Source organism: Mytilus galloprovincialis, chromosome 3 (assembly GCF_965363235.1).
Source record: "Mytilus galloprovincialis chromosome 3, xbMytGall1.hap1.1, whole genome shotgun sequence".
In the NCBI taxonomy this organism is placed as follows: domain Eukaryota; kingdom Metazoa; phylum Mollusca; class Bivalvia; order Mytilida; family Mytilidae; genus Mytilus; species Mytilus galloprovincialis.
This window is the reverse complement of record NC_134840.1, coordinates 87953947-88098125: the sequence shown is the minus strand read 5'-3', so window position 1 is coordinate 88098125 and position 144179 is coordinate 87953947. Positions and strand designations below refer to the sequence as shown.

General features: G+C 32.5%; 2 protein-coding genes across 5 annotated transcripts; both read left to right on the top strand.

Annotated features, from left to right (window-relative positions):
- Positions 1–37213: 37213 nt before the first annotated feature.
- On the top strand, positions 37214–81457 carry LOC143069296 (centrosomal protein CCDC61-like). Of its 2 annotated transcripts, XM_076243859.1 has the most exons (16): positions 37214–37549; positions 45398–45462; positions 46032–46195; positions 48207–48289; positions 52965–53234; positions 53740–53795; positions 55005–55221; positions 58072–58151; positions 60386–60672; positions 61247–61325; positions 62891–62979; positions 66396–66428; positions 66928–67064; positions 68744–68784; positions 71722–71807; positions 80767–81457. In XM_076243859.1, exons 3-16 carry the CDS (start codon positions 46045–46047, stop codon positions 80862–80864), a joined length of 1707 nt encoding a protein of 568 aa, XP_076099974.1. In that variant the 5' UTR covers positions 37214–37549; positions 45398–45462; positions 46032–46044; the 3' UTR covers positions 80865–81457. The 2 variants fall into 2 exon arrangements, with proteins under 2 accessions (XP_076099974.1, XP_076099973.1); XM_076243858.1 differs by lacking the exon at positions 45398–45462.
- A 7372-nt stretch (positions 81458–88829) lies between these two features.
- On the top strand, positions 88830–139636 carry LOC143069294 (TNF receptor-associated factor 3-like). Of its 3 annotated transcripts, XR_012976354.1 has the most exons (13): positions 88830–88994; positions 103869–103938; positions 104357–104421; positions 111361–111654; positions 112720–112824; positions 113802–113963; positions 114438–114518; positions 118220–118294; positions 122813–122932; positions 124609–124722; positions 125291–125501; positions 126562–130292; positions 130490–139636. XR_012976354.1 is itself a non-coding variant. In XM_076243852.1 (12 exons), the coding sequence occupies exons 3-12, from the start codon at positions 104383–104385 to the stop codon at positions 127134–127136; spliced, it is 1776 nt and encodes a 591-aa protein (XP_076099967.1). In that variant the 5' UTR covers positions 88830–88994; positions 103869–103938; positions 104357–104382; the 3' UTR covers positions 127137–139636. The 3 variants fall into 3 exon arrangements, 2 of the variants coding, with proteins under 2 accessions (XP_076099967.1, XP_076099968.1); XM_076243852.1 differs by having other exon boundaries at positions 126562–139636; XM_076243853.1 differs by lacking the exon at positions 88830–88994 and adding an exon at positions 95892–95974 and having other exon boundaries at positions 126562–139636.
- Positions 139637–144179: the final 4543 nt, after the last annotated feature.

Sequence of the window (144179 nt, the reverse complement as noted above, 5' to 3'; positions counted from 1 at the left end):
CATTTTTGCGCCTGTCCCAAGTCAGGAGCCTCTGGCCTTTGTTAGTCTTGTATTATTTTAATTTTAGTTTCTTGTGTACAATTTGGAAATTAGTATGGCGTTCATTATCACTGGACTCGTATATATTTGTTTAGGGGCCAGCTGAAGGACGCCTCAGGGTGCGGGAATTTCTCGCTACATTGAAGACCTGTTGGTGACCCTCTGCTGTTGTTTTTTATTTGGTCGGATTGTTGTCTCTTTGACACATTCCCCATTTCCATTCTCAATTTTATACTTTATGTTCTCTCTTTCGACCAGTTTGATTTTACGGAGTGTCTATTCGTCCGGCTAGCCGGACGAATAGTTAAAAATCTCTATTCGTCCGGCCATCCGTCTGCGGATGCGCAAATCCTCAATATCAACAAAAGTGTCATGTGACGCGGAAAGTGTCCCGGATGACTGGTGTTGGATAACACACGCGGTGTCGGATAACACACGCGCGTATGCAATGGACGTTTTGAGAATTGGAGATCGTTATTTAAAGATGTCATAGAGAAAACCTGAGAGAATTTGATTGCTTTAAACAAATGTATATAGGAGTGATTCCAGAAAAATAGCGTGTACATATTAACTGTGAGGAATTAGCCTGAAATCGAAGTGAAATTGATGATTTACCCCCATTTACCTTATGGAGGCAAAACGCATTCGGAAAAAATACTATATCAAACTTGCTTGGGTGCATTATTTTCAAGTTCTACTACAACGGAGATATATGAACATACTGATATGCCTTGACTGTGAATAAGACACCAGGGTTGGGGTACCCCCCTTTTTTCTGTTATATCAATACAAATTTGTTTCTAATACAATCTTATCGAAAACAAAATCCTACTTTTGGGGACAGGTTTCACGTGCCTGTCCTTTTCTCTAATTTCCTATGAATTAAAAATCTCCGAACAATTTAAATGAAGAATCGTGCATAATCACTATGGGGACCTTCCTTTAACCAAACTTCACAGAAACAATAAATTCAGGATCTTTTGGAATCATAGATAAAGCCAAAAATGATTGGCCCGACTATTTACCTTACATGAAATTCATAGGCAGAACTACAAAAGAGAGAATCCCCCCTCTTTTCCTACCTAAAATTCCTTTAGAATATTAGAATAAAAAAATCTGAATCAAATGTATAGTTTTTTTGTTTTTCCTATTAGAATGAGTTCTTTTTCATTAAACGATGTTAGACAAAAAAAATTAAAACAACTCGTGCTCTATTTTAAATCTTCTAAACACAAAGCTATATCTTCATCATTATGTTTTTGACCGGACAAATAGCGAAAAACCGTAAAAATGCTATTTGTCCGGCTTGCCGGATGAATAAACATTTTTGACTATTTGTCCGGCTAGCCGGACGAATAGCCACTGCCTTGATTTTAAAAGTTGTAATGCAGACTAGATGAACCACTTGCTATATTTGAACATTAGTGATCCTACTTTTTTTCTCGATGTGCCCCATGGTTGTCTAAACGTTTATATCTCATAAGCAACACGACGGGTGACACATGTGGAGCAGGATCTCCGTACCCTTCCGGAGCACCAAAGATCACCCCTAGTTTTTAGTTGGGTCCGTGTTGTTTATTCTTTAGTTTTCTATGTTGTGTCATGTGTGCTGTTGTTTGACTGTTTGTCCTTTTCATTTTTAGAAATGGCGTTGTCAGTTTATTTTCGATTTGACTGTCCCTCTGGTATCTTTCGTCCCTCTTTTGTAACGTTCATGTATTTTGAAGTTATACCGTTGTTAATTTAGGACAGTATTTGTTAGTTTAAAGATACAAGGGTAAGATTTTGTTGTATTGTAATCAAGATATTAAAACAAACAGTGCCACAGACTCATAGGCACTTGAGTGCAGAGAGATAAAGATTATAGAAGTATACCGCTGGTCAACAGTCATAAATCGATTGAGAGAAAACATCTCCGGGTTACAAACGAAAACCGAGGGAAACGCATCAACTATAAGAGGAAAACAACGAAACAACAAAAACAAACGACAATGCACCACACACAGAATCGAACTATAAGATAATTAAAGGCAACAATAAGATAACAGTTCCCATTTTCCTGACTTGGTACAGGAAATTTTTAGAAAAAAAAATTGTGTTGAACCTGGTTTTGTGGCTAGTAAAATCTCGTGCTTTAGTGGTAATATAAGAAAGAAGAGGTGGTATGATTGCCAATGAGACAACTGTCCACAAGAGACCAAAATGACACAGACATTAACAACTATAGGTCACCGTACGGCCTTCAATGTTAAATATAACACTAAAATGATAACATTACATGTCAGGAGCACAGTACAAAAAAATACAAGATCATTTAAGAGAAATACACAAATAAACAATACAATAGTTCATTTCGACATGCTAACCACAGAATAAAAAGATCACGTAAAACAACTTAGGACAGCACACAAAAACAGCACAATAGAACCTCGAACAGTCCGTCACACGACTGGATCAAGGCCACAGAAATTGGATAATTGTTTTCTCTTGTTTGCTGTTCTATTTCCAATTTTCAGACTGAACACTGCTAAGCTTGTCTTATATTGTTTTTGATGAGTTTATCTAATCTATATGCTATAGTTTACTTAAAAACAACAAGGCAGATAACTTTGGACCCTTTTTTCAAAATAAGCTAAGAAACATCGCTAATAAATTATTCACTTGCATGTGAATGGTTTGACCTCATTGAATCCATATCCATGTGACATATATAAGCAATTAGCTTGTTTACGCATGTATTCAGCTATTAAAAAGAAAAGAATGTCAATATTGAAAGTAAAACAAGAATGAACCATTTAAAAGATTCACAAAAACTCATTCTCATTCAGGTAAAAACGATGATAAATATACTTTTTAATCTACTACAATGTATATGAAATCAAACAGAACTAGACAATTTAATTGTGCGAGGTCGCATTCTATATCTATTTCTGTTAACATCAGTTATTCGACAGTCGACAGTCTCGAAGGTCATCTCAATTGCCAAAAAGATGACGTCTAGACAAAAATATACACGAAATACTGGTACATATTATCAAGTCCATGCATTGTTAGTTGTTTATTTTTTTTGTAATTTGGATAAATTTTTAGTATGTTCTAAAGCAAATATGATAATTTAACTCAAATCGATGAACATGAATTTGACAGCTAATGCCACTTTAAAACTTACAGCTAACTGTTAACTGCTTAAAAAATAAAACAGACAATAGTACCATTCTATTAAGAATGACTATTGACGGAAGTATTATATGCAACATTTATAAAAAATAATAGATTCATTTATTCATTTTAAAAATTATACAGATTTCTTTAACTTAACGGTTTAAATTACATCATCAGCGATATATAAATAAGACTTTTGTTCGTCTACATCAAATTTTAAAGCACCATGTACTTTACTTTAATGATCAATAAATTTAGCCATCTAATGATAATCGAGCAATTCTGTCTACAGTAGATCTATCCAGAAATTAGTAAAAGGATACTTTTTGTACTATATAACTTTAAAAAATGAATTTGGTATTTGTTGGACCGAAGGGTTCCTGATATATTGACAGCTCAAGTTTTATCTAAATTTACATTCAAACAATTTATCAGCAAAAATCATCTGACAAATAAACTCATCATAGATACCAGGTTTTTACGTCAGACGCGCTTTTTGTCTACAAAAGACTCACCAGTGACGCTCGAATTAAAAATAGTTAAATAGGCCAAATATAAAGTACGAAGTTGATGAGCATTTAGAACCAAAATTCCTAATAGTTTTGCCAAATATAGCTAATTAAAAAAATATAAGGTAATCTATTCCTGATGTAGAAAAGCCTTAGTATTTAAAAATTCAAAAGATTTGTAAACAGTTAACATATAAATATGATCATATCAATGATATTTCATGTCAGCACAAAAGTGCTGACTATAAGACTGGTGAAACCCTCGGGGAATTTAAACTCCACCAGCAGTGGCATCGACCAGTGGTTATAAATAAACTCATCATAGATACTAGTATTCAATTTTGTATTTACGCCAGACGCGTGTTTCGTCTACAAAAGACTCATCAGTGTCGCTCGGATCCAAAAAAAGTTATAAAGGACAAATAAAGTACGAAGTTGAAGAACATTGAGTACCAAAATTCCTAAAAGTTTGCCAAATACAGCTAACGAAATATATTCCTGAGGTAGAAAAGCCTTAGTATTCCAATAGAACAATCGAATGTGTGCTATTGGATAGTCAATGTTAATGTGTGTGCTTTGGAATTCGGGATAAAGACACCTGAACTTAATTTTCATAGAATATACCTTTCAATTGACTAACCATTAACTTGCAAAAGCATTTGTTATGTTCTGAAGACTGTAGATAAAAAAATGCTTGCTTGAAATTAGTATTTATGTTTTTAGATGTTGATTTTATAATCGACATTAATGTAATAATAATGCGAAAAGCATTACTTCTGTCCATTTTTTTTCGGTAATTGTTTTAATGGCGGCCTTAGTTGCTAAATTCATACCAATCGAGTTTACTCAAACCCATAAAATTTATTTATAACATACTGAATTACATAATATAATTACAAGAGTTAATTCTAGTTCTATGGAATATTTCTTTCGTATTTTGGAATTGGATGCCATCCAATTATGAAACTATCGATATAATCTCGATACATTACCGATAAACATAATTATAAACAATCGTTATACCTGTATACGAATATAATTACACTACATGTAGGTTTCAGAAGAACCCGTATTTTTGGTTGGATAAGAACGCTTGTACGTCATACTAAAACTAATCTTCATATCCAAGTGAAGTTTTAACATTCATGATGACATGTGCTACCACAAAAAATGCACAGGTTATGCCGTAAAGAATTAAATAATAAAAAAAACATAAATTTTACATGATCATAGCAAAAAAAGTAATTATAAGTATTGAATGCTTCTTTTAGTAATTGCATAGGTTTGTAAAAGCGTTGACCACATTTTTAGAATGAAGCGCTTCCGCTTATACAAGATGTACTTCGGTCAACGCTTTTACACCCCAATGAATTTACAAAAAGTAGCATTAAATTCTTAGAATGAGGATTTTTTTGGCGCACCGAATGAGTCAACGAAATCGGTCTTCCTTGTTACTTTCCTTATTTCCATCCAACAAACATTAATTGAATAATTTAAACTTTATAAATATTCAAAGCACATACAAATACATTTGCGAGTGTGTGTTTTAAGCCATGTCCATCTTTTTAAATAAAAATTGACAGTGCATAATACCTTCTGTTGATTTCTTGCAATAATTAATTATTCAGGCTTCGCACTGGGATCTTCAAGTCCACACGAAATGCAAATGGAAAATCATTAAAAGCTATGATAGCATGTGACAAGACCAAAAACGTTCTCACGGCCGACACTCGGCTAACCGAGAGATTGGTCGGTTAATCTATATTGAGTATGCGGCTATATGGGCGATTGGTCTGTTAATCGGGTTGATTATACGTCTGTTAAGAGTAAAACGCTTAATTTAATGCTAAACTCTATTAAATATACAGATTTTTGGCATGTTATAAGAACCAAATCAAAAAAAGAAAAGTGTCTGACAAAATGATATCTATCATAGAACATTTTGCACTTGTAAAAACATTTCTTAGTCTACGCAGTTTTCAGTAAAACTAAAAGGCGTCGAGCAAGTATGTAGTATTTATGCTTATACGCATAGCAATTTTTTAATAAAAGGCGAAACAAACAAATTAAGATATCATTTAAAGGACAAAAATAGTACTGCGGATCTAAAAAATAAATTGACATTAGTAAATATTTCATAATTGTAAAATAACGTGAATAATACTACGTTTTAGTGAAAATTATGGGAATAAAGTCTGTTAATGGGTTGGACAATTGAAATTGTGTCAGTTAAGAGTTATTTAGCCACGACGATAATTTTGCTACCTTTATATTTTCCCCTTCAAACATTTAAGAATGAGATGTTCCTGAGTAAACAAAAATGACAATACGGTGCCACAGTATCCTAGAAAGAGCATTTTTATTTTGACTTTCTTTGCATTTTATTGAAGCGTGATATGGATTGGCCTCTAGAATATGCATGATTTTTTTATTGACGTTTTCAATCAGCCTTAATTTTTGTGTCTGTTCGAAGTAGCACGTTCTCAATTCCGTCTGAAAGTGTCTTTCTAATACAACACAGGGTACATATAACGTGTTCTCGTTCTCATATGTACATTATATTTGTCACTGGACGTTCAACCCTAATTCGTCAGTATCATCAAATTGGTTCTTTTCTTCTATTACTTAATCATATGTTGTTTACAAATCATTCTAAAGAAGTAAACGGAAAGGAGCGAATGCAGCTACATTTGGTTATTTTAAGTTTCAATTCATTTTATTACGTTTGGTTCCTTTCTTCATAAGTGCAGAGGAGAACTACAGTTGTCTATGGTGGCCGGTGAAGTTCATTCGCGTTTTCGCGTTTTCCCGTTTTCGCCTTTCATATTCTATAGGGCGAAAACGCGACATCGCGAAGTGGAAAAGGCGAAAACGCGAAATCGGTTTCGCAACTTTGCGTTTTAGCCATATATAATATGAAAGGCGAAAACGCTAAAGTGCGAAAACGCAAAAAGGCATTAACCTGCCACCATAGTTGTCCGCATGTAAACTTCTAGAATTTGTCACCAATATAAGTACATCACAATCCGTTAATGTATCAACAGCCATCGGTGTTTCACAGTGGCGGATCCAGAAATTTTCATAAGTGGGGGCCCACTGACTGACCTAAGAGGGGGCCCGCTCCAGTCACGCTTCAGTGATTACCTATATAAGCAACCAAATTGTTTCCCAGAAAGGGGGCGGCCCCCTGCCCCCCCCCCCCCCTAAATCCGCCTCTGCTTCATGTGTTTATTCTTAAACAAGTGTTATTTTTCTCTCGTTTTTAGCAATGTATCACTCTACTGTCCTTATCTATTATTCTATATTCTAGTTTAGTTTAAACAATATTTTATTCAAATAAATTGAATTGGATTGGGCAACAGGCATAGCCTATGTAAGCCCTCTCCACAATATATTCTGCGTTTCCATCCAGATTCTCGTGTATACCATGAGGGTCCGGATTGGGGGTATTGTTTATTTCTGTATTCTTTAAATTGTTATGTCATTTTTTCTACATTTTATTTATCTTACTCATTATTCTTTCTTTATTTTTCATATTTTGTCATCCCAATATATGTTACTTACTGAAATTTAGTTACATTATCTCTGATTGATATACTGGTTACCAATGTAGATGACAAATTTATGTCATTCATGACAATTAAACAGAATCAACATGATATATGCGATCATTCTTGGATGAAATTAATATTACTTTAATATTACACTTTTTGAAACCATTTTTATCAATTTTCAATTTCATGTGTTGTTTCCGTATATGTTATGTTTCATTGCTCATGTGTTGTTTTCGTATATTTTAGCCGCTCGTCTTGAGCCTGCCCATTTGATCCGATAACACCCCATATAGCAATACAATTATACTTTTATTGCAATTCATAACTCTTAACAGACCAATTAACAGACCGGGTTTTATACATCCGACCCATTAACAGACCAGGTTTTAAATAAAGATTGAGTTATGTCACCAAAATACAGATTTTCGTGTAGATTTTTCTCACAATGATATCAATATGGTTAACAAACATAATGCCTTTCTTTTTTCGATGTTCAAAATATTGAATGCAAGTAGATTTAACCAATGTGTCATTTTGTGTACATTTCATGTGTGTAAAATGTGTATAAATTTATTGATGAGTAACCCGCCTTTTCATTTTATAGATCGTACATCGTAGCTAGAAAAATAATAATTACACCACTGAATTCAGTACATTGAATTGTTTTGTTAGACATGAATACTTTTTATGATGAAAATATATTTAGGAAGTTATACAATGAAACATGCTGAACTTTCAATGATTTTCTCGATAACACCTGATTAACAGACTTTAGCCAACCCGATTAACAGACCAACCACCGATATAGCCGCATACTCAATATAGATTAACCGACCAATCTCTCGGTTAGCCGAGTGTCGTCCGTGGTTCTATAGTCGCATTAGGTAAGACTGTGTACATAATATATTGTTTTTAGAAAAGGCCTTCGAAGCAGGTAGAGAATTCAAATTTCTCAAAAAATAGTATACATTAAGTTATTGAACAATATTTACATAAAGATTTAAATATAATTAGATAAAATGCGCAGTTACTAATGGCAATAGACATGACGGACTCAGTCTATGACAGCTATATGTTCTAAATAAACATTTCTATTAAAACAGTACATGTATTCACCAAGTAAAAGTGTTTTACCCCTCTTATTGTCATGTTTATTTAAACTTGTATAAACACAGGATATAATCCAAAAACTTTCGCACACCGTTGAAGACTGGTAGTTCCGTATTGTTTTGTATGCTTAAATATTAAGTACACAAATTATATAAATAAGCCTCAATTTATTTCGAAGGTAAAATCATGGATGCAATTTTTATAGTATTTATAAGTTATCTTAAAGCTTATCACCTTTCACAAATCGGTTGTACAGTATAATTTCTGCATATTTAACACGAATCATCTTTTAGACATTTTAAAATTTAATTGCAGACAACTTTTTTTCTGTACACTTTGTTACAATGAAAAAACAATTGATGTAATAAAAATTGCCTAATCTCTATAAAATATGTCTATAAATCTTGAAAAAGGATTTTTTTTAAAGTCAATTTATGCATTTCTAGTAGTCAACGCTTTGTACAAAAACTGCTAAAACTATTGTTCTCTCAACTATTCAGAGCAGGTTTTTTCTAAGCAGCACGTCTTTGCAAAACTAATAATAAAAACTTCTTATGAATTAAACATTCAACAAGAAATTCTGAATATTTTAACTTCCTCAGTACTTGAAGCCACTTCAAGAAAAGCAGATGTCATAAACGACTTTCCAAACAGATTTAAAGCAGAACATTTGGACACTTCAAATGTTTAAAAGACTCCGCCTTCCTGTTTGTGTAGATTTTACGAAGCATGGCTATTGCCTTTAGACATAATTGAAGTTCACAGTAGTCATTACCATAACAGATATGACCATACTCATTACCTTCTAACCTTGTCTCAATATTGATTTAATTAATTATTAAATATTTTTGACATCAATTTGTGAACAAATTTCCAACCGAGCAAGCAAATATTTGTTAACAAAGGGATATTGTTGCTCTGTCAACCACCCTACAAATTATCTTTTAAAACATAAGCGAGCGCACAAAATGTATTTGTGTGTTTATGTGTAATCGTCTCCATCGAATTATAAAAAAAAAAAAAAAAAAAAAAACTCATGGCCTCAGTTTTGTAATTTTCTTCTCCAGATTCAACGAGATATCATGACATATCTCAGATGTCCGAGGCCTTGACTTAACTCATCCCGATTTTTTCAGTTGTTTATAATCATGAAAACCGTTTGTTGGTAAATGCAATTAACGAAATTTGCAAGCTTTTTGTATTATATAACTTGAATATCACGCGGAACTCTAAAATAACTGAAAGCAATGGTGATGTTGTACAAACGCCCCCCAAAAAATCATAAATAATTTGATCCAGCTAAATTATTATATCACATCATTGGGATATATACAGGCGCTCTAAGATGGAAGACAAATAAACCACTGCAATAGCAAAATATATAATTGTTATATTTATGCTCACCAACAAAAATTCATAACTTGCACAATCCCGATCAAGAAATATGGATAAAAGATTAATCATAAGGGAAAAGAAAAGATTAAAATATAACGAAATATTTGTTAAAAAAAAATCGTATTTTTTTTCAAAATTTCGATTACTTCAATGTTGACATAATGACTATTGTGTCAATAGCTTACTTATATCTTGTAGTGGTTATCATATAATACGTCAGCCCTGAAAACAAAAACAATAAACACATCAACTTGTAGATATACACCCCATATTCTGGTTGAAATATGGCTTATAATTACAGAAAGTAAAAACGTTTAACATAATATACTTTATCTAAAGTTAATGTATTGCTCTAGTAAAAGAAGACGATATAGAATAGTCAAAATACGGTGCTTAGATATGTTTTATCACAGATTTTTAGTTTTTATTTATCAAATTTTAATTTGCTTATGTATGTGATTTGTATCAAACTTTAACATAAATTTCGATAATCGTTTTTGTCGTGCGAGAGTTACCAAAAATCGTATACTGTTGTTGCGGCAATTGGAACCGAAGGGCCAAGTGAGCTTTTCCCATCACTTGGCGTCCGTCGTCCGTCGTCGTCGTCGTCCGTCGTCGTTAACTTTTACAAAAATCTTCTCCTCTGAAACTACTGGGCCAAATTAAACCAAACTTGGCCACAGTCATCATTGGGGTATCTAGTTTAAAAAATGTGTGGCGTGACCTGGCCAACCAACCAAGATGGCTGCCATGGCTAAAAATAGAACATAGGGATAGAATGCAGTTTTTGGCTTATAACTCAAAAACCAAAGCATTAAGGGCAAATCTGACGTGGAGTAAAATTGTTTATCAGGTCAAGATCTATCTACCCTGACATTTTCAGATGAATTGGACAACCTGTTGTTTGGTTGCTGTGCATGAAACGGTAATTTTAAGGGAATTTTGCTGTTTTTGGTTATTATCTTGAATATTATTATAGATAGAGATAAACTTTTAACAGCAATAATGTTCAGCAAAGTAAGATTTACAAATAAGTCAACATGACCGAAATGGTCAGTTGACCCCTTTAGGAGTTATTGCCCTTTATAGGCAATTTTTAGCCATTTTTCATAAATCTTAGTAATCGTTTACAAAAATCTTCTCCTCTGAAACTACTGGGCCAAATTAATCCAAACTTGGCCACAATCATCTTTAGGGTATCTAGTTTAAAAAAATATGTCCGGTGACCCAGCCATCAAATTAAGATGGCCACCACGGCTAAAAATAGAACATAGGGGTAAAATGCAGTTTTTGGCTTATAACTCAAAAATCAAAGCATTTCGAGCAAATCTGACAGGGATAAAATTGTTTATCAGGTCAAGATCTATCTGCTTTACAATTTTCAGACGATTTGGACAATCTGTTGTTGGGTTGCTGCCCCTGAATTGGTAATTTTAAGGAAATTTTGCTGTTTTTGGTTATTATCTTGAATATTATTATAAATATAGATAAACTGTAAAAAGCAATTATGTTCAGCAAAGTAAAATTTACAAATAAGTCAACATGACCGAAATGGTCAACTGACCCTCTAAGGAGTTATTGTCCTTTATAGTCAATTTTTATCAATTTTCATAAAATTTGTACATTTTTATTAACATTTTCCACTGAAACTACTGGGCCAAGTTCATTTTAAATAGAGTTAATTGTAAGCAGCAAGACTGTTTAGTAAAATAAGATGTACAAACACATCACCATCACCAAAACACAATTTTGTCATGAATCCATCTGCTTCCTTTGTTTGATATTCACATAGACCAAGGTGAGCGACACAGGCTCTTTAGAGCCTCTAGTTTATGATAATTGAAGTACTGATGTTTTTTTCTATAATGTCAATTTCATTAATGTGGTTTCCTCCGTGGACACTGATGGAGTTCTTGGAAGGTGAAAAGCTGTTTTAAGTGTGTCTTCCTTCAAATAAGTTTTCTTATACCCCAGGATTGTTTTCGAGATAATATCCGTAACCACCTGATTTAGTTTTAGTCGATTCAAATGTTGCATTAATTATACAGTTCTTAGATATTTTTTTACTCGCTTTCATATAATTTACGTTTACTCAAATAAATAAATAACATCCACGTCATTGGCTAAGATGCCTCATTTTTTAGAAGTCAATGTCAATTTCCCTGTATTTTCTTTACATAAACTATGTCAAAGGTATAAAGGTGATGAAACATGCTTGGAGTTGAATATGAAATCACTAAATGAATGTAGTGTTTTTCATTGCCTTTAAATTACCCTGAATTTATTCACAACAGAACCTTTTTTCAAAAAGTCGTTAAAACTTTAATTAAATTCATAGTTACACGGTCAATGTACACTATAAGGTTCTATCAATATAATGGCTTGATTCTAAACAGATCACGGAACTAAAAACACATAAAAAATAGCCTAAAACCGCTCGACATTTTTTAGTTTTGAGTAAACTTGTCCCCAAAATGTATAAGAAGGATATCATTAACCAAAACCTGAATAATGTTGGTAAGCTATCTTGCATAGTCTTGCAGACATAAACAAATTGGTAAGCTATAGTAGTAAAATTTGGAGTTTTTATAAATATAAAGCGCTTATTTTGAGTCAATGGAAATGTAATAAATGCAAAAGATATATTTCAAGTATAAGATGTGGTAGACTCTCGATCCATCATTTAATTTCGAGTAGAACTTATTTTGCATTGAAGGATATCGTAAGCAACACAAACAACTTTTAGTTTTTTATCTGAATGACAAAACAAAACTGTTCTTCGGTTAAATTTTGTTATTTGTTAATAATAATGTTAATTACAATTTTTGGAAAATTCTCAGAATCCATCAAAATTTCGTTTTTTGAGTAATTTGTTTACTGCTATAATTAGACTACAAATTCCGAAATACGCCATTATGTTTGTAGAAAGTAACATTTAATGAATGGCTATTATCTCTTTTGAATTTATTGAACCATAAAACTAATTTTTGACTCTTCACATTGAATAATCCGCGAAGCGGATTATGTAAAATGTGAAGAGTCAAAAATTAGTTTTATGGTTCAATAAAATCAAAATAAATTATTGCCATTCATTATAAATAAATTTCTGTAAAAAATAAGTCTCAAAGAACTTTTTATATTATTTATATTAACAATAACAACGTACACACATGGTGGCGTATGAATACACAACGTCAGAGTGGGCGTGTCGCCATCAAAATTGACAACATTGAAAATAAAACTATTAATTTTAACCAATCAGAAGACAGTAAATACACCAAATTTATTTATTTTAGTATGATACTGCGCACTCTAGTAAACAGGTGCGGATTCAGGATTTTGAAAAGGGGACCCAAGGAAAGCCGACGATTGGAATGATACTAGTAATAAGTCTATGCATTTATCATATTTGAATCCCGGCCAGGGAAGAACAAAACATTTGCTTCTACAAATTTACAGATATGAAAATTATTTGGCTGTCATTTATACGAATTATATATACAGATTGTGCTTTCAGCCTTGTATCACCATCACTGGTGATCTGATGGATGAAATATGTCGTATAGTTGTCACTGGTTCAGACGTTCTTATAATATAATTATTTCTGTGACTGCATCCATTAATTCGTAAGATCCTTTTCCAAAGATAATTTAGGTGTAATAATACCACCAAATCATTGTACGCCACATCCGGATAAAACTGTACTCATGCCAAATATTTCTTTATTTGAAATAAAGATAACTTCAGCACATTTTTTTTAAAGTGCAAATTTAACAAAGACTAATGGGGGAAATCAATGGTAGTATTACACCTTCAGCTAATCTGTGAAATTTCCATCTCCATGCCATATATATCATGTGCTGTTTTACGACGCTAGATTAAAACTGGCTTGAAAAGGTTACACCCGGCCACTGTAAGCTTTATTTCTATAGCCTAAGTGGACGAGTGGTCTAGAGCGTCGGGCACAGTACAAGGCGATTTGGTACACCGATAACTCAGTATCATTCTCATGTGTCGGTTTATCAATTAATTTACTTTTCACACAGTGCCTTTATGATGGTCATACCTTCCAACTTTTCAGTAACCATACTTGGTTCCATTTAGTCAAGGTGTGCAAGGTCTAGTCTAATTCAACAGTGCAGCATGTAGATAAGTGAATAAATGCTTGAGGTTTATACATTGTATATAGAAAAACTAGCATAGGTCTTTTTGTGGAGCTTTATTTTTGATAAAGTCCACGTGCTAAATAATGAGCAATATCGGACAAAGGGAGATCATCAAATGCTTTTACAGTGTTCTACAAAGATACATGTTTAATCATCTCAATTATTCAGGTAATGTAAAGTATTGTGTGTTTTGTCTTGTAGTCATAAATTATCTGTAATTATTCTGTCCTAGTTGGGTAACTTTGATTAGTAAATTAAGTTATTTGAGTTTTGTTTTTGAACAAAATACTATAGGTTAAAATGAAGTAATTATTTATTTGTATGTGTCCCTACTTTTGCCATTTTTGCCTGTTGTGTCTTTTTGTATTTTTCACACATCGTTGTCAATATAATGGAATTTCATATGGCTGTCATAAAAATAGGAGGTTTAGCTAGCTATAAAACCAGGTTTAATCCACCATTTTCAACATAAGAGAATACCTGTACCAAGTCAGGAATATGACAGTTGTTATACATTCGTTTGATGTGTTTTAGCTTTTGATTTTGCCATTTTTTGTATTTTACTTGGAGTTCAGGGGTGGTGTTCTCGAAGCTCTCTTATGATTAGGACGTGTCCTAAGACCATCTTATGACAAGTCTTTGTCCTAAGTCGTGTTCTCGAAGCTCTCGAAGATGCTACTTCCGGTCAACGTATGAAGTCGGGTTTCTAATAGGAGCCGAAAAATAACTTTAAATTGTATCCTATATGATATGGGGATCATCTAAAATAGTGAAATTTAGTTACATATATGACTAGACTTTAGTTTAAAATAGTGATTGAACTTTTGTAAATTACGATGGTATTCACAGTGTGGGAACGGAACTGTACGGTTTTCTACTAATTTGGTCATTCGGGAGACTGTCAAGCGGTGCTCCGACATTTGCAAAATAACAAGTTGCTTGATGGAAACTTTGACGAACTCTTATGTTCCTATGTAACGTTTCTACTTCAAGTTTTGATAGCTAAAACATTCTTTATATAAATATGAACCAATAAAATAATAAGAAAGGTATATGCATCCAAACGTTTTCTTAAGAATGGTGGAGCTCCGTGTAAAACGATCAAAACTGTCACACAACAGCGATCAAAAATGTCAAATAAACATCGAAAAACCAATGTTTGCTACCTGAATTTTCACATGTACCTTTTCTGATATGTAGTCTTACCTGTCTGAAAATTTCAAAGCCATTGTCCCAGTAGAAATCTAAATATATTCATTTTCTCCATGTCGGATATTTTTATTGACTGTACAATCGCTTGCAAGTTTACTGTAATATCACTCGGAGCTTTCCTGTACAATCGCTTGGAGCTTTCCTGTAGAATTGCTTGGCCAAATTTATTTTACATTGCATATGCATTGCATTGGTTGTTTCTTGCTGTCTTATCAAATTCATCTATGGTATTTGAAGTGAAAATAAGCATAAAACCAGTCATTTTGACAATTAAGATTCTATTAAGGAACCCATTTAAGGTGACTTTATCAGAGACAAAAACAAAATGTGTACAATAGATATAAAAAAGAAGGTGTGGTATGATTGCCAAAGAGACAACTCTCCACAAGAGACCAAAATTACACAGAAATTACCAACTATAGGTCACCGTACGGTCGTCAACAAAGAACAAAGCCCATACTGCATAGTCCTCTATAAAATGCCCCGAAATAACAATGTAAAACGAGAAACTAACGGCTAATTTATGTACAAAAAATGAACGAAAAACAAATATGTAACACATAAACACACAACCACTGGATAAGTATACAAGACGAAAAGAAAAGGGCAGTACAAAATATGTTAAGAATCTAATCTAAAATAAAAATGAAAATAATCCTCGTACAAAATAAATATTGATATATACCGAAAAGGTGACTAGATTCTCTGGAAGGGTAATTAGCATATTTTGAATTTTACTTAGAATATTATTTACCAGCAATTTAACAAATAATAATAAATACATATTTGAACAATACAACAAAGAATTTTTCATCACTGGATCGGGATATTGTAACTTGATATGTACTATAGTTTGTTTGATTTTCCACTGAAAAAGTGTGAGGGTATCGACACATACACCACAGTTCCATATCGACCCTCCGATTGGTTTACCAGAAGATTGAAAATGGTCATGTGGTGTATGTTAGCTATCTCACACTTTTAGCCAGAAACTACAATGTAACACATTTTCTTTCCTGTGATATCAGTTGTTAACTTTGACACATGTAATTTACCAAATAAAAAAGTGATTGGCTATGTGTAGACCCACAGCTTTCTCGTGAAATTTAGCTCCTCCTATGGTGTATCTACACATACCCAACACCTTGTAACCTAGCTAACCACTGATCCAAGAATGACACTTATATGTCAATAAACATGATATAAAAATAAGAAGATGTGGTATAATTTCAAATGAGATGTCTGTTTATTACAAGCTATAGCTACTGGTGGAAAAAACTCCAGTAAAATTAAATTTCATCAAGGATGGGAGAGGACTTGTTATCTGAAAGACAGAGAAAACACAAAATCCTTCAACATGATTTTTTTTTATATCAATGTCACGATTCAGGTACTTTTCAATATTCCCAACTATAGCATCCGACAAACGAATGAAACAGTTGTTTTTTTTTAGTGTGAACAACATTTTTATCAAACAATTTATATCTTCAATATAAAAATAAGGAGATGTGATATGATTGTCAAAGTTCAAAAAATAAATAAATTTAAGCAATTATAGTCGACTATAAAAGATCCCGACATGAAAAATAAGAATCAATACCTTTCGAATTTAACTGACGGCCTAATTCATAATAAAACAATTTACGAAAAACATATATGACAGACATGAACCAACGACAACCACTGAACTACGAGCTCTTGACTTGAAACAGGTACATAAAGAAGTTGGCAGGGTTAAAAATGTCTGTGTGCGCTCATTTCTCCCCAAAACTAGCACAGCACAAGAATAAAATATAAAAAATCAGATGAATGATCGGATCATAATACTATCATTGACGATATCAGACCAGGTGGGGTTCTGCAAAAGGGGGATCCAAACCACTGAACACCCTGAAAAGTCCACAAAATAAAAAAAATCGGAAAAATGGGGTTTCAACCACCAAATAAAATTGAGAATGGAAATGGGGAATGTGCCAAAGAGACAACAACCCGACCATAGAGCAGACAACAGTAGAAGGTCACCAACAGGTCTTCAATGCAACGAGAAACTCCCGCACCCGGAGGCGTCCTTCAACTGGCCCCTAAACAAATATATACTAGTTCAGTGTTAATGAACGCCATACTAAACTCCAAATTGTACACAAGAAACTAAAAGTTAAAATATTACAAGACTAACAAAGGCCAGAGGCTCCTGACTTGGAACAGGCGCAAACATGCGGCGGGGTTAATCATGTTTGTGAGATCTCAACCCTCTCCCTATACCTCTAGCCAATGCAGAAAAGTAAACGCGTAACATACGCACATTAAAATTCAGTTTAGGAGAAACCCAAGTGTGATGTCAGAAGATGTAACCAAAGAAAATAAACAAAATGACAATAATACATAAATAACATCAGACTACTAGCAGTTAACTGACATGCCAGCTCCAGACTTCAATTAAACTGATTGAAAAATTATGTCTTCATCATATTAATATCAGGCACAATCCCCCCCCCCCCCCCCCCCCCGTGAGGGGTTTAGTATCATACCATCATAACATATTTGAGAAGAACATAGCCCGTGTCATGCAAACAACAGTTCCGATGCAAAGACCCTATAAGTGAATCAATATTAACGCCAAAATATGCAATCTTTAATGACCTGACAACAGTATCGGAACTATATCCCTACTTAATAAGTCTATTTAAAGGTTTTGTTAGCTTCTGAGGGGAATACTGACATTTTTGTGCTTTATAAAAAATATTTCCATAAAATATTGGATGTGAAATGCCTGAAACTCCCTCTCCCCGCAAACCGGGTCCGCTAATGCAGGCTGCACCCATTCAAATAAAAGCTTCTAACATCATTAACACTTTTTAGTGTGTAATTTAGGTTTAAAAAATGATAACAGTACCAAATAAGTAACTGTTAATAAATCATAACAGAAAAATGAGAGAAAAATCATGCCAAACATATATTGTATTGGATTGCAGTAGTTTTAATAAATATTTACATGACAAAAGTATCATTGAAAACATAAACTGATCATGAATGTGGCAGAAGAGATAGTAGTTAGCATTATCTACTTAAGAGTTATAATTAGTCATATGCCACTAGAAACTATTACAGCAAAATGCAAAAAGTGTGTAGGAAAAAGTAATACCTTGTTTGCTAGCTGGACTGTGAAGTCATAACAAAGTAAAGTAGGTTACCCTCCTTTCGGAGTAGTCCAGTTGGCCAAACGTTGAAAAGAAAAGTTCCTAGCGATTGTACAGGAAGGCTCCGAGTGATATTACAGTAAACTTGCAAGCGATTGTACAGTCAATAAAAATATCCGACATGGAGAAAATGAATATATTTAGATTTCTACTGGAACAATGGCTTTGAAACTTTCAGACAGGTAAGACTATATATTAGAAAAGGTACATGTGAAAATTCAGGTAGCAAACATTGATTTTTCGATGTTTATTTGACATTGTTGATCGCTGTTGTGTGACAGTTTTGATCGTTTTACACGGAGCTCCACCATTCTAAGGAAAACGTTTGGATGCATATACCTTTCTTATTACTTTATTGGTTCATATTTATATAAAGAATGTTTTAGCTATCAAAACTTGAAGTAGAAACGTTATATAGGAACATAAGAGTTCGTCAAAGTTTCCATCAAGCAACTTGTTATTTTGCAAATGTCGGAGCACCGCTTGACAGTCTCCCGAATGACCAAATTAGTAGAAAACCGTACAGTTCCGTTCCCACACTGTGGTATTGGATTGAGAAGGATTGAACAGTAAGGAACATTTGTTTATATATCCGCCATTTTGGAAAATTACCGGTATGTCTCAAGCAGGTTAGAAGAATAACACTATAGCCACACGATCACATACAAATTCAACATCCAGTGTAAATAACACAGAAACTGAAGCATGGAACTGTAAAATTTGTAATAAAGAATTCTCTGATGAAAATGATAGAATTGTACAATGCGAATACTGTGCCGAATATTATTGTTCGAAATGTTTAAATCTGTCGAAGGTCGAGTATGAGAGCTTTAAAAACCCAGCATTACATTGGTTCTGCCCCTCTTGTGACTCAAAAGTGATGAAAAACATTAAGTCAGGTAGAGAAATTGAAGAAAGGTGCTCAGAATTTATGAAAAAAATGGAGGACCGTATTACGTCCCTTGAGTCGGAAATGAAAACAAAGGTTAACCCTGAACAAGTTAAAGAGATTTTGGAAACAGTTGTAGGTACAGGTACATGTAAAACAGTTGATGTTGCTAGTGACATAGAAAAATCAGTTGAAAAAAGGGTATCTGAAATAAGAGATAGCACAAATAAAGAAAAAAAACATTATAATACATGGCATTATTGAAAACACAGACAAACTCCCAGACGTACGTAAAAGGGCTGATATTTTAGTTGTTACCCAGCTAGTCAATTACTTAGAAACTGATGCTGAAGGTATTAAGAATATTGTCAGAATAGGAAAGAGAGAAGAAAATGCAGAGAAGCCTAGGCCAATGAAGGTAACATTAGAAAATGTAGATATTAAAAAGAAACTTATGAAAAATTTAACAAAGCTGAAAGCAGTTGACAAAGAAAGTAAATTTGGCAACATTAGTGTTACACACGATATGACTAAGACTGAAAGAGAACAAAACAAAGCTAAATTGACAGAAGCTAAAGAGAAAAATGAAAATCATAAGTCGGAGAAACACTTATACATAGTAAGAGGACCCCCTTGGGCAAGGAAAATAATAAGAGTGCCAAAAGAAAATTAAAAGAATTGAACAATGTAAATAATGTAAATGTGTTGAAGAATTGTGGTGATAAGCATTTTAATGGACAAAAAGACTATAATACTTTTACGAAACTGAAGTGTATTTATACAAATGTCGATAGCTTTATTAACACGATCGATGAATTTAAATTACGATTTATAACTAGCATTAGAGGGTTATGACATTTTCCCAGAAAATTTTCCACCAAATAATGGTCGAGGTATAATAATGTACATCAAGCAAGAGCTGCAAGCAGTGGAGATAACTTTTAATCACGATTTTAAGGAATTCACATGTGCTAAGATTAATCTAATGAATAATGATAAACTTTTAGTAGGATGTATATACAAAAGTCCGTCATCAACAGAAGAGAATCATAGATTATTAAATGAACTATTATTGAAAATAAGTAACTTAGAAGAAAAATATACACATATACTTCTAACTGGAGATTTTAATTTTCCGTCTATAAATTGGGAAACTTGGTCCGCCAAAGACAGTATAAGTGAAAACTTTTTAGAATGTATAAGAGACTGCTTTTTCCAGCAAATGGTAGATCAACCTACGAGATATCGCATAAACCAGGAACCATCACTATTATATTTAGTATTGGTAAATGATAAAGATTTTATTAACAATATAGAATATCAAGAGCCAGTAGGGCATAGTGATCACAACGTTTTAGTTTTTGATTATAAATGTTATATTAAACAAGAAGTATCTAAGTCGGAAAAGTTTAATTACTTTAAAGCAGACTTTGAAATGTTACGTCAAGATTTAAATGTTAATTGGGAAGAATTATTAACAGACAAAAACAATGAAGAAAAGGTTAGTGCTTTTATGGATAGATTACAAATAGCAATGAACAACCATATTCCTAAAATGAAAGTATCGAAAAAGAAGTTTAATAAAGAACCTTTAAGTGTAGAAGCTAGAAGAGTAATAAGGAAAAAACATAGAGCATGGGAAAAGTATTCAAATAAGAGAGACAATGATAGTTATAGGGAGTATACTAAAGCTAGGAACAAGGCAAAATCAACTGTAATTAGAGAACGTAAAAACCGTGAAAAAGATATTGCTGAATCAGCAAAGACAAATTGTAAACATTTTTGGTCATATATTAACTCAAAGAGAAAGTCGAAAAGTGGTATTTCTGAACTTCACGATAAAAGAGATGGCAAAACGTTTATTGCAAGCAATGACACTGATAAGGCTGAAATACTTGCCGAATTTTTCACAAGTGTATTCACTAAAGAAGATGATGAGGATGAAACTTTTTTAAAAGATATTAAGTACGATGAACCGTCTAGTGATGAAGTCTTTAAACCAAAAGAAATTAACAAATTACTTAAAAACTTAAATACGTCAAAGTCACCAGGGCCTAAAGTTTTATATGAACTTGCAGATATAATTGATATTCCACTTTGTATCATTTTTAATAGTTCTTTTTCATCCGGTATTGTACCAGAAGGTTGGAAAATCGGTCAGATAACAGCGTTGTTTAAAAGGGAGATAAAAAGCTTGCGTCGAACTACAGACCAGTTAGCCTCACAAGTATTATATGTAAGATCATGGAAAAATTAATAAGAAAGAGAATTGTTGACCATATGAACAAATACGGCCTATTTAGTGATAGACAATTTGGATTTATCTGGGGACGATCAACAGGTTTACAACTGTTAAAAGTACTAGACCATTGGACTGAAATTCTAGATAATGGAGGATCTATTGATGCTATCTACACTGATTTTATGAAGGCCTTCGATAAGGTTCCACATAAGCGTTTAATTAACAAGTTAAAATCGTATGGAATTAGTAACCAAACATGTAACTGGGTCCAGAGCTTCTTACATGGTAGAAAGCAAAGAGTACAAGTTAATGGAAATTATTCACAGTGGCATAATGTAACTAGTGGCATACCACAAGGGTCAGTTCTCGGACCAACACTGTTTGTTCTTTTTATAAACGATTTACCCTTATGTGTGGACTCTGAGGTATTTATGTTCGCAGACGATACTAAATTATATAGAGATATACAAACCCCAAATGATATAGACATAGTTCAACAAGACATAGACAAGTTGTTCAGATGGAGTGAGAAATGGCTGTTACGGTTCCACCCAGATAAATGCAAATTACTGCCAATATCCACGAAACAAACGAAGAACCAAGATGGGAGATACAAGATGCCAACACATGATGGTGCAGAAACAACTCTTGAAACTGTGGAATGTGAGAAAGATGTAGGTGTAAACATAGACTCTAAGCTTAAATTTGACAAGCATATACAAACACAGGTTAACAAAGCCAACAAACTAGTAGGACTAATCCGTAAGTCATTTAAGTATTTAGACTACAAGAGTTTCTGTTTACTATTCAAAGCACTAGCTAGACCCCATCTAGAGTATGCCAGCAGTGTTTGGAGTCCGTATAAGAAAAAGGATATTGAATCAGTCGAAAACGTACAAAGACGGGCTACAAAAATGCTTCCAAACTTGAAAGATCTATCATACGAAGACAGATTAAAACTCTTGAAATTACCAACACTTAGATATCGTAGACTACGAGGAGACATGATCGAGACGTACAAGATTCTCAATCACATCTATGATGAAAGGGAATCAAGTGGTATTTTCACATTAAGTAGTGGTTCAACAACAAGAGGGCATTCATTGAAGTTAGTCAAGAACAGGAGCAGGCTGGATGTTAGAAAGTATTATTTTACCAACAGAGTAGTGGAAGTCTGGAACAGTTTTCCTGAGACAATTGTAACTGCCAAAAACGTTAAAACATTCGAACGAAGACTAGATAAATATTGGAAAGAACATCCTATGATTTATGACTACACAGTAGATTACAACTTCATGATCGGAGGTAGCACAGTAATCAACAGTGAGAGATAGTGAAATAGTATGGCACGCCGTTTTTATATTTATTCAAATTTGAAGACATCTTATTTATTTAACAAGATATCTTATTAAGTATTTAGATATCTTTAATTTTTATAAGATGTCTCATTTAATTTGAAAGTAAATAAGATATCTCTATTAGTTTATAAGATATCTCTATTAGTTTATAAGATATCTCTATAAGTTAATAAGATATCTCTATTAATTATTAAGATATCTTATAAAGTATATAAGATATCTTACTTCTTTATAAAGATATCTTTTAAATACATACTTTATAAGATATCTTATTAATTAATAGAGATATCTTATAAACTAATAGAGATATCTTATTAACTTATAGAGATATCTTATATATTAAATAAGATATCTTTATAACCAATTGAATAAGATATCTCTATAAGTTAATAAGATATCTCTAAAAGTTTATAAGATATCTCTATTAGTTTATAAGATATCTCTATAAGTTAATAAGATATCTCTATAAGTTAATAAGATATCTCTAAAAGTTTATAAGATATCTCTATTAGTTTATAAGATATCTCTATAAGTTAATAAGATATCTCTATTAATTAATAAGATATCTTATAAAGTATATAAGATATCTTACTTCTTTATAAAGATATCTTTTAAATACATACTTTATAAGATATCTTATAAACTAATAGAGATATCTTATTGATTAATAAAGATATCTTTTAAACTAATAGAGATATCTTTTTAACTTATGGAGATATCTTATTAAGTAAATAAGATATCTCTATTATTAACTATATAAAAGATATCTTATATAGTTAATAAGATATCTTATAAATTAATAGAGATATCTTATATTTTAAATAAGATATCTTATATATTTAATAAGATATCTTTATAAACATTTTAATAAGATATCTTATCTAATATATAAGATATCTTATTTAATAAATCAGATATCTCAATTAATATATAAGATATCTCATTTTGTTATTAAGATATCTCAATTAGTTTATAAGATATCTTATTTAACTAAATAAGATATCTCGATATTAAACTTTGAACTTCGTGTTATACGATACGATGACACTACTAATTCAATATTCTCATTTCTAAACAAATTATTTTCCAGTTTAAATCAAAATCCTGTTTGATATATTTTGTATAATTACATTTAAAATCATGCATTTGATTAAATACATATTATTAAAAAATTTCGTAAACAATTTTATCAATTGGTTTTGTCTTTACTAAATAGGATATGTTTAGGACGTCCTAACATAAGATGCGTCTGAGATAGCTTCGAGACACAACTTAAGAGTCGATCCTAAGTCCATCGTAAAATTGGTCTTATCTATTACTTAGGACGAATCTTAGGATACTTTCGAGGACACCACCCCTGTATTTTGTGTTTTCACTTTTACATAGGTGATAATGGTAGCATTTTTTTAAGGTCTGTGTTTTCAAAAAAATCCGTTAAAAAAACGCCAATTCTGAATGTTGAACTATTTTGGGTATGAATAAAACTGCTTATCATCGAGGTTCTTCCAATTTCTCACTACTTTTACAACAATAACAGACACTCGTTCTCACTATTTCAATTTTCTTTTCTAATAAACAAGGCAGTAGAAATAAATTATAATTTAGCTATTATCTTCGATTAAACACTACATTACACCGAACATCATTAATGATTTCCTTTTAACCACAGAGACGCACCTTTGTCATTTTTTAATAAAGGGATTTAAATCTTCACATTTGTTGATTCATTCAAAATTAATATCGGAAATCTTATAAACGGGTGCCACATGTGGAGCAGGATCTGCTTACCCTTCTGGAGCACCTTAGATTACCCCAGTATTTGCTGGGGTTCGTGTCGCTGAGTCTTTAGTGTTCTATGTTATGTTTTGTGTACTATTATTTGTCTCTTTGTCTTTTTCTTTTTTCTAGCCATGGCGTGTCAGTTTATTTTCTATCTATGAGTTTGGCTGTCACTATATTGTATCTATCTTTCGCCCTTCTTTTAAAGTCGCTCGAAAATTTAACATTCACCAGGGTACTCTAGCCCTTGATTGGTATATTCAGATGTTCTCTCTACGTATTAAAACAGTCACCGCTACAACCTCTACTGCAAGTATTCAAGGCTAGCTCAAGTCATTCTGTAAAGACGCAGGTATTAGAAAGACCGACTGAAGAATCAACAATAGTTTTACTAGTGTAATACCATTGTAGTGCTAAGTACATTTCTCATACCAAAACCCTTTTTAACATTCAGACGTTGAATAAGTTAGGATATGAGTATTCTACATAGTTCACTGATAAACAGTTCAATATTTTGTCTACAGGAAACTACTAACAAGTCTTTCGGGTTTTATGGAAATGATAAACGGAATTCATCATAAATTTCAGCATAAAATTAATAGATCACTTTCGAGTTCGTTGCAGTTGAATCAAAAACTTCGTTTTAGTGAACATCATTCGTGCGCATCGTCACTTCCCATGTTGAGCGAACGCAATCGGAACTACTCGACCATTCTGATTGCACAAAGAAATTGTACTGTGTAGCGAGAATGTGCGAGTAGTTACGATTGGAGCGAGTAGTTTAAAGTATATGATGCTATATTTGATCATATTGCACGGATAATTCGGCTAATTTACTTTAGGGAATTGTGATTAAATACACAAGGAACAAACATTATTTCTGGTTTATCCAGCATAATGACCAATCTAATTAAAACCGTCTTGATGAACTTAAAAAGTGCAAAATATATAGGCCATTTGATAAAGGACTATAATTCCGTTTTGAATATTCCTTGGAGTTCGGTATTTTCGTTATTTATCATTTCTTTTAAACAATATCGAATTTCGATTCTTTAAAAGTTATGGACATCATGCTAAAGTTACGGACAAACCTATTGGTATAATGAAAAAAGTTACGGACTTGTTGTCAAGTTACGGACATCATAAGTGTTTTGGAAATTCGTGTTATAATAGTTTATTTTGTAGTTTTTATTCACGTTTTACATTGCGGAGTTTTCCTACAAGATTGATATAACTTTTTAATTACGGAACATTTCTGTGGTATTCGTGGTATCGTTATTATGTAGGAGCAAACTTTCTTACCGACGTCAGGCGGCTCCATCTTGGGATGTGTGGGTAACTTAAGTCACCCACAGCCGTTTTAGCACAGTGACATTGCCAAACTCAAAACAATATTATAGGTATTTGCATTGCCCTCAAGGTCGCCGGATTTGAACACCAATGAACATCTTTGGAGCGAACTTGATAGACCTTAAACTCAACCTTTGGATCTACTTAGTAAAGCTTACAAACACAACGGAAAAGAATACCACAGGTCCGAATACAAAATATGATTCCAAAACAATGTAATCGCACAAGATGGTCACAAACGATTCTGGGGATTGCATAGTTACCAAATATTATTTTGTTCTATTGATTCCATTGATTTCGGATTTTAATGGTTATTAGTGATCAAAGATACCAGGGGCCGTGTCAATGAAAGTATCCTAGAATATGTCCTAAGATAGGTCTTATGACATTATTATGGATGGTCTTAGGACGTGTCTGAGACATTAGGATGTAAAACAAAGCTATCGCAGGACAGTCCTAACTGCGGTGGTCCTAGCACCATCCTAACACATTTATTTTTACAATTGAAAAAAAATATGTAGGAAATTCAATGACATATATTTTTTTTGTATTTCACTACAGGTGTAAAGGAAAACAATTTACGCAAAATAATACTAGTAAATACATTATTATACACGATAAAAGAAAATATAATGAATTGCAAACGACAACAAAACTAAAGAGTCACACAACTTTGTTAAATGAGATATTCGTGCTACAATTTAATGTTAGTATGTAAATTGCTTTGTCTTTGGGTCCACTCGATTTCATTGCATTATTGAATAAGGATTAAGTAAAAGGAAGTCATTTTCCCCCACATTTCAATTAACATTGCACCGTTTGGTTAGGTGCAAAAAATGTTACTCATGATAATGGTATTGTTTAAGCAAAAAGGACAACACCATTTATTCTATATACAAAATGTATGAGCGTAACGATATGACATCGTCAAACATACTTTTTGAAGAGTTACTATGTCCATCTCATATAAATTTGTGTACAGAAAAGCATTTTAGTTTAAAGTAAAGCACTTCCCCAAATGACTAGTCCGCATTATCCCAATGTATTTAGATATGTACATTAAGTAAGTTCTAGCACACCCACACACATTTCTTGTAATATCTATACTATTAAACGAGAAGACCTCATTTTTGGTGTCGCTTCTCCTCCTTTCACAATAAATTAATCATCATGCCTCTGTGTCCTATAGGTAACATGTATAGTCGCATTTGTCATCCATTCTTATGATCATTAAGTTTGGGTTATTTGGGATAAAAAACGAAAAAGAATGCGTCCTGATATTTTCCCGTCATGGACAAAACTTTAAGTCAGATTAGACTTCCGGTTTGTGTTTTTCTGTACTTCGAACATACAAAGACTATGAAATAAAGTATATGAATTTGCTTTCTGCTATCATTTTGAGTACTAGCATGTATCATCCTTGCTTAACGTGTTTCAGTTTGGGTTATTTTAGGAGGAAAACGAAAATGAATAATATTTGCTATTTACTATCAATTAGTTTACAGTGGCGGATCCAGAACTTTTCATAAGGGAGGGGCGTTGCTTTCATGCTTCCCCATATAATCAACAATTTTTTTCCAACGAAAGGGGGTAGGCCCCCAGCCCCACCCCCCCCCCCCTGGGATCCGCCTATGGTTTACTATCAACGGCGGCCACAGCGGATATATTTCTGTATACTTACATACATTTACTATGAATTACTGTATTTGTTATAATTTACTATAAATTCCAATGGTTATCTTGGGGGGGGGGGGACTCTTTACTATTCATGGCGTTCACTGATGTATATATATATATATATATATATATATATATATATATATATATATATATTTATATATATATCAAACGTCTGAATAATAGTCAACGATTTTCCCCACGTGGGAGCTGGATCGTTACAAGTAACGATACATGTACACAATAAAATAAATTATATAAACGCCTAAAAAGTGTACATAACAACACCAATGATATAAAAAGGAACTATAAATGTAATTATTTATAAATATTTCGGATAACAGATATCCTTCGTCAGTCAGATTCTGATGTTAAATGAATCATCTTTAAGTCTTCTTAGATTAAACTTTTACTAAATCTTGAAATTTATACAATAAAAAAGGCAAACCGAACATCAGTTAAGACGCTTGCACCATTCTAAAAATTTGTTGAATATGACATAGGTTATATGACTAATTACATCAGAGAGTTCACATATATGCTTTAAATAAAAATAATAATGTGCGATGTGAACTAGCACAATTTTAAAGCTTTAACGGTGTCGATATTATAATGTTACAAGAAAGATTGCGTCAATAAGAATTCCAAATAAACAGCACTGAACGGTCTAAATTTCTAAATATTTCAGATTTGACAACTGTAGTGTAGTTACATTAGAGTCTGCGATGTTTAAAACAAACGGCCGTTAAAATATAATAACAAATTTTGACTAAAGTAAAATAGTTGGACGTGGCTTGGTACTTATAATCCCTCAAAACATTAAGCAATTTAAATTGTTATATTCAACAGATTTATTTTAGAGATGTGTAAGGTAAAGAAATAGAAACGGAGACTGTAATAATAAGTAATATAACCCAGATGTGAAGCACTGCATGGTGTCGAACTACATCTTTTCATTTATCCCATTTGGTGCCAAAGTTGTTAATTTTCTAATCCAAAATCTTTCCCGAGTAAGTCTATCCTCCCTAGACCAAGCAGAGTTGTGGTCAATGATAGTAATGGTCAGTCGATTGAGATCTGCCTTAGTGTGGCCAGGGGATCTCAAATGTCGACTAAGAGGGAGGTCTGGCTTGCATTGGTAGTCGCTACGATGACCGTTCATTCGTTTGTGAAACGGCTGTTCTGACTCGCCTACATACTGTTTACCACATTTACACTGTAGGAGATACACAACATTTGTAGTCTTGCAATTGACATTGCAAAATATGGTGTATTCTGTACCAGTGGAGTGACTGTTAAAAGTCTGGGTATCCAGTATTTGTTTGCAAGTCAGACATCGTTTGTTTCCACAACCCTTACAAGAGCATATAGAGTCTATAAGAATCTACCAACCAGTAAACTTAATAGGTATTGGATCATCAAAATTGACAATACTACACAAACAGGAAAAATTATATGAGTCTGAAAGATTGTGTAACAATACCGATAAATAGATGGAAAACAAAACACTAAAAAGTGTTGAATATCATTGCACAAAGATGGAAAAACTGAACAGATGATATAAATTATACAATAATTGCAAATATTTCGGCTCAACAAATGGCCTTCTTCGGTGACAAAAGTTTTAACAATAATGAGATATAATGTATAAGGTGTAAACATAGATCACTAATAATACAGGTATGTTTGGGTCGATTGATTTTAATCCAAAATCCTGAATATAATAATATTAACACTAGACTGTAAATTTAATTATTTCTTTCTATTGATTCCATCTGGATGGAGAACACCCAGTGTTTTTATCCAAAACCTCTCCCGATTTTCTCTTTGCCTATTTTGCCATGTACAATCCTGTTCGATCACAAGTATCTTCATGTGATCAAAATCTTTCAGGTTGTGATCTGGTAACCTGAAATGTTGGCTGACAGGAATGTACGGTTTTTTTGTGAGGTCACTCCTGTGGCCATTGAGGCGTTTGTGAAATGGCTGCATAGATTCACCAACATATTGGAGACCATTCCATACAGCCAAGCTCTCAGAATAAGGCGAATCTGCTCCTCTGAAGACACTGCAAAACAACGTCTGGGGCAGCTTAAAGGACATTTAAAAAGAAGGGGATATAAACACAAAAACATCAAAAATAGTTTTCGAAAAGCGGAATCCATCCCCAGAAGCAGTCTGCTAACTTACAAAGATAAACAGAAAAGTAAAAGAATCCCATGTGTGCTCACCTACCATCCATGCCTGAGAAATAGTTTCAAGACCATTCGTGATCATTGGACAGCAATCGAGAAACATTCGAAGTTATCCAAAATCTTTCCTGAGCCTCCCATGATTGCCTTCAAACAACCTAACAGCCTGAGAAATATACTTGTCCGTGCTGACCTTTCCAAACCTAACCATACTGTAGGTAATTGTCAGCCTTGTGGGGACAAGCGCTGCAAATGTTGCAACCAATTGCAGCATTCATCAACATTTCACAGTAAGACCACAGAAAAGACATACAAGATCTTTTGCAATGTCAACTGCAAAAGCTCAAACGTGATTTACGTTCTTGAGTGTCCTAGATGTGGTCTCCAATATGTTGGTGAATCTATGCAGCCATTTCACAAACGCCTCAATTGCCACAAGAGTGACCTCACAAAAAAACCGTACATTCCTGTCAGCCAACATTTCAGGTTACCAGATCACAACCTGAAAGATTTTGATCACATGAAGATACTTGTGATCGAACAGGATTGTACATGGCAAAATAGGCAAAGAGAAAATCGGGAGAGGTTTTGGATAAAAACACTGGGTGTTCTCCATCCAGATGGAATCAATAGAAAGAAATAATTAAATTTACAGTCTAGTGTTAATATTATTATCTTCAGGATTTTGGATTAAAATCAATCGACCCAAACTTACCTGTATTATTAGTGATCTATGTTTACACCTTATACATTATATCTCATTATTGTTAAAACTTTTGTCACCGAAGAAGGCCATTTGTTGAGCCGAAATATTTGCAATTATTGTATAATTTATATCATCTGTTCAGTTTTTCCATCTTTGTGCAATGATATTCAACACTTTTTAGTGTTTTGTTTTCCATCTGTTTATCGGTATTGTTACACAATCTTTCAGACTCATATATATATATATATATATATATATATATATATATATATATATATATATATATATATATATATATATATATATGAATGTATATATATATATATATATATACACTGACTCAGACGTACTTATGAATATAATTATTTTCTGTGACTGTATATTACATTAATTTGTAGGATCCTTTACTATAGATAATTTAGCTGATCTGTAACAATAACATCTTCATGCCTTATATATCATGTACTGTAGTACGCCGCTAGATTAAAACTGACGTGGAAAGGTAACACATGCCCACCGAAAGCTCTTTATTTGAGAGCCCAGGTGGTCCTGTGGTCTAGCGGGACGGCTGCAGTGCAGGCGATTTGGTGTCACGATATCACAGTAGCATGGGTTCGAATCCCGGCGAGGGAAGAACTAAAAATTTGCGAAAGCAAATTTACAGATCTAACATTGTTGGGTTGATGTTTAGACGAGTTGTATATATATATATATATATATATATATATATATTATATATAAGTACCTTTGACTTTTGATACCTCTCCTGAAATTCTCTGTATTGACGGTAATTAAAGTATATATGCATGTTCATAGAGTACAGAAAAACAGCAGGTATAAAAATCGGTATTTGGAAAATAGGAGGAGGGCAAAACAATGTGCCCAGAATTTTGATACCTCTCCTGAAATTCTCCAGTCAGCATATTTTTTTTTACAGTTTACATACGCTCTATTTCCCCGCGATTTCGCGGGTGTGTTCTAGTGTTTATTATTCCAAAAACTTGAACTAAATACTATGAACGCTTTTTTTTTATATCTGGAAGTATTTTAAATATTAAATTTGTCTTCCAATTGAAAATACATGTAGTTAAACACAATTGAATATTTAACAAATATTGAAAACAAAAATTTAATTAGTTTATTTTTTTTAACATTATAATAGTTTAGTATTGTATTAGTATTTTTATTAATGAATGTATGCCATATTTGTTGTTTTTATTTCGTTTTCGGAAATCGCAACCTTTAGGACTATCCTTAGACACCTATTTATATATCCCAACTTTAGGATCAAATTTATGAAATATCTTATTTTAGGACACCTTCGTTAACCTGACTTAGGACTAAGACGTGTTCTAAGACCATCCGAAAACATGTCCTAGTTCTAGGACAGCTTCGTTGACACGGCCCCAGGCTTATAATTTGATACGACAGACGCACATTTCGACTACATCATAAGACTCATCAGTGACGCTCAGATCAAAAAAGTTAGAAAGCCAAACAAGTATAAAGTTGAAGAGCATTGAGGAGCTAAAATTCCAAAAAGTTGTGCCAAATACGACTAAGGTGATCTATGCCGGAGATAAGAAATTACTTAGTATTTCGAATAATTCATTCTTTTGCTAACAGTAAATTTATAAAAATGACCATACGATTGATATTCATGTCAACACCGAAGTGCTGACTACTGGGTTTGTGGTACCCTCGAGAAAGAAACGTCCATCAGCAGTGGCATTGACCCAGTGGTGTAAATAGTTATCAAAGGTACCAGGCTTATAATTTGAAAAGCAAGACGCGTGTTTCATCTACATAAAACTCATCAATGACGCTCAGATCATAAAATTTAGGAAGCCAAACAAATGTAAAGTTGAAGAGCATGGAGGACCCCCCAAAAATAATCTTTGATATTTTACATAGTTCCTGAAATTTGAAACTCGCGCTTACATGAACGTTCATGATTTTCATTCATAAGACTGTACATTAAGCAGTATTATGTAATTTCAAAAATCATTTTAATATGTCAGCCAAACACCTGTCTGATCTAAGACAACGTGTTTTTATATTTTATGTGCACAGCACTGTAGCGCAAATTTTATGTTAATGATATCAATAAGATTTTACAGTTATAATTTGTGCCACTATTTCATGAATCGCCATTCAGATAATCTCCGCATCGTCAAATGAGAAGCAATATTAGTTTAAAATGTCAAAAACTCATAAATATATCAAGAAGATACAAATAAAAGTTGAAAACCAACCTGAGTGAGTCGCAAAAACTCCAAAAGATGTAAAACCGGTTTCGTCTACAATATAAGTGTCTCGTGCATCATCCATCATGCGAATTTATACTCAGTCAAAATGTCACAAACTGAAATAGGACACCGTCATTAAATTCATCAATGTATAGGTCATGTTAGGAGCGAATTCGTGTACGACCGTAAAGCTTTAGAACAATTGAGACACCGTTATACGCCATACGATGGGACAGAGGGTATGTTACGAACGAGAAATATGTTTGTCATGCATGTGTGTTATGGATTTTAGTTTGTTCGATGACTTTATCATGGACTAAGATGCAAAGCAGACCTCAAAGTTACAGTCGTATGCTTAGTCTCAAATTCATTTGAGTAAAACAAGATAGAATCACTCAATATAATGTGTGTTTGTGAGAGGAAGTACATTGTCAATATATCTGGATGCGAAGTTAAAAATCAAGATTCTTTTTCATTTTGCTTCTAAGATGGCTCTGTGCGAGTTCTGCTTCATATGAGTACAAACACATGTCGGCCAATCTGGGCACAGTTAATGCCTACTGAAATACCGACTAATTGCTTAATTATTTAAAATCCAATACTTCAATATTATGTTGTCGATGAGAAATCAAGTATTTCTATGTTATGAAAGTTGAATTATTAGTTTAAACATATTCATTTATAGTGGACTTGGAAACAAGTTATTGCAACTTATATTAACCCCGTCCCCCTTTGCAGTACCAGTGATTATATTGTTATCAAAGGTTCCAGGATTATAATTTAATAAGACAGACACGCGTTTCGTCTACATATAAGACTCACCAGTGACGCTCCGATCAAAATAGACATGAAGCCAAACAAGTACAAAGTTGAAGAGCATATTGAGGACTTAAAATTCCAAAAAAAGTTGTGCCAAATAACGCAATCTATTCCTGAGATAAGAAAATCTTTAGTTTTTCGAAAAATTCAAAGTTTTGTCAACAGGAAATTTACAAAATGGCCATATAATTAATACTAGAACACACCCGCGAAATCGCGGGCATATACAGCGTGTAAACTGTTGTAGGCTGAATTTTTGTAAAAGATATTAATATGCATGACTGGAGAATTTCATATAAGGTATCAAAAGCCCTCTCCCTTTTTTCCAAAGTCCGTTATGTGTTTCCTTTCTGTCAAATTCAATTATTTTTCGTGTTTCTGGCCTTATACCACAATTATTCTTCCCCTACACTGCATTTTTTGGTAAAAGTCAAATTTAATTAAAAAATTTGCCGCGCTTCAAACATGAAATAAATGAAAGTTCAAACTGCTGATCCCGAAATCCCGGGCTTAAAAACATGAAATCCCGAGGTGCGTATTTTAACGAAATTCATATCCCGACATCCCGTAAAGATCAATCCCGAAATCCCGAGCTTAAAAACACCCGATCCCGACGTCCCGAATAAGTCTTGCCTCCCTCTAATCTCTACCCTACTTTCATTTTGGCCAAATCACTACTTTCACTTTTAACAATAAATTTGTATGCTCCATTTATGGGAATTATGTTTTCTAGTCCGTTCGTCCGTCCTTCTGTCCGGGTTCAGGTTAAAGTTTTTTCAACAATAAATGTTATGCCCCATTTATGGGAATTGTCACGGTTTTCTAGTCTGTCCCGCTTCAGGTTAAAGTTTTTGTTGCTGTAGTGTTTGATGAAGTTGAAGTCCAACCAACTCGAAACTTAATAAATATGTTTCCTATGATATGATCTTTCTAATTTTTGTTGAGGTAGTTTTTGATGAAGTTGAGGTCCAACCAACTTGAAACTTAGTAAATATGTTCCCTATGATATGATCTTTCTAATTTTAATGCCAATTTAGAGATTTTACCCCATTTCACGGTCCACTAAACATAGTAAATGATAGTGCCGATGTTACAGGTGGATAAACGCGAAAGGAGGTATAATAGTTGTGGTTCTTGGGCTCTAAAACCATGATATGGATAACGCTCTGATTGGCTTATTCATTTTTGTAATCTATCATACGATTGATTGTTCTTGTGTTTTGTTTAAAACCGAAAGTCTTATCTATAACTAAAAGTCAGTCTGATAACGGAAACAATATCCGGACACCTATTTTGTCGTTTTTCTCCCATTATAACTCAATCTGAATAATCATAAGAATGGATGACAAATGCGACTATGCATGTTACCTAAAGAAAACAGAGGCATGATGATTAATTTATTGTGGAAGAAAGAGAAGCGACACACAAAATGAGGTCTTCTCGTTTAATAGTATAGATTCATGTCATTCGGGTCTTTCAAAAACCCGAATTCAATCCGGTTTTGCTGAGTTATTAAATCTGCCGTTTTTGTTTGTATTGCAATTTTGTTCAATTATTCTTTTGCATTTTTCAGTTTAAAATTGTTAGGCAATGGAGGAAAATGCTCTTCAACTGCTTCTTACTTTATTTAACTTTTTAACTTTTTAACTTTTTTGTATTCAACCGTAAATGACGGATCTTTATATATAGACGAAACGCGGGTCTGGTGCGAATACAAAATTCCAGTCCTGGTATCTATGATTATTTACGACTGCAGTTAAAGAACAACTAAAAACAACAGCAAGAAATATAGAAACTGTAGATTTTTTATATATTTTAAGAAAACATTTGTTTTTGAGGGGATTTCTTTTTGGTGAAATCAAGTTTTGACAATAATTTAAATTCTATTTTTATACAAGGGATCCCATTGGAAATAATTATATTTTCAAACAAGAGACCCAATTTGGTAATAAGCTAGCTGTACTTTGTAAGTGTTTATTGAATATCCCAGGCTTTTTCTAAACACTGTCATTAAAATGTCTGATTATGATACTATTTCAAAAGAATAGTATTGTCTTGTCTTAATTGTTACTTAATGTATGTGTTCTTGGATTCGCCTGAATAAATCTATACTACCGGTAAAATATACTATGGAGTTGACTTAACCGTGGCACATTCGTATCGATTGAACACGATCTTGCTCCGTTCATAGTATGAAGATACCGTTGATAGTGTTGATTTCATTGATCAATCGTTGCACAATCATTTCGATTGAAGAAGATCGATACGATCGTACGTGCATGATATGAAGATACATTTGACTGCTTCTTCTTCCACTAAGCGGCCATCGTCAACTTTGAGACTATCCTGCCTCATTTTTTGCACATGAAAACAATTTTGAAATTTAATAAACAAAAACAAAACACTGGGCGAAATGTATATACAGGTGCAAGTAAAATGGAGCTCAGCCTTGAAATATTCACGACTCGGGCCGAGACCTTACAGTTTGGCAAGGTGTTCTATACTTTTTGATTATTCTAGGACAAAACAACTCCTTCTGGACTTTTGTTTTGCATAATGGTATTCTGAGTTCTTTTCTATTGTTATTTCTGGAAGGGCGTTCCTTTAGTATCAGCTTATTTTCACATAGTTGTTATCAAGCTTATGGCTCCTTAACAATCGGCTTTGTTTTCTTCGCTCTTGTAGGGTAGTCCATTGTAGATGTTCAATCCTGTTAGTAACAGATGAAGTGTCGTGATATCTGTTAGAAAAATGACTTGTGTCTTTCTTTGGACCATTTTCAATCTATGGACATATTTTTGTTGATACTGGTTCCAGTGATAATCTGACAAGAGACACGTATTCCTTTTCCTTTATAGACTTTATACGACAAGAAGCTCAAATGATCAATAGTGGAGGATCTGGATGGGGTTGGCAGAAAGGGGAACAGACACCCTTTCCAACACAAAGGTCTTAATTTAAGGATATAGAATAAACAAAAATGGCCGACAAAAAATAAGAACAGAGAATAATGTGCAAATTGAGTCATGAAAAGAGAAAAATTAAATTGAAATGAAAGACCCAATCCAGACCTTATTCGTAGATACGTAGATATCATCAATTTACAATGAAGTTTGTAAAAATTGATGATTTCAAGTTTTTAAAATATTCAGATTTTATTATTTTGTTTTTAAGATGCTTAAATACAATTTTATAGAAAAAAGTGTTTTACATTTATTCCATGTCTTTTCATTCCAGTTATTATGTTTAATCAAGGATTTGTATAGTAACTATACAAATCCTTGGTTTAATCCTTGACATTTTTTTCTAATGATTTATCATGTGACCTGAAAATTTTAGTAATCATATATATCATCACGAAAGCCAGTTATCAGAGACTAAACATAATTCTGAAAATTTCAGGGATTATTAGTATACGTAGTTCCTTATTCTATAAATTCACTGTAACATATACACAATGACATCATGCTTATAATTATAAATATCTCTGGTACTTTTCTTAGAAGGGGCGAGTGATGATTGGGACGAACACTTGTGTTACCATTTTACGGAATTTTGTGATTCCGAAAAGTATTCGAGTTTTATTCTATTTGTTTACATGTTACGTCACACAAACATGGCCGACACCTGGATTTGCGGCGGCAGTTTTTAATTTACTGCTTTTTTACTATCATTCTGTCTCAAAATCCCTTCGTTTGATACTAAAAGCCTTGGTTCTAGAGTCACAGTATTGCTTAATCTTGTTTTTTCCCCGCGTTAAATGTTCCTAGTATAATATAAACTGTCAAAAACAAATGTGTGACGAACATGTTGAGACTAGTCAAACCGAAATCATTGAGACCAACGGTCTTTCAAATATGAATATTTCTTATCTAATAAGGCTAACTTTCATGTAAGATTTTGGTTTCTGCAACACAAATAACAGACTTAACGATCAGTATTGGGTAAGATTCTATATGTTGTACACTCTTTTTTAAATGTGATTCTTTCTGAAGTTCTGGGGTAGCTACAGTGGAGGGATTTGGATCTCCTGTAGTTTGTGATCGCAATACTGGTATACTACAATACTGACATAAAATTTTTGTACCAGTATTGTGTTTTTTTTAAATAAACAATACATATATACACAGGTACATGTAATTAATGTCACATATACATATGCATAATGATATTAACATATGGCATGACAATTTTACATGGAATGATTGTATGTTTAACTTATGATGCCATAGATGGTATACCGTGATTGTAATCAAAGAAAGTTTTAAATCTTTTTTATTTTAAAAGGGAACCGTACTGTCTCAGCATTTTAACAAACTCTTTACTTTTTTCTATGTTTTCTTCCAGCTCTCTCTTTCCAAGACCCAATATTACTGTATATTTAAGTGAATTTTATTTTGACATTAATGCTGTAATATTAAGCTTCTGTATCATCAGCATTGGTATTGTCTATTTCTTCTTCAGATGGCATTTCTGCAACCCCCACTTCCTATATTGATAATAAGTATTCAGTCTGTTAACTTTCTCTTACGCTTACTTGATAGAAGGCACCTTTACGGCTCTTACTGTAGGAGTGCTTGTCTAATACATGTATTAGTATTTGAGTATTTGTACCAGTAGATAGATCTGCTACAAATTGTATTACCAATGGTCCTGAATCAACTTCTTTAATTACCCTTAACCATGTTAACATGTTTGGAGACAAACTACATGTAGTTAATTTGATTATAATCAGGTTTCCCCATTAAGCAACTGTTTATGTTTAATGGATATTGATATCTTTTATCATGTTTATTGAGAAAGATTAATAAGAAAATAAAGACCAACAAATGCATATGATCTTAGTATACATGTATTAAAATATCTGTAAAACATATACCAGGGGTCACCACATCAGGCGAAGTGAGCGACAAAGTCCCTCTAGGTCTCCCCACTTCGCTCTAAAGAAGCTCCAGGGAGAAGTTTATGTCGCCCTCAATTTTCAGTAAAATTCCCCAATGTCGCCTCATGGTTTTTGAGAATTCTCGATTCAAATGTAAACGACCGAGATAGGTATTGAATACAAAGCATGTTTTCCTCAAATTCAGAACTGATTTCTCCGCGATAGTATCATACTTCAACATAAAAATTGGTTGCCCGGATGTACAATGTACTATAAGCAAGAAAAAAGAAAAATCTCGATTTTTTTATGATTGTTTATTGGCTGCCATCTTTGTTATTGAAAATTGTAGATGGCGCCATTTCATCTTTTCAACTCTCATCATTTACCTAATCCATATTGATATGCACTATTAATTTTGATTTTCTTATATTTACTGACAATACGTGATGCCCCATAAAAAAATTCAGATTTCTTTTCAAAAACGGAATATTATCAACTGGTATCCGCTTGTATTTTTGAACAACGTACATAGTTTAATACAGGGAACCAGCACAACGATTATAAACTACAAAACGCAGTCGGTTTTTTGTTCAGGGTTTTGTTTCCTTAACAGACCATGTAGACTGATACATGTGCTTTGTTTCAGCTAAAGGTCCTTTAAACAGTATTTCAATGAATATCTGCTCATGAATTTGATTTGGAACGGCAATATTTACTTTCAAAGTCGTATATTTTTGAAAAATATAAAGTAAGAATTTTTGACGCGGATCGCACCGTATTTGTTTTTAATTTACAAGTACCAATTCAATTCCGGTTATGAAAAATACGACTTTTCCGATGTTACTTTTTGTGATTTAGTCATATTTAAACACTCGTGTAGTGTTTTAGAATCAATTACATACATTTCTAACGGCAACTTGATTTTGGAAATCAGCATTTCCATGAAAATGCCGCAAACGTGTGCGATTACATGTACATGATTTTAAATTAACAGTTTTACTTTACGTTTTCAACACATGTCAAACAGTTTTCTGTCTGAATTCTTATAAAATATTATTTTAAGAACAAATACATTTTTGAATCATGATCGTAGCTTTGAAAGACAGTGAAACCGTATTTTAACTTTTCTTAATTAGGTCTTTCCACTTTTCTGTGGAAAGACCTATTATTTTTCTTCTGATTATTTTTTTTTTTTTTTCTTCCGCCAAATTTTGTTCTTGCGATAAACATTTGTTTCTCAATATGTCGCTTAGATATTTGGTATATGATATCGAACAGTTTATGCGCTTTTGAAATTTACCCTGCGTAACCGAATACTTTTCTTTGTAGGAGTTATCTCCCCAAACACTGTTTTCCTTGTGTCCACGACTCCTTCGCAACTGTAAAAGATTATGACAAATTTATTTTACAAAATTGCTCGTTATATCCTTCTCATGATTTGTCCTATTTTGACTGAAGCGATATGAATGCTCCATATGAGAGTTATTTCCCCTTATGCATTTGATATAAGTGATATGCATTTCTATCTTGTAAACCATAAGTGATAGAGACCTAGGATCTTTTGATTTGATGTCCTTGGTCCAAAAAAATGAAAATTAGGTCAAGGTCAAAGGTCAAGGTCATATTCTAATTTTTGAATTAGGCTTATTTCCACTAATTTCCAGAAACTGTATAAGATAACAACACATTATTTTGACTAAATTGTTAGTTGCAACATGTCGTAACTTAGTAATTTTCAGTGTTCTCCCCAGGCCCTTAAAGGACCACGGGCCCGCGATGTATAATTTTCTACCGCGGTGGTATCGTTCTTGCCGCGATGTATAATTTTTCTCCGTGGTGCTAAAGTTTTTGGTAAAAAAATCGTAAATCGGTAAAGTTTGAGACGACTTGTTCAACTTTCCGTGAGGTTTAAAATTTTACATGAAAACTGACCAGTTCTAACCAGTTTAATCCAGATCTGACAGGTAGATTGTTTACACCACGTGATCGATTTACCTTTTGAGGTTAACCTTGATGATTGGATTTAATCGATGTACATGATTCTTTTGTGTTTTAATTACAGACTTGTGAGGGACAAGCAGACATTTGTTAATGAACTGTATTACGCCAGTCTTGAGTCAAAATAATTTGCCTGTTGGAAATTAATTGTGGAGTTACTTCCCCTGATTTTGCTTATCACAAATAAATGCTCCTCAAATATAATTTCTCATTGAAAATAAAAATAAATTACAAATTGAATGCAAAATTATATTAGACTGTTTCATTAAGGATAAAAACTTTCTTAGAACATACCAACAAAAATGTTTTGAAAATTATTTTTGAGAATCATACTTTCATTGATGCACAGACATATTATATTAAATTAGTAGAATTTTCAATTTTTGATTTATATGACTGTGCATGGGCTGACAAGCCTACTGCCAAAATTAAAGATAAGAAAAAAGCCTACTGCCAAAATTACAATATAATCCAAAGCAGGGCTAAAGCTAAATATGAACTATTGGATAGATATATTAACATAAGTACTGTTCATGTCTGAACAAAGTATTAACTATAAAAATAATTTGTTGTTGTTTAAAAGAATCAGGTCTAAAACTATGGAAAATAGCTTTAATCTACTGAAGGTTCTGTATCAAAATTTAATCTTGTTCAAAGTTAATTGTTATGGTGAAATCTAACATGGGGAATGTGTAGTGTCACTACAAGTATCAGGACAAAATGGCTTGATCAAAATATAAGAAGTGACTTTAGTTTAAAGACTAATTGTGCTTTCATTTATTTATTCTTCAAAGATATTAAAGTATACAAACTGTTTATTGATTTACTTTTTCTACCAATAATTTTCTGACCCAAAGTCCATACAACACAGTACCACAGTTAACAAAACAAAGGCAAAAAGGTAATGACAAAAACTAACAAGAAAAAATAAGCGACGCAACGTGACACAAAATATTGTAAAATTCATTTCGTCACGCGTTACCCTGGTGCTATCCAAAAATCCTGGGGAGAACACTGTTTTTAGTTGAAAGGGTGCGTAGACAATGAATGGGAGTGTTTGCCCCTTTCATATCTAAAATTATGTGTAAAGTGATATAACTTATTAACCATACATATTAGAGACCTAGGGTCTTTTGATTTGAGATCCTCAGTTTGTGACCTTGAAATTGAGGTCAAGGTCATAGGTTAATTTGACGTTCTAGATTTTGACCTTTGCTTTAAATTCATATCTATACATCATAAAGCCATATTAACTGACATTTTAGACTGATTTTTAATATTTTAATATCTAAATATATATTAACTGGTGGAAAGACCTTCAATTGTTCTCTGAACAATTGGTTTTTAATTGATTATTATTTTTGTTTCAAAAGGTTCTTGGACTTGGTTTAATCATGGTTTAAGGTTAAAGTCTTTGAAATGCAGCATAATTTGATCCATGTCAAATCTTTAATTCATTTAGACCTACCAGAATAACCATAGCTCTTATGCCATTAACTTATGGTCCTTATGTCATGATTTTTTTTGACAATTTGCATAGGTACACATGTACATGTACATGTAAATAAAAAAGTATTTCAGACTACAAGCATGGCAAGACAAGGACTTACAAAATGAACTTCCTTAGCAATTGTCATGCAAAAATGATTAGAAAGTAACAAAAAGGTGTAGATTCTTAGAATATTTTATTCATAAAAAGTATAAACGCGATCTGTCGATTTCCCCTGAAGTCTCCCTGTTGGGCCTTCACTTCTCTCTGAAGTCTCCCTGTTGGGTCTTCACTTCTCCCTGTTTGGCTGCCAGGGAGAAGTGACTTCTCCCTATTATTTTGAAGTGTGGTGACCCCTGATATACGATGGCATACATGTACATGTAAATGCTGAATTTACAGTGTTATAGTTTAATAATTTGCTTGAATTTATTAAAATCAATAATAACTCAGATAATTGAATTAAACTTTTATTTCATTTTATTTTATCTCAATTGAAATAAATAAAATATAGAAATATGATCACGATGATAAAATTATTAGCAATTATGTTAATTGTATATGATTAACAATTGTTTTTATAATATAAGTTCATTACAATAATCTTTTGTTTATTTGTACAAAGTACAGACTATAGTAATTATTTTTAACTGGTTAATTGATTTTCACAATTATCCTCTACATGCTCTGTAATCTTTTTGAGTTCATTTAATCTCCCAATGAACTTCAATATCTAATTTTGCTTAAAATTCATTTTTCATTATACACCTTTTAAAAAGTATAGTCAACAATACAACTACAATACTGGTATATCAGTAATGTACCAGTATTGTTTTTTTTTTTTTTTTAAAGTTACAATACTGGTACAAAATTTTTTGGAGTCCCCAGTGTCCGTGCGGCTGGTGATACCGCTCATTAGCTGATTAGGTTATATCAACACCGTACAATTGTTCTTGTTATTGTGTTAGCATTCCAAAGGGATAAAAAGGAATAAAATTGATAAGTTCCAGATTGAAATAATAACTGCAATCCCTAGATTTACAATATTTGGCCAATGTCCATTAAAAAAAATACAGAATCAGATATAAAATTTGTTTTTACTTAAGTCAAATTTTTATCAGATAGAAATAATTTTTGCTCTGCATCCTTGGCAGTGTGCTTGGTTTGATTTTAGCTACCTTTCATAGCAGCAAATCTTTCTTCTATTCAAAATGTGCTATTTTTGGAAGGCATGCGCGAAATCACCGGACATTGGAGGAACTCTCAGAACAGGGGTTTCCCCACTTTTAGACACATATTACACAAAATATTGAGGGTTAAACCCTACAAACTGATAATTTTATGAAATAAAAGTATTTTATGAATGTATTCACACAATATTATCCAATTATTGGTTTTATCAGTTGAATGAAGTGAAGTCATAAGTCTTAGGTGCGCAGATACACCGGACTGCACCGTAACACGAATGACCGAATAACACTTGAAATTTTAATATTAGCACATATTGGTGACTTTTTAACATTAATTATTAAATAATAATATATAAGTTAAAAACAATTTACAGAAAGCAGACAAGTTCATAAAGATCATTTTAAATTTAGTGTGTACATCGAACGGTATCAGGTTCATTTGCCCTAATAACATGTTCGCCCTAGGGACCGTTTGCCCTACTTAAATAATATTCAGGTCATTGAAGTTGGTTAAACTTATTTAAATAATTATATGGTACCGTATATATTTTTGAAATTTAGGAAAACGTATGGAATTATTTAAAAGTTTATGGCTAAAAAGCTTTTTTAGGATTGTTAATTGTTCAATGACATAATAATTCTCACTGATTGTTGTGATACTTGTCTTATGATGGATTAATAATAAAAACAAACATTTTGTTATGATAAACCAGGGACTTTCTATACTAACTAATTACTAAATTAATACATTGTATTCCAGTATACTATGCAAATCAAAGGGAAAATTATATATTGGTTGCTGCAATACAAATATTCGGTAAATTTTTCAACAAACTTTAACATATTCTGTTTAAATAATTAACATTATGCAACTGGACAACAATTAAAAAAAAAAGTAGGGCGAACCGACCCTGGGAGAAAGGGTATCAGGGCGAACAGGTACTAGGGCAAACGTGAATCAGCGCGAACGGACCCAGATTCACATCGAACATGGCGGCCATTGTGATTTCCGTGGTCACCATATTGGATGTACTCACTAAAATTAAAAAGTTTTTTTATGATCTTATCTGCTTTCTATAAATCATTTTTAACTTATAAAATACATTGATAATATACTATAATTTAATAATCAATGTTTAAAAGTCACCAATATGTGCTAATATTGAATATTGGTCATTCGAGTTACTGGAAGTTCTGTACCTTAAAAATAAAAGTCAGTCATTCCCCTAAATCTTTACAAATCATTGTTCTCATGTTCTGAATGATGTTTTTAGTGGATATCTGTTGAATTTGCCATCAATGTTTCTATTTATGAACTGTAGCAGTCTAAATACATTTTTTTGCAACCTTTTTAACTTTATACACATGTATTTCAACCGGAACCTCGAATGACTGAACAAGACCGTTAATATCTGAATAGCACTTGTAATGACCGAGTGACACTTGAAATTTTAATATTAGTACATATACATGATATACAATGTAAGTGACTTTTAAACATTGATTATTACATTGTAAATAATAGTTTTACTATATTATCATGTATTAACTTCAAAATGATTTACAGAATGCAGATAAGTTCATATAAAGATCATTTTAAATTCAGTGTGTACATCCAACATGGTGACCACGGAAATCACAATGGCCGCCATGTTGGATGTACACACTAAATTTAAAATGATCTTTACGAAATTGTCTGCTTTTTGTAAATCATTTTTAAGTTATAAAATATATCGATAATATATTATTCAATAACCAATGTTTAAAAGTCACCAATATATACTAATATTAAAATTACAAGTGGTATTCGGTCATTCGTGTTACCCTATTTCAACAACCAATATAAAAAAGAAGATGTGGTATGATTGCCAAGGAGACAACTATCCACAAAAGACCAAAATGACACAGACATTAACAACTATAGGTCACCGTACGTCATTCAACAATGAGCAAAGCCCATACCGCATAGTCAGCTATGCATATTATTGTTATTTACCACCATTATTGGATACCACAAAGGTTCCCATGAAATGTCTACATCACAATCTGAATGTCTGAGTGACATGGTCACACCACAATAGAAAAGTGATTTCTGTATGACGTCTATCGTTTAAGTGCTGATTCCCAAATAGCAATAAGGTCTATAATATCACAATCTTAACTATGAGAAGGGGTAGCTTTTAAATGTATGCTTGTTTACATTCCTTGCTTAATATAATGGGTTTTTTTACAGGGGAATTAGATTTAGAACAGATATGATTATTAACCATTACTGCTGGTGCTTGAAAAATAAATGTAGTTAGTAGAATATTATATAAAGGCCAAACAAAAAAGTATGGTTGTTTACTGTCAATATGCTGGGGGAAAAATAGGGTAGGTAGCTAGGTAGAGATTTTTTTCCCCCCGACTTTTTGAGGTTCGAAATGAATTACATTCAAATCTTCCATACAAGGTATGAAATGACATTCATATAAGTATTCCATGCCATATGAAATAACAAACATATAAATATTCCATGAGGTACAAAATAGCACACTTATGTATATATCCCATGATGAGGCCTGAGTGAGGTACAAATTTCTACAAAATGGCATACATTTAAATATTCCATCCTTTACAAATAAATATCTTCAAAGAGGTCCATTATCATTTATGAAATGGCTTTTTGCAAGGGTATGAAATGGTCAAGGTACAAATTGATTATATATCAAACCCTGGTTAATGATGCTCTGACAGAAATGTTAGAAACAACAAATACTTGGTCCGGGTTCTCATTAAAATGCGTATAAATTAGATATCACCCTGAAATTTATGTATTACATATATATACAATGTATTTATAACCAAGTTTACAAATGTATTTATAGAAAAAGACCAACAATGGAAGAGGAAACTACAGTGACATCTTCGTATGTGTTTCGTGGTGTGGAATATATTGTTACAATGATTGTGCAAGCAGGGAATACTTTGTCAGTGGAAGTGGAAGATAGACTAACAGCTGATCAGTGGAGGGCAACATTCGATTCTGCTTGTAAGAGTGTTAAGGCCATAAAACATACGTTTGTTTGCCCTAACCCTACCTACCCAGAAAATAACTGCCTACTCAAAATCTTTTACTTTCCTGATGTGAAAAATAGTTTTTTTTTAAATCAGATATCATATGCATGAAGAGTAAAAATGTCAATTGGTAAGGGTTAGGGCAAACTGAAATATTCTAACTTTTTTAATCATTATCATAGTGTACATTGGTGTAAGCCCACACTAGAAGTCAGGTCCTCTAATTTCAGTGAAAAAAGCACAGGCACTTGTCTCAGAAAAAAAATCCTATATACCTTAATATCACACAAGGTACTTAACTTGCATTTTCGAAAAATGTCAGGCGGTGATGAAATTCCGTTGCATGCTGCTTTCTAGGCTGTCAACCCCTCTAAAACTTGTTATATCGTTAATCTAAATTGATTTATCTTTACAATGGTGTATAACATGCCTACATTTGTTGTCAGAATCATCCGTAGCAATCCTACCCAAGTATGTCAATCGTAATAATTTTTCCAACCGCTGATGATTTGGCAATAAACGCGTCATGTCTACTTATATATCCCGGTTTCCGATTGGTCAATTTTATGGAAAAGTCAAAATGATTCTCGGAGTTATCTGATCTTGTTTCCTTTTTATACGTAAAGTCAAGAGAGAGTCTGAATGACATTGGCGTCATGGGAAAATTTGAATCTAAAAAAGGAAACTCGTAATTATAACTTATTAGACATACCACAAATAAGACTTGTTAGGGTTTTTTTCACGGTATCTTATACAATTTTACTAACTGGGTTATAAGTTCTATTCAGACATAAAATAACAGATTTTTCTGATACAGTTTTTATAATTAATCATTTACTGCGAGACGTTTATTGCCAAATTTTCAGCGGTTGGAAAATTTATTACGATTGACATTCTTTGGTAGGATTGCTACGGATGATTCCAACAACAAATGTAGGCATGTTATACACCATTGTAAAGATAAATCAATTTAGATTTACGACATAACAAGTTTTAGTGGGGTTGACAGCCTAGAAAGCGGCATATAAAGGAATTTCGTCACCGCCTGACATTTTTCGAAAATGCAAGTTAAGTACCTTGTCTTATATTAAGGTATATAGGATTTTTTTCTGAGACAAGTGCCTGTGGAAAAAAGCTGCTTTTTATCACACAAATTACAATCTTCAAGATAGTTGTAAACAATTTTTTTTCTTTGCTTCTTTTTAGAGAGCCAGACCATGTCCATTGATAAGATTTAAAAACTAAATAGCCCTTGGTGTTTGATTCAAATATTTCCTTTATTGTATACACAATCTGATATCATACATGATTGTATATAGCTATATATATTGACTTTTTTGTCGCTATTAAATTGCTGTGCAGAAGGACTTTCAGTTTGGCTAATAAGAATTCTAATACCATACATTTGTACTATAAGGACTTTGTCAATCTGGTTTCTGCAATTTCCTCCTTCTAGCAAAGTTTGTATATATATAATTATGTGACTGAAGGATACATGTAAATACGATAGATAAAATCTGTACATGTACATTGCTTTAATGTATAAAAAAAATGTAAGAGCAACACCTTGAAACATCATACAAATAAACTATTTTTTGTTGCAAGATATTTTTTTAAACTACATTTTTAAATCAAACTTACAAAAGAATATTGTCCATTCCTGCAGGCTGTATGGTTAACAATTGTTAATAACATGTTTATAATTTGCATTTTATGATTTGTTGCTTTGGTATGACAATGGTGTACATGTCAGTTAGCATTTACAACAAAACTGACAGCTATTTTTTTAAAAGTCCTAGTTAGGTAAAAATGCAATCACTGGTGTTTTATAAATGGTAAATTAATTGCATTCTCGTACAACATGTACAATGAATATGATATTCTCTATGTGGTGATGATATCCAGTACAATGTATCAATGCAATTTCCCTGTATTATTTTGAAATGCAAAGAGGAATTTAATTGTTGAATTGTCATTTATTTCAGATATAGAAGATTTGACACATAAAACAGGAAATTTTAAGCAGTTTCATATATTTGTTAGCATGTTAGAATCTGCAGTTACACAGGTTGGTAAAGCTGTATTTTGATGAGGCAAAAAGAAATGTGTATGTAGGCTGTCTTGGCTGACTCTGTTTTTGAGCAGTCCTTAATGGAATTTTGTTTTTATTACCATGAACATGTCAACCAACAATTCTTTTTTTAAGAAACTTGTATATAAACATCAGTGTTTCACCAAGGCCCTTTTCAGAGGCCGTGGCGCCCACCCTTTCCTGAGTGAAGCCCTGTGCCCTTTTTACAGTTTTCGGGGCGCCTTGCCTTTTTAGCTCACCTGGCCCGAAGGGCCAAGTGAGCTTTTCTCATCACTTGGCGTCCGTCGTCGTCCGTCGTCCGTCGTTGTCGTCCGTCGTCGTTAACTTTTACAAAAATCTTCTCCTCTGAAACTACTGGGCCAAATCAAACCAAACTTGGCCACAATCATCATTGGGGTATCTAGTTTAAAAAATGTGTGGCGTGACCCGGTCAACCAACCAAGATGGCCGCCACGGCTAAAAATAGAACATAGGGGTAAAATGCAGTTTTTGGCTTATAACTCAAAAACCAAAGCATTTAGAGCAAATCTGGCATGGGGTAAAAATGTTTATCAGGTCAAGATCTATCTGCCCTGAAATTTTCAGATGAATCGGTCAATCGGTTGTTGGGTTGCTGCCCCTGAATTGGTAATTTTGAGGAAATTTTGCTGTTTTTGGTTATTATCTTGAATATTATTATAGATAGAGATAAACTGTAAACAGCAATAATGTTCATCAAAGTAAGATCTACAAATAAGTCAACATGACCAAAATGGTCAGTTGACCCGTTTAGGAGTTATTGCCCTTTATAGTCAATTTTTAACCATTTTTCGTTAATTAAAGTAATCTTTTACAAAAATCTTCTCCTCTGAAACTACTGGGCCAAATTAATCCAAACTTGGCCACAATCATCTTTGGGGTATCTAGTTTAAAAAATGTGTGGCGTGACCTGGTCAACCAACCAAGATGGCCGCCACGGCTAAAAATAGAACAAAGGGGTAAAATGCAGTTTTTGGCTTATAACTCAAAAACCAAAGCATTTTGAGGAAATCTGACATGGGATAAAAATGTTTATCAGGTCAAGATCTATCTGCCCTGAAATTTTCAGATGAATCAGTCAATCGGTTGTTGGGTTGCTGCCCCTGAATTGGTAATTTTGAGGAAATTTTGCTGTTTTTGGTTATTATCTTGAATATTATTATAGATAGAGATAAACTGTAAACAGCAATAATGTTCATCAAAGTAAGATCTACAAATAAGTCAACATGACCAAAATGGTCAGTTGACCCGTTTAGGAGTTATTGCCCTTTATAGTCAATTTTAACCATTTTTCATAAATTAAATTAATCTTTTACAAAAATCTTCTCCTCTGAAACTACTGGGCCAAATTAATCCAAACTTGGCCACAATCATCTTTGGGGTATCTAATTTAAAAAATGTGTGGCGTGACCTGGTCAACCAACCAAGATGGCCGCCACCGCTAAAAATAGAACATAGGGGTAAAATGCAGTTTTTGGCTTATAACTCAAAAACCAAAGCATTTTGAGGAAATCTGACGGGATAAAAATGTTTATCAGGTCAAGATCTATCTGCCCTGAAATTTTCAGATGAATCGGTCAATCGGTTGTTGGGTTGCTGCCCCTGAATTGGTAATTTTGAGGAAATTTTGCTGTTTTTGGTTATTATCTTGAATATTATTATAGATAGAGATAAATTGTAAACAGCAATAATGTTCAGCAAAGTAAGATCTACAAATAAGTCAACATGACCAAAATGGTCAGTTGACCCCTTTAGGAGTTATTGCCCTTTATAGTCAATCTTTAACCATTTTTCATAAATCTAAGTAATCTTTTACAAAATCTCCACTGAAACTACTAGGCCACAATCATCTTTGGGGTATCTAGTTTGAAAAATGTGTCCGATGACCTGGCCATTCAACCAAGATGGCCGCCACGGCTAAAAATAGAACATAGGGGTAAAATGCAGTTTTTGGCTTATAACTATGAATTCAAAGCATCTAGAGCAAATCTGACAAGAAGTTAAATTGTTAATCAAGTCAATATCTATCTGCCCTGAATTTTTCAGATGAATTGGACAACTGGTTGTTGGGTTGCTGCCCTCCAATTGGTAATTTTTAAAGAAATTTTGCCGTTTTTGGTTATCTTGAATACTATTATAGATAGCGATAAACTGTAAACAGCAATAATGTTCAGCAAAGTAAGATCTACAAATAAGTCAACATGACCTAAATGGTCAATTGACCCCTTAAGGAGTTATTGCCCTTTATAGTCAATTTTTAACAATTTTCATTAATTTGGTAAATATATGTAAATTTTTACCAAATATAGTTCTCTGTTACTAATGGGCAAAGTTCATTATAGATATAATTGTAAGAAGCAAAATCGTTCAGTAAAGTAAGAACTTCAAACACATCACCATCACCAAAATACAATTTTGTCATGAAACCATTTGTGTCCTTTGTTTAATATGCACATAGACCAAGGTGAGCGACACAGGCTCTTTAGAGCCTCTAGTTTTAAGATCGATTGTATATTATTTTGTTCCTATTGATATGATCCGTTAATTACTAAATTTTACCTGGCGAAAAGTTTATGACTGTTTACGACTCCAAGCTAATCAAAGGTTACAACTGGTGTCATAATCTGTTGTTTTAGGAAATTCTATCGTTTATCTGATGAGTCATTAATGATCATACATTAATTCATCCAAATAGAATCGGTCAGTCTGCAATTTTCTTTGAAGAAATGTGCATACAACAACTTGGACACAATTTGCAATGTTTACCGTAGTTTCATGGAGAAAACGTAATATCAGAAAAAACCATAATCAACTCGTTGAAGACATTGTTTTACTTGTTTTCTGTGAAATAAATAGCAAATTCAGATGTATTTGTCATTGACTACCCTCATTTTCTATACGAAAATAACAAAATCGTCCGCCATATTGTTGATCATATGTACATCTTCTATGTACTGTTTATAATCCTCCAAAGAAAAAAAACAAAATCTGATTTTTTCCTAGCACTGAGTAACCCACTTAACATATTCTAAAACATGTCTACATAATTCTTGCTTAAGAATATATATGTTTAGGTATTTTGAGTTATGGGAAAAGTTTAAGAGGGTCTTTAAATAGTAGCAGTGTTTGTAGAGTGTCTTGGTCATCTTTTTCTGTATTCTTTATTTTTGATACAAATTTTCACTGTTGCTATATCCTAACATTGTGCATTTACTAGTACTGAGCACATCTGTATTGTCCTGTATTGCCATTAGGCACAGCAGAGATAGAAAGGTGAAACTGGTAAAGTGTGTCATACCATAGAAACAGAATGAAGCAGGTCACCTTTCAAAACATACCGCATATAAAGCTCAACTGTGCCACACAATGATCTAAAAACTTGTGTGACAAGCTGCTTGACAAGTTTTTCAGCCTAAAAGGTAGAAAGATAGAGTTCTATATGGGCTAATGATGTTGTTCTTGTATAACCAGTGATTTTAACGAATAAACACAATGTTTGATTAATATCTTTATTAAAACATGCCCTTTTCATATTATCGTATCACGCATCAAATGTCCTTTTTCAGCATTGGCACTGCCCTTTTGAAATCCTAGCTGGAACACTGAACATGGTAAAACACCTTTTGTCAAATGTTATGATTGAACCATGATAATTTGATAATTACTTGGAGAAACAGCCAAAACCAGACTCTTAAAACATGGTCCTTCCTGACTATAAAAAAAACTGTTTTGAAACAAGATCCTTTTCTGACCTTTACAGCAACCAAAACCAGGCTCCCTTAAGTCAGAACTTTACTGTTCTATCTCCACACTTCCCACTGAAACATAATGTACAGTGTAGCTTATTTTACTAGTTAGACAACAGAAATTTGGAGAAAATTCTAAAACAATGCTATATGTATAGTGTTGAATTTCAGATATTTTTGCTTCAAATTTATCTTAGTAATAGTATGCTTTGATATTTGACATAGTTTGAACTCAATCTAGGAACAATTTGCAGCAAATCAAGCATTACAGAATTGTGGGATATATGTATTACAGAATTCCAAAATACTGGAAATAATTTCCCTAAAACATATTTTTGTGTCCTGTTATGTCTCCAGATAATGAGTGCTTTGTTTATAAAATGTGCTTGTTTATTTAATACACAAATACAAATTAAATACATTGATCTTCGTGTCCTTAATTTTGCTTTCTATATAACTTTGTATACCTCAGTCAATTATTTATGATATTCAATCTCAAAATGTATATTCCATATAAGTAGTGACCTTTTGCAAGCCAAAATAATGCAGTTTTCCGACATAACCCCCTTGCAGAATCTACTTGTAAAATTTATTGTTTGATTTATCCAGTCAAAAATATGAATGAATATTTGACACTCACTGAATATTAAGCAAACTACAATAAATCAGTCAAATTGAAAATTTAAGTTACAGATTAACAGATTAATGGAAGGTGTGACAGAATAAAGTTCAATAAAATGAACTGGGAAGTAGAGGCTGATCCAGAGGTAGGGTTGCAAGGGACTAAGTTGTTGTTTGACATTCTGAGAATACCACCCACTCACTATATACTTATGTATGTTCACTTTTGAGTGTTTTGCAATAATTTATATCCTTATATTTTTCAGTCAAGTGAAAGTGTTTCATTGGATTTATTGACATATGCAGATTTAGAATCATTACGACAAAGAAAAACTGGAAGTGTTCCAAAATCGAATGTTCCTCATGGTAAAACAGTGTCTTTGAACTCTAAGCGCTACCTCATTGTGACATACACTGTTGAATTTGATAGAATACATTATCCTTTACCTTTGCCATATATGGGGAAACCAGATCCCAGAGCATTACAAGAAGTTATAAGACAACAAAGATCAGAAATAAAAGCCTTCAGACAACAGGTAGGTTATAACACTGTTGGGATAAAAGTTAGTGCTTTCCAGGTCATCCATCCATGTATAAAATTATCACATTTTCAGCTGTGCAGCTCTTTTGCTAACAGGGAACAAAATAATGGAAAAGTTCTGAAATTATCCTCTCCCTTGCTTCAAGAGTGTTAATTGACCAATAAAGTCTCTTTTGAAGTTGTATCCTACAGGAATCATGAATAGGTAGATGTAATTCTTTACCCTTCTCATTATCATACTGTTTATCCAGGTAACACTAATTGTAAATAAACATTTCCAGAAAAAAAATATTAAAATTTTTCAATAATGCATTTGTTTAACATACAACATTTCAATTTGATGTAAACAATTTGTTAAAGTTTGTGTGCAATTTACTATCAAAATATATACAACCAAGACATATCTCTGTGTCAACAGTTTAATAATGATGTTTCATGTACAAAATGAAAGTTACAGCCTAATCAGGTATATTATACTAATTGTGTTGATTGTTTTGCAGGGTGGTAGTGGTGAACATAAACATGGTAACAGGGAATTTGAAAAGTTACAGAAAGAGTGAGTTTTAAACTGAATATTTGTATACATTGTTTATTTTTCCATGCTTTTTAAATTGGTCTTGGGATCCTGAGGATTAGTTTTTTTTTCAATAAAAGATCAAAATCTGTTTATTACAGAATGTTTTCACATAGTTTACAGAAAAGAGAAAACAAAGAAATTTCACAAAGGACATATCAGGTTTTAAATTAAAAAGTTATTATATAGTTTTTTGGGTGCATAAATCCCTAATGTAATAAAATAGTCAAATCTTTGGATATATGCCATAATATGGCATCCAGGTATGCCGCTTTTAAAAGAATTTTAACTCTTAAAACAAAATAATTGATGTTTTCCATTTTCTTAAAAGTACATGTATTAAATCTAAAAATCTCCAATCTTTTCTTGGATTTATTGATCTGTGATACAAAGAGTTTGACCATTAGGGTTCTTCCATCTAATCAACAGAACACTGTATCATCTGAGTAAAAACTGTATCAATGTAAAAATAATGAGATTTGATATGATTGCCAATGAGACAACTATACACCAAAGTTCAAATCAAGTGGATGTAAGTAATTATAGGCAACAGTAAGGCCTTCAACAATCAGAAAAACCCATACTGTAATATAGTAAATAGGCTATAAAAGGTCCTGACATGAAAGATATAAAACAATTCAATTGGGAAAACTAACAGCCTTATTTATAACTAAACAGTTTAAGAAAAAAACAAATATGACCACAACAACTGAACTACTTACTCCTAAATTGGGACAGGCACATTAAAGAATGTGGCAGGATTAAACATGTTCATGAGCTCTCAACCCTTCCCTTACCTTAACAACACAAAGAACAAACTTTAAAAATCAGCTGCAAAAAAGGCTTAACTAATCATATCAAAACAGAGCAGAAATTCATCATACAAAAAAACAGATTAGACGTGGCAGGGTTAGTGTCCATCCCTCATCTCTAACAACAATAAAAAAAAAGTACAAATCTGAGAGTACTCAGAGTTACTGACAGCTAGTTCAAAGCAAATAACAACTAAATTAAAAACAAATCTAATTAGACTTATAATAAAAAGACTGAAATAGGTGACATTTGTTTTGTGAACACATTTAGATATTTTGACCCTATATCACCAAAAACCAAAATTTTCCACAAACCTTGAAAATTTATTTTTATGAAATACAAACTATAGTCATGATAGTTGAGTATGATTACTTCCAGCTACAATCTGATGCTTAAAGAGAAAGAAGAGCTAGAGGCAGAGTTTCTTCATTTTCGAAGAGAAGTCAAAACTACCTCCACAGGAAATGCTGTGAAAGAGATCAGAATTCTTAAAGCTCTTACTAAAAGTTTGGAAGAAGACTTGATGAAGGAAAAAACAAGACATCAAAGATCAACAACCAAACGAAGTCAGGAATATAGAGATTTACTGGAGGAAGTAAGTGATTGAACTCAAACAAAACATAAGTCTATATTATAAGAGTAAATAGATACATAAAATTGAGAAAGGAAATGGGGAATGTGTCAAAGCGACAACAACCCGATTATAGAGCAGATACAGTATGGTTTTCAAAGACCCCACCAAAACCATAGTGATCAAACTTGGGATATTTTTTGCTGGATGATTCATTTATGTTTTTTTAAAGGAACATACAATTTATTCACAGAATTCAAGATTCAAGACCAAAATAGATTTTGGTCCCTGAATGCGAAATTAACTTTAATAAAAAAAAATGTCAGTTAAGTAAACATTTAATATTATACTTAAGGAATACAAGTGTATGGGATACTACATGAAAGTGCACCAAGAATTTTGTGTAAGAAAGAGAACTCATCAACAAATTACTTTGAGTATTGTATTTATTGACTACTTTTTAGCTCACCTGGCCCGAAGGGCCAAGTGAGCTTTTCTCATCACTTGGCGTCCGTCGTCCGTCGTCGTCCGTCGTCGTCCGTCGTCGTCGTCCGTCGTCGTTAACTTTTACAAAAATCTTCTCCTCTGAAACTACTGGGCCAAATCAAACCAAACTTGGCCACAATCATCATTGGGGTATCTAGTTTAAAAAATGTGTGGCGTGACCCGGTCAACCAACCAAGATGGCCGCCACGGCTAAAAATAGAACATAGGGGTAAAATGCAGTTTTTGGCTTATAACTCAAAAACCAAAGCATTTAGAGCAAATCTGACATGGGGTAAAAATGTTTATCAGGTCAAGATCTATCTGCCCTGAAATTTTCAGATGAATCGGTCAATCGGTTGTTGGGTTGCTGCTCCTGAATTGGTAATTTTGAAGAAATTTTGCTGTTTTTGGTTATTATCTTGAATATTATTATAGTTAGAGATAAACTGTAAACAGCAATAATGTTCAGCAAAGTAAGATCTACAAATAAGTCAACATGACCAAAATGGTCAGTTGACCCGTTTAGGAGTTATTGCCCTTTATAGTCAATTTTTAACCATTTTTCGTTAATTAAAGTAATCTTTTACAAAAATCTTCTCCTCTGAAACTACTGGGCCAAATTAATCCAAACTTGGCCACAATCATCTTTGGGGTATCTAGTTTAAAAAATGTGTGGCGTGACCTGGTCAACCAACCTAGATGGCCGCCACGGCTAAAAATAGAACAAAGGGGTAAAATGCAGTTTTTGGCTTATAACTCAAAAACCAAAGCATTTTGAGGAAATCTGTCATGGGATAATAATGTTTATCAGGTCAAGATCTATCTGCCCTAAAATTTTCAGATGAATCGGTCAATCGGTTGTTGGGTTGCTGCCCCTGAATTGGTAATTTTGAGGAAATTTTGCTGTTTTTGGTTATTATCTTGAATATTATTATAGATAGAGATAAACTGTAAACAGCAATAATGTTCAGCAAAGTAAGATCTACAAATAAGTCAACATGACCAAAATGGTCAGTTGACCCGTTTAGGAGTTATTGCCCTTTATAGTCAATTTTTAACCATTTTTCGTAAATTAAAGTTATCTTTTACAAAAATCTTCTCCTCTGAAACTACTTGGCCAAATTAATCCAAACTTGGCCACAATCATCTTTGGGGTATCTAGTTTAAAAAATGTGTGGCGTGACCTGGTCAACCAACCAAGATGGCCGCCACCGCTAAAAATAGAACATAGGGGTAAAATGCAGTTTTTGGCTTATAACTCAAAAACCAAAGCATTTTGAGGAAATCTGACATGGGATAAAAATGTTTATCAGGTCAAGAACTATCTGCCCTGAAATTTTCAGATGAATCGGTCAATCGGTTGTTGGGTTGCTGCCCCTGAATTGGTAATTTTGAGGAAATTTTGCTGTTTTTGGTTATTATCTTGAATATTATTATAGATAGAGATAAATTGTAAACAGCAATAATGTTCAGCAAAGTAAGATCTACAAATAAGTCAACATGACCAAAATGGTCAGTTGACCCCTTTAGGAGTTATTGCCCTTTATAGTCAATCTTTAACCATTTTTCATAAATCTAAGTAATCTTTTACAAAATCTCCACTGAAACTACTAGGCCACAATCATCTTTGAGGTATCTAGTTTGAAAAATGTGTCCGATGACCTGGCCATTCAACCAAGATGGCCGCCACGGCTAAAAATAGAACATAGGGGTAAAATGCAGTTTTTTGCTTATAACTATGAAACCAAAGCATCTAGAGCAAATCTGACAAGAAGTTAAATTGTTAATCAAGTCAATATGTATCTGCCCTGAATTTTTCAGATGAATTGGACAACTGGTTGTTGGGTTGCTGCCCTCCAATTGGTAATTTTTAAAGAAATTTTGCCGTTTTTGGTTATCTTGAATACTATTATAGATAGCGATAAACTGTAAACAGCAATAATGTTCAGCAAAGTAAGATCTACAAATAAGTCAACATGACCTAAATGGTCAATTGACCCCTTAAGGAGTTATTGCCCTTTATAGTCAATTTTTAACAATTTTCATTAATTTGGTAAATTTATGTAAATTTTTACCAAATATAGTTCTCTGTTACTAATGGGCAAAGTTCATGATAGATATAATTGTAAGAAGCAAAATCGTTCAGTAAAGTAAGAACTTCAAACACATCACCATCACCAAAATACAATTTTGTCATGAATCCATTTGTGTCCTTTGTTTAATATGCACATAGACCAAGGTGAGCGACACAGGCTCTTTAGAGCCTCTAGTTTGGGTAAAGGGTAATTTATTTAAAGTATTTTCTCCAAAATGGAGTCATAATCCACTGAAATATTGAAAATAAACACAGTCATTAATTGAAACATGTTTTTTTTTATAATTTTATAGGTTGAGGAACTGCGGGCATCAGAGAGAAACCTTAGAATAAGAGTGAAAAGTTTAACAAATGAATTAGCAGTATATAAAAGGTAGCACAAACATTCTTCAGTTATGTTTCAATGAAGTAAATATAGCATTTCAAAAAAAGAACCAAAGAAACCATATTGGCTGTCAATATTTCTACTACTTTATATATATTATATAAAATATACAATCCAGTCTATAAAATTTTCATTTGTTCCTTTTTTTCAATATTAACTAACAAATTGACATGATGTTTGCATTCAATTTTTAAGTACATTGAACAGTCTGTAGTTAAAGGTTTTAAAGCTTGAATAACTTTGTCAACCACTTATAATAAAGAGAAATAGCACCCTGAGCAAACATTTTTTTTAATTCAGTTTTTAGGGGAAAACATTGTTACATTTTAACACTGATTCACTGGTGTCAAAGTGATGATTGTAACTGCAATTACGATCATCCCAATATGGTGGACTCAAATTTAGGGAAATTTTAGGAGGCTGATTTCTCCACTTTAACAGCTTATTTTCTAATTTGTATTATGTCAAGAATCATCTTTATAAGTATTGCCATTGAAATATTTTTTCGTACATGATGGAAAAGCAACAAGAAGAATGAAAATCGAGATACAATAATCACGATGCTTATCGTAACTTTTTTTTAAGATGATCGTAACTGTCTGTTCCTATGAAGCATTTTCAGATAAATAAAGCTATCTGGTATGTGGAAAAGTGTACATTATCAGGTAGTATTGTGATAATAATGGTTTTGATTTCGCGAGATTTCATTTTTTTTTTTAATCTAGTTCAACTATATTAAAATGCATTGGGGGTTAACAACTTGATTTCATATATTTTATATAAACAAGGTATTGGACATTTCATATTAATGGCCAGTTTAGTCATATTGGAGATTTATTTTTCTTTTTTTCCTACATTTTGTAGGGACAATAGTACCTTTCGAGAACAAATGGTATTTTGGGGGAATTTAGACTTTATAGTGTTTTGTTTTTTTAAACAGATATAGGATTTTTTAAGGAGAGGTTGAAAACATATAGCATTACGAAGTGTAACCATATCTATTGAATGGAAAAAAAACCACCAATAAAACTGTTAATAAAGGGAGCTACTATTTGATTTTTATTGTGGGGAGGGGCTGGGATAAAAAAAAAAAATGCCTTGCATTTTCTTTATTAAAATCTCTATCCTGCGTTTTTATTTTTCGCTCTATTCGGTCCTGCCTTTTTTTATTAGTTATCCTGATTTTTTTATTACCTTTACCCTTTCCTCCATAATGACGCCACCCCCTTTACTCCATAATGACGCCTTTTGACGCCTGTGTAGTACCTCAGTTGAAATGCTTTGACTACAAAATGTCTGCATCAGACTTAAAAAAAATTGTATCCAATATGAAAAGGAGATTCATGAGAATTATCTGACTTGATTATCATTGATGAAATATTGGTTTTCACAATGCATTAGCACTTTAAAACTGATGATTTTTTTTAACTGAAAAAAATCCTATGCGAATCAAGTATATTTTTCAACCTGCCTTTTATTACTCAAAACTCCTGTCCTGCCTTTTTTCCAAATTTCACCCCCTCCCTATAAAAATCAAATGGGAGCTCCCTTATTGATATTTATACCGTAAGTTTAAGGATGATATCTATATTTTTTCCATATAAACATATTCCATTTTGAATGTTAACTCAATTACTCATAAGAAAAAAAATATTGAGGCAATTTGCATATAAGCCTGCTAATTCCCCCTTATGTCATTTCTTATTGATAAATAGCGGTGTTCATTAACGCTCATTTTGTTTAGTTTTAAAATCATATTATTTTAGTGATACCTATATATTGTGATTGCTACATAGGATGTTCATTTAAAGAAAAGAAAAAAACATCATAAATTTTGAGTTACGATGATCTTTTTTTTAAAACAAGAACAAGTTACAATCATCCATAGACAGAGTTACGATCATCAGTGTGGTTTTTTTTTAATCTTGATTTACGTTCTTCTGATTGTTTTTTTATCATTTAGGAAAAACACATTCAATGGCAATGCTTATTAAGATTTTTCTTGATGTAAAACAAATCTGAAAATAAGCTGTTAGAGTGGAGAAATCGGCCTACTAAAATTTCCCTAAATTTGTGTCCGCCATATTGGGAGGATCGTAATTGCAGTTACGATCATCACGTTGACACCAGTGCTGATTGCAGCAGCACACAACCCGGGTTCAATCAAACCCTTTTAAAAATTAAATTCACATAAATATAGATGCAATATTTGTATTTTGTAGAGATAGAATTAGACCACCACCTCAGAGATCATCACGACCGCCAATTAGGGAAAGGTATAATTCAAGGGAAAGATCAATATCAAGGGAGAGGTCATTATCCAGAGACAGATCATGGTCAAGTGATCGTTTGTCAGTGAGGAATTCATCATTAAATAGAGAAAGAAGATCTTCAAAAGAGAGACCATCATCAGCTCCTGATAGAAGTAGATTAAGTGACAAGTCATCTTCTTCATTTAGGAATAATGTACATAGACCAAGAAGTAGAACTCCATCTCCTTCACCTGCTGGTAAAATTAATCTTAGATAAAAACAATTAAATAAAACTGTTAAACAAAAAGATACTGTAAGGTATTGTTTAAAAAACTTTGCATTTCATGGATTATTCTAATAAAAACCCTACAAAAGTTTCATTTGCATTACATATTTAATTTATCCCCTCCCTATTCAATCCCCTCCCAAATTTATATCTTGAGAGACGCAGTAATAATTATATCATATCTTACTGGAGCATATGGACAACACCTAACCTGGATTTAAACAATTATCTTTAGTATTCAAGAATAACTGATATCCATTGCATTTATTTATTTTCAATGGTTGTACATTTAAAAGCTGTCACACAAATTCTATTGATGTCAGATTACATAATATTGCACTGTTCCTACATTATATGGTTGTTCTTGATATTACATGTATTTTAGATTGTTGACCTGTGTTTATCCTTCACATATCATATTTTTCCCTATTAATTGCTCCTATTTTGAAATAGAATGAAATGATTATGATTATATACCCATTTATATTTATATCAAAGAGTTTATGTTTTATGCATCTAATAAACTGTTTTTTACATTTTTTTAGGTGCTAGAAATCCAAGGTTTGATCCAACAGCATACATAAAAGATCAAGAGAGAAAGAAAAAAGAAATTAATTTAAAAAAGTAAGATGAAAAGCCTATATGTAAAAGTGTGCCTCATTGCCAAGTAAAATTTAAAGACAAGCTGTTTTCTTAACTTTTGACACATTAGGCATAGTAGTCAGTATGATTTTCACTTACTATTACAAACTTTTGTTCCTATCTGCTGACCAATGTTAGCCACCTGCTTTCTGATACATATGATATAAGGTGATGCCTGTTCCTGGCTTCTGTTCCTCTTTTTATGCCCCTTCAGTAGAGGAGGGGCTCTAAGTGTTGCCTTTGTGCATTTGTCTGTACATGTATACTGATTTGCCTTAACCAAATGTTATGAAACTTACACACAATACTTATTACCACAAAGCTCAGATCAAGTTTGACTTTGATTGGCATCATCCTTAGGATTTTTTTGCCCCACCTACGATAGTAGAGGGGCATTATGTTTTCTGGTCTGTGCGTCCGTTCGTCCGTCCGTTCGTCCGTCTGTTCGTCCGTTCGTTCGTTCGTCCGTCTGTCCCGCTTCAGGTTAAAGTTTTTGGTCAAGGTAGTTTTTGATGAAGCTGAAGTCCAATCAACTTGAAACTTAGTACATATGTTCCTTATGATATGATCTGTCTAATTTTAAAGACAAATAACTTTTGACCCCTATTTCACGGTCCACTGAACATAGAAAATGAAAGTGCGAGTTTCAGGTTAAAGTTTTTGGTCAAGGTAGTTTTTGATGAAGTTGAAGTCCAATCAACTTGAAACTTAGTACAAATGTTCCCTATGATATGATCTTTTTAATTTTAATGCCTTATTATATTTTTTACCCATTTTCACGGTCCATTGAACATGGAAAATGATAGTGCGAGTGGGGCATCCGTGTACTTTGGACACATTCTTGTTTAGTTATATCCCTTTATATTGTTATGCAATCACCCATTGTGCCCCTTAATTTGTTATAAAATATGTTCTTGTTCTTGATCATTCTACATTTATTAGTATCTGCAATTGCTCTTGAAATGCTTGTCAGAAGTTCAGAAACTTTCACAGAAACTTACTTATATGAAGCACTTTTGCATTTTTTCATCAAAGGGACTTTTGGGATTACTTTGGCATGACATAAACTTCTCAGAATCTTCACCAAATAATACTATTGTGCACCTGCAGTCTACTTTTTTTTCCAAATTATTTTGTGTTCCCTTATCAAATTGTGAACTTTGATGTTGCTTTATCTGGTTACTCCTTTGATATATAAGTAACTAACTCCTTATACCTTTAATATTAAAATTTATTTAAACTCTCTTAGAATTGTAACCATATTATACCATTGTGCGCTTCAAATTTTGTTTTAGATCCAAGGGATTTCCCTAAATATATTGTTGACTTTGCCATTGCTTTATATATATAGTAGCAAGGGGTATGATTTGTTTGTTTATTGTTACATTATATAATACCTATTAATGTTGCCCTTTTTTATGGAATTTGTTATTGTAGAACTCACCTTAGATTGTAAGATATGTGTTATACCTATTCCTGTATCTAAGCATATACTTGAAAAATATACCAAAAAAATATGTTAGATATTATTCTTTTTTCTATTGCAGTCAAAGATCATCAAGATCAAAAACCTCAGGAAATTCTGTCAAGACAAAAGCTTCACCAAGAAGTTATGTAAATTATAGTCAATTGTCAGGTATGTACTTATGGGATGTTCTTGTTGTTTGTTCAAAACATATTGGAATGCTAAAAATTAATATTTTAGTAAATGTACAGAGACCGTTATGTGGTAGCTGTTGGGTCATAAATAATGAAAATTATCTTGCATTAAGTGAAAGCTCAGGAAATCTTCATGAATAGAATTAAAATAACCATAGTAGAATTTCAGCATGATAAACCCTCCTGAACAAATATCAGCACCAGCTTATGACAGGCTGCAATAACTGTGACAGGGTTAATTGGTTTCTTGGGTCTGTATTATCTTCGAAAGATGACGGAAGTACTGGGAAGGTCAGTCATGCTTTTTTTGCTGCTGCAAAAACTCTAACTAGCAAGATCTAGGCCAGCATATAAGCTTAACAAATGGACTGGAGTCACAGATTTTAAGGATTTTATTCGAACGGTAAGATTAATTTTTCAACAACTTCACAGATTTCACGACAATAATGAAAAATATTCTGAAAATTTCGTTTACTACAAGAGATTTGCTAATGTTGCTAACGTCGTCGGGTTGTTAGTGGCGATTGATTGTTCTCCATTGTTCTCTTGGCGTTCAATTGCAACAACAATAACTTTATTATATATACTGTGAAAGTACTTTAATTCGTGGGTATCAATTTTCGTGGTTTGAGCAATATTTACATGTTCGTGGGTTTTTAAATTCGTGGATTTTAGTTTTCTAAAAAAAAAAAAATTGAAAAATTGAAGCCTTTAGAAACGAGGGTTACAGATAGTCTAGATTGAAGGAAATTGCAAAGTAAACATTGACCCGTGTAAATCGTAGTGATAACACTAATTAACCCATGATAAAGTGATCAACAGATTAAAGACCATCAAAGGTGTTAATTAGGCCATTAACATGTCACCTAAAGAAAACAGTAACATAAACAAATGCTATGAATTGCCAAATAATTCTTAGCAAAATCAAGACCAGCATAATTTTTTTATTTCTTATATGTACGAGAACTATGAGGATATAAAATGAACACTTTATCATACTAGCATATCAATACCGGAAATCTGACTTTCATTGATCAAAAACAAAAGTTGTACATTTTAGGTTATTAAAGATTAAATGGGTATAATCCTGCATGCGGTTGTAGTTCTGTGACTGCTATTAAAGTATTCTCAGAGTTGGTGCTATTCAATATCTTCTCTTAGACTAGATCATACATGTCATATCAGTAGTCAAACCTACCAAATGGGATCTTTCCAGGTCTTGATTTAGACAATGGTTATTTTATTTCGTTGGACACTTAAATTCGTGGATAAAGTCATCCACGAAAACCACGAAAATTGGTACCCCACGAATAAAAGTACTTTCACAGTATTTTGAATAATAATGTCGGAATACAAAGAACTTGATACCAAAACTATCTCTATATTAAAATCTGTACTTGCTGTCGTGGCAGATCTCCAGACAAAATGTGGAAAGCTTGAGTGGGAAGTTTCAAGGATATCGCCATTTGAGGAGAAATTAGACGCAATGATAACAAGAATTGAACACGTAGTTACAATGGCTAACAATATCATTATATCCGGATTAAAGCACTAGCCAAATGAGGATACAGAGAACATTGTAAAGGATTTTATCCGCAAAAAACTCGGAATCGTTGAAAATATGAATTTCGTTTCTGTACATCGTTTCGGAAAGCAAAGACAAAATATAATGACTAAGTTTGTATCTTTTAAAGATAAACAGTTAGTCATGAGGAACTGTCACAAATTAAAGCCTATATCCTGTTTTAAAGCAGGCAAAGAAAGACCGAAAGAAAGCTGTTTTGATAAGAGATAAACTTTTCATAGAAGGAGAATTGTACAAAACAAACGATGACAGAGTATAAAAAAACATGGATCGCAAGGAAATACCGAACAGAAACAGCAAAATTTTTGAAGCCGATAAATTATTGGATAAATGTCAATTAATTAATTCGACCCGACCCAGTGATTTTAACTCATGGAATCGTCCGATACCAAATCTGTGGGAAATGCTGAAGCGGAATAGAGTTAATTTTGACGAACCTGATACGTAATTTAAAGCCTGGCCTATACAAATTAGTGTGAGGTGCATGAACTCTATCAATAATCTATCTTGAAAAATTAATTCTACGCTAGTACTATCCTAAACTTATTTCACAGATACTGAAAACTTCTTTTTCACCCGTAGTGATAAAAGGTTTGCGTTATTTTTTATTTGTAATATTTATTGAGCAATTTACTATTTTGTATACTGCTCTTGTTGCACACAATATGTGCCTGAGTGTATTAATAAACTTGTCTTGTCCATTACTGCAAACACTGAAAATACAATCAGTGAAAAACTACAAATTGGAAGTTTATCTAAAGAATCAAAACAAACTAGGACAATATATGCAGTTTAATAGTATTACTGAATTTTCACATTGCTAGGATGTTTAGCCTTAAAGACTTTTAGTGATCTTTGAGTCACTACTACTACTAAATAGAGTTTAATGGCGACTACCCTTGCGGGTATTGCGCCAGATTACCTTATATAAAAACATTTCAAGTACGGTAAATGTTTTAAAATTATCATTATTTAGGTATTAGCCTAAATTATATATTTATATTATAGAAATTTGTGAGTTTTTGTTTTTCTTTAAATTGATTCTTGTTATTTAAATCTGAACTTTAGTGTGAATTTAAATATCTTGATTATCTTGTGCTTAATTGAGTCACAAATATTTTGACTACATTTTATAACAAACTTGTGTAAATTAATTAATTAGTGTAAGGTGGTTAGTATAAATTGTTATCACTAATTGTTGTCTTTTGTCTCTTGATTATGTTCATGAATTATATCAAGCCATATCTGATCTGATTAAATGAATAGAGTAATAAGAAAGGAATGCTCAAAGTAGCTGAATAAGAGCTTAAGAACCTATACTTTTTGTTTGATGGATCATCATTTTCTGAAACCTGTACAACCTTCAAAATGAGAGAAATTGAAAGATTGATCTCATTCAATTTGGAAAAGAGAACATAAGAATCTATGCCCAAATGTCTATTTTTTCAAAATGCTTTTGAAACACTCACCTTTGATCAATTCTCATATTTTTCTTCAAAGTATAACTAAGGATATTATATACATAATTTATGCATTGATAAGTAAAAAGATTTTTGTAGCAAGTTTTGTCTATTTTATGATTTAATCTTTCTAAATTTTGTATATAAAACTGATCAACTTTGAGAATATTTATTTTTGAAATTTTCACATGTTAAAGGTGAAAAATACAACTTTAAAGAATACAAAAACTTATAATAGGCATTGACTTTCTCTTTCATCATATTTGTAACTAATATTTAGGGGTACAGGTTAGTTGTCTCTTGATTGTGATTAGAGTGAAAAAAAATTGTTTTTTTCTTATTCTGCAGGGGGCAGTAGAAATAGATCTCGTACATCATCATGTAAGTTTATTATTTTTGAATAGATATAAAAAGTATTGAAAATGACATAAAAAACTTTGAAACTTAATGTACAATTGATATTTCAGTTACCATCATATGTGTTTCTAAAATAGCTGTCATTACAACTGTAGGTGTGCTGAAGACCAAAACTGACATGATTTTTTTTTGAAAATTTTCAGTCTTGACTTATCATTTAAAACATGCCAGTACAAAGACACTGGTTTCTGAGTGATATAAAATTAAGCTATTACATATCAGGACTTTACAATTAGCTTTAACCTGATTTTCCATTAATCATAAGATCATTAGCTAACAATTAAAATACAATAAAATATATAAAAAATTCTGAAACATTCATTTCAAAAAGTTCCTTTCATGCAGATATAAATTAATGTATACTATAAGGACAACTGCTTTACTGTAATGGTCTGATCCCAATTAATTGATGCACTTGCTTTTAAATTTTCTCACTTCATGTTACACATGTATGTCATTTCAGTTGGCAGTCAAGGTGAATACAGTGATGGAGGATTCTCTGACTCATCTTATTCAAGACTAAGAACTTACAACAGAAATCCAGTTAGGTCAAACAGGAATAATCGATCAGCAAATTCATATATGTCAAGCCCAGATATTGTAAGTTAGATTACACGTCTTTGTATGGATCAATTAAGCAATGTTTTAAAAATTTTAAAAACTGATAGCAAATATGACATAATATTATTGTTATACTAAAAAAAAACACCCCAAAAAACTTGTCATAACCATTTATTGTAGATCCTGCAACATACATGATCGAAGCAATACATATTGATTCTACATTCTGCTGTCAGAGTTTCAACATTTATGTTCAGTCTGTGGTTTTTTTTGGGGGGCATCAATTAATTTTTTAGACCTTGAAATTTATAAAACTTTAACAGATGTCTTTTTAAAAAAAAACTACTTAAAAGATCTTTGCTATTAATCAGCAAAATTAATGAAAGAGTGAACAAGCTTTTTTTTGTCATCCTTATTTTGAGTAATAGGTTGGGTTAGGTTGCAAATAATGGGTTCCTTGCAAGGCTTTATGTGTCTGTCATACAACTTTCATCTAACCTAGATCTAGACCATGGAAGGATTATAAGGTGTACATGTCAGTCTGACAGGTTTGTAATGAAAATGACCTCATTTTCACAGTCTATTGGTACATGTTAAGGAATGTATTTTGATCTATTTTTCTTATGCTATAAGCAATTAGTAACCTGTGTTTGTTGTATGGAATGGTTTTAAGAGGTGATTGTCTGTATGAATGGTATCTTTTTCCTTGATCTTATTTTTATGGTTCATTGGTCAATGCAATGTTTCAGTAGTTAGGTCCTTAGATACTATAAGCAATAGGTCAACTATATTTGGTGTACAGGTGTACATGTTTGCCTTGCTTGATTTAACTCACCTTGACTTCATTTTCATGGATCATTTGTGCCGTTTAGTTTTGTGTGATACTTGAAGTTACACTGTCTTAAGGAATATCAACATAAAATTATCATGGTTAGTAAAGCAGGTGAGTCATTTCAGTATGTGCACTCCCAAATTTTTTATTCAGGAAAAATCTGTTGTGACTTTGGTAATCAATGAACTTTCAGGGACTTTTTTTCTGGATATGTTTTATGATAACACTTTTTCTTATATTCAAACTACCTTTAGTTGTCATTATGATCTCTTTTTAGCTCACCTGGCCCGAAGGGCCAATTGAGCTTTTCTCATCACTTGGTGTCCGTCATCTGTTGTCCGTCGTCGTCGTTAACTTTTTACATTTTGAACTTCTTCTAGAGAACCACTGAATGGATTGGAACCAAACATAGCATGAATGTTCCTTATGAGTAGCTGACCAAGTGTTGTTACTTTGTAGCCGATCCATTATCCAAGATGGCCAGCGGGGGACTTAGTTTAACATAGGACCCTATGGGAAATGCATACAAAAGTCTTCTTCTAAAGAACCACTTAATGGAATGAAACCAAAAATAGCATGAATGTTCCTTATGTGCTGACCAAGTGTTGGAACTTAGTAGCCGAACCATCATCCAAGATGGCTGCCAGCGGGGGAAATACATACAAATATCTCCTATTAGAAAACCACAGAATGGAATGCAATATAAAACCAAATTTTATCTTTTTTTTTATATAATTTCAAAAACCGAAGTAGAGTCAGGTGAGCGATACAGGCTCTTGAGAGCCTCTAGTTGTTAGTTATGATTAATGTATGATTTAGTCTAATTTATACAAGGTGGGGAAGTGTATATTAATGGTATGCAACTTTTTGTTTATTTATTTTACAGCCACAGAAAACAGTTAACAGGACAAAGAATAGTGTTAAAGAATATCCTTATTTTAAATATGTTTTGGTCAATTAATAGAGGGGGTGCAGGGTTCTCGCTAAGACGTGTATACACGTCCTGGGCGCATGGAAATCGAGCTAGACGCGTCATTTTTGAAACCCGTGAGTCCCTAGGACGTGTCCTCGTTGTATCCCCTGAGTCCCAAACATATCGTTTTGCATATTCCCACATTGTTTTGACAGGAAACTATACCGGAAGTTGACATTTTTATGATATGCGCAGATCAATATTTTTGTTGAATGATACATATTTTTTTTAAATCAAACGTATCTCATACTAAAATATTGTAATTCTATTAAAAATGATCAATAAATATGTTAAAGTTACCGATTTTGTAATTTTACGAGTATTTGAAAAGCTTGAATATTTCCACGTATTGAGCATCACGTCCTTATCAATTAAAACATAGAAAGTAAAATATTTCTGTGAACTTGAAACGATATGATATAATATTTCATAAAAGATGCTTTACGTATAAAATATGTCATAAAACAGCGTAGATTTAAAAAAATATGGATGAAAATAATTTTACTTGTCTTCGAATGATTTAACAATTTTCTTGTATTGTGCATGCTGAACATCGCAATCGTACAACTTTAGGTAAACACTTTTTGAAAATCCGTTTAGAACATGATTAAAAAATAATTACTATTAAGCCAAGATCATTATGTTGAACAGTGTTCACTTAATATTTGCTTGCTTTTATTAATTATTATGATAATTATCATGATTCAAACATCAACTTTCATACAATTTAAATTTCTTATAAATACTGGCTTGACAACAAAATGATATCAGTATCACAAAACCTGTCCTTCTTTAAAAGAAACCTGATGACATTGAATCATCAGTTCCAAGTAAAATACCAAGAGTCACTGACCCACTACACCAAGAATTGATAGATATAGAAAGAGCTTCAGAAACAACGTCAGTCACTACACCAACTAAGCCAAAGAAAGAGAGAAAATGGTAGTCTATCTGGGAGACAGAATTCAAATGGTTACGCAAACTCACATGCATTTTTATGCCCCACCTACGATAGTAGAGGGGCATTATGTTTTCTGGTCTGTGCCTCCGTTCGTCCGTCCGTTCATCCGTCCGTTTGTCTGTGCGTCCGTTCGTTTGTCCGTCCGTCTGTTCGTTTCAGGTTAAAGTTTTTGGTCAAGGTAGTTTTTGAAGAAGTTGAAGTCTAATCAACTTGAAACTTAGTACACATGTTCCCTATGATTTGATCTTTCTAATTTTAATTCCAAATTAAAGTTTTGACCCCAATTTCACGGTCCACTGAACATAGAAAATGATAGTGCAAGTGGGGCATCCGTGTACTTGGGACACATTCTTGTTAGTTTTATTTCTTCATATTTTATCATATTGAGACAAAAAAAATATATGCATCCTGGACTCATCAAAATCTACTGGGACTCACCATTTCAAAAAGTGATGAGTCCCAGGACTCACCATGAAAAATTCCTAGTGAGAACCCTGGGGGGCAATAGGGGGTCCGTTAACATGTTAACAACACCTCGATTTTGGCAAAAACAGTTAACAAAAAATGAAAAAATGCTGATAACAGTTAATAAACAGGGTTATTTTTGTGTATTTTGTATGATGATATAATTGTATTGATGATGAATAAATATGTTTAAACTAACAAACAGGGTTGAAAACAGTTAACAGCTTAAATTGATCTCAGATAACAGTTAACAACACCTTGAAAAGGGCCATAACAGGTTTAACACGTTTTGCTTCTGCCCTTCAGATTTATTGCATGGATCCTTAGAAAAAATCACCAACAAAATCTTGTCAAGGTTGACACTCTAGTTTTAAGTTTTAAAAACATACACATAGATCAAAATAGATAATTCAATTTCAAGGTTGTTTTTTTTTCTCTCAATTTTGAAGGGCCAGTCATAAATAGCTGGAAGTTTCTTGCATGTACTTTTTTTCACAAATATTGCAACTAGATATGATACAATGTAAGCAAACTTGTAACACAAGCTCTAGGGGACTTTTTAAAATCGAGCTGAAGAAGTGTTAGCCCTGAGATAATTATGGCCTAATTAGTAATGAATTACCAATCGTTGAGACAACACACCCACCCACAGTGACACCCTCTCCAATAATGTCCCCCCCCCCCGCCCGCAAGAAGATTACTCGAATTCATAATATACAAGACAATTACATTTATCATGAACCTATCAAAAGCACATTAATTTTGTATCTTACTGAGTTATGAAATATTTTAAGTAAAAGTAGGACCTGGAATTTAGGTTGTGGACCTTTCAGTTTGGAGAGTCAAAGATCCTGGACCTTCCAGTACCAAATGTTAATTTGAACCCCTGCACTGTTAGTGATATCCAAGACAGAATATTTTTTGTTTCTAAAGATCTCAAAACTAAAGAATTTGTTTACAACAATGAAGATATTTTAAGTATTTGAATAGGTTTTAAACCAGAGAATCAACTTAAAATAAATATTTTCCAGTGAATCACCAAGAAATCCGATGTAGACTCGTCAAATTTGATTATTTTTTATTGTCAATTAATTGTTAACCATTTAACTTAATAACTGTATAAGCTTTGTAAAATCCATCGAAATTACCAAAAGGGATCAAAATGAGTATAACAACAGAAAAAATACTATTTAAATACTATAAAAAATAAAGTAAAAGTCGACTGAGCATTCATATCAGACACTGATGGGTAACAGTCTCTGAAATTTAATCGTTTTCTCCAAAATTTGTGTTTTCTGAAGAGAAAAGATTGTTTCAAAGACAAATTAAGTACTAAACACTACACTTATACGTCAAATCATAAATATTTCTGACTATGTATGGTTTCAGTTGAGTTGTGGCTCAATGAATAGCCCATCCTTTAGTAGTACATGTATATATATAGATATTTTTCTTAACTATACACTCCATTATCAAGTACACCAGACAATGATTTCAGAACAAAACGAAAAAGAAGTGTCAAGAACAAAGAGAACTATGTAGACAGTGCAGGTATATATTTCCATAATCTATAAGACAGATTATTTCTAAATGTATTAAAGATAGAGGATATAATGATAAACAAAACCCCTGTTTTAGTACATTGTATAAACATATTTTGGCAGTATTATGTCAACTGTTGAATGACTGATATATAAATCTCATTGTATTACATAAATTTGATTCCTTGAATAACAGTGTCAAATTTTCAGGATGTATACAGTAAACAAATCTGTTCTTAAAATTTCATTGGAAAAACATTTGCAAATCAAAAGACATTTAGTTTAAAGACTTGAGTGAACCTATTTTCAGGTTGTCTGCATACTGCATATGGATATTTTACAATATAAACATGCAGACAACTAAGATAATTGATTTTTAAGGTTATGCATATTTTGCATGATAGACACAATTGTTTTCTTTATGTCATCAGCAAACCAGAAGACAACTTGATTGATTAGTTTGGGTCAAACTTATCAATGTTGGTTCATTCTTGCAGAATCAATTTGCACCAATTACGGTTTTGAAAAGTCAATTGCGCCACGCTTCGAATGATATCAATTGTGCCACATTTACATGTTCATTTTTTACCCATAGCATATACATGTAACATGCACTATAAATAACATATCAACTTTTGATTTAACTCTACACTCTTTAAAATTGAGAAACATCACCAAGAAATAGACTTTTAAGTTACTGAATAGTTTTTATACGACCGCAAAAATTGAAAATTTTTTGGTCGTATATTGGTTTGACGTTGGCGTCGTCGTCTGCGTCGTCGTCCGAATACTTTTAGTTTTCGCACTCTAACTTTAGTAAAAGTGAATAGAAATCTATGAAATTTTAGCACAAGGTTTATGACCACAAAAGGAAGGTTTGGATTGATTTTGGGAGTTTTGGTCCCAACATTTTAGGAATTAGGGGCCAAAAAGGGCCCAAATTAGCATTTTCTTTGTTTTCCCACTATAACTTTAGTTTAGGTGAATAGAAATCTATGAAATTTTGACACAAGGTTTAAGACCACAAAAGGAAGGTTGGGATTGATTTTGGGAGTTTTAGTTCAAACAGTTAAGGAATTAGGGGCCAAAAAAGGGCCCAAATAAGCATTATTCTTGGTTTTCGCACAATAACTTTAGTATAGGTACATAGAAATCAATAAAATTTCAACACAAGGTTTATGACCATAAAAGGAAGGTTGGGATTAATTTTGGGAGTTAAGGTCTGAACAGTTTAGGAATTAGGGACCAAAAAGGGGCCCAAGTAAGCATTATTCTTGGTTTTCGCACCATAACTTTAGTATAAGTCAATAGAAATCTATGAAATTTAAACACAAGGTTTATGACCACTAAAGGAAGGTTTGGGTTTGATTTTTGGAGTTTTGGTCCCAACAGTTTAGGAATAAGGGGCCCAAAGGGTCCAAAATTGAACTATGTTTGATTTCATCAAAAATTGAATAATTGGGGTGCCGAATCTAACTGTGTATGTAGATTCTTAATTTTTGGTCCCGTTTTCAAATTGGTCTACATTAAGGTCCAAAGGGTCCAAAATTAAACTTAGTTTGATTTTAACAAAAATTGAATCTGTGGGGTTCTTTGATATGCTGAATCAAAAAATGTACTTAGATTTTTGATTATTGGCCCAGTTTTCCAGTTGGTCAAAATCGGGGTCCAAAATTAAACTTTGATGGATTTCATCAAAAATTGAATAATTGGAGTTCTTTGATATGTCAAATCAAACTGTGTATGTAGATTATTAATTTTTAGTCCAGTTTTCAAATTGGTCTACATTAAAGTCCAAAGGGTTCAAAATTAAACTAAGTTTGATTGTAACAAAAATTGAATTCTTAGGCTTTTTTGATATGCTGAATCTAAACATGTACTTAGATTTTTGATTATATAGGCCCAGTTTTCAAGTTGGTTCAAATCAGGATCCAAAATTATTATATTAAGTATTGTGCAATAGCCAGAAATTTTCAATTACACAGTATTCAGCAATAGCAAGAAATCTTCAATTGCACAGTATTGTGCAATAGCAAGAAATTTTCAATTGCATAGTATTGCGCAATAGCAAATATTTTCAATTGCACAGTATTGCGCAATAGCAAGAAATATCTAATTGCACAATATTGTGCAATAGCAAGAAATTTTCAATTGATTGGAGTTACTTTCTTGTCCAGAATAGTAGTTGAATCAACTTAAATCATTGTTTTATACAATATACAATGTATATTCACTTTTACTACCAACTGATAAATTAAAACAATCTTTACCATTCAGTGATAACAAGCACCTTTTGTTACATTTTAATATTTTATGATGTATTTAAATGAGTAGTTATTGTTGCAAACTCCATTAGAAATTTGAATTGAGATCAGTTTTGAAAAAAGGGAAAGGGGGATGTGAAAAAAAATGGGGGGGGGGGGTTAAATTTTTCTCATTTCAGATTTCATAAATAAAAAGAAAATTTCTTCAAACATTTTTTTGAGAGGATTAATATTCAACAGCAAAGTGAACTGCTCAAAGGCAAAAAATAAATTTTAAGTTCATTAGACGTCCCTTATCATACCTTCTCCTTTAGAGCTGAATCCAGCTTGAATGTTGTGTACATACTTGCCCCAACTGTTCAGGGTTCAACCTCTGCGGTCTTATAAAGCTGCGCCCTGCGGAGCATCTGGTTTCACATGTAAAGATGTCTGATATCTCTTTCAAGAAAATAAAGTTTGATAGAGGAAAATATTTCATCGTCTTCAAATACACAATATTGTCAAGCATTTGGTAAGAAAATACAGAAATTAGATAAAGATGTACAGTTATGTCCAAACAAACAAACAGCAAATGGTATGTCAATAATTTATTTTGAGTGCTTCAAAATTGACGAAGGTTGGGAAAGATTTAGAAAAGAAAAAATTGGAATATTTCAATTCATGTACTGTGAAAGAAGGAAACTGCACCCATCTCAACCCCCAAAATAAGCTGATTTCACAGAATTCTTGATGACATTGGTGTAATAACAGAGGAAGATGATTACTTTATATTGTTTAAAAATAACTCGAAAACCAAAGCATTTAGAGCAAATCTGACACGGGGGTAAAATTGTTTATCAGGTCAAGATCTTTCTGCCCTGAAATTTTCAGATGAATCGGATAATTGGTTGTTAGGTTGCTGCCCCTGAATTCAGGGATCTCCAGGGCCTGTTTAACGATGGCGCCCCACCATCGTTCAAATGTCCTGCGCCATCGTCAAATAACTCGCGCCATCGTTAAATTGTCTTCCGCCATCGTAAAATTGTCTTCCGCCATCGTTAAATTGTCTTCCATCATCGTTCAAAACTTCATCGTTTTTTGTAGCCCGACACCATTTTTTTTATAAATTATAATGAGGGATATCCGGATTAAGATCGCTAATCACTTGTACCTGAGCTTGTACAGGTAGATCAACAAACCAGACAGGAGAATACTATCTGAGGATAGACGATCCATTTGTCGAATTAATCAACTAAGTTTCAGCAAATGATTATGATAATTTAGATTAAATAAATAAATTAATAATCCAGTTACAAAGAAAACAGTTTAACAAGTCGAACACGTGCTTTATTTTGATTTACGCAATCAGCATCCCCCTTTTTTAAGGAGTACAAAATAAGACACAAAACAGTTAATATTATTTCATCGCAAATAACTCGAGTACTGCTGTAACGATAATTTAAAATTACTTTAAAAGTTTAAAAGTAAAAACTTAAATATTTCCTGTAAAGAAATATCGTATCGTAATTCCGAATTCATTTCGTATATATATTACAATCAAATTGATACATCCGCGTTTCCGGTTTCTATTCAGACTCGAAAGATGCATGTTGCACAGCATCAATTTGCCAGATAAAGTCATTAAAAACCTTTTCATTTGTCAACGTTTGCTTTACAAATCTCTTTAACCTTTTACATAACCTGTACGAATCGTTTTGTTGTTGCTGCAAATCAGCCATACCGGTAATGGGTTCTGAATTTGACAGTGTCCATGAAAAATAAACTCCACATCATATGATTTTAAACCCCCATAACAATTACCAACCAGATGCTCCGCAGGGCGTAGCTTTATACGACCGCAGAGGTTGAACCCTGAACGGTTGGGGCAAGTATGGACACAACATTCAAGCTGGATTCAGCTCTAAATTTGGATTGTGATTAAATAGTTGACACAGCATAGGTTTCTGACACAGAATGAATGTGTTCTAATGAACTTAAAATTTTTGTTTTCTCTTAGAGCAATTCACTATGCTGTTGAATATTAATCCTCTCAAAAAAATTGTTTGAAGAAATTTTCTTTTTATTTATGAAATTTCAAATGAGAAAATTGAACCCAATTTTTTTAATCACATCCCCCTTTCCCTTATTCCAAAACTAATCTCAATTAAAATTTCTAATGGAGTTTGCAACAGTAACTGCTCATTTAAATACATCATAAAATATTAAGATGTAAAAAAACTGCTTGTAATTATCACTGAATGGTAAAGATTATTTTAATTTATCAGTTGGTAGTAAAAAGTGAATATACATTGTATATTGTAAATAACAAAGATTTTAGTTGATTCTGGACAAAGAAGGATAACTCCAATTAAAAAAAAATTCTTGCTATTGCACAATATTGTGCAATAAGAAATTTCTTGCCTACTATTCTGGACAAAGAAAGATAACTCTAATTAAAAAAAACCTGCTATTTCACAATATTGTGCAATTAGATATTTCTTGCCATTGTGCAATACTGTGCAATTGAAAAGACTTGCTATTGCACAATACTTAATATAATAATTTTAGATCCTGATTTGGACCAACTTGAAAACTGGGCCCATAATCAAAAATCTAAGTACATGTTTGGATTCAGCATCTCAAAGAACCCCAAGATTTCAATTTTTGTTAAAATCAAACTCAGTTTAATTTTGGACCCTTTGGACTTTAATGTAGACCAATTTGAAAACAGGACCAAAAATGAAGAATCTACATACACAGTTAGATTTGGCATATGAAAGAACCCCATTTATTCAATTTTTGATGAAATCAAACAAAGTTTAATTTTGGACCCCCATTTGGACCAACTTGAAAACTGGGCCAATAATCAAGAATCTAAGTACATTTTTAGATTCAGCATATCAAAGAACCCAACCGATTCATTTTTTGTCAAAATCAAACTAAGTTTAATTTTGGACCCTTTGGACCTTAATGTAGACCAATTTGAAAACGGGACCAAAAGTTAAGAATCTACATACACAGTTAGATTCGGCTTATCAAAGAACCCCAATTATTCAATTTTGATGAAATCAAACATAGTTCAATTTTGGACCCTTTGGGCCCCTTATTCCAAAACTTTTGGGACCAAAACTCCCAAAATCAATACCAACCTTCCTTTTATGGTCATAAACCTTGTGTTTAAATTTCATAGATTTCTATTTACTTATACTAACGTTATGGTGCGAAAACCAAGAAAAATGCTTATTTGGGTCCCTTTTTGGCCCCTAATTCCTAAACTGTTGGGACCTAAACTCCCAAAATCAATACCAACCTTCCTTTCGTAGTCATAAACATTGTGTTTAAATTTCATTGATTTCTATTTACTTAAACTAAAGTTATTGTGCGAAAACCAAGAATAATGCTTATTTGGGCCCTTTTTTGTCGAGCCTGCAACTTTTGTTGCAGAAAGCTCGACATAGGGATAGTGATCCGGCGGCGGCTACGGTGGCGGCGGATACGGCAGCGGCGGCGGTGTTAGCTAACTTCTTAAAAGCTTTATATTTTAGAAGGTGGAAGACCTGGATGCTTCATACTTTGTATATAGATGCCTCATGTTACGAAGTTTCCGTCAGTCACATGTCCAATGTCCTTGACCTCATTTTCATGGTTCAGTGACCACTTGAAAAAAAAGTTCAGATTTTTTGTAATGTTGAATTCTCTCTTATTATAAGTAATAGGATAACTATATTTGATATGTGCGTACCTTGAAAGGTCCTCATGTCTGTCAGACAGTTTTCACTTGACCTCGACCTCATTTCATGGATCAGTGAACAAGGTTAAGTTTTGGTGGTCAAGTCCATATCTCAGATACTACAAGCAATAGGGCTAGTATATTCGGTGTATGGAAGGACTGTAAGGTGTACATGTCCAACTGGCAGTTGTCATCTGACCTTGACCTCATTTTTATGGTTCAGTGGTTATAGTTAAATTTTTGTGTTTTGGTCTGTTTTTCTCATACTATATGCAATAGGTCTACTATATTTGTTGTATGGAATGATTGTAAGGTGTACCTATCTAGCGGGCAGATGTCATGTGACCTTGACCTCATTTTCATGGTTCAGTGGTCAAAGTTAAGTTTTTGAGTTTTGGTCTTTTTATCTAATACTATATGCCATAGGTCATCTATATTTGGTGTATGGAAATATTTTATGATCTTTATGTCAGTCGCGCAAGTTTTATTTGACCGTGACCTCATTTTCACGGTTCATTGCACAGTGTTAAGTTTTTGTGTTTTGGTCTATTTTTCTTAAACTATAAGTAATAAGTCAACTATATATGTTGTATAGAAGCATTGTTAGCTGTACATGTCTGCCTGGCATGGTTCATCTGACCTTGACCTCATTTTCAAGGTTCCTTGGTCTTTGTTTAGTTATCTTGGTTAATGTTAAGTTTATGTGACAGTTGTATTAAAGCTTAGCTTTATACTTAGGACTATCAACATAATATCAATGATTAGTATAGAAGGCGAGACATTTCAGCGTGTGCACTCTTGTTTGTCTTGAATATTATTATAGATAGAGATAAACTGCAAACAGCAATAATGTTCAGAAAAGTAAGATTTACAAATAAGTCAACATGACCGAAATGGTCAATTGACCCCCTAAGGAGTTATTGTCCTTTATAGTCAATTTTCAACAATTTTTATAAAATTTGTAAATTATTACTAACATTTTCCACTGAAAATACTGGGCCAAGTTCATTATAGGGATCATTTTCAAAAAATGTCGAATTTTCAGTACAGCCATGCTAAATTTTTTATTTCTAATGGAAATTTCAGTTGTAATGGTTTAAATGAAAGCTTGTCGGATTTGTGATTCAGAACATTAATAATAAACACACCTTACATCTATTTTGATAAGATTAAACTGCATTTAAGTCCGATTTTGGGGGTATTTGTGTGCGTACATTGTAAGAAAAACACATTTCAAATGATTTTTTTCCGATTTTCTGATCGCCTTGATATCTGCAAACGGGACTTTTTAAGAAAGTTAATTATAATTCTTACGAAAAATCGTAGCTTCTTTATCATTGTATGTAACAGATTATCTACAAACTAAATTCAATCAGCGTACAGGAGGTTCATGTCTATCCAGTTACCGCTACTTAAATCAGTCGTTAAATTATTCTCCCTATGAATATTGAATCAGTCAGGTGTTGATTTCAAAAATGCAAAGTAATCTTTACATTTAAAACGCCTCGTTTCTTGAACGACAGTGTAGAGAAAAGAAATTTCAAGACATTTAGTGAAAAAAATAGAGCATACTTTTTTTCATGTCTGTGCTGTTACCAACCATTTTGATTAATTACACTAACAGTATGGTTGTAAAAAGTGCAATAACGTGTTGGAAACCAAATTCACAACAGAAAACCATAATCACTTCACCAATGGGAGTAGTTATTCCACAACAGCAATCAAAAACGAAGAAATTTGTCTATCCTGTTACTATGGTTGCTATGGTTACAGTAACAGGATAGACAATTATAGACAAAAACGTCGTTAATTTTTTTATCTTAACATGTAGGTGGAAAACGAATAAAATATTTCATTGTTTGAACTCATCTTAAGGTTATAACGTCTTAATCTTCCCAATTAAGCATTTGCAGGTGCAATACTGATATCGGTAACAGGATAGACAAAAAGGTAACAGGATAGACTTTTATATAGTGATATATCAGAAACGTACGTTCCTGTTACCAACAAAATAAAGAAAAAAGTAAATTAACTTATGAGGGATTTACTTGATGTTGGGTTTATTTGAAAGGGTGAAAAAAGGCCGAACAATATAATCTATTATTTTACAGAATGAATATATATAGAAGTTTATTCTCTTGAAAACCATCTAATTGGTAACATAAAACAAGCTTAACATTTTATCTAAACCTTTTCTTAATAACCCAAAATTTCTTTTGAAAATGGTAACAGGATAGACAAAATATTGTACCACCGATCAAAAAATGTTTCAAGATATTCTTTTATGACATCATTAAGATTGCATCTTTTAATATGTTGTTCTTAAAGTACTGTTTGATTTGATTTGCTTATGTAGAGGGTTGTTTGAATAAGTAACTTTTAATAAATTTTTCAATTTCAAAATTCGACATTTTTTGAAAATGACCCATAGATAGAGATAATTGTAAGCAGCAAGAATGTTCAGTAAAGTAAGATGTACAAACACATCACCGTCACCAAAATACAATTTTGTCATGAATCCATCTGTTTCCTTTGCTTAATATTCACATAGACCAAGGTGAGCGACACAGGCTCTTTAGAGCCTCTAGTTTACATGTCTTGTTGTAATAGAAGAAATTCATACAAATTAAATAAGGTGCAGGGTATATAAAAATAAGACAGCAACCCAATGACTGGAAGGCATTTATAGCTCAACATGATGTCTTCAATACTAGTAGACAAATGTCTATGCACTACTTTGAAAATCTAAATTTCCTTAAATGTATTATAATTGTGAATACGATTATAAAGAATCAAAGACTGCCATCAACACCAAAGTTCCTATAGAACAGTAAACGTTAGGCTACTAAGAACTAAAGATTATAAGTCCCTTGTGAGGTGTCTGACTAAACTTCTAACCTATTTGTTAATCAACTATTATTTTTCCTATTCTCTAGTATGAATCTTTATGTTGATAATTCCAATGATTTTACTATCATTATTATAATGCATTGTAGGTGAAGATAGTGACTACTATAATGGATCTGCTGAGATTTCTGAAATTGATGCTAGACTTAGTAAACTTCAACAACTTATGAAAAGCAGTATAGACTGAGATAGGGATATTTATATTGTGGTTTTTAGTAGATGCTACTATAAAGACTTATTTATACAAGTACACTGAATTTCCATCTGGTCAATGTTATATTTGTGAAATCTCATCTGCTATATCTTAACAGAAAACAAATCTTCAAAACTGCCCATTACTGCTGCTATTTGTAATCAAATAAAAGACTGGTTAGTTGGAGGGTAACAACACATAATACTTCCAAATTGTAGCAATAATGTTGGAAGCTGAGCTGACTAAGTACATCTGTAAGAACCACTACATTGGCTGTTGGTAAAGAAGACATACATATTTATGCAACACTTTCATTTGATATTTATTGTTTTGTCCATACTGTAATTTGAGATTTGGGTATCACAATATTTTTCTTGTTACTGTTGACCTGTTCAGCTTGTCTTGACAAATTTTGTTAGAATATCATATGTACATGTTGTATTAATATATATAAGTTTATGAAATAACATTGATAGATTTCAATTGTGTGTGTAGATACATTTTATTTATATTATTTTAGCTGTTTTAACAATACAGATCTGCATTTACAAACATGAATTTGAAGAAATTAAATAAATTCTGACTAATTATAGTTTCTTTTATACAAATACCAATGTTAAATAAGTTTTTTGTATGTTGAACTATTATGCTAAAGCATTCAGTGGCCTCGGTGGCTGAATGGTCTAAGTAGTTTACTAGATGTCATTGTTTAAATCTTTGTTTATTTTGATCTTTCAAAGACGCCATTTTGTAAAATTTATTAGACTGGTCCGCGAAGTTACTTAATACAGCGGATATAATTCACTCAAAAATAGTAAACCAGTCAATCACATGATCCGAAGTGAAAAATAAGCGGGAATTTTGAAAAAATTATGAAAAAAGTATTGTGTTGCGCTTGCGTTGGATAGCGCTGCGGTCAGTGCAATAGAACAGCAGGAAATTGTGATAGCGGTGCTAAAACGGCCTGGGGAGAACACTGAGTTACTACTGTAATCACTAGTCAGTCAACACTGAGGTTTAAATTTGAACCCTCCTCATGCAGGTGCACTCAACTCCAATCTTAATTGACTAGGGTTGTCAGTTTTCCTATTGATGGTCTGTTGTTTACTCCAGGCTTCCTCCACCAATAAAAACTAGCCGCCATGAAATAGCCAAAAAGGGGCACTTAAAAGTGGCATCAAAACACAAAATCTCAAATAAAATCTAAAGCATTCAGTTAAAATAAGAATAAGACCCAATGGTACAGAATAAGCTTTTTAAAAGTACTGCTAATTCCAAAACTTTTTGCTTGCATTCATTATTGCACGTTTTGAAGAATGAACAGAATTGCCAGATATATTATTGCGATTCCAAGAGACTAGGTTTATATCACCAATATCTTTGATCAGTTCAAAAGGTTAGAAATAGAATGTCTTCTTTGTCTAAAACTGGGATATCAGCAACTTTTATACGACTACAAAAGTTACGTTACCAATTTCGAAAGTTATGTATCTGTCAACCTGGGGCTATCTATAGTCATGTTTCTCTTTTATAAATTGCATTTTGAGCACAAATACGGACTTAGAAAATTGAAATCAGATAAAACTCGGTTTTCTGGAGGGGTGGGCTTTCCTTCTGTGACTTACACAGGACGTTCAAAGGCCTAAAACTTGAAAAAAAATAGTGCAATCCTGCAGGCATTTACAGGTAAATACTGATCGTAATTAGGTCTTTCCACCTTTCCGTGGAAAGACCTATTGGATTTCTTCTGATTATTTTTATTATTAGGTCTTTCCACCTTTCCAAGGAAAGACCTATTGGATTTCTTCTGATTATTATAAGTTCTTTCCACCTTTCCGTGGAAAGACCTATTGCATTTCTCCTGATTATTATTAGGTCTTTCCACCTTTCCGTGGAAAGACCTATTGCATTTCTCCTGATTATTATTATTATTATTTTTTTTTTCTTCCGCCAACTTTTTTTCCTTCGCTGTTTTTTTGTTTCACAAGATGTTGCTTTATAGACATATAGTATATAATATCAAACAGTAAATACGCTTTTGAAAGTGACACCGCGTAACTAAATTCTTTTCCATGTAAGAGTTATCTCCCCGAACACTGTTTTTCTTGTTATTACTTGTCTGTCGCAACTGTATAAGAAACGGACAAATTTATTTTACCAAATTGCTTGTTATATCCTCAGGATGTTTTGATCAATTTTGACCGAAGCTATCCGGAGACTCAATATGAGAGTTATTTCCCCTTTTTAGCTCACCAAGCCCAAAGGGCCAAGTGAGCTTTTCCCATCACTTTGCGTCCGTCGTCTGTAGTCCGTTGTCGTCCGTTGTCGTTAACTTTTACAAAAATCTTCTCCTCTGAAACTACTGGGCCAAATTAAACCAAACTTGGCCACAATCATCATTGAGGTATTTAGTTTAAAAAATGTGTCCGGTGACCCGGCCAACCAACCAAGATGGCCGCCATGGCTAAAAATAGAACATAGGGGTAAAATGCAGTTTTTGGCTTATAACTCAAAAAACCAAAGCAGTTACAGCAAATCTGACATGCGGTAAAAGTGTTTATCTGTCCTGAAATTTTCAGATGAATCGGACAACCTGTTGTTGGGTAGCTGCCCATGAATTGGTAATTTTAAGGAAATTTTGCTGTTTTTGGTTATTATCTTGAATATTATTATAGATAGAGATAAACTGTAAACAGCAATAATGTTCAGCAAAGTAAGATTACAAATAAATCAGCATGACCAAAATGGTCAGTTGACCCCTGAAGGAGTTATTGCCCTTTATAGTCTATGTTTAACCATTTTTTCGTAAATCTTAGTAATCTTTTACCAAAATCTTCTTCTCTGAAACTACTGGGCCAAATTAAACTAAACTTGGCCACAATCATCATTGGGGTAACTTGTTTAAAAAATGTGTGGCGTGACCTGGCCAATCAACCAAAATGGCTGCCACGGCTAATAATAGAACATAGGGGTAAAATGCAGTTTTTGGCTTATAACTCAAAAACCGAAGCATTAAGAGAAAATCTGACATTGTTTATCAGGTCAAGATCTATCTGCCCTGATGTTTTCACATGGATCGGACAACCCGTTGTTAGGTTACTGTCCTGAATTGGTAATTTTAAGGAAATTTTGCCGTTTTTTGTTATTATCTTGATTATTATTATAGATAGACATAAACTGTATACAGCAATAACGTTCAGCAAAATAAGATCTACAAATAAGTTTTCATGACCAAAATAGTCGATTGACCCCTTAAGGAATTATTGCCCTTTATAGTTAATTTTTAACATTTTTCATAAATTTTTGTAAATTTTTAGAAAATATTTTCCACTGTAATTACTGGGCCAACCAAGTTCATTATAGATAGAGATAATTGTATCAACAAGAATGTTCAGTAAAGTAAGATCTACAAACACATCACCATCACCAAAACACAATCATGTCATGAATTTATCCGTGTCCATTGTTTAATATGCACAAGACCAAGGTGAGCGACACAGGCTCTTTAGAGCCTCTAGTTATAGTTTCCAAACAATAACTTGTGTGTAATTGTATGGATCTCTCTGAAATTGAACCAAAATTTACCATGATTTATAACAAAGGGGAGGCTGGGATTAAGTTTTGGGTTAATTGTCCCAAAAATGTAGGAATTAGGGGTAAAAAGAAGCATGTGTCTAGTTTCCAAACAATCACGACAATACGTTGTGTTTAAGTGTATGGATCTCTCTAAAATTGTACTACAAGGTTCAATTCTACAAAGGAAAACATGGGATTGAGTTTTAAGGTTTATTGCTCCAAGGGGGGGGGGGGAGTGTCAAAAAGTTAGGGGGAATTTTTTGTTTACCATTTTTTTAAGGAATTCCTTTTTTTAGCTCACCTGGCCCAAAGGGCAAAGTGAGCTTTTCTCATCACTTGGCATCCGGCGTCGTCCGTCGTCGTTAACTTTTACAAAAATCTTCTCCTCTAAAAATACTGGGCCAAATTTAACCAAACTTGGCCACAATCATCATTGGGGTATCTAGTTTAAAAAACGTGTCCGGTGACCCGGCCAACCAACCAAGATGGCCACCATGGCTAAAAATAGAACATAGGGGTAAAATGCAGTTTTTGGCTTATAACTCAAAAACCAAAGCATTTAGAGCAAATCTGACATGGGGTAAAATTGTTTCTCATGTCAAGATCTATCTGCCCCTGAAATGGTAATTTTAAGGAAATTTCGCTGTTTTTGGTTATTATCTTGAATATTATTATAGATAGAGATAAACTGTGAACAGCAATAATGTTCAGGAAAGTAAGAACTAAAAATAAGTCACTATGACCAAAATAGTCAATTGACCCCCTAAGGAGTTATTGCCCTTCATAGTCAATTTTTAACAATTTTCTTAAAATTTGAAGATTTTCAATAACATTTTCCACAGAAAGTACTGTTATAGATAGAGATAATTGTAAGCAGCAAGAATGTTTAGTGAAGTAAGATCTACAAACACATCACCATCACCAAAACACAATTTTGTCACATAATAGATAGTATTGTGCAATAGATTTGTTAGATCTTTGACCACATTAATTTTGTGAAAAAAAACACCTATATTATGTCAAAAATTTGATCACAATCCAAATTCAGACAGTATCAAGCTTGAATATTGTGACCAAATGTGCCCCAACTGTTCAGGGTTGGATCCCTTCGGTCGTATCCAGCTGCGCTTGGCGAAGCAATTTATTTTTTATTCTTTTGATAAAGTTATAATGTGGTCAAATAATGGTCAATAATTGGGGTAAGTAAGAGCATAATTTATTTGCAATCATTAGTTGTATTTAGTCCAGGCTGCTCAGAGTAATTGTTTTTGTTAAATTTTTACAACAGAACTAGACTTGCATCCCAAATAGAATATTTATGTGCAATATGAGCTAGTACAGTTCTTAATTTCACTGGTAACGAAAGGTTAGTTATAACAAAAGATGAATAGCACTGTTGAATTGGAATTGGTATTATTCTAAAATTTCAAAGTTCAAAATGGTTAAGTAATTAAAACAGAGGATGTTTGTTTATACACCCCAAATGAAAAGCACTTCAAAATCATCTCCTCCCTAGACAGAGCAGTGTTTTTGGTCTGTTATGGTGAAAGTCAATTAAATCTGCCCATGGGATCTCAAATGCTGAATCAGGGGACGATCTTGTTGCATTCAAAGTCACGTTAATACAAGTGTGAAAAGGTTGTTCTGACATACCAACACTTACACTGTACAAGATACACAGCATGTGTAGTCTTGCAATTTTAAAACATTGTAAAATACAATGTATTAAAATATGGTGTATTACGTATCAGTTGAGTGACTGTTAACAGTTTGGGTATTCAGTACTCCGTATTTGCTTACATCGCTTGTTTCCGTGTACCTTGCAAGAGCCCTCAGATAAAGTGCCTGATTTAGAGGATTAATCAGATCTCACCAGCAAGTCCCAAAGCCTTTTGGGCCTACGATAAGCCAGTACGGGTTGCTCGGGATCAATGATCTTTAAATTTACTTTTTTTTTATTTGCTGAATTATACCATGTTGTAAGATTATGAACATCAGGCCATTCTAGGTGAATTTAATGTCACATTTCAAAATTGTAAAATCTTTGACCACATTTATTAATTTGTGTCAGAAACCTATTTTAAGTCAAAAATTTTATCAAAATCCTAATTCAGACAGTATCAAGCTTGAATACTGTGTCCAAACTTGCCCCAACTGTTCAGAGTTCGACCTCTGCGGTCGTATGGTACTGTTTTACCTAACCAGACCTGAAAGGTCAAGTGAGGTTTTCTCATCACTTGGCGTCCGTTGCCCGTAAACTTTTACAAAAATCTTCTCCTCTGTAACTACTGGGGCAAATTTAACCAAACTTGGCCAGAATCATCATTGCGGTATCTAGTTTAAAAAATGTGTCTATGACCCCGCCAACTTGCCAAGATGGCCACCATGGCTAAAAATAGAACATAGGTTTAAAATGCAGTTTTTGGCTTATATCTCTGAAACTAAAGCATTTAAAGCAAATCTGACATGGGGTATAAAATTTCAGACAAATCCAACAACTGGTTGTTGGGTTGTTGCCCCTGAATTGGTAATTTTAAGGAAATTTTGCCGTTTTTTGTTATTATCTTGAATACTATTATAGATAGAGATAAACTAAACAGCAATAATGTAAGATCTGTAAATAAGTCACATGATCAAAATTGTCAGTCGACCCCTTAAGGAGTTATTGCCCTTTATAGTCAATTTTTTATAATTTTTCATAAATTTTGTAATCTTTTACAAAAATCTTCTCTGAAACTACAGGACGAAATTAAACCAAACTTGGCAACAATCATCACTAGGGTATCTTACTTAAAAAATTGTGTTATATGACCAACATGGCGGACATGGCTATAAATAGAACATAGGGGAAAATGCAGTTTTTGGCTTATAGTCAATTTTTAATAATTTTTCGTAAATTTTGTAATCTTTTACAAAAATCTTCTCCTCTGAAATTACAGAGACAAATTAACCAAACTTGACTATAATCATTAGGATATCTAGTTTAAAAATGTGTCAGATGACCCTGCCTGCCAACCAACATGGCGAACATGACTATAAATAGAACATAGAGGTAAAGTTTGCAGTTTTTGGTTTATATCTCTGACACGAAAGCATTTAGAGCAACTTTGATTGGTGGCGAAAATGTTCATCAGATAAAGATGTATCTGCCCTGAAATCTTCAGACGAATCCGAAAACCTCTTGTTGGGTTGCTGCCCCTGAGTTGAAATTTTGCAATTTTTTGTTATTATCTTAGATATCATTATAGCATCTAATAATATCTAATACTATTAATTATGTTTCACCTAATTTTGCATGATTTACAAAGCATCAGTATTTACAGGTGAGCGACACAGGCTCTTGAGAGCCTCTAGTTATGTTGTGCTGTTCATGACTGTCCAAGGTAAGGGGAGGGTTATCTCCGAGGAAAATTCAAAACGGAAAATCCATAACTTAAATTGACAAAATCAATATAAAACACATCAAACAAATGGACAATAATTGACTTGTATATGAGGAATCAGTGTTACATTTGCTCCAACTATCCAACTAGACTCAGTTTTGTCAACGAAAGACCAAAACGACAAATAAAATCCAAACATTTAATGAATATAAAACGACAAACATTGTAGATAAATTTGTACAAAACAACAACCAGTGTTTTAAGATTCCACCTAGAAAATCCGAACCATACAAACTAATTCTTTGTAAGAACAATTTCCAACTGGAAAAGGTTATCAGACAATCTCGCGTGCGTCAAGGCAATTGAGAGCTTTAAAACTTCGGGTGTTATATTGTATATAGGAAGTTCTTTTTCTGAGACACGTGCCTGTGGCGCCTCTCTCCCGTTGACATTAGTGCCATATCCTGGCTCTAGCCCTGCAACGTAATTATTCTGATTCGGATTCAGATGTGCTCATTTCTAATCGAATTGTTATTTCTTTGCTTTGCTTTAAGTTGTTTGTTTTTGTTTTTTTCATATGACAATGTTTGACAATACCGATAGTATATGCATGTATAAGTACCGTTGTGGAAATTTTCAGAGAGAGAGAGATATTTCGGAATTTTTTTTAATATAACATATCTGAGGGGGATAGGACCTTTCGGGACTTCGGGATTGACCCTTTTGTGATCCGGGAATTCCATTTTTTCAATTTCGAGATGCCGGGATTTAGATTTATTTAAACTCGGGACCTCGGGATATCGTGTTTTACAGCCCAGGATTTCGGGCCTCCTATCTCTTCTCATTTCTTATCGTCTCTTATCACCGTGTGTCGTTTTTTAATGTTTACGCTATCAAATTTATGTCGTGGTCCAATCAAAAACATTGCAAAGAGATCGCAATAAATATGATTGTTGCATGGTTTTTAAAATAGGTCCACCGTTGCACCAGAGTTATCGTTCTTACTACAAACAATGAAATCTGGATAATCGAGACTAGTCAACAGTTGCAAATTGAAGACCCAAACTAGTTATTTTACACAGGAACTTATGGAACTCCAGTGGAATAGTTTCTGATATTTGTCTAAATTGACCATATGAACGTATTTATTCTCAGGAAGGTTGAGGTAGGAAATTCATTATATATATATATCGCGGAAGTTTATAGTGAAATATATCATAAATTAATGATCTTGCAAAATCAAAGTTGATAATGCTCATTGAAGCATTTTGGTTTATTGAAATGAAATTTTATATCTGCAAATATAACGATCATTTTAAAATTTGAAAGCTTAACTTCATATAGTGTTTATATATAGAGCTTTATCATGTTCACGTTACTGAGACTTGGACGCAATAGTTCTAGAAATAGATTTAAACTTTCCATTGTATGGATATAGATTTTAAACTCGAACCGTTTATTTATTATTACTGTTTTTATTGTTTTTATTGATATTATATTGTCAACAGTAATAATTAGGTGCACCAGGAAAAACCAAATTTAGATATTAAAGGGGATTTTTACTTTTATTTATAAAAACATGTGATCTATATAATTACATCAATGTGACTGGATTGTGCTAAAATTAGAAACGAAATCGTAAACGAAACGAATAAATCTAGTTTTTAACCGGATTTTTCAATCGGAACTACTCGGCCTTTCTGGTTGCACAAAGAAACAACTATATTGTACTGCATAGCGAGAATGGCCGAGTAGTTACGAGTAGTTAAATTTTATTAAAAATTGGGCGCGAACATGTAGGGTGCGAAAGGACGTGGGGGGGGGGGGGCGAAAATGTGAGGTGCGAACGTGTAGGGTGCGAAACTATATTGGGCGCGAACGGACCTGATTGCTACTTCCTCCGTTTGTTTTCGTCTAGTTTTATCTCAAATGAACGATAAGTCTAGAAACATTCCGAAAATATCCAACTCGTGTGTTTGCATATTTGGACACGCCCTCACATTACAATCATTCGAAACGATTGGATCCAGTCTCTACATTTATGTATATGGAGCGTCTGGATAATCGAAACTGCTAAAGGTCAATTGTGAAAAGACTTACCGTACCGATATATTTCTATAAATAGATAGGCCGACTATTTTTCAGGCCGAGTGACTTTTTACCCCAATATACCCCAACATACCCCAATATACCCCAATACACCTCAAAAAACAGTTTTAACATATTATTATTTAATAATAACATTATTTTAGGCATTTCCAAGTTATTTTAACACCAATAATACTTTTTTTTATAAATATATTTAATTTTAAATCACTTTTTCCTCGTAACTTGGTCAATTCATGTCAGCCGCTTACGATCACAAAATGACTTTTTACCCCAATATACCCAAATATACTCGAATAAACAATTTCAATACAATTTCAATGATAAGGAATGATATAACATTCAGATATATTAAAATTAAACACGACTGTTTACTTTTGTTGTGCATTTTGAGGCTTTTAAAACGTTATTTATTCATGTTTTGACGAAGGTTTCACTAAACACAAGAACGAACGAACCTAAAAATATACCGGTAATTTTTTACAATTTCTTTTTTTCTTCTTATTTAAAATGTGGAGATTGAAAATGCATTTTATGTTTTGTTTTCTATTTAGAGTAAAATATGATATATATTTTTTTTAAATGAAACTCGAAAATCTTTTTCTCAAATTTTGAAAAAAAATCTTAAGTAATAATACTTATACATGTTATATATGTTTAACGGCTGCATCATAAGAAGGAGAGATCGATATGGTGAGGGGTGAATTAATAGTGTTATAAAAAAAAATGTATTTTTTTTTCTATTAAAGGGAAACTTCGCAAAAAAATCAAAAATTGATATTATGTTCATTCTGTATAAAAATGCTCAAATTCATAGATATTAAAGTTTTATTCCGCTAGATAAGCGATCACCATCGATTTTAAATTTAGAGTATCAATTCTCTGCGTTCGGCCATTTTGTCTTCTTTTCCGATTAATAACAACGATATGTCTATAAACCACAAAGGAACAAAACTACAGTAACCGATTTAGTCGTAATTGCGTGTCGATATCTTGTCAATTGTACGGTTGTTTTATCCGACTAACTAACTTGATACGGAAAATATTCTGATTTTTTAAAATTACCATGGTCTGTTGATATTGGAATTAGGTAAAAAGTCAAAGTTGAAATCATAAATAAGTGTTCCTCGAAAATTTTCTATACAAATTCGCGTGTTTTTTTTTTTTTTTTTTTTTTTTTTGTCTTTTTTTTTTGTTACTTTTACAAAGGTATATGGCTATAATGTAACTAACTAACTAACTAACCAATTTTATTCAGTATAGAATCCAGTACAAAAGGATCATCGCTGAAACACATGAACACATACAAAAACATATACAAAACAAAACAACAATAAAACATAACAGCCAACAATTGTGATACTTATAACAAGCAATAGACAAAACTCACACTTCAATATTATGCAATTATTCCCACTGATGAATGTCTAATCAAAATACATTTATCTATATATATAAGAAATCTGGTGAGAACATCAGTCTCCGAACAGTTCATTAGATATTTAAATTTATCAAAAGTATCTAAATTACAAAAACATGGTATAATATTAACAATGTCATCATAAAACTTTTCCCTCTCGTCTCGATAGAGGTTGCATTCACATATAAAATGAAACTCATCTTCAATTTTGTTATCAATACAATCAGTGGCGTAGCTGGGTCATTTTTACGTGTACGCCCGAACCTTGGCGAGGGGTCTGAGGGGTGTCAACCGCTCAATGTCAAAAGCACCTGCTGGTAGTGGGTTCCAGGGGACGAAGTCCTCGAAAGCTATCGAGTTATCGAGAATGAGATCTACCATTCCTGTCAGTAAAAATTCATTAACAGTAACATACTTTTGAATCTAATTGGTGTATTTTTTATGTTTAATTTTGAAATATGTTTAACTTATTTATCGTATTGAACTGGAAGCTAGAGGTCATTGGTTTTAGAGAAAACGTTTAAATCAATATTACTTTCAAATATACTTAAAGGGAACCGGGAGTGAGAATACAATCGGCAAAAGCACCTTTTAATGGACATGAAAATTTATTTCTAACAGGTGCAATATAAAAATTCCCTGGAACACCTATGATTTCTTCCCACCAAAAGTGAATCGATTCATCAGTCCCTTATAAAAGGTTTATAAAAAAATTTAAAAATTTCTTTTTATATTTTTTCTTGATCATATTTAAGTGTGCCAATATTTCATGACAATCTATGAAGTTTTATAAATTGATCATGAAAAAAACAATTAATTGCGTAAAGAAAGTCCGGCTATGGGTAAAGATCAGAAAAATGAACGAAAACAAATGGTTTTTTTTTGCTTCAGACATTAATCATAAAAAAACCTCTTCCAAACTTTCATAAAATTCGATGAAGTAGTTAATGTGTTTGAAAATTAACAAACTTTAAGCCCAAACTGTGACCACTTATTAATTGCAGAAAGAATACCCTTTGTCCGTTAAATGCAGGAAAATTAAAGCATTATTATATTGCTCTGGATACTCTTTTGATCATTTTAACATTTTTTTCCAACTTTCGTAAAATTTCACGGAGTGCCATTCAATACACTTTATCCATTCGGAACCTTAATTGACACCGCCTACGACGCTTTGACTTGCTTTTGAGACATACATCACAGGCTCGACAAAAAATGCAAACCGCATATCGAATCTCAGCAGATAATGAATTGCATTAAATATATGAAAAGTACGCAGAATTCAAAGTAGATTCAGACTTTGACAGAAAATTGGAAGAAATATATAATAGGATCTAGTTGATTAAAGTAAATCCAGTCCCTTTTTATTCACAATTACAATCCACTGCAGAAAGAACCACATGGCTGATGTGCTTTTAACCAGATTTTCTTATTCTATTTATTTTTTTTTTCGTTTTCAAAATTCAAGTGTACGCCCGGGCGTTTTGACGTAAACGTAGCTACGCGCATGGCGACCGAAGCGCTTTTTCTGGATCTACCTTCATCGGGAACGTCAAAAAGGCGAATAATACTATTTGGTTTACTGCGAATTGGTCAGTTTTCACTGTTACTTCTAAATGTTTGGCACTGGGAACACCAAATAGCTCTGAATTATTTATTTCAAACGCTAACCTTATATAAGAGATTTAAATCAACTTATTTAATTCCGGTTTAAATAGGTTTAACAAATTTTTTTATAGATGCACGACCTTAAAATTTCAGGATACTGTTATCCCATGTGATGTCTAATATGTTTTATATAAAAAAAAAAAAAAAAAAAAAAAAAGGCTTCTTCTTTCCATTATTTTTTTAGTAATTAAAAATGATTTGATATATTTCGTGCTATTTATGTATAACTAAGAATGATTGTTATCAGAGTCGTGTTTCAATCAGTGTTTACAGGTACACCTCTTTTCGCCCCTTTTCTATTTTTGATATTTTAAGTTACTGTACCAGCTTTGGATAAATAAATAAAAAAAAAGATGGATGGTTTGTTCAAAAGAAAATAATTATACGATACAAGAAAACGCTCTTTTATACAATGTAATGTGAGTGTGTAACCTTAGAACTGTTCATGAAACATCTTACTTATACATTGTACTTGGTAACCAAAGATGAGGCCCCTCATGGGGGTCCTAGTAATCACATAATCACCATTTTTTTGCCAATATAATCACATAATCATTAAATATTTGCTTATCTTTAGTAATCAAATAATCATAAACTAAAAATACAGTCCTAGGTAATCAAATAATCATGAAATATTTGGCTTAATAATCAAATAATCATTAAAAAAACAGCCAAGTAATCACATAATCAAAAACCCCATGAGGGCCCTCAAAGATATCATAAGTATGAGTAGTGTAACTGATATAGTATTATTGATTTGTTCTGCTACTCAATAAACCTCTTTTTCGCCTAAAATTATCTCCCTGTATAGACGAGCGACATAAGAAGTATAATTTTTTAACAAGTAGCAATTGTTGTATGTTAAAAGGTAGAGTTGGTAAAAACAGAGACATATAATACAATATGTCTCAGGTAAAAACAATGACCTCATATGTGTTTCATCAAAGGGTCAATCGGTTGTTGATTATTGTATTACTAGCTATGAAAATCTTCATTTTTTTCAAGACGGGGAAATGGGCGTAACAAATTGAGAACCTATAATATTTTTAAGCAGGATTCATATTGATCGTAGTTCTCGCTTATTAGAAGGCAATAAAACATCACGTCAATAAAGTACACGACTTTGACGTTATCATACGACGTTACCAAAAGTGACACCAATATCATGCGTAACGTCAGTAGTTAATATTGATTATGTTGTTGAAAACTAAGTACTGCAAACTGTTAATGCCTTTTTGTGAATGAAGCGCCTTTGCAAAATTTAGATGTGGGGTGGCTCCTATTAGACTGGAAACTGGGAGGTAGGAAAATTTGCCGCTGGAAGATAGATGTTGTTTTAATTGTATTAATACTGTCGAAGATGAATATCATGTTATTTTACATTGTCCTGTTTATAATGATCTTAGACAAGTTCTTTTTACTGAGTCTCTTAAAATTGATGAACATTTTAATAGTTTTACAGATTGTCAGAAAATGTTTTTTTAATTTTCGAATCAAAATATGTGCCAAAACCTGTAATTTTATTCTTAAAAGACGCCGAGAAGTTTTATATTGTTTATTCAAGTTTGGTATCCAACTTCTTAATCCGCAATCAACATTTACCCGACAACCTTGTATATTGTATATTCTTTATGAACTACCATTATGCTCATGTGACCATCGGGGACTGAGACAAATATTTTATGGTATAAACTCTGTCAAAACCAAATTGATTGAATATATCTAATCTTAATTCATTCATGTAGTAAAACATTTCTTGAATGAGTGAAATTATGAAACTATTATTTTTAATCTTAATTTTATCCTTGGCCAAATTGTGAAAAAAACGGGAAACGGACTTGTGATAGACAAATAGACAACTATACAAACACATTTATTGTTATTTTCTTTAGTTATGAAATGTAGAAAAAAAAAGTATTCGACTGCACAAATTAAAAAAAAAAAGAAATGAAATCTATTGAATAAATAATTTTCAAGTTTAAATGAATCCCTACATAAGATTGGTGTCCATTCAAGTCTTAATCTCCCCATTCATACCTGAGTTGTGGCAATTTTTCGTCTAGATCATGTAGATGAATGAAATTCAATAAATTTTATTTTTACAAGTTTTTAATTTGAAGTTTATCTATTGAAACTACCAACTTTGTAATTTCTGGTCCGTCCAAGTTTACATCAATTTTAAACATGTGATTATTAAATAAAATTGTTCAATGAAAATTTCAAAATCCTATTTCATGCAAGAGAACATTTTCAAATTTTATTTGAGACATTTATTTTAAAAATATGAGAAAATAATCAAAATTAAAAAAATATTTAAAAAAATAACTAAAATATTTCTAATTTTATCTACATACATGTATGCAAAACGTTTCAAATTTAATTATGAAGATACAAATGTTCTTGAATAAAACTTAAATTTGAAGGAGTGAAAAAGAAATAGCTATTTAAAAACTGCCCTGTATATTTTCAGGTCCGTTCTGGTCTTTAGTGTTACCATTATCAGTTTTCGAGTTAACTTAACGATAGTTTTAAAAGCTTTTAAATACACACAAATGTGCATAGGGTTGTTTTTTAAAAATAAATATGGGTAAAATATCATTCCACAACATGAATATTGCACTGAAACGTTTTATTTGAGTATATTGGGGTATATTGGGGTAAAAAGTCATTTTGTGATCGTAAGCGGCTGACAAGAACGGAACAAGTTTCAATGCAAAAAGTGATTTAAAATTCATTATATTTATAAAATAAAGTATTATTGGTGTTAAAATAAAATGAAAATGCATAAAATAATGTTATTATTCAATACTATTATGTTAAAACTGTTTTTTGAGGTATATTGGGGTAAAAAGTCGCACCCGAGTAGACATTAAAGTCGGGCTTTCCACACGCTGTTCCTTTTAACAGCAGAAACTCACCAAAGGAAGAAAAAAAGCAAACAAAGCGATAGAGTTGGTTTAACTTTTAAGCATTTTTCTTTTGTTGTAAATGTATGGGGATTATTGAAACAAGACTGCCTATACTTTCGTGGGTGTTTGCCAACAGGCAAATACCATAAGGCATAACCTGTTTACTTTCACTTTGTTCAGGTCAGGAATAACCACCAATTGGTGGCTTCTACATCAATTGACGTATAATCCACCAATTGACGTTTAATTCTTTGTTTTTCAAAGCAAATTATTCAATTAAAATGGAGCATTGTTTTCTTAAAACCATATGATGGTATGAAAACATGTCAAACATTCCTAGTTTAGTATAGTGACACAACATATTGCATTTAAACAATAATTGTATATGCAGTTTCTTCTATTGTTATCTTGTCAATTCTTGATTGGCAAATTTACCGCTAATCACCTGTGAACAGGTGAATGGACATCAATACTGTCCAGTCATGTGATTATGAGTACAACTCCACAGGTGAAGACCGCAGGAAACAAAATAGGCTATGCATGCTATTCAAAATCCAACATGATCTGATAGACATAGATAGGCACCAATATCTAACACCAAACGATAACCGGACCAGAGGTAAAAACCGCTTCTTCCAAGAAAGGGCCACAACAGACGCCTTCGGACAATCATTTTTTCCAACCTGTACGAACTGTGACGCCCGTATATGACACGGAAACCAGGCGTAAAAATCATACTTTATCCTGGCGGCATTGCAGTGTTTACAAAATACATATCCAGGCGTAAACCAGGCGTAAATTAGGCGTAAGTAAGGCGTAAACCAGGCGTAAAATTAGGCGTAATATTTAAATGAGTACGCCTGGTTCACAAAAAATAGGCGTAATATGCAAATGAGTACGCCTGGTCAATAAATAAACCAGGCGTAATATCCTTACATAATACTACACTTATTTTAGTTCAGTGTATTAACCCTAAGCTGTGTACTTTTGTGTATTTGATACAAACTTCTGTACTGTTGCTTTTATTTCTTATTGTTTGACAAAAAACTTGAAATATTAACCATTGAAGAAGCTAATATATATAGAAATAAATACATTTTATGCAGACAATGGCTCAAATAAGTTTAAGTTTAAATAAGAATTATAACTGTTACAATTATTTTTTCTTGAAATAAAAGTAGCATTTTAACTAAGTTGTTTTTGAAAATTATTGTCTTTTGAACTAATTTATAAATGATAATACTGCAATTTAACTTAAAGTAAAACATTTTAATGTTATTATCTAAGGATAAAGGTTTTGGGATTTCAAAAATTCTGATAGAACATAATACTTAATAACTTAGTTATACTCACATTATTATTATTTACCATGTATTACTACTTTCCTTTTATTTCACAACTTTCATTAATTTATTTGATTCAGTAATTTCCAATTTCAGATTCTTCCAAAAAGCACAAAACAAGCAAATTATCCCTGAATATATGAAGCTGCCATGTGTCCAACACTTACAAACTAAAACCAAAGAGCCAAATTTTGAAAAAAAATCCCATGATCCTTTAAACAAAGCATTATGGGTATTTCTATTTACGCCATACCAACAGTTTTACGCCCGTAAGAAAATTTACGCCTTGCTTATTTCAATTTACGCCCGTAAGAAAACTTACGCCTTGCTTATTTCAATTTACGCCAGGTTATCTGCTTTTTTCTACGCCCGTAAGGACTACAAATTTACGTTTCCTGCTCCCTTACGCTTGGATCTAGACACGTAACTACCACTTACGCCTGGTTTACGCCTTATTTCCAGGTGTAATACGCCTTATAATTTCGTACGGGAAGGACCATTACCATCAGCTGACACAGTTGATGGATTCAGAGCTGCCCTGAAGGCATGCTCTGCTAAAATTTAGACAGTAACATCCTGTACATAGTTTTAATTGTATATATATAGAGAACGTTTTATCCTGTAAATAGCCAAGAGAAAACTTTCTGTGTTGTCCGACATTGCGTTAGTTTTCGCGGGACCTCATACATTCAAGATTTGAATTTGGTTCCTTACCTGGAAGAAGAAAAAGAGGTGAATGGTACTCTGTTAATACTTGACTTTCATTATTAATTATAAATAGGTTAGACTATACTTGGTCATGCTTAAATCTTCATAAAACATGACCAAGTATTGTCTGACCAATTTAGAACATATTCACACTTTCGAGTGACCTAACACAGGGGCAGATCCAGCCATTTTAAAAGGGGGGGTTCCTAACCCAGGACAAAAGGGGGGGGGTCCAATTACATGTCCCCATTCAAATGCATTGATCGTCCAAAAAAAAGGGGGGGTTCCAACCCCCGGAACCGCGCCTGTAACAAAATGATCCTTTCCCATTGTAATCTTCAAACCTAAATAAGAGTTCACTTTTTATAATGAACTAAATGTAAAACATAGGTATAATTATCATTTCAATGGATGAAATGAAATAGCTCTGACATAGTTTGTCAGGACCAAATGGATAAATTGTTTTTCTTCTGCTTCAGGTAAAATTTAATACTTATTTATCTTGAGATTTTTTTCTTTTTAAAAGCAACACAATATTATATAAATTCCTTTTTTAATTTTTTTTTTTTTAAATTTTTTTAAAATATAAAACTCTCCGTATAAATATTTATATTCAGACCATTCAACATTAAATGCTTACTTTTTATTGATAAATTTACATGTATTGTCATTTGTGTTTCTCTGAAAAAAAATCCTTTGCTGTTTATATCAGCAGTCTGGCATTGTTTTCTTGAAAGAAAAAAAATCCCTCAAATGTCGGGTATATAAATTTAAAATAAATACTTTTTTACCTATATCCTTAAGTTACCCCAATTATTTTTGTTTATAAATCTATATACATGTTTGTGTACCATTAGAAAATGTGTGAAAATTTGAAAAAATAAAAATATTTTGTATTAATTTTTGCTCTTTCACCTTTAACCAGTAGACTTTTTTTCCAAGTAAAATGCCTCAGGGAATTGTACACTTTGTTAGTGTATAGTTATAGAGAGTTCACTTTCATAATTAACTGGCAATGAAAAGTCATTCATGTATAGCATTTCATAGTGCATGGAAAACCATGTACTATGAAAATTAGAGGAGGAAAAACTGAATTTTCATTGGACGAGAAGGGGTGAGTATGTTCTAAAAGTCAATCATGGTCAATAGTACTACAGAGGAAAGAAGAACACGCACAAGATTAATAATGTTCTACAAAATAATGCATCAAATCGTAGCTATACCATCTGCTATTCTCATACCATCAGACAGTAGAACCAGCAAAAACCATAATTATACTTTTAGACACATTTCAACCAAAAAAGATACATATAAATATTCATTTTTTCCATATACCATAACTCAGTGGAACTTATTGCCAATGCAAACAGTCGCTGTCGCCACAGTCGACACTTTTAGAGAACAACTCACACCAGCTGTTCTCCGCAAATTCATCTAACTCATTATTAGCCTATGTACAAAGTTTTAATCACCTTTTTAAAAAAGTTAAATTATGCACCTCAAATTTATTTCCATATATTTTTGTCTTTGTCTTTGTAAATATATATATAGGCCACGCTGCGCGCGCAAACAGTAAATAATCTTCAGATCATTGAAGGACTACTGAAAACCTAAAGAAGAAGAAGAAGAAGATGTTTCAACAAAAAGAATTGTTGTACACATGCATTCTCTAGAGATGCAACAGGCTTTGACAAAACTGAAACTTTCGAAGAACTCATTAATGGTCATAAAATAGGTTGTAAATTGCAAAATGATGCTCCTATCTCACTAGCATTTTATTACAAAAATCTTACATTATACGTCAATTGGTCTATACAAATATATGTCAATTGGTGGATTATACGTCAATTGAGGTATAATCCACGGTGGTTATTCCTGACCTGTTGTTTGATATGTTTGATCATATTTTAACAAAATTATTGACAAAAAGTGATATGGGTTTTCACATTACAAACGATTCTTGAGTACATAAAAATTTGTGCAGTTGGAAAAGTGTTCAGGCCTAGCATCTACCTGATATTCTAAGACAAATATTGTTTTGGCACAGGCTTATTAAATTTTAAACCATTATACTAAGGGGGGGAGAGGGGTTGGAGTGGTCCTGATCCCAAAAATCCTGAAATCCCGGGCTTAATAACATGAAATCCTGAGGTCCCAAATTTAAAGAAATTTTAATCCTGACATCCCAAAATTCCGGGATTCTGAAAGGATTAATTACGAAATCCTGAGCTTAGAAACACCTGTGACCTGATCCCAGGGTCTCCATTAAGGTACATCCCCCCTCTATACTGCATGATCATTATAAATCAAAGGTTTTACCGTTTATTAGATGAGAACAAGAAAATTGATAAGAAATGGATCTCTGAGAAAATGAGGAAACAAAACCAATAGATTATTTTTTCAAAACGTATTTATCACTATTTTTTAAGGTTCATGTGGACCCTTTGGCTAAAATGGTAGTGTTTTTCACCTCAAAATTTACTCAGACATTTGTCAGAGCACAGACAAACCTATGCATCTGGAAAAATTTTAAGGCATATAATAAAAGCCGCATAGCATACCCTAGATAAATAAAATTCAAATGCATTATATGATTCCCTGTAGAAGATATTGAAATTAACAAACAGTTGAGTTTCACTTGATATGGTCCATCCAGGTACACAGTTAAATCAATTATTGTCAGGTATCTATTGTCCATGCCAATCAATACATCTCACTTCAATTATTACCTGTGGAGAAGTTCTTAAACCTCTTTTCCAACATAGTTTATTTTGGCACCTTCTGGAGGAATGAAAGTGCAAAAGGGTCAAAGAATTTATAAAATCTACCAAAGTAAATGTGAAAATGAAAAATTTCCAAAAAGAAATGAATAACCTCCAAGTGTGTTAAATATAAGATAAAGCTGATACAATGGATACTTAATAATAAATCTTACGCAGAACTAAAACTATCTTCTTTTTATATTCAAACAAATTGTTTCAATGTGAGGAGTAATCTATTGCAATATATTGTCATTTTAATGCATGTATTTTATATTCACATATAATTGTTTGCATTTTACTACCATATTTATAGTCATTACCATTTATTTTATTTGTGCATATCTTAAAGAATTAAAAAATTAAACACATTTTTAAAGGAGTTTATTTGTGTATAAAATGGACCAAGCCATCAGAATATATGGTAAATTATACACCAATAAATTCCTTAAAAAAGGTGTTTATTCCTATAATGAATGTAAATCCACAGAAGTAGAGATGATCAATAATATCAAAATTATCAAATCTCAGACTTAAACAAAAAGGATGAAGGTCACTGTCAACCACCATGTCCATGTTCAACTGTTAGCTTTTCATATAAGGCTATGATTATAAAAATAAGTACCGATAATTGCAAAAAGATCATTGACAACCTATTTTCATGGTTCATTGATCAATGTTAATTTTTTGTGTGTTTTGGTCTATATCTCAGATACCATTAACAATATATATAACATCAGTTACATCACAGTTCCCAAACTGCACCCAATAAGCAAAAATAGGATATTTCTATGACTATGGATTCAAAATTAAATTGGTGGAACTATGAAGTAAATAAGAATTAATCTACAAATAAAACAAAGAATAGAAGGTTTTGTCTGGATCAGATATAAATGTACTAGGTGATATAACTGTCAAAATAGGTGCAGTTTTGGTATTGTAACATTCATGCCGTATATATATGGTAGTAAAATTGAAAATGGAAATGGGAAATGTGTCCCTTAACAGAAATGTGTACTAATTCACTGAAAATGGATGTCATGCTAAACTCCAAAACATTTAAATGAACTAAATTTTTTTTAAAGTGTATGGAATGATTGCAAGTTTTACAACAATAGGTTCACTATTTCTGTGTATGGAATTATTGTTAGTTCATTAGTTGTTCATGAAGGTCTTACAGAGTTCATCTAAACTTGACCTGATTTACATCATGTATTTTGATAATTATAAGTTTATGTGATATTTTAAATAAAACCCTTGTTCTAATAGACTTTTAACATAAAATCAAGCATGGTATGTAATTAAGCAGTGGAGACATTTAAGCATGTGACCTCTTGTTTAAATTAAACATTATTTAGATGTATCCTAATTAGTTCATATTGATACTCATAGATTATCGTTGATCATCCCAACGAGATTGATTTTCTCATATGAGTTGATACGACGAAAGCGAGAAAAGCAATCGAGTTGAGATTACCAAAAGTAATCTGTTTATCGCTATTTTACCTATGCAACGTTGTCAATTTCATGTCAATTTCATGTTGATTTCATTAGCAATGCCACAAGCCTCTTTAGTTTCTAGTGATAATTTTCCATCTCAAGCAAGTAGCATGATATGAAAAATTGTCACAAAAAAAGATCAAAGGAAAAATGGACAAAATAGCAATAAATGTATTTATCATATGTTTAGTAGTAAATACAGTAGTTTTGCATATATATGTGATAAATAGCCTGCTGTTTAATCCATATCGCGCAACTTTGATGCGCACCCTTTATCGCATACCCTTTATCACACCCCTACCCTTTATCGCATACCCTTTATCACACCCCTACCCTTTATCGCATACCCTTTATCACACCCCTACCCTTTATCGCATACCCTTTATCACACCCCTACTTTTTTTTTTTTTTTTTTTTTTTTTACATAAAGTCTGTTTTGGTTTTTTTTTTGCTTAAGAAAAATTTTCCTCAAAATAGGTAAATTTTTTGAATGATGTCATTGTTTGGTAAGTGAAGTCACGAACGTCGAGTTTTCATATTGTATGTGACGTTACGAACGTCAAGTTTTCATATTTTTTGGCACACTAAATGCAACTATGAAAAATACAAAACACACAAATTAATACAATGATAAACAAAATATTTTTAAAACAACAGCACGCAAATTGTAAGGTAACCCAGGTGCGCGGATAAGTAATTGAGCAGTTCTTTTAAGGCCTTTGAAACAAGACAAAAGTAGAACTGAAGGTAACCCAGTGCTATGGATCAGAAAACAGTTCATATAATATAATACTCTTCTGTTGAAATATATGATAAAGTGTATAATACATGGCAAAATCCGTATCACATGCCGTATCACCCTCGACCAATATCATCCCTCGGGCCTAAAGGCCCTTTGGCTGATATTGATGTCTCGGGATGATACGACATATGATACGGATTTTGCCATGTATTATTCTCTATATATATTCTCATTTTCTTAGAGATTGTTATTCTCAGTCCTGTTCCTTTCTGAATTATCATAATTTTGGTACATCTGTTAATGCATAACTGTTCCACCTAACACAAGTTTCACCAGAAACTTTGGTATAAACAATTTCAGAATATATGTTCCTGTTGGAACAAATATTCTATACCCTTTATTCCTTAAGGAACAAAAACTGTCATGACTGTAATATTTGTTTATAAATGATTAAAAATGGTATAATCAAAAGCTCAAACACATCAAATAAATGGATAACAAAGTCATATTCCTGACTTGGTACAGACATTTTCTTAATAGAAAAGAAAATGGTTGATTAAACCTGGTTTTATAGCTATCTTAACCTCTCACTTGTATGACAGTCACATACAATTTGATTATATTGACAACGATGTGTAAACCAAAACAAACAGAAATAATACCAGGGTAGTTAAAAATGTAAAACATAGGGGTAGAACAGTCAACATTGTGATATAAACTTAATCATTTTAAAAACAAACATATATGTCAACAAAGAATATCAAAAAGGAATATAGACATAGCAAAAACAAAAGACAAAAATACCAAAATTTACCATATTACAATAACACAAGTGATTAATTTATGAAAATCTTTAAAGTAACCTTTATTTATTTATTTTTTAGGTTGTGTTTTGTTGTGTTCTGTATAGTAATACTAGCCTTTAATGATGGAGGATTGCATGTTGGCCTATCAGTAAGTGTAAATGTATAATAAAAGTTTACAGGACCTCTTGACAATACACCAAATCATGGCATTGGCAACTGTTTCTTTCATGTTTAGGACAAGATCAAATAACACAATGCAACTCAGAAGTGGGTACTTGACATTTGATCATTCAGGACAGATATTACCGTGAATTTGGACTGCTCCTGCAAAAAAGAAAGAATATTTGAAAAGAACATGCAAAAAACTGCATGTTTAAAGTTGTCAGACCACCAATTCAAAACACCTATAGAAACAACCAAATTTTTCTTACTCTGTCATCAATGGTCATGCTAGTCCACTAAACAGTCATGACATTCCTGGTTACAATTTGCTGTTCTATTCAGATAGGCAGTTATGTTAAACAATTTATATAAATGTTTAATTCCTTATGGTTTTGTCTTTAAAGATTAAAGCAGAAGTTGAAGACAGATAATGCATAGACATGGAATTGGTATAACAGGAGTAGCACAGGTGATTTAATTTATGCTGTATTAAATGTGGAGAATCACTTTCTTTGTATCTAATCTGTATGGAATTATTTAAATGTGACTTCATCACATATCCCTTGAATAACTCGACTAAAAAATAAGATACAAGTTTTGTTTTGGGTGTAGCATAATTACAGGATTGTTTCAAATAATGAAAATTGAAAATGCACAAGTTATATGATTTCTGAACAATAAGTCCATAAAACTCAACAATATGATATATATTTACAAAGATTTTTCGGTTACAATAGATCTTTTTTTAGATGTATTTATCAGTACTGTACAGTATAGCAACTGGTCACATCAAAGGGCAGCACAATATCTTTGGTAAACTGTGGTTCTATCAGATTTTAAAGCAAAATAATGTCCACATGTACCCTGAATTAATCATATTTTGTTGACATCTAGCATTTAGCACTTGGGGAAGTGGCTGTGTGTAAATAAAGGTAAAAACATCTAAAGATGGAAGAGACTGACTGCAACAGAGATCAAAGGATACTTTCAGCATTTTCCAATTGTTTCACTTGATTATTGTTGGTTGCTTAATGGCCAGTAGCAAATATTTCTTTATGTTCAGGAAGAAAAAAAAAATGAACAATAAATACAATTGATAGATCCTGTCAAAGGAAAATGAAGGTTAATTGGATAGGGACAGAAATTTTGCCTTGCAACAGGCCACCTTAGGACTCTCAAAGAGTTATTTCACAGATTTTCTCTGGCTTGCAACACATAGGGATCACAAACTGGCAGAATAAACTATGTGTATATAGCTTTATATTGAAGAAGTTAGGAGATCTGGCCAGTTCATACCTTGTGTGCAGATACCCTGTCCATGTGTCATATGTTAATTGTCCTTGACCTCATTTTAATGGTTCAGCAACTACTTGAAAAAAATACATTTATTTTGTCATGTGTTATAAATAGAAATAAGATAACTACATTTGGAATATATTTCCTTGTCAGACAGGATTTGCTTGACCTTGACCTCATTTTATAGATGAGTTTTGAAGGTTATATTTGTGTGGTCAAGTCTTTTACTCATATATTATAAGCAACTGTATTTGTTGTATTGAATGATTGAAAGGTTTATTTACAACTTGCATGTTTCATCTGACCTTGACCCCCCTTTTTAGCTCACCTGGCCAGAAGGGCCAAGTGAGCTTTTCTCATCACTTGGCATCTGTCATCCGTCGTCATCGTTAACTTTTACAAAAATCTTCTCCTGAAACTACCTGGCCAACTTAAACCAAACTTGGCCACAATCATCATTGGGGTATGTAGTTTCAAAAATGTGTCCAGTGACCTGGATGGCCACCATGGCTAAAAATAGAACATTGGGGTAAAATGTAGATTTTGGCTTAAATCTCTGAAACCAAAGCATTTAGAGCAAATCTGACAGGATAAAATTGTTTATCAGGTCAAGATCTCTGCCCTGATATTTTCAGATGAATTGGAGAACCTGTTAGTGTAAACATATTTTATTAATTAAATTCAGGTAAAGTAATGTACACAAATAGGCATTTACATAATAATACAAGTGAAATAATTAATAGGATCCAGAAACAAGCTGTTAGCTTATATTAATCCGTTTCCTAATAAGAACATTTCATATTGTAATACTCAAGGAGTAGAATGTTAAAAAAAATAACAATGCAACACTAGATGGAAAGAAAAAAAAACATATAATAAGGTCGTGACACACAAGAAAGAAGAAAAAAAAAAATACATCGGAAATTCAATAATAAAGTGTGTTTCTGAACGGACACAATTATTTAAGATATAAGCATTACTTGTTGAACAAGATGTGTGCTATCATATGACAAATCTTTTGCTACTGAGTATAAATGTTTGAACTGCCAAGAATATGTCAATGTTTTGTTTGTAGCTGAAATCCATTGAACCATGTAGCAAGATTTCGTCCGACAATAAATGTATTATATTGATATTATAAAAATGCTGTTCACGCATAATGTGAAAACGGGGGCAGTGCAACAAGTAGTGCGCTGTTGTTTCTATAGCACCACATAAACAAAATGGCGAACTTGTTGTTGGGTTGCTGCCCATAAATTAGTAATTTTGCGGAAATTTTGCCGTTTTGTCGAGCCTGCAACTTTTGTTGCAGAAAGCTTGACATAGGGATAATGATACGGCGGCAGCTTGGGCATTAGCTAACTTCTTAAAAGCTTTATATTTTAGAAGGTAGAAGACCTGGATGCTTCATACTTTGTATATAGTTGCCTCATGTTATGAACTTTCTGTCAGTCACATGTCCAATGTCCTTGACCTCATTTTCATGGTTCAGTGACTACTTGAAAAAACAAAATTTGTAATGTTAAATTCTCTCTTATTATAAGTAATAGGATAACTATATTTGGTATGTGCGTACCTTGCAAGGTCCTCATGCCTGTCAGATAGATAGTTTTCACTTGACCTCAACCTCATTTCATGGATCAGTGAACAAGGTTAAGTTTTGGTGGTCAAGTCCATCTCAGATACTATAAGCAATAGGTCTAGTATATTCGGTATATGGATGGACTGTAAGGTGTACATGTCCAACTGGCAGGTGTCATCTGACCTTGACCTCATTTTCATGGTTCAGTGGTTATAGTTAAGTTTTTGTGTTTTGGTCTGTTTTTCTTATACTATATGCAATAGGTCTACTATATTTGGTGTACGGAATGATTGTAGGGTGTACATGTCTAGCTGACAGGTGTCATCTGACCTTGACCTCATTTTCACGGTTCAGTATTTAAAGTTAAATTTTTGAGTTTTGGTCTATTTTTCTAATACTATATGCAATAGGTCAACTATATTTGGTGTATGGAAATATTTTATGATCTATATGTCAGTTGCATAGGTTTTATTCGACCTTGACCTCATTTTCACGGTTCATTGCTAAGTGTTTGTGTTTTGGTCTGTTTTTCTTAATTTATAAGCAATAGGTCAACTATATTTGTTGTATTGAAGAATTGTTAGCTGTACATGTCTGCCTGGCATGGTTCATCTGACTTTGACCTCATTTTCATAGTTCATTGATCAATGTTGCGTTTTCTTGGTTAATGTTGAGTTTATGTGACAGTTGTAATAAAGCTTTATATTTAAGACTATCAACATAATATCAATGATTAGTAAAGAAGGCGAGACATTTCAGTGTGTGCACTCTTGTTGGTTATTATCTTGAATATTATTATAGATAGAGAAAAAACTGTAAACAGCATTAATGTTCAGCAAAGTATTAAAAGATCTACAAATAAGTCAACATGTCCAAAATGGTCAGTTGACCCCTTAAGGAGTAATTGCCCTTTATAGTCAATTCTTTACAACTTTTTGTAATCTTTTACAAAAATCTTCTCCTCTGAAACTACAATGACAAATTTAACCAAACTTATCCACAATCATCATTAGTGTATCTAGTTTAAAAAATGTGTCCAATGACCCTGCCTGCCAAAAAAGATGGTGGATATGACTAAAAATAGTACATAGGGTAAAAAACAGTTTTTGGCTCATATCTCTGAAACCAAAGCATTTACAGCAAATCTGCTGTGCGGATAAAATTGTTCATTAGGTCAACATCTATCTGCCCTGAAATTTTCAGACCAATGGGGCAACTTGTTGTTGGGTTGCTGCCCCTGAATTGGTAATTTAAAAAAAACTCTGCAGCTTTTGGTTATTATCTTGAATATTATCATAGGTAAAGATAAACTGTAAACAGCAATGATGTACAGCAAAGTAAGAGCTACAAATAAGTCAACATGACTAAAGTGGTCAATTGACCCCTTAAGGAGTTATTGTCCTTTATAGCCAATTTTTTACAATTTTCATAAATTTTGTAAATTTTTGTAATTTTTTTTCAAAATATTTTCCTCTGTCACTTCTGGGCCAAGTTCATTTTAGGTAGAGATAATTGTAAGCAGCAAGATTGTTCAGTAAAGTAAGATCTACAAACACATCACCAACACCAAAATACAATTTTGTCATGAATCCATCTGTGTCCTTACTATATATGCACATAGACCAAGGTGAGTGACACAGGCTCTTTAGAGCCTCTAGTTTAAATTTGGTTCAGGAGACAATGTTTTGTTTTTATTGTATGATCTATTTCTCTGATACTCAAAGCAATACATGTAGGTCAATTGTTTTTGTCGAGCCTGCAACTTTTGTTGCAGAAAGCTCGACATAGGGATAGTGATCCGGCGGCGGCGGCGGTGTTAGCTAACTTCTTAAAAGCTTTATATTTTAGAAGGTGGAAGACCTGGATGCTTCATACTTTGTATATAGATGCCTCATGTTACGAAGTTTCCGTCAGTCACATGTCCAATAACCTTGACCTCATTTTCATGGTTCAGTGACCACTTGAAAAAAAAGTTCAGATTTTTTGTAATGTTGAATTCTCTCTTATTATAAGTAATAGGATAACTATATTTGATATGTGCGTACCTTGCAAGGTCCTCATGTCTGTCAGACAGTTTTCACTTGACCTCGACCTCATTTCATGGATCAGTGAACAAGGTTAAGTTTTGGTGGTCAAGTCCATATCTCAGATACTATAAGCAATAGGGCTAGTATATTCGGTGTATGGAAGGACTGTAAGGTGTACATGTCCAACTGGCAGGTGTCATCTGACCTTGACCTCATTTTCATGGTTCAGTGGTTATAGTTAAATTTTTGTGTTTTGGTCTGTTTTTTTCATACTATATGCAATATGTCTACTATATTTGTTGTATGGAATGATTGTAAGGTGTACATGTCTAGCGGTCAGATGTCATGTGACCTTGACCTCATTTTCATGGTTCAGTAGTCAAAGTTAAGTTTTTGAGTTTTGGTCTTTTTATCTAATACTATATGCCATAGGTCAACTATATTTGGTGTATGGAAATATTTTATGATTTTTATGTCAGTAGCGCAGGTTTCTTTTGACCGTGACCTCATTTTCACGGTTCATTGCACAGTGTTAAGTTTTTGTGTTTTGGTCTATTTTTCTTAAACTATAAGTAATAGGTCAACTATATATGTTGTATAGAAGCATTGTTAGCTGTACATGTCTGCCTGGCATGGTTCATCTGACCTTGACCTCATTTTCATGGTTCATTGGTCTTTGTTTAGATATCTTGGTTAATGTTAAGTTTATGAGACAGTTGTAATAAAGCTTTATACTTAGGACTATCAACATAATATCAATGATTAGTATAGAAGGCGAGACATTTCAGTGTGTGCACTCTTGTTGGTGCATGGAATTATTGAAAGATGTACATGACTGTATGGCAAGGTTCATTATTATGAGCATAACCTCATTTTCATGATTTATTGGTCAATGATAATTTTTTGTGGTTTTGTCAGTTTATCAAATACTATACTCAATAGGTCAATTTATAATGTTTGGTGTATGGTATGATTGTAAGATGTGCATGTCTGACTGATAGGCTTCATATGAATTGATCTTATTTTTATGGTTCATTGATCAATATTCATGATGTTAATTTTTTGTCGAGCCTGCAACTTTTGTTGCAGAAAGCTCGACATAGGGATAGTGATCCGGCGGCGGCGGCTACGGCGGCGGCGGCGGCGGCGGCGGCGGTGTTAGCTAACTTCTTAAAAGCTTTATATTTTAGAAGGTGGAAGACCTGGATGCTTCATACTTTGTATATAGATGCCTCATGTTACGAAGTTTCCGTCAGTCACATGTCCAATGTCCTTGACCTCATTTTCATGGTTCAGTGACCACTTGAAAAAAAAGTTCAAATTTTTTGTAATGTTGAATTCTCTCTTATTATAAGTAATAAGATAACTATATTTGATATGTGTGTACCTTGCAAGGTCCTCATGTCTGTCAGACAGTTTTCACTTGACCTCGACCTCATTTCATGGATCAGTGAACAAGGTTAAGTTTTGGTGGTCAAGTCCATATCTCAGATACTATAAGCAATAGGGCTAGTATATTCGGTGTATGGAAGGACTGTAAGGTGTACATGTCCAACTGGCAGGTGTCATCTGACCTTGACCTCATTTTCATGGTTCAGTGGTTATAGTTAAATTTTTGTGTTTTGGTCTGGTTTTTTCATACTATATGCAATAGGTCTACTATATTTGTTATATGGAATGATTGTAAGGTGTACATGTCTAGCAGGCAGATGTCATGCAACCTTGACCTCATTTTCATGGTTCAGTGGTTATAGTTAAATTTTTGTGTTTTGGTCTGTTTTTTTTCATACTATATGCAATAGGTCTACTATATTTGTTGTATGGAATGATTGTAAGGTGTACATGTCTAGCGGGCAGATGTCATGTGACCTTGACCTCATTTTCATGGTTCAGTGGTCAAAGTTAAGTTTTTCAGTTTTCGGTCTTTTTATCTAATACTATATGCCATAGGTCAACTATATTTGGTGTATGGAAATATTTTATGATCTTTATGTCAGTAGCGCAGGTTTCTTTTGACCCTGACCTCATTTTCACGGTTCATTGCACAGTGTTAAGTTTTTGTGTTTTTGTCTATTTTTCTTAAACTTTAAGTAATAGGTCAACTATATATGTTGTATAGAAGCATTGTTAGCTGTACATGTCTGCCTGGCATGGTTCATCTGACCTTGACCTCATTTTCATGGTTCATTGGTCTTCGTTTAGTTATCTTGGTTAATGTTAAGTTTATGAGACAGTTGTAATAAAGCTTTCTACTTAGGACTATCTACATAATATCAATGATTAGTATAGAAGGCGAGACATTTCAGCGTGTGCACTCTTGTTGTAATACATGTATTGTCATTTTTTAGGACCTAAATAAAGGTGTGTTAGAGTATCATTATGGCATTGTCTGTGTCTTAAACAGGTAAAAATGTTAATTAACTTATTTTTTTAACCTATAACTTGTAATAAAATAGACCTATAAAATTATATATATGATTGTGTTTCTATTTCAAATTAACAGGTATTTTGGTGGTTGTGTATATATAGAATGGATAAGTCACTAAACTTGTTATCTCTGACATCCAATGTTCCTGCATCCTTACAAACTCCTCTTGGTGATCCTGAATTTGTAAAACTTCCAGCAAAGCACCAATGTTTGATATGCCACAAAGTAATGAGAGATGCTGTGATGACACTTTGTGGACATCGTATGTGTGAGGGTTGTCTTACTCCTTTATTGTTTGATCCTCAGAATAAAGAACCGGTACACTGTCCCGGAAAAGAAGAATTTTGTATAGAACTCAAACCTGATGAGGTATTTATTTTCATAGCAATTTGATGAAGAAAGATAGTAGGACACAACTAGTCTTTTCGTAGAGAAAATCATAAAATCAAAATACTGTCAGGAACAATGATTCAAAATAGATTAAATTTTACATGCAATATTTCAGATTGTAATTTTTCTTTAGATGGCTTTTTGTTAGTCAAACCTTTTCATGATTTTTAAACTTGTGTAAACTAATTTTCTTGAAGATGGTTGACTTATTTACTATTATTATCTGTTTGCATAGCTGTTATTTCCAAAATTTGATGTGTGAAAACTACAATTACTGTGGTGAAAGTCTTGTCTTCAGATAGCTGTTCCCTTATAACAATTGATTTTAATACCTGAAAAATGTTTTAATAGCATAAGTAGTTACCACTTCAGTCTTGTATTAGTTACAGACCTCACCAAACAATATCATCAGACTCCTCTGAAGAAAACAAATAGATCTACCTACAAAAACATAACATAGTTCAGATAGCTTGACTTGGTAACGCACTTAAAATGGTGAGGTTAAAACAGCTTTAGATGTACACAAACCTCCTCCTTAAACTATCTGGACCATAGGTCATAAAAGTAAAACAAAATTAAAAAACTGCACGATGCAGCTACCAACAGGATGAAAACTTACTAAAACAAGAAAATATAAGAAGAAATAAACTTGGAAAGCAAGGGCAAAATACTCTGGTTACTACAGGAAGCAATCCTGTTATGGGGATCAACAGACATCAAATGTTGGCTGAATACTTATGCTCAAGAAAATACTAAAAACAACACATCTAACAGGTTTCATAAAATTCAAGTTTTAATCCTTTCATTGAATGATCTGTTTCATTTTGACTTCAAATAATAATCTAAATTTTAAGTACCGACATTAAATTTTTTTTTTGAATTTAGCTTCTTATACATGTCGAATCAATGAATGTCATGTGCCTTGTAAACTAAAAAGTGACAAGTTTACAACATATCTCAGTGTTTAACTTGTTTTCATTGATTTCCTGGTTAATTTTATTTTACTGAGCTACAGTCTCAAATATTTTTTTTAATGCCTTACAGATCAGGGGAGATAATGGAACAAGAAGAGAAATAAGAAAATTATCAGTTTTTTGCACATTTAAAGCTCATGGATGCCCAGAAAAGTTACCATGGAAAGATTTAATGGTAAGGTTTTCTTGTTACTAAAAATGATATCAGATAGGAAAGCAAACTATTAGACTGGCTAATTTCAATGATAGAAAATTTTACCATGGACTAACTTTCTCCAGGACACAACTGACCACTTTCAAATCAAATTAGTTTTTAATCGACCGCAATTTTTTTTGGGGGGGGTTCGTATAATGATATAATGATGTTGTTTGTGTTGTCATTGTCTGAAGACACATTAATTTCTGGACAATAACTTGAGAATAAGTAAATGGATCTATATGAAATTTTACCAGAAGGTCAAATACCACAAAAGGAAGGTTGGGATTGATTTTAGGGGGTTATGGTACCAACAGTTTAGGAATTAAGGGCCAAAAAATTTGAAAGTTATCTATAAAGATTTGTAGGGGGCAACAGTTTAAATTGAAAAGATATTGCAAATTCTTCAGGGATATACAATGCATCTTTTGATTCTGGGATACTAGATATAATTTAAAACCAGATGTATTAAGTTGAGTATTTGAATATGTAATTAGGATCTCTCCAAATTTTCAACTGGTAGTTCAACTTAACAATATTCTTATATATAGTTATCATGCTTGTAAAAGTGATTCAATTTGACCTATAATTGTTGTACGCTTATGCCCCTGTTGTAAACAACTTTAGTTTACCTCAACCAAATGTTATGAAACTTATACACAATGCTTTTAATCTCAAAAGGGTCTTAACTAAGTGAATCCTGCATCTGTATGTGGATGTTTACTCATGCATATTTACAAGCAAGGGCATTTGTGGCCCATAGACACATTCACCATTTATTTATTAGATAAAATTGAGAATGGTTGATATGTTTAAAATTTAGATTGAAGAAATTATTATATGAATATTATTTGTGTACTTGTATATATTATTTCAAAGGGGACTGAAATAACTAAACTCTTGTTATATTGTTGTAGACTTCTTGAATCTATTAAATGTTTTGGATATATTTGTAGACACATGAATCCCAATGTAAATATAAACCTATACCATGTCCACACACTGGATGTGAATTACAGTGTAGTGAAGATAAAATGGAAGCCCATGTAAAAAATTGTGACTACAGACCTGTCAGATGTAGCTACTGTGAAGAAACTATCCCATTCTGTCTACAAGCTGTAAGTTTTTGTTTAAATATCTCTTTTTAATACTATGAGTAAAAGACTGTCTGCACTCAGACCATTTAATTGAATACAAGAACTTATTTTTGAAAAGATTGTGTGGAAGTGTAGTGTAGAGAGTAAAAAAATCATAGCATTAAAATCACTTGATATATCCAAAACATCTAATTAGTATGCTGTATTACAAAAATTGATAACCAGTTCTTTGATTAAAGTTCAGGAACAAGTTTTTTGATCAAAGTAAAGGAACTAGTTATACAAGTTAAAGAAACTTGCTTAAATATATATACAAAAACCAATACAAGTCAATTGACCTTTCAGGGTCTCTAGTCATTTGTGACATACTTGTTTTTATGAACTAATAAATCTCTACTTACCTATATAAAAGTGTGGATAGTCGATATGTGTGGGAGCAGATTAAAATATGTACACCATTTTCAGTTTTCACAATGGACATTTTTTTTATTTCAGGATCACCAAAATAACACTTGCAGAAAAGCAATTATTTCTTGTCCATATAAATGTGACCATGGACCAGGGGCAAGGGAAGAGGTTTGTTTTAATAAAAAATACTTATTGAAATTAAAGTTAAGATATATAAAAACCCAATATGGCATTTAGTTTGTGTGATGATTATAATCCTAATCCATTTTATATCTGATTGTGCATTTTAAAATGATGATATTTATGCTTGTGCTTTTTATTTTTTATACCCCATTTATGGGCATTATGTTTTCGGGTCTGTGCGTCCATTTTGTTCGTCCGTCTGTCCTGCTTCAGGTGAAAGTTTTTGGTCGAGGTAGTTTTTGATGAAGTTGAAGTCCAATCAACTTCAAACTTACTATACATGTTCCTTATGATATAATTTTAATGCCAAAATAGAGTTTTTGTATCCCATTTTCACGGTCCACTGAACATAGAAAATGATAATGTGGATGGGGCATCCGTGTACTAGGGACATATTTTTGTTTGTATCTTCTTTATGTTAATTTTTTCTGAGAGCTAACTTATAGATGATTTAAGTTTATGTGATTAAAGTTTTGTTCAACCCATATTCAGAAAAAGTACTTAGACAATTAATATTCTGTTTAGTAATGCCTTATTGTACATGTTTCTCATGTGCAAAATACTATATTTATGATGTCTCACATTTTTATACGACCGCAAAAATTTTAATTATTCGTCGTATATTGCTATCAAGTTGGCGTTGTTGTCGTCTTGCGTCGTCTTCGTCCGAATACTTTTACTTTTCGCACTCTAACTTTAGTAAAAGTGCATAGAAATCAATGAAATTTTAACACAAGGTTTATGACCACAAAAGGAAGGTTGGGATTGATTTTTGGAGTTTTGGTTCCAATAGTTTAGGAATTAGGGGCCAAAAAAAGGCCCAAATAAGCATTATTCTTGGGTTTCGCACAATAACTTTAGTATAAGTAAAAAGAAATCAATGAAATTTAAACACAAGGTTTATGACCACAAAAGGAAGGTTGGGATTGATTTTGGGAGTTGAGGTCCCAACAGTTTAGGAATTAGGGGCCAAAAAAGGGCCCAAATAAGCATTATTCTTGGTTTTCGCACCATAACTTTAGTATAAGTAAATAGAAATCTATGAAATTTAAACACAAGGTTTATGACCATAAAAGGAAGGTTTGGTTTGATTTTGGGAGTTTTGGTCCCAACAATTTAGGAATAAGGGGCCCAAAGTGTCCAAATTGAACTTTGTTTGATTTCATCAAAAATTGAATAATTGGGGTTCTTTGATATGCCGAATCTAACTGTGTATGTAGATTCTTAATTGTTGGTCCCGTTTTCAAATTGGTATACATTAAGGTCCAAAGGGTCCAAAATTAAACTTAGTTTGATTTTAACAAAAATTGAATCCTTTGGGTTCTTTGATATGCTGAATCTAAAAATGTACTTAGATTTTTAATTATTGGCCCATAGTGTCCATACTTGCCCCAACTGTCAGGGTTCAACCTCTGCGGTCGTATAAAGCTGCACCCTGCGGAGCATCTGGTTTTCTCATGATCTAGGACCTTGCATTGTAGTAAGTTTAAAGTCATATTAAACGAGTGACTGGTGAAAAATAATGTTATTCAATTCTTGAACCAATGCATGTATTTATTATAAACTTAGTCTTCTGTGCACGATTTTATAATTTTTTACGCAAACATATCTTTTGATTGTCATTTTTTTCCTCTCTGTCTGTTATGATGTGAAAATATGGCAGCTAATTATTTTTGTGTTTTGAAGCCGAAGTTAACCGATTGTCACCTTATAGTAAACAATCAACAAAGAAGCATGGATATTGAGAACGTGTATACCATGTACAATCAGATGATAGTTTATTTCAATGAGAGATCCATGCGTATTTCGATCACCGACAGGTCACGCTAAGGTCACTTTGTATATGTAAAATATGTTGGCGAATTGCTTCCTGGAAGCAAGCAACTTAAAAAAAGTAAACTTTATCTTAATGTGGACAAATCAAAGAATTTTCTTCAGAAAAAAGTAAATATACATAGATAATGAAAACTATCCATTTAGTTTATAAAAAACATATGCATCATTTTTTTTTAAATTTGAGGTTTCATATGACTGTAAGTTTCTGACTTGATGTGATTATGCATATGGTTGGAAATGCAATGCTGTTGCATTAGAACTGATTAGGTTTTAAATATCTTCATGAAGATTTTGAGGTCTTACTATAAAGACATGTACAATGTATTTGACAAATTGTATCAAGAAATTTGCAGTGCTAGTTCTTTGTTCAATTATAAGTCTTCTAATATTTTGTAAGGATTTTCCACTCCAAATTACATTCACACAAGCTTAGTCCCTTTGATTGTTGATTTACACATAAGGAGTCAAAAATGTATTGCTGAGTGAACACTTTAAATACCCCCGCTTTAAAAAAAGGGAGGGGTATACTGTTTTACCTCTGTATGTTGGTCTGTCACAGTCAGTCCGTCTAATGAATATTTTCCTCACATTTTTGTCAGGAACTAAAATACAAGGATTTCTGAAATTTGGTTTCAGGGTTTATATAAGTCAACTATAGTGTGTGGTGCGTTTTCAGATTCATCACTCAACAACTTCCTGTTTCCCAAACATTTGTATCATTTTACCCATGATTGCAAAATTGAAAATTTTTGTCACATTTTTCTTAGGAACAACAATACTAGGATTTTTGAAATTAGGTTTCAGGGTTTATATATGTCAGCTTTACTGTGTGATGGGTTTTAAGATTCATCACTCGACAACTTCCTGTTCACCAAACACTTGTATCATTTTACACATGATAGCCAAGCTGAAAATGTTCATCATATTTTTCTCAGGAACTACAATACAAGGATTTCTGATATTTGGTTTCAGGGTTTATACAAGTCAATGATACTGTGTGATGTGTTTTCAGATTCATCCCTCAACAACTTCCTGTTTACTGAACACTTGCATATTTTTACATTTTTAAGATTATCCACTTGAGGCGGGGGGTCATCAGTGAGCAGTAGCTCAGACACAGTTTCACTTGTTTTCTCTCTCTGAGAAACAGGATACCATTTATGTATATTTATTGACAATGTTTATTTTTGTTTAGTATGCTAAATGTTTGTTGAACTTCATTCATATAACATTATGTTAGTATAAAAACAAAGAGATGTGGTATGTTGCAAATGAGACCACTATCCACAGAATTTCAAACATTGGTAATTTGAATTTACTTTTTTTTTTTGGAAAAAAGAGGGGAGGGTAAAAAGAAATTGGGGGGGGGGGCATTTTTTTCTCATTTCAGATTTCAGAAATTAAAGAGAATATTTCTTCAATTTTTATTTATTTTATAATTTATTTTTTGGAAGGGGGGTAGGGGTAAATTCGCAACAGCATAGTGTATTGCACAAAAGCAAATAAAAAGTGGGGTCAAACAAATATTTTTTAGTTCTTAGACTACAGTTATTCTGTGTCAGAAATTTATTATGTGTCAATTACAATCCAAATTCAGACCTGTATCAAGCGCAAAAAATTGTGTCCATTTTTGCCTCAACTATTCACGGTTGGACCTCTGCGGTCATATCCAGCTGTGCTCAGTGAAGCAATTTATTAAAGTTATCATTTTAATTATAGTTAAGTCAGTATTTATTAATGAAAAATTACAAGAATAAAATATTACAATACAATGTTACATAAAGTTCAAATATGGGATTCGAATACAAGTTTGGAAAAACTTATATAAATCCGTCTCATTTTATTTATAGATAGAAATTCATATGCAGACATGCCAGTTAAGACCACAAGAGTGTAAATTCAAATCTATGGGGTGTCAATTTGTGGTATGTATGAAAGTTTGTTAGAAATGAGTAGATATGTTCTAGAAAATGGCATTGTCCATATTAAAAAAAGATTTATTTGTTAAATGAATCTGAAAATCCATTGGATGGCCTTGGATTATTGTCCCTAAATTGACAGTTTTAATGAAATTTTGCCGTTTTTGTTATTTTCTTGAATATTATTATTGGTATCATGTTGTCGTCATCGTCGTCGGTGTCCTCATCGTCTGGTGTCGTCACTATTAGCGTCCAAAATCACTTAGTTTCCGGACAATAACTTTAGTTTAAGTGAATGGATCTCTATGAAATTTAAACACAAGGTTTGAAACCACAAAATGAAGGTTGGGATGGATTTTTGGGGTTATGGTCCTAACTGTTTAGGAACAAGGGGCCCAAAAGGGATCAAAATAAGTTTTTTTTTTCTAGTTTCCAGACAATAACTTGTGTGTAAGTGTATGGATCTTTCTGAAATTGTACCATAAGGTTCCGTACCAAAATAGGAAAGTTGGGATTTGTTATGGGGTTTATGGCCCACACTGTTAAGAATTAGGGACCAAAAAGGGTAAAAAACAATGCTTTTCTAATACTTTGTATAAATTGCTTATTTCTTGACCAATTTCAATGGGGTTTTATTCTTGAATTCTTGGGGTTCTTTGATATGCTGAATCTAACCGTGTATTAAGTTTTTTGGAATTGAGGCCAGATTTTTTATTTTGAGTCCCATTTTCATATTGGTCTACATTAATGTCCAAAGGGTCCAAAATTAAACTTAGTTTGATTTTAACAAAAAATAAATTCTTGGGGTTCTTTGAATTGCTAAATCTAACCATGTATTTAGATTTTTTATTTAGGCCCTGTTATTAAATTGGTCCACATTGAGATCAAACGGGTCCAAAATTAAACTTTGTTTGATTTCATTAAAAATCGAATGATAGGGGTTCTTTGATATGCAGAATCTGTGTTTTTAAATTTTTAATTTTTGGTCCTATTTTCAAAATGGTCTACATTAAGGATGAAAGGGTCCAAATTTTAACTTCGTTTGATTTAAACAAAAATTAAATTCTTCAGGTTCTTTGATATGCTAAATCTAGCTGTGTATTTAGATTATTGATTTGTGAGCCCTGTTATAAAATTGATCCACATTGAGGTCAAAAGGGTCCAAAAATTAACTTTGTTTGAATTCATAAAAAAATGAAATCTTGGGATTCTTTGATATGCTGAAATCAATTCATGTATTTAGATTTTGGTTAATGGACCATAATAGGTAAATTATTTTTTTTTCAGTTCATTAGACCACATTCATTCTGTGTCAGAAATCTAGCCTGTGTCAAATATTTAATCCCAATCCAAATTTAGAGCTGTATCAAGCTTGAATGTTGTGTCCATACTGGCCCGAATTGTTCAGAGTTCAACCTCTGCAGTCATATCAAGTGGCGCCCTGTGGAGCTTTTTATTCAAATTGTATCACTACTTTTCAGATATATTCTATACATGTCCATTGTTAGTCTTACATGTTTTTTTAGCTCACCTGACCTGAAAGGTCACGTGAGCTTTTCTCATCACTTGGCGTCCGTCGTCCGTAAACTTTTACAAAAATCTTCTCCTCTGAAACTACTGGGCCAAATTCTACCAAACTTGGCCACAATCATCCTTGGGGTATCTAGTTTTAAAAATGTGTGGCGTGACCCGTCAAACCAACCAAGATGGCCGCCATGGCTAAAAATAGAACATAGGGGTAAAATGCAGTTTTTGGCTTATAACTCAAAAACCAAAGCATTTAGAGCAAATCTGACATGGGGTAAAATGGTTGATCAGGTCTAGATCTATCTGCCTTGAAATTTTCAGACGAATAGGACAACCTGTTGTTGGGTTGCTGCCTGTGAAATGGTTATTTTAAGGAAATTTTGCAGTTTTTGGTTATTATCTTGAAGACTATTATAGATAGAGATAAACTGTAAACAGCAATAATGTTCAGCAAAGTAAGACCTACAAATAAGTCAAACATGACCAAAATTGTCAGTTGACCCCTTAAGGAGTTATTGCCCTTTATAGTCTATTTTTAACAACTTTTCGTCATTTTTTGTAACTTTTCTAAAAATCTTCTTCTCCAAAACTACTTTGCCAAATTTAACTAAACTTGGCCACAATTATCATTGTGGTTTATAGTTTAAAAAATGTGTCCGATGACCCAGCCTACCAAACAAAATGGCCGACATGGCTAAAATTAGAACATAGTGGTAAAATGCAGTTTTTGCTTTATATCTTTGAAACTAAGACATTTAGGGCAAATCTTTCAAGATTTAAATGTCCATCAGAATAAGACATATCCCCTCACAAATTTTCAGTTGAATCGGACAACCTGTTGTTGGGTTGGTGCCCTAAAATTGGTGATTTTAAGGAAATTTTGCAGTTTTTGGTTATTATCTTGAATACTATTATAGATAGAGATAAACTGTAAACAGCAATAATGTTCAGCAAAGTAAGACCTACAAATAAGTCAGCATGATCAAAATTGTTAGAGGACCCCTTAAGGAGTTATTGCCCTTTATAGTCAATTTTTAACAACTTTTTGTCATTTTTTGTAACTTTTCTAAAAATCTTCTTCTCCAAAACTACTTTGCCAAATTTAACTAAACTTGGCCACAATTATCATTGTGGTTTATAGTTTAAAAAATGTGTCCGATGACCCAGCCTACCAAACAAAATGGCCGACATGGCTAAAATTAGAACATAGTGGTAAAATGCAGTTTTTGCTTTATATCTTTGAAACTAAGACATTTAGGGCAAATCTTTCAAGATTTAAATGTCCATCAATATAAGATATATCCCCTCACAAATTTTCAGTTGAATCGGACAACCTGTTGTTGGGTTGGTGCCCTAAAATTGGTGATTTTAAGGAAATTTTGCAGTTTTTGGTTATTATCTTGAATACTATTATAGATAGAGATAAACTGTAAACAGCAATAATATTCAGCAAAGTAAGATCTACAAATAAGTCAGCATGATCAAAATTGTTAGAGGACCCCTTAAGGAGTTATTGCCCTTTATAGTCAATTTTTAACAACTTTTCGTAATTTTGTAACTTTTCTAAAAATCTTCTTCTCCAAAACAACTTTGCCAAATTTAACTAAACTTGGCCACAATTATCATTGTGGTTTATAGTTTAAAAAATGTGTCCGATGACCCAGCCTACCAAACAAAATGGCCGACATGGCTAAAATTAGAACATAGTGGTAAAATGCAGTTTTTGCTTTATATCTTTGAAACTAAGACATTTAGGGCAAATCTTTCAAGATTTAAATGTCCATCAGAATAAGATATATCCCCTCACAAATTTTCAGTTGAATCGGACAACCTGTTGTTGGGTTGGTGCCCTAAAATTGGTGATTTTAAGGAAATTTTGCAGTTTTTGGATATTATCTTGAATACTATTATAGATAGAGATAAACTGTAAACAGCAATAATGTTCAGCAAAGTAAGATCTACAAATAAGTCAGCATGATCAAAATTGTTAGAGGACCCCTTAAGGAGTTATTGCCCTTTATAGTCAATTTTTAACAACTTTTTGTCATTTTTTGTAACTTTTCTAAAAATCTTCTTCTCCAAAACTACTTTGCCAAATTTAACTAAACTTGGCCACAATTATCATTGTGGTTTATAGTTTAAAAAATGTGTCCGATGACCCAGCCTACCAAACAAAATGGCCGACATGGCTAAGATTAGAACATAGTGGTAAAATGCAGTTTTTGCTTTATATCTTTGAAACTAAGACATTTAGGGCAAATCTTTCAAGATTTAAATGTCCATCAATATAAGATATATCCCCTCACAAATTTTCAGTTGAATCGGACAACCTGTTGTTGGGTTGGTGCCCTAAAATTGGTGATTTTAAGGAAATTTTGCAGTTTTTGGTTATTATCTTGAATACTATTATAGATAGAGATAAACTGTAAACAGCAATAATGTTCAGCAAAGTAAGATCTACAAATAAGTCAGCATGATCAAAATTGTTAGAGGACCCCTTAAGGAGTTATTGCCCTTTATAGTCAATTTTTAACAACTTTTCGTAATTTTGTAACTTGTATAAAAATCTTTTCTAAAACGACTTGGCCAAATTTAACCAAACTTGGCCACAATCTTAATACTAGGGTATCTATTTTTTTTTAAAAGTGTCTAATGACCCCGCCTACCAACGAAGATGGCCGACATCAGTAAACACATTAACAGGTGAGCGACACAGGCTCTTGAGAGCCTCTAGTTTAATTTCTGTTCATATTTTAGTGTGATGTCCACTTTCTATGAAATTGTACATATTTTTATATAGGGGCCAGCTGAAGCCCCCATCCATTTGTAGGATTTTCTTACTGTGTTGGTGGCTTTTGGGCTGTCTTTTGCTCTTTTTGTCAAGTTGTTGTCTCTTTGACACATTCCCTGTTTTTATTCTTAATTTTATCTTATCTTAGAACATTCAAAGAAATTTATTAATGAAATATTTGAACCTGTTTACTTTCTATACTTCAGGGATCAGAAAGGGACATGCAAAAACACAATAAGGATGCTGCAGATGAACATTTACAGATGATAACAATGTATACAGCTAGTATGGATCTACAGAGTATGGAGATGAGGCGAGAACTTCAGGTATGTCGTAGTTTTGACAACATAAAATACAACAAGAGAGAGAAAAAGAATTTTCTGTCATATTAGTGGTGTCATTTCTTTCCTTAATTTTTCAGGCAGTTTGATCATTAAATTGTGTGCACTACTTTATAATTCCAATGAGAAAATTTCCATCTTAAAACTTTTTTTATCTCTCGTTATTTTTTAAAAGATTTTTTTTCAGGAAAAATCCATAATTAATGGGTTGTTACTTCGTAATTATAATGTGATTTTCCAAAAAGAAATTGTTTGATATTAGTAGTAATACTACATTATTGCTCAAATTCCTATCATTTTAGCCTGAATGAAATAAAAAACTTTAAATTTAAGCCTAGCCCTTTGTGATCTGTTCCTTTTCCCTTTTGCTGACTCTGTGTAATGACAAAATTATTGCTTCTTCAATTTCATGAAAAGTATTTGTCAAGTCTTTTTTTTATTCAGACCGATTGAGTTTCCATTTCCTTCCAGTCATTTCCAGTTGACTGGATTTTTGAGGAATTTAAGTTTAAATATTAATTCTGGTGATCAACTTTGACCGAATATGATTCCAGCTCTCAAATATTTTTTTTGTAATTTTTTTTTTACCATCTTCCAATACCAAATGATAAAACATTATTTCCCATTTCAAAAGTATAAACCGAAAATGATTTTTTTGAAGTCCATGTTTTGCCAAAAATCATTGGTATAAAAAAGAAGATAGAATTTATAATGAAAATTTTGTCAAAGTTCAGTGCAATTTAGTGAGAGTTTTTGAATGGAAGTGTTGAAACTCCTTTGCAGTTATATGTATGTCTATTTTTTTCTTATTGACAGCCAAGAATTTTTCAGATAAGAAATAAAAAACTAGCTGCATCTTAAAGGTTGCATTTCTGTGAAAATCGACAATGCAATTTCTCATAGGAACTCCTTTTACTGCTAAATCTGTACCACTTTTACTAAGAAATTTTGAAAAAAAATGTATCCTAGATTGGAAAGTTCATATGCACTACTATTTTTTTCAAAGGTCAAAATATAGGGCTATGCAGCATATGTTCAACGTTTATATGCCCGAACTTCTCAGAGTTTAAACTTTCACTAAAATTCTTTACTACCCCTACCTTGACTTTAGGATTCCCACAGATTTCAATAGGCATATTTACTGGTATTATTCCAAAGATCATATCTGGGAACCAGTACGCAAACAGAATAATTATCTATGAATATTATATATCTCCCCAAAAGAGGCCTGGTTTGAGAAACAGCTGTACTTACAAAGTACAACCCAAAGGCATTATGAAAGTCAGATTCAGTTAATTGTATAAAGTGCTGCTAAACCAGTTATCAATGTCACCTCTACAAAGCAAATACTTATCTTCTGACTTTTGCCAAATCAATCACTTCTTGGCCCATTGTAGAAGAATTATGTATTTTGAAACTCAATTTAGAAAAGTATTCTTGGCTCCCAAGTGGGACTTTATATACCAGTGGTGGATCTAGAAATTTTCTTAAGTGGGAGCCCACTAACTGCCTAAGAGGGGACACGCTCCGGTCATGCTTCAGTCATTCCCTATATAATCAACCAAATTTTTCCAAGAAAAGAGAGGCTGGGCCCCCTTCTAAATCCGTCTCTGCATAAAGGTCAAATAATGTTTATCAGTAATTTTTATCCGATTTCATAGGACATATCAGCAGAAAGAGATACTTTTCAGCATATTATGGAAAGTATACAAAGAGACAGCAGAATGTTGAAAGATCTGGTGGAGAGTATCAAAGTTGGACAGAAAGAATTAAAGGTGCTGATTACTGGAATTTATCAAGTTAATTATAAATAGAGAGAAAAACAAAATGAATGTTAAAGTTTGTAAAAGCTATTACTGTTATTAATCTGCTATTCTCTTCACACATTCTGACTTAAACAATTGTTTTTATTAATTTAGTAATTTTTGACAAAGATTTAAAAGATGTTAGAATTATCCATAAAGAAACAGGTATGTACAGAGCATTTATATAAGGAAAACCTCTTGTTTGGAATTTAGTGGTATTTTGATAAAGATTCAAAAGACATACATACAACAAAAACTCATAAAAAAAGATTGAAAGCAAGTATGTAACAGTACAAGGAATAATTGGGTTATATAGTTTCTAGTTATACCTGTTTAGTTGCTACATAAGAGGACATCATGTACATAAGTATGAATACAATTTAAAGAAAAGGGTCCTGTGTTAAAGTATGTAAATGTTGAACCAGCAAAAACAGGATTGATGTATAATCATCTTTTGATACCAGCTGAACCACATAAAACAAAGGATTTCATACAAATATGCAATTCCTGTCATTTATATGTAAATATATGTGAACAGTTAAAAATTGTTGAAAAGACAGAAAGAATAATTCACCTAGAAAAAAAAGTAGATGACTCAGCAAAGAAAGAAGTAGTAGATAAACTTGAAAGAGACGTACAGTCAGTGAAGGATAGACAAATCTCATTGGCAGAAAGAGTTAACCAGATAGAAAGAAGTGGATTTACTGGTGGAGGGACTGGTAGTCAACAAAACCTACAGGAGACTACAGGTAAGACATTAAATTACTATGTAATAAGTGGTCAAGATGAGCTGCTGGAGTAGGACAGTCTAAGCTTGGTAATAAATGAGAAATTAAGGTAAAATTTATCACAAGGTTGCTAAATAAATTCTAAGGAACTGAAACTATTTTTATTTTTAAAGGTTTAACAAATGTGATTTAAATGGCTGTCATCATGAAATGCATTAGGGAATATTTCTACTCAATGAAAAAGCTTTATTATGAAAGCTACAGCTGTATTTTTATTGTCAAAAAAATTATGATCGGGTATGAATATTTGATATTCAATATACATGAAATGGTTGGGGTACTGTATGTATCAGCTGCGCACTCTTACCACAAAATAGATGAATGTAACCCATCTCCCCAAAATTTTGTCATGAAGCAAGATATATGGAACCTATTGAAATGGTTGTCCTCATCAAAATTTAGGCTCAGTCTGTGGTTATTTTTTTTCAACCATCAAAAACTTGTTAAACCTGCATAGAGTTTAAAAAAAAATTTAGAATAGTTTTTTTATGATCAAAGAATAGAACAGGAACACAATTGTGATAAATACTTACTTTCAGTTATCCATATTTTACTAATAAATGGAAGTGACGTTTCTTTGGTAATTGAGGGAAAACATTTTGAAACAAAATAAATATTTGCCCACCTCAAATGGAATCGTAGCTTATTTTATCTTTTCTTTTGGAAATTTCTGTTAATATTTTACATCAATGAGCACAAAAAAGGTAGGACTTTGTAACTACGTAAAAGTTTCTAACTTGCAATGAAAATTTCATGTCAAAATTAGGTGTCAAAGTTCCCCCCCAAAATTTGCTCTCAAACTCCAGACGTAAAAGATGGCTTCATCTTTATGATGTCTTAGGAAGAGGTAAAAAGATACCAAAAGGGACAGTCAAGAAGGCGTCCCAGAAAAAAATTGAAATAGCCTTGCCAGACATCATAATTATTTGGACTACAGTCAACATTGCCCTTTTACACTGACAGCATTAATCACAGGTAGAACACAGGGTTGTTGTTGAACCCTTTACAATTTTTTTTGTAGGTCCACTGGTTACTCAGATTCAACAACATGATAGACAGCTTGGCTTACAAGACATCAGGCTAGCAGAACTTGATCTTAGATTCCAGGTTTTAGAAACTGCCAGCTACAGTGGAATACTGATGTGGAAAATAAGGGATTACTCTAGACGTAAACAGGAAGCTATCTCTGGTCGCACTGTATCTCTGTACAGTCAACCATTTTACACCAGTAGGTTTGGCTACAAAATGTGTGCCAGGTTATATCTGAACGGAGATGGAATGGGAAAGGGAACACACTTGTCCCTTTTCTTTGTAGTGATGAGAGGTGAATACGATGCATTGTTACCATGGCCCTTCCAACAAAAAGTTACCTTATTGCTACTGGATCAGGATGCTGGAGCTCGTCATGTCTCTGATACCTTCAGACCCGATCCTACCAGTACCAGTTTCAAAAGACCTACATCAGACATGAATATAGCATCTGGTTGTCCATTATTTGTCTCTCATGCTGTCTTAGAAACAAGAACATACCTGAAGGATGATACAATCTTCATTAAAGTTACTGTAGATAATGATGGAATCAATGCGCAAGGTTGAATGGAAAATGCTTTACATATATCCACCTCTTCCAGACCTGGCATTGACACTTGAACAATATTTTCTCAAGTAACTAAACTTTCAGGTAAAGAATCTGAACATCCTTAAAAATGTTTGTGTTCATATTGTACCTATTTTTTTACATACAGTATTACATATCTACAATCTACCTCATTTAATCTATACAGCAATTTATTATTTTTTTTTTTTTTTATATTTTACAGTTTTATTTATAAGTATTTTTACAAGTCATTTAAGGCTTTTTATTGTTATTAATTGAACAAGACTAAAAAAGTTTTCAGATTTCTGCCATCAGTACAGTTTGTGTTTCAAATGTAAAACACAAACTAAACACAGTTAGAAAATTATCATTAAGTATTTTAGTGCCATTATGCAAAATAACAAACACATGTTTATTTTTTTTTTTTCAGTCTGTGCAGCTGTTCATTTGTTTGTCCTTTAGTCCGTCTGTCCCACTTCAGGTTAAAGTTTTTGGTCAAGGTAGTTTTTGGTGAAGTTTAGGTCCAATCAACTTAAAACTTAGTACATATGTTCCCTATGCGATGATCTTTCTAATTATAATGCCAAATTAGAGTATAAACACTGAACATAGAAAATGATAGTGCAAGCAGTGCATCCGTTTACTATGGACAATGAGTATTCTTGTTTTAACAAGCAAGTGACAGACTTTGGCAGAATAATATATCAACAAACAGTTTCATTTCAATAACATTAACATTTTATTCAACATTCTTTTTCATGTTTACTTCCATACATGTTTACTTTCAATTTCTATTTATTCTCACCATGGTTACATTGTGACATAATTTATACCTTCACAATTTTCTACCTCAGCGCAATTTTCTGTATTGTTTTTATCCTGACAATTGTGCTGAAATATGTCGATCTAATTGAATTAATGCAGCAATCCCTAAAATGTTATTGTTATAGCTACTTTAGATTTTGTGTTTTTTTTTATCTTTACAACCCTGCAAACCTAAGGTACATGTATTCACTTAAGGGATTCAATCATATTGGATATTTCCAATGTGGTGTTGATTCACTGTTTCTTGTCATTATTTATTCAGTTCAATCTATGAAAAAAATATCAGCTAGTTTTCCAGTCACTAATATGTTGACACTATTGTTGAATGTAGATAAGTTTCATTATTTATAATCACAAACACCTTGAAACAGTAAATAGAATCAGGTAGAGAAAATAAGAAGCTAAAGTGTGATGCTATATTTGAAATTTAGATTGAACATAATTCGCTGTATCAGAATTGTACACCAAAAGGTTTTGATTGGTTCAAAACGTTCTAAACAATTGAAATTCAACCAATGATGTGACATTATTTTCATTTTGGTGTAGGAATAATAAGATTACCCATAGTCCTTTAGATTCTGAAAAGGCGAAATTGAGAAAATAAAGAAGTCTTCCTACTGACAAAAAGTATGCTATCACAACTATGACAAATAGGGGTGTTTATTTCATTAGTATACACTGACTATATAACAACATCTGATCATATAAATATACCATTGGATCATATATATATACCTTTGGTCATTTGAAACAAAAACATTATGTCTGACCATATATAAAAGAAAACATTTGTCAGAATATCATTTTTTTTTTAATTTGGATCTGCTAATGAAATATTATACACATTTTTATTATGTATTTAAAAAATGATAACCAGAAACTACAAAACAGCATAGAAAATAAAATAAAATTGAAAATCAACGTCATTAAATGTGTATAGATTAGGTAAAAAATATAGCATAAACAAGAAAAACTAATGTCATTTAAGAGGTAGTGTATAATCGTCAGATATTTTATATGGGAGATAGAATGGTGATGGGTGAGTCATATTTTAATTGATACATTGATATAAGGTTTTGCTCCGTTAGTTTGTTCGTCCGTTCATTTGTCCATCTGTCCCGTGTCGGGTTAAAGTTTTTGGTCGAGGTAGTTTTTGATGAAATTGAAGTCCAATCAACTTCAAACTTGCCAAATGAGAGATTTTATCCCATTTTCACGATCCACTGAACATAGAAAATTATAGTGTGGAAATAAATTAAGTGCCGGTATGTAAATCAAAAGATAGAAGCACTAGAAAGAAAATAAATTGTGTGTTATTGATTTGGTCTTGAAAGTTGGATAGGTTCATGTTTTTTGTTGTTGTTGTGAAAGACCTTATTTGAGCATCAGTGGCAACTTCTAATGGATTATGGCTAAAATATGATTTGATTTTTAGTCAATTTTATGAGTGTTGTCATTGCTTGCATATTCTACATTGTTAAATTTGCAAAGCTGTAATTCATAGATAATTTTTTTATGTGGCTATGTTGCAGAAGGCAAAACTTCGGAGTTACTTTCAGGCGACGATGGTGTCAATAATTGTTAAGTTTTCTAAATAAGTAAGTTTGATAGGATCAATGATATGGTTTATGAAGCTGCATTGTCACGGAATATAAATTCCTTCATAATATAAGTTCCAAAAGGAAAATATATTCTGGAATATTATTTCCACAGGCTTAAGATAGTTTGAGTCATGAACCCTCAAAGCAGAATATTAGAAAGCGAACTTCACTCACTAAATTAGCAAAGGATGTATAAAATCATAACAGTTGTAGAGCTATATATAAATCGCCTAAATGGCCTAAAATGATAGCTAGTCCCTTCTAAGGCAAACTTTGCCTAATGGAGTAGAAACCTTAGTTGCTTTATAATTTCAAGATTTATAAATAGGCAAATTAAGAAAGGTTTATTAATAATTATGTCAGTACCGAAGTACTGACAAATGAGCTCATGATACCCTCAGGAACTGATAGTCCATCAACAGAAGTATTGACCCAGTGCTGTAAAAAATGAAACAACACATAAATTTAACGCTTCCAAATATTTTGACCACTATTTTGAAGCTTTGCCCCATTGGTCATGGTCCTATATGGCGTTTACTTAATTAATAATGTTCAATGTTCAGTTTTCTGCTCGAGTTAGTTTGAAAGGAACTACTTACAGTACAAAACAATATTGAAATTAAGTTATATTTCTGTTTGTAAATCTCAGCTTTTCTACCATTTTGATGCCATGCTCACTTGTTGATGGTCCAACAATTTTGAATTTATAATCAGTGTTGCTGTCAGATCGTCTTTCTGAATTCTATGCCAACAGGCGAGAGATATGTCTGTGTCAATAGTTTTATAAGTTTAATGCTACTTGGTATTCATTTTTTTTAGTTATGTAAATGTTGAATTCAAAAACATACATATACATGTAGTCCTAATATTAAATGTTTGAATTTTTTGCTTAGAGCTTATAAATGTATACCTTGAAATAGTAGAAGGTATATATCTTGGTATATAACATATTAAAAGTGAATAAGTGTATACATTTTAATTTTCAAGTTCTGTTTTTGGCATAAAGGGCAGGTATATTCTTCCATTATGTATGTACCAGGAGATGCTTGATTCATGTATTCTTGTATCACCTTCTGATTTCGATTTTCGATTCCATCTAAAACACAGAAGGATTTGTATCTCTAACTGGAGACGCTAAATTTTCTAAAGCTATTGTTGTATGTGTGTGTTGTTCTTCATTTTCAATTTTCAATTCCCCATTAAATACAAAGGGTTAGTATCTGCTTTCATTATGTAAATACTTTGAGCTTCCTATAGAAGTTACAGATAAAACTTTATATATTCTAATGTATTGCTCATGTATGCAGATCACATTTATATTGTATTTCTTATTATTTTGGAAAGGGGAATTGCTGTCAGAAATGATTTAAGAAAGTTTTGACTAGAGAGAAGAGATGTAAAATGCTTGGTAGATTGTAGATATGTATTTCGTTGTAGTCAGACAAAAGTAAATATTTTTATTTCTGTTTTGATTGGATTTTTTCTCTGAACCTTCAAGAAGAATTTATATAAGTTTTGAAAATACAAATTATTTATGTTAGACTTATTTCGTTTATTATGTTGTAAATATCATATATATAAATATATAAAGTGTATTTAATGTTATCACTTAGATCAAGATAGAAATATATATACTGTATTGCAAACTTGTCATTGATGTATAGCTCAGTGGATTTTTTTTATCGTATTTCATGTAAACTCTTCTTTTAATCACATTTGAAGCTTATTGTTACAACATGATTATATTGCAATGCAACTTCAGTCTTTTCCGTTAACATGTAAGTTTATCATGATTATATTATTATGGTATCTTTAAGCCTCGGTCACACCTTAACAGATAGCTTGAATGGATGCAGAACGGATATCTTTTTTTCAATCTGTTCATGTCCGTTAGATTTCCGTCCATATCCTTTTCATGTCCATTTAGTGTACGTTTTACCTGTTGACAACCATTCTGTACGGTGGAAAATTTTGAGCATGTTCAAAAGTTTGAACGACTTCCAACGGATGAAGTGTCTGTTGAACGTCCGGTAGTCGTCTGTTTTGTACAGTACTGGTCCGTTTCGTTTCCGTTTTGGATATGTTTGTCTGTTATACATCCGTTTGAGGTCTGGTAGACAAATTCACCTACAGACTTCTACTGGAAGTATAACGGATGTTGAACAGATCTGAAACGGATAAATGCCAATTGAAAATATTGCATCCCAAATGCCAATTATTGGAATGTCAGATTTCTTGAGTGTCATGAATTCTTATTATTCATAATCGATCTTTGAGTATTGGCACGTCTTCACTATCAAGCAACTCTTATTCAGATTATTATCGCCTTTTTTCCTTATATCATGTTCATCTGTTTTATGAGGTAAGCTTCTGTTAGGTGTTCGTTTTATGCGGTACTCGTCCGTTGGATGTACGTTCAACATCCGATCTTTTTGGTACGTTTCCGTTTCTTGTACGTTGCATATCTGGCGTGTATCTGTTATGCATTGGTTAGGCGTCTGTTCGTGCTATCCGGTAGGGTGTAACTGCAGCTGTAGTCTTGAATTTTACATGTAATCAAATAGTAAATTACAATTCAAACACAATGCAACATCGTATAGCAAAATTGTCTGAAAGAAGTTGAAATTCTTATGATAAATCATTTCAGAAACTAGAGATGTTTGAATAAACTAGGTAAAAGTTTATTTGTCAGTAAAAAAAAGGATAATTTATGGTTGAGCTGATACACTTATTCTATAAATTTATAAAATATTATTAACCTAACATTCCTTTGCTTATATGGTTAATTTTTAAATGTTGAATTTTGAAAATGCAAAATTAAATAAAAGTTAAAAACCCTTTTAGAAACAAATAAAATTAACTTACACATTGGAAACATATAAAAAGATTTAATCGTGATAATGTAAATGTTAAAAAATAACAAATAAAATATTTTTGGTAGGTATGGTAACATTTTGTCTCCTTTTACCATGTTCAAAAGAATTTTCAGTTATATAGATTAAGTCCATACATTTCTCATATTTTTTGTAACAAAAAATGTCATCAATATATCACCATATCGAATTTTGTATACTAGTATTCTAGTTTATGAAAAGAAAGACTTTGAAACTCTTAAATAAGTCTAGATAATCAAACATGTCATTATTTGTTAAAATATGTAGTTATATAGTTTTTGGAAACATTTTAGTCAAAATATTGTCTGACCTTATGAATACTGTTGTGACATAACTACACCCTTTTATGCAGTGATAATGTTTTACATCTAAGGTTTTGTTTCCAACAGTTAATTGCACTTTTTACAAGAATAAATTAAAATTACACAGTAATACAAGAAACAGTCATTTTTTTAGGATGCTTTGTGCAATTGAAATCAGCACTGTCAGAATAGTTCCAAATTCATATTGAGAAACAATTTGATGGATGATCAAATATTGTAACAGGATAGATATGCACTTTACATACGCTGTTTAAATTTAGTTTAATAGGAAAACTTTTTTTTCTTTTTTTTACACCCAGGTTCGGGTTAGGTCTTCACAAAAACATGTAAGCCTTTCACATTCTGTATGTCCCCACCTTAGGAGCCTGTAATTATACCCCACGCAACGAAGTTGCGGAGGGTATAATGTTTTTGACCCGTCCGTCCGTCAGTCCGTCCGTCCGTCAGTCCGTCCGTCAGTCCGTCAGTCCTGTTTCTTGTCATCGCAACTCCTCTCAAACCACACAACAGAATTTCACGAAACCTTTTCAGATAATAAGGACATACTATGTAGTTGTGCATATCGACGGGAAATTGCGATTCAATTTTTTTTCTAGGAGTTACGCCCCTTTGAACTTATTTACTTTAATGTACTACTGCAACAGTTTGTCATCGCAACTCCTTTCAAACCACACAACAGAATTTCACGAAACCTTTTCAGATAATAAGGATATACTATGTAGTTGTGCATATCGACGGGAAATTGCAATTCAATTTTTTTTCTAGGAGTTACGCCCCTTTGAACTTATTTACTTTAATGTACTACTGCAACAGTTTGTCATCGCAACTCCTCTCAAACCACACAACAGAATTTCACAAAACCTTTTCAGGTAATAAGGACATACTATGTAGTTGTGCATATCGACGGGAAATTGCGATTCAATTTTTTTTCTAGGAGTTACGCCCTTTGAACTTATTTACTTAATGTACTACTGCAACAGTTTGTCATCGCAACTCCTCTCAAACCACACAACAGAATTTCACGAAATCTTTTTATATGAAAAGGACATATTATGTAGTTGTGCATATCGACGGGAAATTACGATTCAATTTTATTTCTAGGAGTTACGCCCCTTTGAACTTATTTGCTTCAATGTATTACTGCAACAGTTTGTCATCGCAACTCCTCTGAAACTACACAACAGAATTTCATGAAACCTTTTCAGATAATAAGGACATACTATGTAGTTGTGCATATCGACGGGAAATTACGATTCAATTTTATTTCTAGGAGTTACGCCCCTTTGAACTTATTTGCTTCAATGTACTTCTGCAACAGTTTGTCATCTCAACTCCTCTGAAAACACACAACAGAATTTCATGAAATTTTGTAGATAATAAGGACATACTATGTAGATGTGTATATTGACAGGAAATTATTATTCAATATTTTTTCTTATACAATTTTTTTTTCTTATACTTATTTAATTTCTCCAATGACAATGTGGGGACGTGGGGTATGTGAGCGTGCTCACTAAGGTTCTTTAATTCAGTGGTAGTTGCTGCTGCATATCATATTTGTTTTTTGTCTAATTATTTTGTGCATAAATCAATGCTATTAGTCCCATTTGAATTGTTTTGCATTTGTCATTTTGAGACTTTTATAGCAAACCATGGGTTTTCTTGCACTTTGTGATGGTCATACAGTGACCTATTGTTAAATGTCCACATTATCATGATTATTTGGCCCTTGGTTAAAAATTCTCATCTGCAATTATACTACATTTACTTAATTAATTAAATAGAAACATAAATATTTATTTTATTTTTTTAAATTATTTTGCAAATTAGATAAAATATGTTTTAATGTTCAGATTTAATTTTGTTATGTTTTTTGCTGTAGAAGCTATTAGAAATTTGTATTTCAAATCATTTGAGAATTATGCTTATTTTTAAGGAGCCTGCAACTTTTGTTGCAGAAAGCTCGACATAGGGATAGTGATCTGGCGGTGGCGTTAGCTAACTTCTTAAAAGCTTTATATTTAAGAAGGTGGAAGACCTGGATGCTTTATACTTTGTATACGTATGCCTCATGTAACAAGTTTCTGTCAGTCACATGTCCAATGTCCTTGACCTCATTTTCATTGTTCAGTGACTACTTGAAAAAAAAGTTAAGATTTTTTGTTATGTTAAATTCTCTCTTATTATTAGTAAAAGGATAACTATATTTGGTATGTGCGTACCTTGCAAGGTCCTCATGCCTATCAGACAGTTTTGACTTGACCTTGACCTCATTTCATGGATCAGTGAACAAGGTTAAGTTTTGGTGGTCAAGTCCATATCTCAGATACTATAAGCAATAGGTCTAGTATATTCAGTATTTAGACTGTAAGGTGTACATGTCCAACTGGCAGTTGTCATCTGACCTTGACCTCATTTTCATGGTTCAGTGGTTATAGTGAAGTTTTTGTGTTTTGGTCTATTTTTCTTATACAATATGCAATAGGTCTGCTATATTTGGTGTAAGGAATGATTGAAAGGTGTACATGTCTAGCTGGCAGGTGTCATCTGACCTTTACCTCATTTTCATGGTTCAGTGGTCAAAGTTAAGTTATTGAGTTTTGGTCTTTTTTTCTTATACTAATTGCAATAGGTCAACTATATTTGGTGTATGGAAATATTTTATGATCTATTTGTCAGTTGCACAGGTTTTATTTGACCATGACCTCATTTTCACGGTTCATTACTCAGTGTTATGTTTTTATACGACCGCAAAAATTTTAATTTTTCGTCGTATATTGCTATCACGTTGGCGTCGTCGTCTTGCGTCGTCGTCGTCCGAATACTTTTAGTTTTCGCACTCTAACTTTAGTAAAAGTGAATAGAAATCTATGAAATTTTAACACAAGGTTTATGACCACAAAAGGAAGGACGGGATTGATTTTGGGAGTTTTGGTCCCAACATTTTCGGAATTAGGGGCCAAAAAGTGCCCAAACAAACATTTTCTTGGTTTTCGCACTATAACTTTTGTTTAAGTAAATAGAAATCTATGAAATTTTGACACAAGGTTTATGACCACAAAAGGAAGGTTGGGATTGATTTTGGGAGTTTTGGTTCTAACAGTTCAGGAATTAGGGGCCAAAAAATGGCCCAAATAAGCATTATTCTTGGTTTTCGCACAATAACTTAAGTATAAGTAAATAGAAATCAATGAAATTTAAACACAAGGTTTATGAACATAAAAGGAAGGTTGGGATTGATTTTGGGAGTTGAGGTCCCAACAGTTTAGGAATTAGGGGCCAAAAAGGGGCCCAAATAAGCATTATTTTTGGTTTTCGCACTATAACTTTAGTATAAGTAAACAGAAATTTATGAAATTTAAACACAAGGTTTATGACCTTAAAAGGAAGGTTGGGTTCGATTTTTGGAGTTTTGGTCCGAACAGTTAAGGGGCCCAAAGGGTCCAAAATTGAACTTTGTTTGATTTCATCAAAAATTGAATAATTAGGGTTCTTTGATATGCCGAATCTAACTGTGTATGTAGATTCTTAATTTTTGGTCCCGTTTTCAAATTGGTCTACATTAAGGTCCAAAGGGTCCAAAATTAAACTTAGTTTGATTTTGACAAAAATTGAATCCTTGGGGTTCTTTAAATGCTGAATCTAAAAATGTACTTAGATTTTTGATTATTGGCCCAGTTTTCAAGTTGGTCCAAATTGGGGTCCAAAATTAAACTTTGTTTGATTTCATCAAAAATTGAATTCTTGGGCTTTTTTGATATGCTGAATCTAAACATGTACTTAGATTTTTGATTATGGGCCCAGTTTTCAAGTTGGTTCAAATCAGGATCCAAAATTATTATATTAAGTATTGTGCAATAGCAAGAAATTTTCAATTGCACAGTATTCAGCAATAGCAAGAAATCTTCAATTGCACAGTAATATGCAATAGCAAGAAATTTTCAAATGCACAGTATTGCACAATAGCAAGAAATCTCCAATTGCACACTATTGTGCAATAGCAAATATTTTCAATTGCACAGTATTGCACAATAGCAAGAAATATCTAATTGCACAATATTGTGCAATAGCAAGAAATTAAAAAAAAATGGAATTATCTTTCTTTGTCCAGAATAGTAGTTGAATCAACTTAAATCATTGTTTTATACAATATACAATGTATATTCACTTTTACTACCAACTGATAAATTAAAACAATCTTTACCATTCAGTGATAACAAGAACTTTATTTTACATTTTAATATTTTATGATGTATTTAAATGAGTATTTTAATATTTTATGATGTATTTAAATGAGTATTTTAATATTTTATGATGTATTTAAATGAGTAGTTATTGTTGCAAACTCCATTAGAAATTTGAATTGAGATCAGTTTTGGAAAAAGGGAAAAGGGGATGTGAAAAAAATGGGGGGGGGGGGGGGTTAAATTTTTCTCATTTTCAGATTTCATAAATAAAAAGAAAATTTCTTCAAACATTTTTTTGAGAGGATTAATATTCAACAGCATAGTGAATTGCTCAAAGGCAAAACAAATATTTTAAGTTCATTAGACCACATTCATTCTGTGTCAGAGAAACCTATGCTGTGTCAACTATTTAATCACAATCCAAATTTAGAGCTGAATCCAGCTTGAATGTTGTGTCCATACTTGCCCCAACCGTTCAGGATTCAACCTCTGCGGTCGTATAAAGCTGCGCCCTGCGGAGCATCTGGTTGTGTTTTGGTCTGTTTTTCTTAAACTATAAGCAATAGATCAACTTTGTTTCTTGAATGGAAGAATTGTTAGCTGTACATGCCTGCCTGGCATGATTCATCTGACCTTGACCTCATTTTCATGGTTCATTGGTCAATGTTTAGTTTTCTTGGTTAAGTTAATGTGACAGTTGTAATAAAACTTTATATTTAGGACTATCAACATAATATCAATTATGTCTCGGTTATTGTATAGAAAGGTATATACTATGAAAATTAGAGCGAGGGGCTTTGCCCCAAGCTGTTATTTTCATAGTATATACCTTTCTATACAATATCCAATTTAGCACATATTTACAACTTGAGTAATCCTGTAATTAGTCTATTGATATGTTTTGGCTGACTGGATGTAGCTCATTTACGTAGTTTTGTAAATCTACTCACTATAATATCATTGTAAAAATGGGATTTCAAAAGGCCCTTGACTTTAGAATGTAAAGAAGGTAGCTGCTGGTGTAAGTATGTTTATTGATATGAACGAAGCGTTGTTTTACTATACATTCACTTATTTACATGGTAAGATGACAAAATGAATTGACCAAGAGCAGACAATTCTTAAATTGCAGTGAAAGCTTTACATTCTTGAAAACATTTTTTTAATTTCACATAAAACTTAAAACTATCTTAATACAAACAGTTGGATCCCCCTCCCACATCTTTGGTTGAAACACCTTTTAAAAATGGCTGGATCTGCCCCTGGTATGTACCCATAGGTAGTCTAGTGGATAGTTTATATGCATGAAATATTTGTCATTGGACATTAGGCAACCAATTATCGACCAATTGATGACTAAATATATCAAATTGCTTTATTAATATTTTCCCTTCAAAAGATTCATGGTTGACTCTTTTTGTGTACAAAGTAATTGCATGGAAGATAAAGGATTACAAATTTTAGATTGAGTTTTACTTTAATCAAGGTATAAAGCACCATTATTATTACTCTTTATTTAAATGAAAAAAACTTTTTTAATTGTCAAAAAAAAAAATTTAGATCAAAAGATTGATTAGTAGGATGTTAAAAATCTGTTTGAAAACTAATTACAAACTATTTAGTTAAATTTGGAACACATCATTTATTTCAAAATAGCCAGTAGCAATTTTTGTTCTAATATCTTGATTACAATACAATGAAATCTTACCCTTGCGGTCATTCATGCGTAGTTACTTAGTACACGGAAAAAGTATGTACTATGAAAATTAGAAGGCAAATTCAAGCAATTTGATTGGACGAGAAGTTGTAAGTATGTGCTAATATAAAAGAAAGCGAGACACTGCAGCGTGTGCACTCTTGTAATGAGTATAAAATGAGATGTTGAATATCATCTCATCAACAGTCAATTCCCTGAAAGTACAGGATCCCTTATTATATAACTATATGAATAACTAATCACCACTAAAGTAATGTGATGATTAAATGTATATGATTACACTTAAAACATTTTTTTTTGTATATTATTTGAATTTTTAGACTGGAGTAAGAGTTAGGTAACCTATCATACACATGTTTGTCTTGTTCAAATGTGACATGTTCGTGTTGATATTATCAAATCATGTCATGAACATGATTTAGCAGGAAAGATGTTTTTATTTATGTATTTCAACTGGACTAAGTATATTGTTGTAAAGTAATAGGAGTACAAGTCTTATTGGATTGATTAAACAGACAGTTTGTTTTTTTTATTCCATATAAGCATATAACATTGATTGTTGCAGGAAACTACAGCATGTGCTTTATGTGATTTATTTGATAGTTTACAACAACAATTTTGTGTTGTGTTAGAACCATTGAAAAAATCTATAAATTCACAAATGACTTGGGATCATTGGAAGTATTGTATGTAAAGGATTATTGGAGTATTGGATGTAAAGAATTATTGGAGTATTGGATGCAGACAAGAAATAACATTTACTAACTAACAAAAGAGTTAAACGGATATTGGTGTATTTGGTGCACATATATGTTTTAGTTTGAAAACGTAAACAATATAGTGTTGAAAAGATTTATTGTTTCGTTTATATAAATATAAAGTTTGTGTTATAGACAAGCCTTAAAGTTTGAAATAAATATGTGTCATAAATAATAAAGAGGCATGCATGTTGTTTTGATGGTTTATATAGATGTAAGAAGATGTGGTATGAGAGACAATGAGACAACTATCCATCATAGTCACAATTTATAAAAGTAAACCATTATTGGTCAAAGTACGGTATTCAACACGGATCCTTGGCATTATTTTAGCATTGCTTTCTTGGCTTTCATAAACATGGGAATACTTTATTTGGCCTGGTATCTATGATGAGTTAATTCACAACGAACAACAAATTTACTTTAAATTACTCACCCAAAAAAAATATGATTAAATTTGTTATGGAACAAAAATCACCGATAAACTACAATGAGCAATTAATTGCCTTAGAATAAAACCATTAAGAAAACAACAAGTGAAAATGCTTAAAAAGTAGAAGATGTTGAGAATAAGCATTGGTTTTTAGAGATAATGAATGTTTAGTTTATAATTTTGAGAAACAGTTTGTAAACAACGATTGTCTCCAGAAAATTATTTTAGCATTTCTTTCTTTGGCTTCATAAACATTGGAAAGCAGATTTATTTTGAATAAATGCAGAACGATCTTAACCATTCTGCTTGGATACTCATGTCACCTTCGAAATGGTTAGGATATTTAATTACCTTCATTAGAACAACAATGTTCTGGTCGAAATCTTGAGGAATGGCCTCAGTTTGGATGTGTAGTACTATTTGGAAAATATACATGTAATAGAATTTAATATGAAAAAAATCACAATTCAGTTAGTGTATGTCTAGAATGCTAATCTTGTGATGACAACATCATAAACTATATATATATATATAGAGAGAGAGAGAGAGAGAGAGATTCTTACATTGATACTATGTAAGAATGTGTTTCTCTAATGATTACAAAAAGTACATTTTCTTTTTTTGTTAACCGAAAATCCCCTTCGAGTTCCTTTCACATTGCACGAAGTTGTCAATTTCATTAACACCTGTCATAGCATATTTTGATTCATCAAGTTAGCTAAAAACGTCATGACCCTTAAAATCATCCAATGATCTTTTGAGATCACCGGCAACCACACGTTGATTAAATTTTTTTATTCAATGGGTTCGGAAAGGGATAAATTTCCGTAGAATTAGAGAAATATATATACAACTTGTCTAAACATCAACCCAACAATGTTAGATCTGTAAATTTGCTTTCGGTATTCGAACCCATGCTACTGAAATATCGTGACACCAAATCGCCTGCACTGTAACCGGTGCATTTAGACCACACGACCACCTGGATTCAAGATATATAAAAAGCTTTATGGTCCGCTAAAGTCAAAATAACAACTAACACATATTATGATGATGCAGGCCACAGATGTGACAGTTTATGTTTCAAAATCAATCATATCAAAAGATATATGTATAAAATTTGCATACACTACAATTATAAGTACCAATTATGAATTTAAATAAACAATACTATCATTAGACATTACAGTCTGAACCAATGAGCATATGATATTATGTAATAAATGAAAAGTGAAATGTCATCAATTATTGAAATTGATTTTTTTGAAAAGTCAATCAATTTAGAGTTATCTCCCCTTGAGTATAAATTTGTTAATAATAGTGTAACATTTCAACTTTTGGGAGCAAATACCGCTCTGTTTGTCCTCATCTAATTCAACAATTAACAAACCTCTTTTCAAGGTGGAAGAAGGGGGAGGGGGAGGGGATTAAAATATTTTATGAAAATTGAATGTCACCAAATTTCTGTGTGTTCTTCCTTTGGCATCTATTTGGAAAAGAGGCTGGAAATTAAAACATGTGTTTGAAGTAGCGCCCCTTTATCAATTGCAAAATTCCAAAGAGTTTCAGGTTAGATAATCACATATGTACCATCCGTAACTTTTTCTACATATTTCTAAAATTTACAAAACATGATAACCCAAGACTGAATACAATTAAAATTTAGTCTTTCATTGTACAATAAAGTCACCTATGCTGCACATAAGTGTATTTATATTTCAGAAGGTTGATGCCTCATATCTTGTTTGTAGTTGCCCTATATCAAAGATATCAGGATTATAATGTTAGGAAATTGCTGTCATATGTTTGTTTATTTACCTTGACCAACATTTCATGATTAAGGGACTGCCTAAATATTGTAAAGTTTATTTAATTTATTTGAATTTGTCATCTATATATTAACTGAATTTGGTTGATGGAATCCTTGAAAAATTTACATGGTCCCTAAACCAGGGTTCACTCTTACCCTAATGGAATATTATTCAAAGTTAAGTTTTCATGGTAAGGTCTCTTTCTAGGTATTTTAAGCAGTAAATCAAGTATAATAGTTGTATGGAATGATTGTAAGGTGCATATATCCTTCATGCAGATTTCAACTGACATTTACCTTATTTTCATGTTTCCATTGGTCAATGTTATGTATTTCACATTTTGGTTTGGGTTTTTTTCAGATACTATAATCAATAGGTAAATAATTTTTGGTGTATACAATAATTGTAATGTGTACATGTCTATCTGACACTGTTCATATGAATCAACCTCATTTTCATAGCTGATTTGTCAATGATGTTAGGTTTTAGTGGTTTGATAATTTAAGCTGTGCATCGGACCTTGACCAGTTTGGATAATTTCACATCATATCGCCACCTTTTGGCATCTGTCATTGTATTTTTTATCCGAAAAGAAATTTTGAAAGATACCAGAGGGACTTTTAAACTGATAGATCTAAAATAAACTGACAACGCCATCATCAATTGCTAAAAATGGAAAAGACAAACAGACAAATAATAGTACACAAGACACAACAAAAAAAACTAAAGACTAAGCACACGAACTCTTTGAACAGATACTAATAAGTTTAGGTTAAGATTGTATATCAATGATTATATCTGTTCAATTGAATAGTCAGGAGTTTCTTTATAACTATTTTTTTTAAGACAAGTGTGTTCTGAAGGTAGATGTCACAGTTGTAATGTGGTATTGTTTTTGTTATGTGTTGATTTTTATTTTTATTTGATCTTGTTTGGGGTTCCAGATTTGTAAATTTTTATTCAATGATATATTTCAATACTTCAATACATACCATTGTATAGATAAAGTTATAGACATTCATATGTAAGTTTCAAATCTATATAAGTGTTGTACAAATGAAAGAAAAATATTCGGAACCATTAACTTTATATATTATATAAGTTTGATTACACTAAGTGCTTTTAAATGATTTTCACCTTTTATTAATTATAATTGGAGTGACAGTTCTTTTATTTTAATTTGAAAATAAATCTAACATTTATCTAATTTTAGAGAACTATGGTTAAATCATGGTTACAAGAGCGCAATTATTCGTAATGCATTTTCCATAAGGTACCACTAGTGTTCCGTATTTTTTCTCTCTTAGACTATACAAACTAGGGAAAAACGGGTAGCAGTTCCTGTTACCAGAAATGCCAGTGTTACATTACAACCAAAAAAATATATAGGGTCATGCGGCTTAAAATGCAGTTGAAAAAGATCGTCTACTTTTTTCGCTTAATGAAAAAGGCATATTTTTAATGGCTCCGACGTGCAGAAATGGAAGATATTTTCTATACTTCGTAAAATGTGAATATGATTTTCGGCAATTTTTAAACCTAATTGGATAAGCTTTCGATTAAATGTAATTCCAATCCTGTATCAACCAATCAGAAGCCGTATAGGATTCTATTCTGAGTACCATCTTGGGGTAAAAAATGTAAACAAATAATTGCGCTCTTGTAACCATATCTAATTTTAGACTTGCATTATTGCTTCATGGAAAAAAAGTTTGAGTTATTTCTATTTGAACAGAAATGGTTTAACTTAGAAGTATTTCATCAAAATTTGAATTCTTAGGGTTCTATGATGTACGTAGATTTTGGATATTGGATCATATATTTAAATAAATGTCAAATTTCAAATTTTCCACTTCTTTCACCATATTTATTTTTGTGTTTGTTTCACAAACCTATTCGTATGCTCATGCTGTATCAAATGTTCAATCACAATCCAAATTCAGAACTGTTTTAATCTAAAATGTTGTGTCCAGACTTGCTCAATTGTTCAGGGTTTGACCTCTGCACCACAATCCGGTTGATGTCTCTCTGACAGCCTCTTGTTTCTTTTTTTACCATTTGCCAAACTTTCATCACTTTGGATTAGAAAGAAACATTTTGATTTTTGGTAAATATGTTAATGGTGAAGGTCACAATTGCTATAGACTAAAATTTGGTCGTACATTCAGTGTCCGGATGTTATCTTTTGTATCATAATTCAACTTTTACGAAACTTAAAAATCGTTTGTTTTACTTTTGCCACACGGTGCAAAAATGCTCTGATCTAATGTAGACTTTTTTCAATCACAAGGTCAAAGGTAAAGCTCACAGCAGCAATAAATCGGCTGAAATTGAGTCACAATTTGTGTTTCCGGGTTATAAAGTCTGGACCAAATATCAAAAATCACCAAACTTAATTTGGGAATACCAAATGGAAAGAATCTTATAGAAATTGGCCAACACGGTCAACGTCATGACTACTATGCCTTTATTCCATCATTTATTATTAGGCTT

What these genes read in the sequence shown, in the direction of transcription:
- LOC143069294 (XM_076243852.1), top strand. Translation starts at nt 104,383, where the DNA reads ATGCATAGACATGGAATTGGTATAACAGGAGTAGCACAG. An exon ending in GTATAACAGGAGTAGCACAG is followed by an intron (nt 104,422 to 111,360) that starts GTGATTTAATTT and finishes TCAAATTAACAG; the next exon opens with GTATTTTGGTGGTTGTGTAT. An exon ending in CTATGGGGTGTCAATTTGTG is followed by an intron (nt 118,295 to 122,812) that starts GTATGTATGAAA and finishes TCTATACTTCAG; the next exon opens with GGATCAGAAAGGGACATGCA.
- LOC143069296 (XM_076243858.1), top strand. Translation starts at nt 46,045, where the DNA reads ATGGAAGAGGAAACTACAGTGACATCTTCGTATGTGTTTCGTGGTGTG. An exon ending in TAGAATCTGCAGTTACACAG is followed by an intron (nt 48,290 to 52,964) that starts GTTGGTAAAGCT and finishes TATATTTTTCAG; the next exon opens with TCAAGTGAAAGTGTTTCATT. An exon ending in TAGATCTCGTACATCATCAT is followed by an intron (nt 66,429 to 66,927) that starts GTAAGTTTATTA and finishes ATGTCATTTCAG; the next exon opens with TTGGCAGTCAAGGTGAATAC.